Source organism: Canis lupus, chromosome 35 (genome assembly GCF_011100685.1).
Source record: "Canis lupus familiaris isolate Mischka breed German Shepherd chromosome 35, alternate assembly UU_Cfam_GSD_1.0, whole genome shotgun sequence".
Lineage (NCBI taxonomy): Eukaryota > Metazoa > Chordata > Mammalia > Carnivora > Canidae > Canis > Canis lupus.
This window is the reverse complement of record NC_049256.1, coordinates 4648263-4789735: the sequence shown is the minus strand read 5'-3', so window position 1 is coordinate 4789735 and position 141473 is coordinate 4648263. Positions and strand designations below refer to the sequence as shown.

At 46.6% G+C, this 141473-nt stretch overlaps 6 protein-coding genes and 1 pseudogene across 11 annotated transcripts; 5 read left to right on the top strand and 2 right to left on the bottom strand.

Moving 5' to 3' along the window:
- Positions 1–285: 285 nt before the first annotated feature.
- On the top strand, positions 286–3580 carry LOC478702 (tubulin beta-2B chain). The gene is made up of 4 exons (XM_038584041.1): positions 286–474; positions 1160–1268; positions 1554–1664; positions 2216–3580. The coding sequence occupies exons 1-4, from the start codon at positions 418–420 to the stop codon at positions 3274–3276; spliced, it is 1338 nt and encodes a 445-aa protein (XP_038439969.1). The 5' UTR covers positions 286–417; the 3' UTR covers positions 3277–3580.
- Positions 3581–15388: 11808 nt separating this feature from the next.
- LOC102152709 lies at positions 15389–16106 on the top strand (annotated as a pseudogene).
- A 20897-nt stretch (positions 16107–37003) lies between these two features.
- Positions 37004–39147, top strand: LOC119867636 (tubulin beta-4B chain-like). Its single transcript, XM_038584040.1, has 3 exons — positions 37004–37024; positions 38529–38637; positions 38984–39147. The coding sequence occupies exons 1-3, from the start codon at positions 37019–37021 to the stop codon at positions 39100–39102; spliced, it is 234 nt and encodes a 77-aa protein (XP_038439968.1). The 5' UTR covers positions 37004–37018; the 3' UTR covers positions 39103–39147.
- Positions 39148–50210: 11063 nt separating this feature from the next.
- TUBB2A (tubulin beta 2A class IIa) lies at positions 50211–54867 on the top strand. Its single transcript, XM_038584033.1, has 4 exons — positions 50211–50369; positions 52372–52480; positions 52828–52938; positions 53613–54867. The coding sequence occupies exons 1-4, from the start codon at positions 50313–50315 to the stop codon at positions 54671–54673; spliced, it is 1338 nt and encodes a 445-aa protein (XP_038439961.1). The 5' UTR covers positions 50211–50312; the 3' UTR covers positions 54674–54867.
- A 188-nt stretch (positions 54868–55055) lies between these two features.
- On the bottom strand, positions 55056–91830 carry BPHL (biphenyl hydrolase like). Of its 3 annotated transcripts, none has more exons than XM_038584035.1 (7): positions 91629–91830; positions 86476–86579; positions 83498–83664; positions 81076–81229; positions 69983–70114; positions 66753–66876; positions 55056–55325 (listed from the first exon to the last, which is right to left on the bottom strand). In XM_038584035.1, the coding sequence occupies exons 1-7, from the start codon at positions 91751–91753 to the stop codon at positions 55238–55240; spliced, it is 894 nt and encodes a 297-aa protein (XP_038439963.1). In that variant the 5' UTR covers positions 91754–91830; the 3' UTR covers positions 55056–55237. The 3 variants fall into 3 exon arrangements, with proteins under 3 accessions (XP_038439963.1, XP_038439964.1, XP_038439962.1); XM_038584036.1 differs by lacking the exon at positions 91629–91830 and adding an exon at positions 89991–91482; XM_038584034.1 differs by lacking the exon at positions 91629–91830 and adding an exon at positions 87002–87036.
- Positions 91831–91987: 157 nt separating this feature from the next.
- Positions 91988–98813, top strand: LOC100687285 (60S ribosomal protein L39). 3 transcript variants are annotated; one of them, XM_038584038.1, is made up of 3 exons: positions 92373–92514; positions 96564–96660; positions 98349–98813. In XM_038584038.1, exon 3 carries the CDS (start codon positions 98448–98450, stop codon positions 98601–98603), a length of 156 nt encoding a protein of 51 aa, XP_038439966.1. In that variant the 5' UTR covers positions 92373–92514; positions 96564–96660; positions 98349–98447; the 3' UTR covers positions 98604–98813. The 3 variants fall into 3 exon arrangements, with proteins under 3 accessions (XP_038439965.1, XP_038439966.1, XP_038439967.1); XM_038584039.1 differs by lacking the exon at positions 92373–92514 and adding an exon at positions 92828–92846; XM_038584037.1 differs by lacking the exon at positions 96564–96660 and having other exon boundaries at positions 91988–92514.
- Positions 95672–121173, bottom strand: RIPK1 (receptor interacting serine/threonine kinase 1). Of its 2 annotated transcripts, XM_038584031.1 has the most exons (9): positions 121053–121173; positions 119972–120083; positions 119308–119536; positions 117099–117248; positions 106648–106724; positions 103153–103249; positions 101711–102277; positions 100350–100493; positions 95672–97758 (listed from the first exon to the last, which is right to left on the bottom strand). In XM_038584031.1, the coding sequence occupies exons 3-9, from the start codon at positions 119417–119419 to the stop codon at positions 97472–97474; spliced, it is 1434 nt and encodes a 477-aa protein (XP_038439959.1). In that variant the 5' UTR covers positions 119420–119536; positions 119972–120083; positions 121053–121173; the 3' UTR covers positions 95672–97471. The 2 variants fall into 2 exon arrangements, with proteins under 2 accessions (XP_038439959.1, XP_038439960.1); XM_038584032.1 differs by lacking the exons at positions 119308–119536; positions 119972–120083 and having other exon boundaries at positions 121053–121169.
- Between the last annotated feature and the right edge of the window lie 20300 nt (positions 121174–141473).

The following is a 141473-nucleotide window of genomic DNA, read 5'->3' as shown; positions in this document are numbered from 1 at the left end:
TCGCTCACCGACCAATTCTCAGCACCCGGCTCTCCCGCCTCCCCCCGCCCCAAGTCCTAGACAATGCCCACGCCCCCCCCTGCTACCCCAAGCCCCCGCTCCTCGCCAGGTCTGCAGGCCGGTGCTGATTGGCTGCGGGCCCAGGGTCCGGCCCCCAGGACGGTCCTCGGGCGCCGAGCATTACGTCAGCGAGGCCTGGAGAGCTCCAGCGCGCAGGGGACTGGGGGGGCTCGGGCTGGGGGCGCGGCCTGCGCGGGGCGCCCCGCCCTCTCTGCATAAAAGGCCGAGTCCGCGGGGCCGGCGCTCTCAGCCAGGCGGTCCCCGAGCCCGTTCCCGGTGGCCCCGCAGTGGGTGTTTAAGGGAGGACGGACAGACTGACCAGACGCCGACCAGGGCCAGAAGCAGCTCGCCAGCACCATGCGTGAGATCGTGCACATCCAGGCCGGCCAGTGCGGCAACCAGATCGGCGCCAAGGTGGGCGCGCCCCGGGGTGGGGGGGGCGGGGGTGCCGGGCCCGAAGCCCTCGGCGCCCTGGGGCGCGAGCCTCGACCCGAGCGTGCCCCGGGGTCCCGGCCCCCGACCCTGCGGGCAGCTCCGTGCGGCGGTGTGGGGCGTGGGCTCGGAGGCGGGGGTGGGGGTGGGGGGGCTCGCTTTCCTTTCTGCTGTAACCCAGCGGGAATCCCGGCCCCGCTGCGCGCCCGCGGCCTCTGCGCTCCTCGCTGGGCCGGGCGGGGCTAGGGGCCAGGGGCGCAGTGGGGCCAGGGGCGCAGTGGGGCCGTGGGGGAGGGGAGGACAGCGAGTGTCTGGAGGCCCCTGGACGTGCTCCGCATGCAAACCGCTCCCCTTCGTTCCCTCCGGGCCCCGCTTCCCAGCCCACCCCCTGCGCGCCGCCTGCAGTCCCCGCCCCCTGCCCCGGCCCCCCCCCCCCGCCCCACCTCCTGCAGCCGGCAGCTGTTCGCCGGGGAAACGCCCAATTTCAACTTTCTGACCCTGAAAAATACAAGCCTTTTGCGGCCAAGCCCCCGGGTCGCGCAGCCTGAGGGTTAGGGTTTTTGGAACTGAGTCTAGGGCTTTCCATTGTGAGACCCGGTCTCTCTCTCTCTCTCTCTCTCTGCGAGGGGATGGGCACCGCTAAATGCAAACCTGTTCTGTGTCTTAGTTTTGGGAGGTCATCAGTGACGAGCACGGGATCGACCCCACCGGCAGTTACCATGGAGACAGCGACTTGCAGCTGGAGAGAATCAATGTGTACTACAATGAAGCTACTGGTAATTACCCTGCCGCCCCGCCCCCCCCACCACCATTTTTTTACTGTCCCCTCCCCAGGACTAACTCCAGGAGTGCAGCCCCAGGGGAGAGGAGGCTAGCGGATTTAGGATTCCCACTGTTTCACTGCAGGATTTCAGTGGGCGGTTCACAACCAAAGCCTTGAGAATCTGGTGGTTGTGCATCCTTCTTTGTTTGGGGAGACAGCTGTGCCTGCAAAAGGGAGGCAAGCCTTTCTCCTTAGAGCTCTCTGCCTGCACATCTAAGTCCAGCTGTGTTCCCCGCAGGTAACAAATATGTGCCTCGGGCCATCCTGGTGGATCTGGAGCCAGGCACCATGGACTCGGTCAGGTCTGGGCCATTTGGCCAGATCTTCAGGCCCGACAACTTCGTGTTTGGTGAGTGACCCGCACGGCTGATGGCAGGGGAGGCTCATTTGACACTGTACAGCTCCGGGTGGAGGGCAGGACTGCCGGTGGGAACGCCCTGCATGAGGAACACCCTATTGTGTGCCCATGCAGTCTTCAGATAAGCTAAAGCAAATTTGCCTTTCAAGGGATGCCTGGGTGGCTCAGCGGCTGAGCATCTGCCTTCTGCCCAGGGCGGGATCCTGGGCCGGGGATCCAACATCCAGGTCCCTGCGGGGAGCCTGCTTCTCTCTCTGCCTGTGTCTCCGCCTCTTTCTCTGTGTCTCTCATGATTAAATACATACATAAATCTTTAAAATAACCAAACAAACATGCCTTTCAACCTTTAATAGCCAGGTATTCCTAGTCTTCCTCATTTGTAATTATATCCATAACCGAGTATTTTAGCGTCTGGCCATTTGGGTGGTCATCTGGAACGATCTTATCTGAATACTGACTCACTGATCTATATTAAAGGGCTTAAGGGAAGAAAGAATGTAATCCAGTCATCAGTGATTTTATGACATCTCTCCCCCCGGCAGGCCAGAGCGGTGCCGGGAACAACTGGGCCAAGGGCCACTACACGGAGGGCGCCGAGCTGGTAGACTCGGTGCTGGACGTGGTGAGGAAGGAGTCGGAGAGCTGCGACTGCCTGCAGGGCTTCCAGCTGACGCACTCGCTGGGCGGCGGCACGGGCTCGGGCATGGGCACGCTGCTCATCAGCAAGATCCGCGAGGAGTACCCCGACCGCATCATGAACACCTTCAGCGTCATGCCCTCGCCCAAGGTGTCGGACACGGTGGTGGAGCCCTACAACGCCACCCTGTCGGTGCACCAGCTGGTGGAGAACACCGATGAGACCTACTGCATCGACAACGAGGCCCTGTACGACATCTGCTTCCGCACCCTGAAGCTGACCACCCCCACCTACGGCGACCTCAACCACCTGGTGTCGGCCACCATGAGCGGCGTCACCACCTGCCTGCGCTTCCCGGGCCAGCTCAACGCCGACCTGCGCAAGCTGGCCGTGAACATGGTGCCCTTCCCGCGCCTGCACTTCTTCATGCCCGGCTTCGCCCCGCTCACCAGCCGCGGCAGCCAGCAGTACCGCGCGCTCACGGTGCCCGAGCTCACCCAGCAGATGTTCGACTCCAAGAACATGATGGCCGCGTGCGACCCGCGCCACGGCCGCTACCTGACGGTGGCCGCTATCTTCCGCGGCCGCATGTCCATGAAGGAGGTGGACGAGCAGATGCTCAACGTGCAGAACAAGAACAGCAGCTACTTCGTCGAGTGGATCCCCAACAACGTCAAGACGGCCGTGTGCGACATCCCGCCGCGCGGCCTGAAGATGTCGGCCACCTTCATCGGCAACAGCACGGCCATCCAGGAGCTGTTCAAGCGCATCTCGGAGCAGTTCACGGCCATGTTCCGGCGCAAGGCCTTCCTGCACTGGTACACGGGCGAGGGCATGGACGAGATGGAGTTCACCGAGGCCGAGAGCAACATGAACGACCTGGTGTCCGAGTACCAGCAGTACCAGGACGCCACGGCCGACGAACAGGGGGAGTTCGAGGAGGAGGAGGGCGAGGACGAGGCCTAGGGAGGCCTGAGGTCCCCGGGTGGCCCAGGGTGCCCCAGGGCGCCCCAGGGCGCGGGCCTGCAGGAGGCAAGCGCGGGGGAGGGGGGCTTAGTGCGGAGAATCTCTGGGCAGTGGAAGGCAAGAAGCATGGTCTTCTCTAGGTGTGTGCGCTGGTTCTCTGGTGCTCTTCACTGTTGCCTGTCATTTTGGTTTGTTTCTGTTTTTTTCTTTTTGTAATATTGACCACATCAATGTAACATTTGAGATATTTCTGAACTACTGTTGTAATGGCTAAAATCACATAAACGTTTGTGTCCTAACGGTGTCCTCTCTTCTGTCTCCTTCTCTTTATTGACTTCTTTCTTTTTTTTTTTTTTTTTTTTGGTTTGGGTTTTTCTTTTCTTTTTTTTTTAGGATTTTATTTATTTATTAGAGAGCACAAGCAGAGGGAGAAGCAGATTCCACCCCCATGCCCACCCCCAACCCACTCCCCAGAGCAGGGAGGCCTATGCAGGGCTGGAATCCTAAGGACCCTGAGATCGTGACCCGAGCCAAATCCACGGACTCACCCAGACATCCCTCTGTATTGTCCATCAACTTTCAGAACAAATATTAAATTTATATTAAATTCTCCCCCTAGAAAACAGAAGGGATAGGTAAAAGTTCAAATGAATTTACTCTGTCGGTGTGGTAAAACTCAACCAACCACAATCATACCCAATTTGAGATGTGACATCAAACAAATTTGCAAATGCCCTTAAACAGTTTATCAACTGGAAGGATGCCTACTTGGAAGCAGACTAAGTGAATTTTCATGAGGAAATCCCATTATGACTTTTCTTCCTTAAAAAAAAAATTTTTTTTTCTTTAAATAGTTACTACTTGCATAGAGCACACAATTCTAAAGGATAAGAGAGTGGGAAATCCGGCTCGTCCTCCCGTGTCCCTTGCTATGGTTTTCTTCCCTGGAAACATTCTTATCACTGATCTCTCTGCAGCATCCTTGCAGAAATATTCCACATATCTTCAAATGTGTGAGACGATTCCCTTTTTTTCTTTCTTCACACATTTTATGATAGTAACACTGCTGTGCCTCTTTTCTTCACTGAACTGTGTGTTTAAAATGCAGACCTTCCCTCCTCGAGATGGATACAGTATCCGTTATGTAACTGTGCCATGCTTCATTTAATCCCTCCCTACCAATGGCCCTGTAGGTTGTTTATGCTTCTTTCTCATAGTGCCCCAAAGAATAAATTTGTGCATATATCATTGTATATGAGGAAGACTATCCTGCAAATTTCTCTGGAGATTTTTGCCAAATGGTGCCGTGTTTTGCCTTATATTGGGCCAGCTTCCCATTTGGGGAACAGAAGTAGAGGGTTAAGTTACAAACAAGTGCACAAAACCTATTTACATACCCCTATAGAAAGAAGGAATAAATAAGACCGTAGCCTTATGATTTTTCTGATTTGTAGACAAATGCAAAACTAGGAAAAAAATGTTACTTTGAATCTGACCCTGAATTTATTTCATTCTACTTGGATCTACTCCTACATAAATATTTTTTCTAAAAGAAGGAGGAGGAGAAAAGGTGAGGGGTGCATCGGGAATTTCCACATTAAAGAGGCCAAAGTATATATAAGAACGGTTCCAAGGAAAAGTGTGAACAGGGTCTAAGTAGTGAGAAAATGGACAAGAACAGCAGCTTACAAGTATTACATATTATAAAAACTAGACCTAGTGATGAGTAGGGTCAAACGGGTCGGTGTTCAGTGACTTCCCCGATTCTCTAGAACAGTGAACTGGCTGGTGCCAGTCCTGCTAAGCTGGTGTAAAGCTTCCAGGAACTTAATTGAAGGGTAACATTGGTTTTAAATGCCCTGGACACTTGGGTCAGCTGCGCAGACCCCCTGGATCCTTGGCCCGCATTCCCCACCACCTGTCAGCCACATGAATCAGTGGCTTTGGAGAAGACAGGGATTGCTGCCAGGTGCTCCTTGGAGTGCTCTAAGTATCCCGCTTCCCTTTCTCACCTGGTGAGAAGGGGACAGGCAGGCGCCCAGCAGGCCAGCCTGCCAGCCGCCAGCATGTGCACGTCCGCGCGCTGCTAGAGCTTACTTCAGCGTGATTGGAACCATGGGTGCCAGACTGGCCAGTCAAGCGGATGCTCTGGGGCAAAGCTTTCAAAGCACAGTTGTACCAGATGACTTGAAATCCATACTTAGGAAAACACTTCAAAAGCAAGAAGATGCACACTAACCCCTAAAAGATGCTTTTTGAAACTCTGAGTTTCCTTTGTTACATGACCATTGTGTGTGATGGGATTTGTAGTCGAGGTGACGGTCGTGGCAGCGGTGACGGTAGGGATGGTGGTGGTGGTGGTGGTGGTGTGTGTGTGTGTGTTCAACTCTGTACAAAGGAAATGTGCTATTACTCCCCGATGTGCCACCAAGAGGATACTCACTTCTAGGCAGACACAGTATCCAAATTATAACACCTACTGGGATGTGATGCATGTTGCAAAGGTTGGGGTGAGGATGGAGGAGCTGGAGTTACCCTGAGGTCCTCCCAGGAGTCTTAGAAGGAATAGGAACCTTACCATGTTCCAAATTTGCCTGCACCTCTACATCAGCCCCAGAGGTGATCTTCGACTATGTTAGATTTCCCATTTCATTACAAGTATGCTAGATTAATAGAAATTTGACCCAAAAGCAACCTTAAGAGATCCTCTAGTCTGACCTCCTCACTTTGTAAGGCAAGAGACTGAGGCTCAGAGACCTAACATCTCTGAACTTCGTCTGTGCAAATCAGATCTTGGACTCAGTGTTCTTCTCTTTACAGCTCCATCTCTCAGGCCCTGTTATGTATAAGGCCACATGAAGGAGGGAGAGAGAAATTTCCTGGCTTCCAGAAAAAAACCCAAAGCTGTCCCTTGGTCTGTAGCTCAACCTCCTTGGATGGGCTTGGCACAGATGAAGCGCTGCAGGGCTTTGGTCTCCCGTGGGGTCACTGGTGGATGAAGCTGAAATTCCTGGTTCTAAAACACCACATACACGATGTCCTAATGTAATCATGGTTGCAAGAATATTCTATCGGGGCACAGTTATTGTGAAAATGAGTGGGAAGTTAATGAGTAGAAAGTGGCACTTTACACGCCCCCATTTTAGTTAAGAAGTGGCATATACTGGACAAAGCTATTTGACGACTATTATAATGTTGATTTATTCCCATTGTTTAAGAGCTAGCCTACTGCGTGGTCAGGCTTTTTTTTTTTTTTTTTTTTTTTGGTCAGGCTTTTCTATGCGTATGTCTGAGTTGGTTATTTACTTGAAAAACTGACTCACTCATACCTTTGCTTCTCAGAGGCTTTCCCCTGTCTACCCTAGTCATCATGTGGTTTTGTTTTGTTTGAGAGAGAGAGAGAGAGAGAGCTCAGACATGTGCATGCTGGGGTGAGGGGAGGAAGAAGAAGAGAGAGAAGATCCTAAACAGACTCTCTGCTGAGTGCGCAAAACCCAATACTGGGCTCCCCTCTCAAGACCCTAAGATCACAACCTGGGCCGAAATCAAGTGTCAGACGCGTTAACTGCCGGACCCACCCAGGCGCCCCTTTTCTCACGTTCTTCTGAAAGCACAATGGCCAACCCATACCCAGAGAAGTTGGTTTGGGCGCAGTCTACTTCACTCAAAATGTTTCATAGCCCTATTTTTCTTTTAACCGAGATAGAACTTACATGCCATACGATTCACCACGCAAAAGAGTACAAGTGAACGAGCGTAGGTGTATTCACGGGGTCGTGCCACTATTACCAGCATGTAACAGCAGAGCATTCTCATCACCCAAAAAACCAAACCCCATGGCCATTGGCAGTTCCTCTCCATCCCCTCTCCCTCCAAGCCCTGGCAACCACCCATCTTCCTGTCATTATGGATTTACCTTTTCTGGACATTTCATAAAAATGGAATCATATAGTACATGTGGGGATTTTTTGTGTCCAGGTTTTTGGTTTTGGTTTTGGTTTTTACTTAGCACAATGTTTCCAAGGGTCATCCGTGTTGTCGAATGTCTCAGGACCTCATTCCCGTTTATGGATGAATACTATTCCATTGTATGGATATGCCATATTTTGTTTATCCATTCATCAACTGGTGGACACTTAGGTTGTTTCCACTTTCTAGCTATTAAGAATAATGCTGCTATGAACATTCATTTACTAGCTTGCACGTGTGTGTCTGTTTTCATTTCTCCTGGATATGTGTCCAGGAGCAGAATTGTTGGGTCACATGGTGGTAACTCTATGTTCATGATTTTTTTGACTTCCACTCAGGATATAAATGCTTTCAAATTTGCCCAGAAGGCCAAGATAGAATAGAGACCTGGCATGCCCTGGCTTTTGTACTTGTGCACCTCTGTAGAGTCTTAAAATTGTAGTTACAGAAATGGAGGGTCCTATAGGGATCTCATGTGATTCCATCATTTTGCAAACAAGGAAATGAAGCCTCATTGCTTAATTAGCATTGTCCCAGGTCATTGTATCAGTTAGGGCTGATATTTGGCTTCTAGCAACAATGACTTTGAATTATTTTTTTTCCTCTCACTTTAAGAGTCTAGAGACACACAGACTAGGGCATGTGGCTACACAATATCCTCTTTCTGCTCTGATCATTGTCACTGGCTTTCAACTTCGTGTTCTCCTATTGCAGCTCTGGCCATGATACCTGGATTCTAAGCAAGAAAGAGAAGGAAGCAGAAGGATAAAACGGTACTTTCCAGCTGAGTAAGCAACTTTAAAGGTCAGGTCAGGAGTCCCCCGAATGACTTCTACTTACATTTCCTTTTCTGCAAGGAAGGTTGCACAAAGTAGGCATTTAGATGGGCACATTATCCCCCCTCCCTAACAATTGGAAGGAAGGAAGGAAGGAAGGAAGGAAGGAAGGAAGGAAGGAAGGAAGGAAGGAAGGAAAGAAGGAAGGAAGGAAGGGTTGAATGGACACTGTATGGGAAACTGATAGTTTCTTCCATAATTAAAGAGTGGCTAAGAAATGACACTGACCCAGATCTCTCTGCTCCTCTTCCAGTGCTCTCCATAGACATAAGTTTGCAAAGTGCTCCATGCTAAGAATCCCCATTTTCTGAAACAGAGAGCCGAAGACTGAATGAAAGATGATTTCTTGATTCAAATTTCTGAATCAAAATGTCCACTTACTTTTCAGCACTTCTAACTCGTAGTCAACTGATGACGGCACACGTCCAAGATTCTGGAGAAATTCCTTCCAACAACCTATAGTGAAATGTTCAGGGGATCCCTGGGTAGCGCAGCGGTTTGGCGCCTGCCTTTGGCCCAGGGAGCGATCCTGGAGACCCGGGATCGAATCCCACGTCGGGCTCCCGGTGCATGGAGCCTGCTTCTCCCTCTGCCTGTGTCTCTGCCTCTCTCTCTCTCTGTGTGTGTGACTATCATAAATAAATAAAAATTAAAAAAAAAAGAAATGTTCATATTAGGTTGTGCTGATCATGAACATTTATCGGCCAAAGCCGTGGGATCTGTGTGTGTGTGTGAATATATTTCACTGTGATTCACAAACCTGATCACTGAGGAGAAAGAACCAAGACTGCTTCCCTGAAATGGGTGGGAGGAGAGGGCACCAGGGAGCACACCGGGGATGAGCAGCTGTAGGACCACGTGGGTCACGTGGAGGAAATTATGGGACACACTTGCTCGGGAGGATGTTGGTAGGCATCAGTGACGCATGCAGTCAAAGCACCAGAGGCCCAGCCCATGCCAGGGACTCTATGGAATGCCCACATCCAGAGGTAGCTGGGAATCTGGGAGGTCAGCTGAGGGGGATGAGCTTCCAGAGGTTAAGACAGAAGGAGTCAAGCGTTAAGTAGGTAAGATCAGTCAGAGTTAATGTGAACTATACCTAAGCAAGCCAGATCCAGAAAAGCAACTTTCCAGGTTCTGCTTTCCTTTAGATCTCTGAGCGGATAGGCATGATTTTAGGATCTCATATGCAGGAAAGAGGAAGAGTATCAACATCTCCCTGCCATGTGCCAGGAATGTCACTGCAGACACTGTTGTGTAGAATGGAGAGAGAGCTCAATTAGGTCATTTGTTAACTTTGAGACCTTGACAGGTTAACTGCCCTCTCTAAATCCTCCTATGAAAAAAATAATAATAATAAATAAATAAATAAATAAATAAATAAATAAATCCTCCTATGAAATCAAGTTCTTACTATCTACGTGTTCAGAGTTTTACATGTCATTAAGGATAATAATAAGAAAATGATAATGGCCAGAATTAATCAAATGTGTGCTGTTTGTTACACGTTTATCTCATTTCATCCTACAGAAATCCTGTATAGGTTAAGTGCTTTTAGAATTTTTTCTTTTTTTAAAGACTTGTTTATTTGAGAAAGAGAGAGAGAGCAAGAAAGGGTGCAGGGAAGGGCAAAGGGAGAGAGAAAGAATCCTAAGCAGACTCCCCGCCAAGCTCAGGGCCTCAGGCGGGGCAGGGTCACCACCCCGAGATCATGACCTGAGCCAAAATCGAGAGTTGGATACTTGACCAACTGAGCCACCCAGGCAACCCTAGTTTAGGTGCTTTCGACGATGTCCAAAATCATTTAAAAATTTGCTTATAAAAGAGTAAGTTTGGGAAATTGTTGACTCACATAATCAAAAATTGCAGGGGCAGATCTTTCAAGTCCAACCGCGACCACATCTGCAGCCTCTAAATATGTTACCAGAACTTTATCCTTTATCACTCTCTGAGCTCTGCATTCATCTGTTTTGGCTTCATTCTTTGGCAGGCTCTCCCCACATTGTGGCCACTTGAAGCTCATACCCTATTGCTAGAGGCCCAGAGAAAAGAACCCAGACCAGGGGATCCCTGGGTGGTGCAGCGGTTTAGCGCCTGCCTTTGGCCCAGGGCGCGGTCCTGGAGACCCAGGATCGAATCCCACGTCGGGCTCCCAGTGCGTGGAGCCTGTTTCTCCCTCTGCCTGTGTCTCTGCCTCTCTCTCTCTCTCTGTGTGTGACTATCATAAATAAATAAAAATTAAAAAAAGAAAAGAACCCAGACTGGGCAGACCCGTGTCCTGTGCCCATCCCCGAATCAGTAATGCGGGCGGGGGGAAGGAGACACTGATCCACTGCCACATAGCAGGCGTGCGGTGGACAGGGAAGGGCCATGTGACTGGCAGTCTCATCTTTTAGGGAACTGACAGTTTTGAAAACAGTTCCGATTAAATAATTTGCCCCCAAATCAGTCAGCCCTAAGTGGAGGACCTGGATTTAACCCCGGGGATTTCTGGCCCCAGAGTGCATGCTATTTGCGATACAACACCAAAAAACTGGATTGCAGCCCGTCTAACTGGGGTGTCCAGGGTGGCAGCCAGGGATGGGTGCCCGATTCAGAGATGCTCCGTCTCACCAACTGGCCCAAGTCTGCATTCAAAGCACTGGACCGTCTGGCAAAGCTCTGTACCTCCCGTCACTTTTCCATAATCTCTGCTACTCTCCCACGAACGCTTTCCCGGCTGAACTTATCCAACTAAAACTGTCGTACTTCCTCTTCTCGTACCTTCATCATTGCACCTACCATTCTCCCTCCCAAGAGTAGCTCACTTTACTTCTCTTCCCCAAATGCTTTCAGCTCTTAGAGTTTTGCTAAGGTTCCATTTTTTTCTCAGAAACCTATTACACCGAAGCCTCACGTGGCACAGCCTTTGCATGTTTGAAATACGAAGAGCACAGCTGTGGGGGCCAGGCAATCTCAGGTTGGTCCTGACACTTTCAATTTCAATTTTGGTTATTGTTCGTTGGTTCTCTATTATGAGCGGAGCTTTTTTTTTTTTAAGATTTTATTTATTTATTCATGAGACACACAGAGAGAGAGGCAGAGACCCAGGCAGAGGGAGAAGCAGGCTCCATGCAGGGAGCCCGATGTGGGACTCGATCCCAGGACCCCGGGATCACGCACTGGGCCGAAGGCGGCGCCAAACCAGTGAGCCACCCGGGCTGCCCGAGTGGGGCTTTTTTTATCCCATTTTCATCTCCACTATTGGTTTAGTTGTGTGTGTGTGTTTAGTGGTTACTCCAGGGACTCTAAACAGGAATCTTCAACTTACCATCATCTACCCTCAAATAATTCTGCCTCACTTCATGAACAGGGTGCGATTCCTACAGGCAGCATGCTCCCACTTGCCCTCCTGTCTTCTGTAGTCATATCTTATTCTCACATAGTTGAAAACCCCACCATACACCATCATTTCTTTTGCTTCAAACAGTTTTCATTAGAAGACATTAAAAACGAAGGGGAAAAAAAACCCAAGGAGAACATATTTATCCACATATTTACAATTCAGGTCTCTTCACCTGTTTGGGCAGGTCACATTTCCTTCCACCTGAAAAACTTCCGTCAATATGATTTTGTAGTGCACATCTGCTGACGACGAATCTCTCGGCTTTTGTTTGGCTGAAAAAGTCTTTATTCTGCTTCATATTGAACAGATATTTTTGCTGGTTATAGAATTTTACGTAGACACCTTGTTTCCCGCCAGCACTTGTGAGGATGCCATTCTATTGTCTCCAGACTTGTGCTGTATGAGCAGTCACTAGTCATTTCCAACTTTGTTTCCCCAGATGTAATGTTCCATTCTCATGTCTAGCTGCTTTTATTAAGATGATCTCTTTAAAAAAAATTTTTTTTTAAATTTAAGAATAGTTGGCAGACGGTGTTATATTAGTTTCAGGTGCACAGCATAGAGATTCAACACTTCTATATATTATGCAATTCTCACATTACCATTTATCATATTTCAACATCTTTTTTTTTTATGATAGTCACAGAAAGAGAGAGAGAGGCAGAGACATAGGCAGAGGGAGAAGCAGGCTCCATGCACTGGGAGCCCGACGTGGGATTCGATCCCGGGTCTCCAGGATCGCTCCCTGGGCCAAAGGCAGGCGCTAAACCGCTGTGCCACCCAGGGTTCCCTGGTCTTTTACTTATTTACAAATATTTCTTTTCTCCAAGAATCTCATTTCAGAGAGATTCTCATTTTTTTCTTATTTGTTATCCTTTGCTTAAACAACTTCTTCTTCTTCTTCTTCTTCTTCTTCTTCTTCTTCTTTTTCTTTCTTTCTTTCTTTCTTTCTTTCTTTCTTTCTTTCTTTCTTTCTTTCTTTCTTTCTTTCTTTCTTTCTTTCTTTCTTTCTTTTTATATTTTAGCTAATTTGAAATTTTAGGTTACAGTTGTCACCAGTTTGTATCTGTTGTCTTTCTAGCATACTGTCATCATCTGCAGAGACATTATTCTGCTCCTAAGTCTTCTTGATTTTATTAATAATTTTGTAATCCATTTGATCATGATCCTTTTCTGTTGCCCATGTTTAAGTGAAATGGGTCTTATTGTAGTTTTAGGAATAAGAGAAAGGCCAGGATAGCTTTAGGAGCTGTGTGGCTCTATAGCTCCCCCTTCTGTTGTTTTCAGAAACCACAGCTACTTTAGAGATCTTTAATGCTCCCTCCTTTTTTTTACTGGGATTCTTCTTTTTCCTTCCTTGCTATTAATCCTATCCTCCATATTATGGAGTCTGCTGCCAGCCGTTTTCACTCTCTGTACAGCTTATTCTGAAAGGGAGCTTTGATTTTTTTAGTTTGAGAGTTCATTTAGTATAGCCCCTTCGTCTGTTTTTTGATGGGGGCTGGGAGAGGCAGATGGTCAAGGGAGATTGAAACCTATGGCCCACCTCCACCACCTTCCACATCTCCCAGAACCCAGTCATTTCTAAAGCCTTGAAGTTCTGACTTTCGCGTCTCTATCTCATTACCCATTTACTTCAACAAATATGTATTGGGCACCCACTATGTGCGACACTGTGCGAAAATTACAAATATGAATGAATATACTCCAGCCTTAGTTTCCAAGTTAGTCAGGAAGGCAAATACAAGCACAATTAAGTACAACCAGGCTACGGTGACTGCTGTGAAGATGCTATGGAATAGCCTCAAGGCCCACAGTAGCCAAACTATGGTCAGAGCCCAGACATCCATGGACAGATGAATACATAAAGAAGATGGGGCATGTGTATGCAATGGAATATCACTCGGCCATCAAAAAGAATGACATCTTGCCATTTGCAATGACGTGGTTGGAACTAGGGGTATTATGCTAAGAAAAAAATAAGCCAATTAGAGAAAGACAAATACCATATGATTTTACTCATGTGGGATTTAAGAAACAAAACAAGATAAACATAGAAGGGAAGGAAAACATAAGATGAGGGGGGCAAACCATAAGAGACTCTTAATTCTAGGAAACAAACTGAGAGTTGCTGGAGGAGAGGTGGGTGGGGGGTGGGGTACCTGGGTGGTGGGCTTGAAGGAGGGCACTCGTGATGAGCACTGGGTGTTGTACGCAACTGATGAATCACTCACTTCTACCTCTGAAACAAAAACAAAAATATGGAAACCTCGAGATGACATCAACTAGTACTTACTGGTCTGAGACTAGGGCGATTTTCAGAAAGAAGCCACACTTACAATCCCCAAACTAGAAAGTCTGATGTGATCCACATAATCATAGGAACCGGGGTTCTGGTAGGAGGGTGGACTCATTTAAACAGCAGCTTTTGAAACAGCCACGCTGTGTTATTAGAGAACACGCGGAGAGGTAATTAGCGCTGTCTCCTCTGCAGAGCTGCGTGCTTCTCAACACCGTCATCCCGGCCTCCTCTTCTTTTATCTGTTTTTCCTCTTCCCCTGGCAATGTTGACAGGTCTCTGGGAGGAAGACAGGATGGCTGCTGCTTGCTGTAGATTCTATCTGTTTCTCTTCGTGGGAGACCCAGCAGATTATAGCTCTTCTGCTGGAAGAGGAGTCCTGTAGTGAGCATTCCTGCACCCCCGACCTGTGATGTTCACCCCCAACCCTGCATCACCTGGGTGGACTTGGGCTGTGAAGGAGCCAGGCTGGCATGTCACAGAATCAAGCTCCTTTGTTTGGATATGCTCATAAAGCCAATGGGTTGATGTGTGTGCTGGCACAGACAGACGGCAGGCTGCCATCTACCCGGCTCTTACCCAGAGCAGTCTTGTGGGCGGACCTTCGTTATGCAGTTCCAATGTGTGTGTCTCACTTCTATTCATAAGAATGGTTTGGTTTGGTTTTTTTAAGTGTTGAGTCCTGTATTCAATTATGCAAGGTTTCAACTGGAATTTTTTTAAAAAACATAAAAGATGTAGTTATTTTTTGCAGCTTTTTCTTGGTCTGTGATGCTGTTGCTTCCTACAGAACCAGAAGCTCGGAAGTAACCGCAAAGCCAGGCAGGAGGTGGGTGAAAGGAGGATGTGGACTAAAGAAGGCCTTCCCTTTGTGAGCCCCAAGAATGACCTTCCAGAAAGGGGAACCTGCTGAGAGTAAATGCAGCCTGAAGCTCTTGACCAAAGAAGGAGGAAGAGGAAGAGAATTCAAAGTCCAGGAGGACTAGCAGCCTTTCCAGCTGCCTCTCACCCTGGCCTTTCTGGGGATCCTGCTGACCCTGTGCCAGCTCCCATGCCCAGGCCTTAAGGCAGGCCACTGCAGGTCACCTCTGCTCCTGCAATCCACGAGTCCACTGACACCCCTCCATTCCTCACCAGGTGGGGAGCCCTTTCGCAAGATAGTTCCATAAGACGAGCTTAGAAACTTCACGGAAGAAATTAGAAACTCTAAAGCTTGGGAGCAAAGGACTTCCAAGTTACAGGATTCTTTTCTTGTCAGATTCCCTCTATGTCCTGGTCTTAACTCGTTTTAAACTGTTCACCAAGTCCCTAGCTCCTGCTGAGGAGTTTCTCTAGCTTTTAGCTCTTATGGCCAGCAATAAGTGAAGATCTTTCACTAAAGGTTCTGTCCACTAGGGCATCAAGCAGCTCGCCCCAGGGGCCCAAGTGATAATCAGGCATCATTCTGATTACCAGCTGTGTGACTTGGGCAGGGTAGTTCACGTCTCTGGGTTTTAGTTTCTGCGTCAGTGAAATAGGAACAGTCCTTAAGCCGGCTCCATAAGGTTAAATACACACAAAGCACCTAGAACAGCACTTGGTACATGGCAGTGCTTGGTATCATTCCTGACTGTGGTCACAACTATGGACAGCATTAAAGATGGTACAGGAGAGCCGTCATCTCTTAAACGGAATGCCGTTCCAGGCAAGCCTCCCGCCTGTCTCTCCTCTGGAGGCATGGCTGGCACTCAGGTCAGGGAGCAGGAGGGTGCACGTACACACACACACACACACACACACGGTAGCTGAGCGAAGAGAAGTCAGGGACACACGAGACTCATTCTGGGTGCTCCCAAAGTGTGAGGTGAGCTCCTTTGCTCAGGCCTGTGGTGCTGGCAGGACAGACAAGGGTTGCAGGCTTCATATACCAGGAAGCTCTGTAGCCACCGTCTGGATCAGAAGCGGCGTCATGAGCAGTACAAGAGAGCCCATGTGGGCACAGACCTGAAGGCCAACTCTTTTGGAGGCGCTTCCCATGCAAAGGGAATTGTGCTGGAAAAAGGGGGGATTGAAGCCAAACAGCCAAATTCTGCACGTTAGGGTCCAGCTGATCAAGAATGGCCAAAAAAAAAAAAAAAAAAAGAAAGAAAGAAAGAAAGAAAGAAAAGAAATGAAATCGTATCAAAGCCTTCGTACCCAATGATGGTTGTTCGAATTTTATTGAGGAAAATGATCAAGTTCTGGTTGCTGGATTTGGTTGGAAAGGTCATGCTGTCACTTACATCCCTGGGGACATTAAGGATGTCAAAGTAGTCAATGTCTTACTTTTGGAAAAGGCGAGAAGGAAAGCCCAAGATCATAGGTTTCATGGTGCATGCATGACAGGAATAAATTTTCATATACTAAAAACAAAAACAAAAAAAGCAAATATGAGGTTGAACTGGGTGGAATTGCTAGGGTTTGAGGAGCAAACCATAGATTCCTGTTTGGTTCCACTTTTAGCCTCAGAACTAAGGAAATGGGAGCTTCTAGCTCTTCCCAGCGCTCCCCGGTTCTCCCGAGGGCTCCCCACGCAGGGTAGAGCTTCTGCCCCCAGACTGGCACCTCCAACTGGAAGCTGTCTACTCCTGGCCCGGGAACCCATTAGAATGCAGATTCTGACTCAGTCGGCTGGGGGGGCGCTGGGATCCTGCGCCTGACAGGCACCCAGCGCAGCGGCAGGGGTTGCTCCCGCCAGTCCTCCCTGGGAGTGCAGAGCTCTAGAAGCCGCAGGCAGAGTGTAAAGCGCTCTCGCTCTGAGGATGGCAAGGTGACTCTTTCCCAAGCAACATTAGCAGAGTGAAAACAAAATAAAACAAAGCTGCAGCCGGTTGTGCCTGTCACATCTGTGTCGCATTCCCCCACCCACAAACCACCTGTCTGCAATTTCATGATCTTTTTTTCCTGCAAACCCATGAAGCCTATTAGAAAGGAATTTATTCTTTCCTTTCTTCACTGATCTTTCATTCGACAGGTATTTACTGAGCACCTACCATGTGAGAGGCCCTGTGCAATGAAGAAAAATCTCAACCCATAGTTCATCCTGTGGCAGGAAAGATTATTGGAAATGAAATCCGACCCTGTTATTTCTCTTTTTACAATTCTGTTTCTGGGCAGCCTGGGTGGGTCAGCGGTTTAGCGCCGCCTTCAGCCCAGGGCCTGATCCTGGAGACCCAGGATCGAGTCCCATGTCGGGCTCCCTGCATGGAGCCTGCTTCTCCCTCTGCCTGTGTCTCCGCCTCTCGGTCTGTGTCTCTCATGAATAAATAAAAAAACAAAATCTAAAAAAAAACCAACAACCCTACAATTCTGTTTCTGCAAACATAAAGGGCAAGTGCCCTAACCTGGCCCTTCTGATACCTTCTGGAAGCAGACTTCTCCTCTCAAGGACAGCTCGGTTACCTCATGCCCTGCCCAGTGCCAGAAACCTGTCCCCCGAGTCTCCTGCTCGGAGGCTCTGAGCTTTGGCACCTCGTCCCTCCAGCTTGCTATAGACATTCATTGCTCACCTCCACATGTGGCTCCCTGCCACTCCTTTCAGGAATTCTTTTCCGAACACCCAGGTGGATTCCCTGCACCCCCTAGTTCTGACAATTTTACATTGAGATTCTGGTTCTCTCTCTGCTAAACTTTAAGTCTCTAAAGCGTAGACAAATGTCCAACCATTTCCCCATCAGCCACTTTTTGCTGAACTGCATTCTGGTACAAGTACCGCGGCTCCTGGTAAGAACTCCTGCCTGCAGAGCTTCCCATCTGAGATGCCCATGGACTTCGACCCGCTTCCAAGTCATTAGTTTTGGCCTCACAGCAGCTGATGAATAGCTGGCCTCAGACCGCTGAGGAATGAGAAATGTTCAGGGTGAACGTGCGTCATCCGTGCTATGTGACATTTTACAGCCCAGCTGTCAAGACAGAATCAATAAAACGCTTGTCAGCACAGGGTAAGGAGAAGACAAAGTAGGCAAGCGAAGGACCGGAGGGCATGACGCTGATGTCTACTGCCAAGCACTGAGAGACAGAGCGGGTCACGCATCTTAGCTCTGCTCCTACCCTGGAAATTTCTCAACTTTGGATATAATGTGATGAAAGAAAAATCCAAACACTTTGTACCTTCTAAAACTAGTTCTATCTTGCTTCACCTAGTGTTTGGCATGGCTACTCTGCCCTAATTTGACAAGTTTTGTGACCATTTCACTTTGCGTCATTGGATTGCTAAAAGCCCATTCTTCCTTTTTATGGAGAAAGGGTTTTGGAAAATAATTTTCTTGCTCCTGTCTTGAAATCACAACCCCCATTCAAAAATCATACAGACACATACCCCAACAATAACACAAAATAAAGACTTCTTTTTCCTTTATTAGACATGTTTCACCTGTTTTTATTGTAGAAATACATACATGTATAAGTGAGAAGATCATTTCACTTGGTCCCACCATTTGTAGGGTAACCAGTTCACACCTACTGCATATCTTTCCAGATTTACTTCTGTGCACATACAAATAAATATTTTTATGAAAATATGATCATATTATGACTCCCATTTATAATGGCACCTCGGTGTCAATATAGATCCATCTCTTATTCGGTGTCCATACAGGTCTCTAAAGACTGCATAGCCTTGCAATGCATGGATATGCCAAAAGTTATTTAATTCCCTGTCACTGGAAATTTTTGTTTCACTAATACTTAGGCAATGCCTAAGACAACATTTTTGAACTTGGTTCTCTGGCATAATTATTCCTTAGGATAAAGTCCAAGACATGGAATTGCAAAGTTTAGGAGATTAGCAGCATGTTAATCTTTTTAACTTTTTAACTTTAGGCTTTTCGATGATGTCTTTGAGATGTACCTGCCACATCTTGCTTCGTACAAGTTCCTCCGTGTAGCCAGTGCCCAGACTCAGCTCTGAGTACCGCGGAGGCCAGCAGGTCTGCTTGGAGCAGCTGAGCAGATGGGCACGGCCTGGAATTCAAACTCTCTTGGCACTCCAGGCGCAATCTGGAATATCCTTTTCTTGAGGGATATTTTCATCAGGAATCCTGATGAGGACAATCCCTCTGCCAATCTCTGAGAATTTGTCCTGATTGAAAAGCTATTTTAGGTTTAAACGTCTCCATGTTATCTTCCCTGGATTCATCTTTCGCTATGGAATCCAATTCCCTTCCAGGCACTTCTCCCACGCTTCCCCTAATCTCTGCGACATCACCTTTTTCTACAATTTAGGTGTAATCCCACCTTCGTGTACAAGCCTGCTTGCGTCCCCGTCTCCAGTCTGGAGTTGGATGGTACCCACTGCGGGAATGTGCCTTGTGACATTTGGAGCAGGTGTGAGGGCCCAGGTAGCCGCGGCCCCAGAGAGGAGCACCGGGAGCGCTCCAGGGAGGCACAAGGCTATTCCCGCCTGTGCGGGAGGAGTCTCAGGAGGTGGCTCAGGTGAGCAAAATTTGTTGCTGGGTAGCTGATTCCTAAAACCTCACAGGCGGCTCAGCCCCGTAGGTCTGGGTAGCAGAAGAGGCCTCGGTGCAAGGCATCGCGGGGGGCGGGGGGCGGGGGCGGGTCGGGCAGGGACTCCTGTGCTCGCAGCCTAGAGTGATGAAGCAGCGGCACCCAGCGCACAGGCCGCGGTGCCCCCCAGCCTCGTCTCCACCCCCAGCCCCGCCCCACCCTGGGGCCCCGCCCCTCTCCCTGGGGCCCCACCCTCCAGCCACGCCCCCACGACCCTCCGGCCACGCCCTCACGCCCCTACGGCCACGCCCCACCCCTCGGGCCCCGCCCCTTTCCTATGGCCCGCCCCCTACGGCCCCGCCCCCTCGGGCCCCGCCCCTCTCCCTACGGCCCCGCCCCTGGCCCCACCCCTTTCCTATGGCCCGCCCCAACCCCTACGGCCCCGCCCCCACGCACTTACAGCCCCGCCCCTCTCCCTACGGCCCCGCCCCCCTCTGGCCCCGCCCCTCGGCCCCGCCCCTCTCCCTACGGCCCCGCCCCTCGGGCCTTCCCCTCTTCCTACGGCCCCGCCCCCCTCGGGCCTTCCCCTCTCCCTACGGCCCCGCCCCTCTCCCTACGGCCCCGCCCCTCGGGCCCCGCCCCTCTCCCCTAGGGCCCCGCCCCACCCCACAGCCCCGCCCAGTCCACTTCAGGAAGACCTGCTCCCAACCGGCTGCCAGGCCAGCACCCCGTCTGCAAGCCCAGCTTCACCGACCGCTTAGATCCTCCAATATATTCGGAACAGCTGTTTTTAAATCCTTGTCTTATACTGACATTTAAAAAATCTGTCCTTTCTGGCTCCCTTTCTGTTGCTTGGATTCTCCCCCTGGTTATGGGTTACATTTTCCTACCTCTTTTCCTGTCTAGCGTCTTCTAATTGAATTGAGGACACTGCAAATGTCTTATTTTTAAGCATTTGGATTGTGCTGCGTTCTTTTAAAGAGTGTTGGGCTTTGTGCTTGCCCTAGGTAACTTGTACATCAGCATGGTCCTTCCCCGGCTTGTTTCCAGGCTCTGTTGGGTGGCTCTGGAGTAGCCTGTCCTTCAGTGCTACTTACCTTCTGTTCCTAAGGTGGGACCCATCTGGGAATCCTACTGGAAATCCTCTGGGTTTTTTGAAATATCTCCATGCGGCTGGTCAGAACTCACCTGTCTCCAGCCCCCTGCAAGCTATAATTACCAAACATTTGCCCTTCTCCCTGGTGGTTGTGCTTTGCTTGGCCTTGTGGAATCTCACCTGTACATCACAAAGCCGGCCCTCTGCCTGAACCTTCAAAGGTGCCATGCAGATTTATGGGGCTATTTCCTTGCGTGGCTTTGCAACTTTGACCTCCCGCAGCATTCCAAACATCCATCTCTGTCTTCCCAGCTCAGCAAGGCTCCTGCGTTCCGCCTGGATTCCTTCTCTCTGTACTATGGTTTAGAAGGTTCTTTAGGCAGAAAGCACAAGGAAATGATTGTTGGGTTCACCTCATTTGTTCCTCTTTTTTCAGAAGCTACAGTCCCCATGGGTCTGTTTTCCAAGGAGTGAAAATGGCTGTTTCACAGATTTTGGTGCTGTTGTTGTTTATGGCACAAGGGTTGGTCTGGAATCAATGTACTTTCCATATACTCCTTTTAATGAGGCTTTTTTTTGGGGGGGGGGATTAATATGTGGTTTAAAAAAAAAAGAATACTCTGGTTCTGAGGGAGGTTTTCCTTGCTCTTAAAAAATAGTTGGGCAAAAATAAGTCGTGCCTTTTCTGCCTCTCAAAACATGTGATGCCACAAAGGGTTGCCATAGCACCCGTGAGGGAAGCCAATCTAAGGGGAAGGCCAACAATGTGTTGAGAATAACAGTCTAGAAAAAACCTGGGTCTGTGGGAACGTCAGTGAGATGATGGAGTAACCAACCCTGGACCTGCCCTAGCCCTAACCTAGCTGTTCTCAAACATGTCTGCCTCAGGGCCCCTTCACACTCCTAATAATCACCGAAGATCCCAACAAGCTTTTGTGTGTGGGGGTGATAGTCATCAAAGTTTACCATATTATTAACTGAAATTGAAGACATTTTAAAATGAGTAATTATTAACTTAAATAATCTATTACAGAATTGAAAACCCATTACATATTACCATAACTAACATTTTTGTGAAAAATAATATTTTATACAACAAAAAATAGCTTCAAGATATGAGTGGCATTGTTTTACATTTTTGCAAATCCCTTTAATGTCTGGCTTCATACGGGACGACTGGGTTTTCATAACTGCTTATGCATTCAGTCTGTTAGTATCTGTTGTGTTGGTTGAAAAACAAACAAAAGTGGCCTCACACAGATCTGCAGTGGAGAAAGGGAGGAGTATTTTTATGCATGTTCAGATAATTGTGGGTATTCTTTGGTAGACACCAAAAACTTAACAAGTTCTAATTCCTTAAGGGTTATTTATAATGTGAACTGTGAAATGATCTCCAAAAATACTTATACTTTATTACAGGGCTCAGTAAATTTTTTCTCTAAAGAGCCAGAGAGTAATGTCTCCCACTCTGCAGGACTTGAAGTTTCCATTATAACTGCGAAGTCAGCCCGTGTAGCTCAACAGCACCCACAGTGATACAGAAGCACAGGAGTGTGGTTGTATTTCAATAAAACCCATACCTTTTTTTGAAATAAACCTTTTGTAAATAGCTGCTAACTTCTGCTTTATTACAATTAAAATCTGTTGGTCTGTCCTGCGCTTGGAATGGTGTTGACCATACAGAGGCCCTGAAAGGGCCTTCAGGGACCTCCAGGGGTCACTAGACCACACTCTGAGCTACTGCTGTAATATTTTTGTCACGTGGGATATTGCATTCCTTAACTGTTAAAGGCATTTTCGGTTGGATCTTCTGTTCCTCGCAGCCAAAAGCCTCCTCGCTGATCAAGTCCTAGGTAGTTTCTCAAGCCAGAAATCTGCATACCAGTTTCTATTTTGGATATTTGGATTATATTTTGGTTTGGAACCGAACCGCGTTCCCTCCCAGCTCTTGATGTGCCAGCAGTAGAGTAGACATCACAGGTTGCATGTCCGGGCCAAGAGGTCCTGAAGCAGCCCCCCAGGAGCCCTGCGGGACCCCAGAACATTGCAAAAGAGCTACGGAAAGTTTTGTGTTTTCATGGGAAGAACGGAGGTAGCCAAAGAGTCATTTTCCGGACAGGGGGTATGTTCATCACAGGTCTCCAGAGAAACAGAATCAATAGGGTATATACATACAAAGACATTTATTATAAAAAAAATTAGCTCACACGATTACGGAGACTGAGAAGTCCTGTGGTCTGGCATCCGCAAACTGGAGATTCAGGAGAGCGAATGGAGCAGTTCCAGTGTGAGTCCAAAGGCCTGAGAATCCCGGGAGCCAACGGGCGAGTCCATGTCTGAGAGCAGGAGGTAGACATCCCGCCCCGACGGTCTGGTAGGAAGCAAATGCTCCCGTCCTAGGCGCCATCCTCTTGGGGCCTCCAGTGCATTGGCTAATGCCTGCCCACGCTGGCGAGAGCTATCTGCTCTCCCAGTTAGTGTTTCAAATGCTAACCTCATCCGGAACCACCCTTCAGAAATCATGTTTAGCCATATATCTGGGCACCCCGTGGTCCAGACCAGATGACACATAAAATCAACCATCACAAGGGGACAAGGCCGGAGAGGTCAGTGTGGACTTTATAACGTGAGCCTACAGGGGCGGGGGTCTGAAATGTGTGACCCTGGAGGGCGGACACCCTGGCCCGCACCAAACGCCCTCCGCCCGCGCGGACCAGGGGGGACCTGAGACCCGAGGGTCTCCTGACCCGACCCACGCCAACCCACCCTGACTACGTTGAAGCTGTTGTTTCTGCCAAACGCAAGAGCGGCTCTGGAGATGGAAATGAAGACCAATTTCAGGAAGACTGAACATTTGTTATATGCCCATGTTGGTGCCCTACACATTCATATTTTCCAACAATAGACATAATCGGATTCAAAAACGGAGCCACCCTGATGAAAAGCACCTCACTCTCATTTTGTTCCTATTTGGTTCTTGGTTCTTGGTGAGGATGAGCCCCGTCCGAGGCTGCTGGGGCGTTATTTTGAAGCCCCCCACGTGCGGTCCACGCGGTCAACACGTTCACAGCTTCAGGTCTGCAGATGAACCTGTCGCGCAGAACGAGGGGTCACCACTTTCACCTTTGCAGTGAAGAGACCTAGAGTTTGTCAAGCCTTAACCAGGCCACTTACGAGACGTCCTCCTCCTCCTGAGGCTCACCCCCTGCGGTTCCGCAGGCTGCGGCTGTTTGTCGCCGAAGTCACACTTCGTTTTCATGTGTGCACTGCGCTGCCCGGGCCGTCCAATCCATGCCGCCCACCGGCTCGTGGAAACAAGGCCAGGGCCCTAGGTTCTGGGTGATTCAGGATTTTGTTACTTCCCCAGGCTCTCTTCTCCTTCCCCATATCCTAATAAAACAAACATGTACTTGGAATCTACGTTTCTCGTGACAGAGGCAAATGATTTTCCACGTTGTGCAGTTTTCTTATATATTAAGCAGCCTGCGTTCGCTTGCCTGCACGGGCCATGCCCCTTTATAAATTACTCTGATTAAAAACCAAATGGTCCGCACACTAAGGAAGGCTACCTGAAATCCCACTGCTCCAACACAGCAGTTAGTCTCGTTTTTTTTTTTACGTTAGCTTGAATCATTGTTTAACTACACAGTTATTTTACTTGCGTATCATGCTGTGTCATTAACTAAGCATTTCTCCTGTGGGCATTGCACATCGGTCTGTTATATTTATTCTACAGACGTGATAAAACATAAAAAACAATTGTATTGTGGATTTGCACAATCCTTGGCTGTTGTGAAATTCAAATATCGTCACATCTCTTTATTCTAGATTTTTCATTTATTGATTGACCCATTTAATCAACAAATATTTATGGAGCTAGGCAATGGGAAAACAAATATAAACAGGAGAGACACTGCTCCTGCCCGTAAGGATATTAGTCTAGGAGGGGAGATAGACATGATCATGTGATTTTCATGCATTTACCCATCTGAGCCATGTATTCATGTTCTATTTGCACGAGCATCTAAATAGCAATGCCCTCCCCTTTTTAATAATCTTGCTAATTATGTACAAGTGGCCCCAAGTGTGGCAGCTCCGTGTGTTTTGGTTGATCGAGTTATTCCTCAGGGCTACAAAAGCAGAACCATGACCGGGATCTAGAAGACTTGCCGTCCACTTTTGTGGTTTAATCTCCAGACAGCACTCCCTTCTACTTCCTGCCACAGGATGGGTAGTCAGATAAAACGTTCTTTTGAATGAGAAAAACAATTAAGCACTGAAAATGCGGGAACAAGAAAACACAAGATAAAAATAGAACTCACCAGCCTGCTTTATGGAACACATTTTTATCTGGTGGAGTGGAAGGTAGCATTTTTACCTTATTCTGTCCTTTCTGGACTCCACCACGTTTATAAAGAGGAAGTCGGCAAAACATTAACCAGCTGTACCACTTAGGATAAAAATAAATCTGTTTCATGTGCGTCTGCCTTCAGCTCAGGTCATGATCTCAGGGTCCTGGGATCAAGCCCCAAGTCAGACTCCCTCCTTAGTGGGGAGCCTGCTCCTCCCCCCGTTTGTGCTCTTTCTGTATCAAATACATAAATAAGATCTTTAAAAACAAAACAAAAAACAGGGGATCCCTGGGTGGCTCAGCAGTTTAGCGCCTGCCTTCAGCCTGGGGTGTGATCCTGGAGTCCTGGGATCCAGTCACACATCGGGCTCCCTGCAGGGAGCCTGCTTCTCCTTCTGCCTGTGTCTCTGCCTCTCTCTGTGTCTCTCATGAATAAATAAAAAATTTTTTTTTAAAAAGCAACAAACGTATTTAAACAATAACACTTAAAACCTACAAGATGAAAGGATAACTCTGTCAATTCTTGACTACTTTTTCTAATTTCAAGTTATTCATGTTTTGCCCATTGTGCAATAGATTATTTAAATTAATAATAATTACACATTTTAATGCTTGTGTGTGTGTGTGTGTGTGTGTATATATGCGCCAACCACCTTCATCTGTCTATATAATATATATAGGTATATTTTTTGCAGAATCATCTGAAAGTAGATTATAGGCTTGATAACAATTGACCCCTAAAAGTTTCAGTGTACACCTCCTAAGGACAAAGACATTCTCTTTGTGATGCCCACAATGCCATCACCACTCCCAGGAAACTTCCCATTAATTCAAGAGGGTCACCTAACATCAGGCTGCCAGCTGCAGTGTCCTGGGGTCGTGAGCTGGCTCAGCCCATCTTCCTGCTCGAATCACCGCCAGCCCTGACACGGAGCCGTGGCCACTGCCTGTCCAAAACTAAAAGTCTGACCTGGGGCACTGCACCGCCCAGAGACGGTGCCAACCGCCCTCATCCCCAGCTCGGGCCCCTGGCTGCTGCTGTCCTCCCACACCGAAAATTGAGCCCAGCATTGCCCTCCCCTGTGGGCTAGCCCTGCAGCGAGGCTGCCGCCCCTGGCCGTGGCCTGTGGACGGGCCGGCGTCCCTCGGCACTTCCGGTGCAGGTGCTGAGCCTTGACCGGCCTGGCCTGGCCATAGACCTTTCCGATTGTTCCCGGAGCGCAGCGCTACCGAAGCGAAATGGCTTTTAGCAGCATCACCCAGGAGCGCCAGGGTCCCTGATATTTATGTCAGGAGAGAGCTGCTCGCGAGCCAAGCGCATTTCAGCTTCTCAGTAAAGGGGCGACTGTCCTCCCCCCGCTTGGTTCCTCCCTCCTCCCTCAGCCCAAGCCTGTCTCTGGGGGGGCCTGGGGGGTGGGGGGGCCTGAGTGAGCAGCACGGCCAGAGCCTGGCGCCAGGCCGGGCGGGCGGGTGGCACAGGCACTGGCCGCCGCAGGCCTCTGCCGGGGGAGGCTCTGGAGGGCACAGGCACTCAGGACTCGGGCCCTCCCCTCCAGAAGGGAGAAGGAGCCGGCTGCAGGCACAAAACGCCCAGGAGAGGCGGAAAGGGCAGGGGAGTGAGTGAGGGCAGAAAGCTTCTGGACGCTTCAAACCCGCACTGCGAACAGAATCCCGCGGGGAGCCTTGGGCCTTGCTGCCTCACACCCTGGGCACCCCGCCCTTGGTCGGTGAGGGCTAGCGGGGGTCCCCCCTTCCTCCCCTGCCTGCAGCCGGTCCTGGAGGCTGGGTGCTGGTTACCTAGGAAACCGGAATGGCAAACTCCAGCAACCGCGCTGTCAGCCGGCTCCGGATGCAACTGCGGAGTTGTTCGCTGGCATCGCACGCTGCCCGGCCCTTTCCTTACGGCCTCTGAACCGGTGTCTTCACCTCCACGAGCTCATCTCCGCCTCCTGTGTGTGTGCATGCAGGTGTGCGCGTGCATGCGTGTGTGTGTGCGGGTGTGCATGTGTGCAGATGTGCATGTGTGCGGGTGTGCAGGCATGTGTGCGGGTGTGCATGTGTGCGTGCATGTGTGTGGGTGTGCAGGTGTGCATGCGTGCGTGCATGTGTGCGGGTGAGTGCCTTGATTGATGGTACTATCCGACCGGCGTGGCTCTCCCTCGTGCCTACTCACCTGGCAGACACTTCACCGCACAGCTGCCTCCGAGGAGGAGCTGGGCTAGAAGCTGCTCTGGTAATGAATGAGACGTTAATTCAATTTCTGTGACTGCCGTGGTATTTAACAGCTAATCAGAAAGTGTGGTATGTGGCCCTGGAGGATAAATCTCTTGTGAATTGAAAAATCATTTAAAATGCAAATACTTCTAGTTTGGGCACCTCTGTAAATCCGAGATGTTTTAAACACAATGTCTTTGATGCAATGTCAACCGGGCAGCTGCCTGGCAGGGGTGCGAAGGGCCGGTCACCAGCACCCCCTTTCCCTTGGTTGGAATTCAGACCGAGTGAGGGATGGGTGTGGGCTGGACACGGCCACAGCAAAACGGCAGCATTATTACAGATAAAACCATATTATTGACCGGGTGGCAACAATGGGCCCTTTGCTGCTGCGCCTCAGAACTGGAAAGCCTCCACGCGCCCCCAGGCTGGGCCTCCTCCCGAGCCTGGGCCTCCCCTGAGCCTGGGCCTCCCCTGGGCCTAGGCCTCCCCTCCACCCCCTCCAGCCTGCTCCCCCTCAGCCTGGGCCTGGCACCGCAGGCCACACCGCCCACCCCCCCACTCCACCCCACCCCACCCCCGCAGGGTGCTGCCTCGGGGCTGGACAGCGTGGTGGGGGCTGGGATCACGTGTTGCATTCAGGACTCCAGAGGATTCAAAACTAGAAGTTTCCAATTGAATTAAGGAAGTGAACTCCCCCCTCAGGACCCTGAGGCTCCCTGTGGTTGGGCTCCGGAGGGTGAGATGCCCTCAGCCACAGGCCTCATCCTTCCTGGGGAACCTGTTGCAGGCGAGGGGGTGGAGCAGAGCTTCAGCACCCTTGCCTCAATTTCGGATGTCCCTGGAGGGTCATCAGCGCCCCCGGGCATCCTGGGGGAGGGGCACAGTCCCTCAGTCCGGCTCCTGGGTTCTCCAGTGTGCTTCCGGTGCAAATCTCTCCGAATTTGTTTCCTGAGAGACCAACGGGAGACCAGGAATTCTCAAGTAGATCATGCCTTCAGATGGTAAGGAGGTGATAGACTCCACCGTACAGAACTAGAGCTGGACTCACAGTCTTCTGTCATTTTCTTCATATATTTATATGATCATATTTCTCCCCAGTTGTTTTTTTTTCTACGCCCACTACTCTGTGGAGCTCTTATTCATCTGCTGTTGGCCCTCTGGCTAGCCCTCTAGTTTTTTAATCAAGTTCTCTCCTGTTTTCCATCCCCCACCCTTCTTTCCTATAATTTTTAGATTTGCTTGACTTTATCTTCCAACGTCTCAACTGAGTCTTTAATTATGCTCTTATATTTTTTTAATTTCTAAGAATCTTTCTCAATTCCTTAATTTCACTTAATTTAATTTTAAATATTTTATGTATTTATTCATGAGAGACAGAGAGAGAGAGGCAGAGACAGAGGGAGAAGCAGGCTCCACGCAGAGAGTCCGACGTAGGACTCGATCCCGGGACTCCAGGATCACACCCTGGGTCGAAGGCAAACGCTCAACCACTGAGCCACCCAGGCGTCCCTAATTTTATTTTTAACGTGCTCTGTTCTTATTTCACAGATACACTCTCATCTCTTCTCTGAGGAAGTCCATGAGATTTTTGAAGGATGTTTTCTTTTCCCTTCATAATCTTCTTCATGCTTCTTTCATTCTTCTTAATCTTTGTTTGCTTGTTTGAGCCTCTGTCTTCCAGGTATCTAGTCATCTTCAGTTGTGTGTTCACTTTTTTTTTTTTTTAAGATTTTATTTATTTATTTGAGAGAGAGAGAGAGAGAGCATGGGGACCAGTGCAGAGGGAGAGGGAGAAGCAGACTCCTCAATGAGCAGCGAGCCCAACGTGAGGCCTGATCCCAGGACCCCAAGATCATGACCTGAGCTGAAGGCAGATGCTTAACCGACTGAGCCACCCAGGGGACCCTGTGCTCTTTTTTTAAGGAAGAGACACTAAGAAACTATTTGGGATCTGTGGGTTCATGCACAGAGCTTTTTGAGCATGGGATTCATTGGGTGAATTATGGGCAATCTGTCTGGTTATTTGCTTAGGGAACCATCAGTGACAGTGAATATTTGCTCTGTGATGGTGAAATCTTGTGTGTCAACTCGGTTAAGCTATGGAATCCAGCTCTTCAGTCAAAGACTAGTCTAGATGTTGCAGAACAGGTATTTCATATACACGATTCACATGTGCAATCAGTTTACTTACATTTTATTAACAGACTACCTTTCGTAATAGGGATGAGCCTCGTCCAAATGGTTGAAGGCCTTGAGAGCAAAAACTGGGGTTTCCCAGAGATGAATCTCTTCAAGACTCTGACATGGTAACCCTGCTTGAGTTTCTAGCATGTGGGCCTGCCCTACAGATTTCAGGCTTTACTGGTTCTGTTTCTAGAGAAACTGACTGATACGTACTCTTTTATAGTGTGATTTTGCCACTCTATCAATCAGGAGGTGGAGTCTATTTCTCCACCTCTTGACTCTGGGTTTGGCTCCCTGGTTTGCTTTTGCCAATGGAACATTAGCAAGTATGGTACAAGGAAGCGTAGGAAAAGCACTTATGGATTATGGCTTGCCCTTTTCTGCCACTGGGGACCCTTTTGCCACCATATAAACAAGCAGGATTAATCTGATGGATGATGAAAGATACATGGCTTTTCCAGCTGACATCAAGCCAACTGCCAGACATGACAGTGAGCTCCTCACTAGACCAACAAGCCTGCCAACCAACTGACATGTGAGTGAAGCTACCCTAGAACATCAAACCCCAAATGAACTGGCCCGTAACAAAACCACTCAGCCAACCCTCAAACCTATAATTAATAATACAAATTTTGTCCTAATCCACAGAATATGGGGGTGGATTTTTATGCAGCAAAAGATAGTGTATATAATCATTATTATGACATCTTCTTGAAATGATCTTATAGCCCAGATTATCCCACCAATATTTGCTTCTTCTGCTGCCTGGCTGCCAGCATTCTAATTGCTGAGTAGAAGGCTGGAGTTTTCAGCATTCATAATGTAAATATTCACTTAATCTGCTGAATAAAGTATGGCCAACTAGAGGACACAGTATGCCTTAAAGGACACAAAGTGTCCACACAGAAGACTGCCCTCACTTCTGACAACAGGTGCAAATTCAAGGGGCCCCCCAAAACCACCCTCACTTTTAATATTGCCAGAAGGATTCATAGAACTCACTGACAGCTCTTATGCCCGTGGTTATGGTTTATTATGGGGAAAGTATATAGATTAAAATCAGCCAAGAGAGGAGACACTTGAGAAAGAGTCCCAGAAGGTCTGCATGCAGAGATTCCAGTTGTCCCATCCCCATGGAGTCAAGGACAATGTTAATTCCCAGCATCTCTGTATGACAACGTCCGTAGAGGATTGCCAACCGAAGGAAGTTCACCTGAACCGGTGGTGTCCAGAATTTTTATTGAGGCTTTTATCTCCAGCCACCAGGGACACATACTCCCTACATGACCAACCTTTAGTTTCCAGTCCTTCCTGGAGGTTATCTGATAACCTCAGTTTCTAGTTGCCGGGAAATCAAAACTAGTACGAAGCCTCTATCATGAAGCACATTGACATTGTGGCCAAAGCCCTCAGGCAAATAAAGATGCTCCTATTAGACATTCCAGGGGCCTAGAAATCACCTCCCGGAAGCAAAGAGCAGAGGCCAGACCTCTCTTTGGATACGTGGCACCTCTTGGCTTCTGGGCAAGACTCTGTTAACAGCAAAATAATCACCTTTGTCTGGGGATCCGTAATTAATATAGTATTTACTAGACAAAGCAATAGTAACCAACTAATCAATTCACCCTAGAAAGCCATGACATAGATATTCACATTTTTGTACTAGGTTGATTACTCTTTTCCCGTCTTTTTATGTTGTTATTTGTATCTTACCATACACTTATGTAGAACTATTTAGCACAAAAATTAGCTGATGGTTAGTTAAATCCAGTTGTTCCCCCCAAGCAAGTCATTTTATTAATCCTGATAAGGCTTTAACTCAATTTCTCAATATATTCAGTTACGAATATCAGTATTACCGGAAGACCTGTTTACGTTAGATGGTTGAATGTCATCAACAAGGCCAGTGCTACCGCGTATCACAGCATGGCAACCTGAAGAGGAAGAGTCAAAGGATGTGCCACGTGACCAGAGCCCTACTGAATCCTTAATAATTAGTCCAGCCCATCACCATATCTTACGGCTTCTCCCTCCGTCGTGCCGCTCAATCTGTAGGCTTTCGTTCGACCTTCTCAAGGTTCCAAAGGCAAGAGTAGCCCACCAACGTGGACGCCACCTTTTAAGGCATCTGGTATAATTGAGCTAAGAGACAATACCATTCCTTGCTCTGAGTCTCTCAAGTCACCAATTTAATAGTGCATTTCCTTCACTGCATAAACCATTTATTCATTCCTTTATCCTCATCTACCATTCCTCCCTCTCCACATTTACCATTCTAATTTGACCATTTCCACCTGTTTTGGGGAAAGGATGTCAGGTTTGGCTACTGTGCTGGTCTCCATTGCCATTAGCAATACTAGTCTAGCAAGTACCTCCTGCTCAATCAACTCTCATTTCTATATAGGTATAGAAATGGGCTGTAGGTACAGAAATAGTGTACTTTCTGGACCTCAAGGCCATGTAGCTGCATTCACTGTTAACCTCAGTTTTCTAAAAGGAGATAAAGGCACCACCCACTCCATCAGGCCCTTAGTAATTCTGACAGATTTAAGGGTATAGTGATAGTTTCTTGCTTAGAGATCATCCCTGCTACCGGCATCTGTGGTTGTTGCTCTGATCCCCGGACCACTGCATCAGGTAGGAAAAAAGAAAGCAGATGTTACATGGGGAAGAATTGTAGAGTAATCGCATCCTCTCCCAGACCACTCCCCAGATCCCTTAGGAAAATGGAGAGATCCATCTAATGTGGACACTTCATTGGTGCCCTTCATGTTGCGTGTGAGCCCAAACTCATGAAGGCCTGTATACCAGCCCTTCATGCCTTAATCATTGCCTGTTCTAGTCATCTTCAAACTCTCAGGATGAAAATCTGTTCCTTAAGCTGAAGAAATATGACTTGATGGTCCAAATTTGTACAATGGCTTCCAGTCCAGTCCCTTTATGGTTTGGAGCATTCACCTCCACCACCAGGTATGCACAATCCAATCCAGAGCAAGTGTCTATTAGAGCAGGAATGCAGTTGTAGTGTCTAGGGGCTACCCCACATGAGCCGGATTTGACAGCTGTGTGTATGGCTTCCCCCTGGAGGCTGCCCCAGAACCACCTGAAGCCTCTATCTTTCTTGTGGGCAGACTATACAGTTGGTATTTTGTGCCTTGGGAGGGATATGTTTAAACATAGCCCATCTCTACATTGCTATAGGACCTACCCATCCACTTATCCCATAGACTCAGGAGACCACTTCAATGATTCCCACTTGCCAATTCCAAACACTTCTGATCAACCAGGAGGAGGTTCTTCTCATGGGCACTGACATGTCCCATTTTAATGTACCCCTCAAATTCCCATCGTGATTTTCCTAGGGCTGTGTCCCATATGGGTATCCCTTAATAGGCCAGCTTTCCACAGTCTATTTGCCTGACCCCACAGCGCAGCCGTTGGTCACCGCCAGGAGTCAAAACCCAAACACAGAGGCAAATAGCATGCATTCCAGCCCACTGAACTGAATCGTTTCTACCTTCCTCAATAAGAGTGGCAGCTTTCCAAACAGGATGCTTGGAAATGTTCATTTGGGAATTGCTATCCATAAACCCAAGCAGCTCTTTGTTGGTCAATGGAGAATTGTTTATATGGCAACATCCAAGTGGCCATAGGGTCCAGCAGTGGGTCAGATGTTTCCAAAGTCAATCCTAGAGGAGAAGGAGCTCCCGGCTCATGAGTACTTCTCCTTGGATTCCCTTGGTACCATTCCCTAATAAATGCTTTCTTTTATATTATAGAACACTTCTCAGCACTCCCTTCCCCATTACAGTACTTTTTTTTATATTACCCAAGACATTATGGGTATTTCAAGATTATTTTATGTCTTTCAGTCATAGGAAAAATTTCAATTAATGTCAAATAGCGAGCTAGTAGTTGTCATTCAAGTGGGAACGTTCTGGAATTTTCAAATGGAAATCCCAATGGTAACTGCTGGTTGGCACTCACAGGCTTTTGTCAGGAGCCCCGGTCTGCACCCCACACCCCACACAGTGTTATTGTACAGACAATATGTCTGTATCGTCACCCCATTCAAATGAACAACAGCCCACATCGTGTGAGCTCAGGCAATGTTATTGACTTCCGTTGGTTGTCTACTTAATAATGGCTGAAGGGTGGCTTGACATGACTTCCATTGCATAATACTAGGGTAGGGGAAGCGTTCCCCAATTAGACAAATATTCACCCCCTAATATATTCAGGTAAAGGAGATACAACTCCACACAGTCTCTTCAAACATTTCAGTCTTCATCCAAACTTTCACCTGAGTCCCACCGACAGTGTCATTCCATGTCCCCCCAATCTAACTGCAACCCCTGTTAGGACTTCACCAGCTGTGGCATCATGGGGCACGAGGCTCTCATGTCAGGGAGTCCCAGAAATATCATTCTTAGACTCCCTGACCATTTTACTCACTCATGTGTACATGCCCTTGGGTCCCTAGTTGCGGATTGGGACTTCTGTCAATCTTTAACATGATTAGATTGTGGGACCATCACCTCAGGCAACTCTAGAGTGGCTTTCCCATGTTCATCTTTGCCATAAAGCAGATTTGCTTAAAGCTTTTTGATGTGGGGCAGGGGGTGGGGCAGGCAGCAGACAGGTTCTCATCAGTCTGTCCAACTTCTGAGAGTGCTTCAATGAGACCTTTATTCTGATCCCATCAGTGTCTGCTGTGCTTATCCAATAACTGTTTAAAGGTTTCCATCCTGGGATGAGTCTCTTGACTCTCTTCTTCACCTCCCGCTGCCACTATCTTGCAAATCTTGGCCATCTGTGATTTCAGCTTCACTATCTCCTTTGGTGGCAGCTCTGAGATAACTCAGAACAGCCTGATTCCAAGCTTGGCTCAGCCTCCAGATCCACCCAACACTTTACCTTTCATTTCAGTTATTACAGATAACAACAACCAAGAGATTGATATTTGCTCATTTCTTGTTACTTTGCTTTTCCTTATGTATCCATACTCCTTAGGAGTTGGAGCCAACATTTCTCTTGGTGACTTTTAAAATATATATATTGAATTAATTAATTTATTTGAGAAAAAGAGAGCAAGGGGTGGGGAACAGAGGGAAAGGAACAAGTAGACTCCACACTGCATGTGGAGCCTGGCATGGGACTCAGTCCCATGACTCTGAGATCACGATCTGAGCTGAATTCAAGCGTTGGATGCTTAACCAATTGATCCACTCAGATGCCCCTCTTTTGGCAACTTTTATCTCCAACGACTAATGGCAGCATAGATCCCCTCCTGTATCCAAGGGTCACTTCAGAAGCAAAGGTTCACCATCCCCCACTCACTCATCCTCCTCTTCTTGAGCCATATGTTTCAGTGAGTCAGAGTCAGGCTAGTGAATCCCACTTCTGACACAAACTGGGAAGCATTTGGGCCAACTGTGAAGTCGGAGGGAATAGTCTTTAAAAGCATCTCTACTTTGTTGTGCCCAAGATTGCGAATCCGAGAAACCACCAAGGAGCCGACACCGATGCAAGTGCACGAGGGTTTATTAGCAAGCTCCAGCTTGGGTCCAAGTATACCCGACACAGCGGAGCAGGGACTTGGACCCCGAGGTGGGTTACAGCTGGGTTTTTTATAGGCTGGTCTAGGGGATTTTCAGAAGGGATGGAGGAATTTCTCAAGTTCTGTTTACATTCTGATATGGGGCTTAAGGGCATTGAGCTCTGTTCTCATTCTAATATGGGACTTTCTACTACGGGCGTGGGCTCAGTTGTCTTTCTGATATGGGATTCCCTGCCAAGGACATTCTGCAGTTTTTCCTATAAAGTTCAGCTCTTATTCAGGGGCCGAAGATGGCTGTACTTGTGCTAATGCTAAACTTTAGGTGGGATGGCCTTGATTTTTCTCAGCCTCCACAAATTCTTCTTTTTTTAAAGATTTTATTTATTTGAGAGAGAGAGAGAGAACCAGTGGTGGGGAGGGGCAGAGGGAGAGGGAGAAGCAGATTCCCCACTAACCAGGGAGCCTGATGCAGGGCTTCATCCCAGGACCCTGAGATTATGACCTGAGCACAAAGCAGACACTTAACCAACTGAGCTACCCAGGCCCCCCAAGAACATTCCTGCTTCTGACCTCAGCTGCAAGGTCAAGGGTCTCCAGGGCAGCCTGGGCGGTTCAGTGGTTTAGCGCTGCCTTCAGCCCAGGGTGTGGTCCTAGAGACCCCGGGATCGAGTCCCAGGTTGGGGTTCCCAGCATGGAGCCTCCTTCTCCCTCTGCCTGTGTCTCTGCCTCTCTCTCTCTCTCTCTCTCTCTCTCATGTCTCTCATGAATAAATAAATAAAATTAAAAAAAAAAAAAGGTCAAGGGTCTCCAAAATTACCCTTAGATTTGATAATTCACTGGGGGGACTCACAGAACTTGCTGAAAGCTCTTATATTCACAGTTACAGATTTGTTTTTATAGGTAACATTTATAAAAGATATAAATTAAATTGGTCAAGGAAGAGTACCCGGGGCCGAGTCGGGAGGGCTATGTAGACAGTTCCTGTTGTCCTCCCGTGGAGTCAAGACCTGTTACTTTCACTGCATTGATGTGTGAAATGTGCAGGGAGCGTCACCGACCAGGGAAGCTCCTCTGAGCTTCAGTGTTCTGTTTTTATTGTGCCTCATGTGCATGTTTGTGGGTGTCCCAGACCACACATCCCAACTCTATCCCCCCATCTTCACATGCATTTTCCACGTGGTTCTAGAGGCACATACTGCAGGCATGGCCTGCCCTCCAGGACACTCAGGGAGAAAGACTTATACACACACTAGACATGAGCTAGAGCAGTTTGGGCAGGAAATTCAGACATCCTAGATTTGGGACGTGTTCTAAAAGAGGGGTGCAAGCTTTGGGTGGGTCTACATTGTCTACCAGAGAGAGCAGTATGGAAAAAAAAAAAGTCTATAGTTGGGATAGATCAAATTATTGAGCTAATCTTTTTTTAAATTTTTATTTATTTATTTTTTATTGAGCTAATCTTATTAGCCCATAGCAAATCTTTAGCCAGACTGCCTGCTTTTATCACCATAGCTATATTCTCCTCTCTGATTTCATTTTTTCCAGCGCCTTTTTGATCCAAAAAGGTTTTCAAAAGCATGTTACACCTATAAGCCTGGATGTGGAACCCCAGCCCCTGACAGGCTTTCCTTTCCTTCTTTGCCAGGTTATCAAGAGGCCCTAGAACAAGGGGCTCGGAGTTTGGAGGACTCTCAGAAGGCTTGATTGCTACAGCAGATTGCACGTGGACAATCTCCGCACCTGGAGCTGCAGCTATGTGGGCCCCTCGGCAAGTGTGCCAGAACTCCTACATTTTCTATGTTCTGCTTCTGGAAAAGAGCGTAACTATAGACACTGTTACCAAAGACACCAACACCACAGAACTATAGGAAAGTCCAGTGAATAGACCTCAACAGTTGTCTGGCATTGGACATGATTCTGGCTTCCCGAAGGGGCACCTGGGCAGGGTTCAGAAGTAACCACTGTGCCTGAGCTCCCATAAATGTCTCTGCCCGCCCCCCCAGAAATATCCAGTGCAAACCAGGAAATCCATCAGGTTGCCACTGTCATCTCCATTCTGCCACGAAGGATGCTTCAAGCCCAACATCTCAGAGGCGGCTCAACTACTCCCCTCAAGCTTCAAATTCTGGTTTTACTGCCTCATTTAACCCTTGATGGTTATTCTTTTTAGTATATTCCTAAGTATGCCTCTTATGACACCCCTGATTTTGAAGACCCTCCAACACCTGTCGGTCTGAGGCCCGCCCAGCCGATGGTAACAGTGGGTCCTTCAGAGCCAGTGAGAACATGGAAGGCAGCCCACCCCTGCGGCCCAACCAACACCAACCTCAGGATGACTGTTACTCCGACCCCACAGCGTTCACACACTGTACCTAAGAAACCATGGAGGTGACGACCAGGCGATCACAGATGCCCACTCCCCCCTCTCCTTTGCTTCACCCAACTGTAGGCAGGTTTTCCTCGGCCCACAGCCCATATTTTGGCTTGCACCGAGCTTAAACAAGCGCCTAGGGGAGCACTGCCCCCCTCACCAGTCCAGTCTGAGAACCTGCTGACCTGCTGACCAGGAGGCAACGCTGCGGCTGGGCCACCTGATTCTGCACCTGCTCCCACCAGCTCCGTCCCTGCCCAGTCCCTGCTGGTCCGCCAGCCTCGGCCTGTAAAAGAAGAGCCTGTTCTGACGGGTGACTGACACCTGCCACTTCTCAGACCGGAACCCCACGGCTTTGCCCTACCAGGACGCCGCAGAGCCCAGCCCCGCTGTGGCTGGCGCTGCCTGTGGCGGGGGGGTGGGGGGGGAAGGGGGGGGCGCGAGGCCGCGGCTCTCCCAGGCCCTGGCGCCCCCCTGCCCCTGCCTCCCCCGCACCCTGCACGTTCACAAGCCGCTGGGCCACCGGCCCCCCGGTGCTGCCTCTCCTCCCGCCCCCCTCCTGCCCCCTTCCCTCTCCCCTTTCGCCCTTCCCCCCCACCCTGTAGGGCTGCCGCTCCTCCCGCCCCTCCCTCCTCACCCCTGCCCCCTCCCTTTACCTTCTCCCCTGATACTAGCCCCCCCGCCAAAGGCTGCCGCTACCACCTCCTTCCCCCTCCCCCCTCCTCCACCACCCTGTAGGGCTGCCGTTCATCCCGCCCCTCCCTCCTCACCCCTACCCCCTCCCCTCTCCCACAACAGGGCCCCCTCGGGGCTGCCGCTCCCCCCCCCCGCCCCCTCTCCCCACCCCCCTCCCCTGCTCTCTCCCCCCCACCCCCTTCCTCTGACACGGTCCCGCAGGGCTGCCGCTCCCCCTCTCCTCTCCCCCCTCCACCTCCCTTCTTCCCCCCTTCCCTTCTCCCCCCCAGCGGAGCTGCCACTCCTCCCGCCCCCTGCCCTCTACCCCCTCCCTCCTCACCCCGGCCCCCTCCCCTGTCCCCTCTCCCCCTCCCCCCCCCCCCCCCCCCCCCCGCGGGGACAGGGCGACCCGCCCGCTGCTGTCCGAGGTCGGGCTGCTGCCTGCAGGGCTGGGTGGGGTTTGCACCCCGAGCAGGAGCACGCATCCCCGAGGCAGTGGCGGGGCGGGGTCTCCGCAGGCCTCCCTGCTCATCAGGGGCGGCTGTGACCTTCAGCCCTGCCGGGGGCGCCCGCCTCCCCAGCATCAGGGGCTCTCCCTGCCGGGGCCTCCGCCGCGCCCCCCCTCCCGGGGCAGTGCCCCTGGCAGCCTGGGGGAGGGGCCGCCGCCCTGCGCCCCGACGAGCCCCCCTGCGGCAGCCCCCGCAGCACACGGGTGCAGCTCTAGGCCCCCCCCCCCCCGCCCCCACGGGGCCCCTGCTCCAAGGACAGGGAGGGGACCCAGGGGCCACCCTCCTCACTGGCATCCAGGGTGCCAGCCCCCTCCCTGACCTGTGTGTCCTTCCCCAGTTTTGGGAGGTCATCAGTGACGAGCACGGGATCGACCCCACTGGCAGTTACCATGGAGACAGCGACTTGCAGCTGGAGAGAATCAACGTGTACTACAATGAAGCTGCAGGTGATGAGCCATGCTTTCTGCCCAGTCCCCCTGCTTTGCACGCTGGGGCAGATGCAGTGTCCTAGGGACAGCCGGTGGCCCCGGCACAGAGAGGCTGCTTGCATGCATTTAAAGTGTCGGCTGCTAAAAATGACTGGCGAAGCCCCCCTGACTCCTGCATGTTGGCCATGACTAAGCAGCGCCGCTGGCTCCTCTTCTAAGGCAGAGAGACAGCTCTGTTCGCTGCCTTTTGTCTCTGGTGCTAGAATTTTCTCTAATGATGCTGCTGTGAGAGGCGCATGGAGCACAGCCCGGGCTGTGATCCCTGTGTCCCCCGCCCGTCTAAGTCCGGCTCTGTTCCCCGCAGGTAACAAATACGTGCCTCGGGCCATCCTGGTGGATCTGGAGCCGGGCACCATGGACTCGGTCCGGTCCGGGCCCTTTGGCCAGATCTTCAGGCCCGACAACTTCGTGTTCGGTACGTAGTCACGGTCAGGGCAACGGGCTCCAGGAGTCTCCTTCCTCAATGCCGGGCAAGTCCCGATTCTTAGCGTCACCTGCCAGGTGGAGACTGGGGGTCCACAGAGGCCTGGGTCCCGGCCTGAGCCCCCGGCCCCTCTCCGGGTGGCTCCGGGGACAGTGTGGGCCCAAGGCGGCCTCTAGAGCCCTCCCAGCGCGCAGCGGCCTGGGACGGGTCAAGAACACAGAGCGGGACCAGCGTCCCCACAGGAGTCAGTGGGCTTCTGGTAGCATCGCAGCCCAGGGCCAGCGGGCAGCCACTTCAGGAAGCCAAAGGCCAGGGGCACAGGTTATGCCCAGAAGTGGAGGCAGCTGCTTAGGGCCCGTCTCCTCGGATCATACTGTGCCCTTGCTCCTGCCTGTTTATTGCATCTGCTGTAAATATGTCAAATACTGAAATCGTGACCTGCACCAACGGTCAGAAACGTGGTGCCTTTCCTGGCCCTTCAGGGTGCCCAGGCTCACCCAGAGGTGCAGTGTCCTTCCCTGCAATCCCGATACTAACAGTAGAGGAACAGGAAGGGTGACACAGTTCTCAGCAGCCCCACAGACAACCAGGCGGCCTCGGGTGAGTCACCGGTACGACGAGGCCGCCCAGAAGCCACGCGGTCAGGGCTGCAGTCTCAGCTCACCATCAAGACAGTCGAACTAGTCCTTAACTCCAAATCCTGTCCCATGGGCCTGGCGGGAGGGAGCCCAGGAAGGGACGGAACCAGCACTTCAGGAGGATGGAAACTAGGGGCATCTGAAAAGTATGGAGAGGACAGACACCGTTAGCTAAGGAGCCGAGCCCGGACGGGTGGCCAAATGACGCGGGTCAGTGGCTATGAAGGAGCTTTCTAAGGAATGTCTTGGTTGAAGGTGCTATTGGCGCCTGCCCACATTCCTGTGACACTGGCTCTTCCCAGACTCCCTACCGCATGTTCTGCCCCTGACACCTTTTGGAAGGAGGACTGCAGAGAAGGACAGGCTGAATAGGTCAGCCCCCTGGCTCTCGGGGGGACCTCTCGGGTGATGGTCCACCTCGCCCCTTACAGGTCCCCCAGCCTGGAGCCCTGTGGCCGCCCCGGTGCGGCCTGGGGGCTTCCGTTTCCTGGCTCAGGCCCCTACTGCCCTCCTGCTGCTTCCTGGGGTTAATGTCACCCAAAGCCTTGTCTCAGGTTAGCTTCTGGCGGTCTGACCTATGACACTCCCCAAAGAAGAGAAGCCATAGTTTTTTATTGCTAGGTCACAAGTTACCACAAACTCCGTGGCTTCAAGCATCACAATTGTCTTACAGGTTCTGGGGTCGAGAGTCGTGGGTCTTCCACCCACGTGCTGAACTGACCATCCTGAGCTTCTCCATCTGGAGCCCAGGGCCCTCTTCCGTGGCCCAAGGGTGGTCGGTGGAATCCGGTTCCTCATGCTCATGGGTCTGAGGTTCCTGTTTGCTTGCGGGCTGTTGACCAGAGGCCTTTCTTCGCTCCCCGGGGCTGCCGGCCTTTCCCTGCCACAGGGCCCTCCACAGCATGGTGGCAGGCTCCTCCAAGGCCAGCGGGAGAGGGTCTCTACTCCTTTGAAATTCTTTTTTTTTTTTTTAAGAGTATATTAATTTATCATGAGAGAGAGAGAGAGAGAGAGGCAGAGATAAGCAGAGAGAGAAGCGGGATCCTCCCAGGGAGCCCATTGCGGGACTCGATCATGGGACCCCTGAGCTAAAGGCAGAAGCTCAACCACTGAACCACCCAGGTGCCCCTGCTTTGAAATTCTGATATCCTTTTCTGCCCTCAGCCAGAACAAATTCTCTGCTTTAAATGGGCTCATGTGATTAGGGGCGGCCCACCCACACAATTTCCCTATTTGAAAGTCGACTTGGAATCTTACTTACATCTGCAAAATCCCTTAGGTTAGTGTTTGAACAGTGGGAAAAAGGTATGTACACACCAGGGCCAGGTGGCTCTGGGGGCTGTGTCAGAATTCTGCTTCCCCCAGTGGACGGTTTGGGGGAATGGGAATGGGCTTTGAAACTGGTTCCAACCTCTGAACCTATGGTCACAGAATAAGCGGTGTTTCTACTTACTAGCTGTATGGCCTTGGGCAAGCATTCAATCTCTCTGAGCCTTAGCTCCTTTTTCCAGAAAATGATTATAATGGCACCTACCTCAGAGGGTTATTGTCGGGATTAAACGTCATAACATACGGAAAGTACTTGTCACACAACAGCGCAACAGTTGGTGCTGCTGTGAGCATCCCATTAAGGGAGGTGTTCGAGGATAGGCTATGTGACTTCCTGTTGGGAATTCTGCAAGAGGCGACCAAGACAGATGAATTTTGGAGTATCTTTTAATTTTAGAAAATACGATTTTGAGGTCCCTTTTGACCACTGAAGTCGAAGAATCTATGTGAATATTCTTGGAGCAGTTAATATACTCGTCAATATAGGACCTTAACTGATTGGTATTAAGCTGTATCCTTGGTACAGAGTTTCATAAGGGGATGGAGCCCATGTGCTCAAATTTGGGAAGGAGTAGCAAGAGGTGGGAAAAAGAGTCAAAAGAGAAACTCAACCGCTCTTAACAGTTCTACTTAGAACTAGTTCCGGGATCCCTGGGTGGCGCAGTGGTTTGGCGCCTGCCTTTGGCCCAGGGCGCGATCCTGGAGACCTGGGATCGAATCCCACATCGGGCTCCCAGTGCATGGAGCCTGCTCCTCCCTCTGCCTGTGTCTCTGCCTCCCTCTCTCTCTCTCTCTCTGTGTGACTATCATAAATTAAAAAAAAAAAAAAAAAGAACTAGTTCCAACTCAGTAAGTTAAATTTGCAACTGCAGGTGGCTACAGTGGAAACGTCTATCTTGGGCTGGGCTCAGAGTAGCAGCATACGGTGTTTTGAGACAGCTGCGCAGGGTCAACGGCCCATTCTAACTTTCCTCTCACATGTACTTCCTTCTTTCCTTGTCTTGCTTCTCCCTCACTTCCTTTCAATTGGGCAGCAGGTTCTGGTCCCGGCATCAATATCTAGTGAGACTTGACCATTCATTGGTTGACTCAGCTCCTGGTTTGCTTGGCCTCTTCCTCAGCCTGTAGTGGGCTCTCCTCACTGTGGAGACTCTCAATCTGTGCCCTATTTTCAGCCTCATTTCTCCTCTATCAGTATCGGCATCTCAATGGGACCCAGATGCCTCACTAATTGCACCCTTAAAAGTCACCTGTGAATCAGCACAGTATTCCCTGAGTTAACAAAAATTTGACTTTGAAACGCCCAGTACCTAGAAATTTCTGGTTATACATTGCTTCTCTATCCTCCAGTTCTCCCAACGGCTTTAGCCTCCCTTCTTCCCCCAACATACCACACCCACCAAGCTGTCCTTGGCCAGTGTGTCCCCTGTCGGCCACTGAGAGGAAATTCCTGGTCCACGACCACACCTCCTCTTCATTTTCACCAAGATCCTTTCGCCCACAATATGCCCCTCCCTTTCCTCTCTCAACATTCACAGCTCTGATGAATCTCTTTCAGAGAATGCCTTTCCCAACATATCTGTCTCCATCTTCTTTAATCTCCTTTTTTTATGAAAAAACATCTAATTATTTCTTTGTATCCAGAAAATAACCTGTTTTGTAAAATGTTTACACTACTTGTAATTTATGTTATGATATAAAAGTTAAGTTGCATTTGACTAATTGACATGTTTGGTGGACATGTAATTAAACATTTATTAGTTTTATTATTGCAGTTTTCTTGTTTTCATAATCATATTTTCAAGTTTTATCCCCTCTCCCCCACCACCACTGATCTGAAATAATTTCTTAGGTCTTGAAAACTAGTCAGTGCTATGCTCATAGTGGTAAAATAGTAAAATGGGTAAAATTGGCCTTGCTGGTAAGATTAAAAGAGTGGAAGTAGCAAATATTCCTTGTAATCATGAAAAACAAAAGAATATTGCTAGCACGTTACACAGGCATCACACTCTGAGTGTTCAACAAAATTTGGTACAGTGAAATTTAACAGACTTAATCTACCACATATTTGAAATGCTGCCTATTACTATTTTTGTACTACATGACAACTAGGCATAAGGAATAACTGATTACAAGAACATACTAGGGAGGGGCACCTGGGTGGCTCAGTGGTTGAGCGCCTCCCTTCGGCTCAGGTCATGACCCCAGGTCCTGGGATCGAGTCCCACATCGGGCTCTCCACAGGGAGCCTGCTTCTCCCTCTGCCTGTGTCTCTGCCTCTCTCTCTGTGTCTCTCATGAATAAACAAGTAAAATCTTAAAAAAAAGATACAGTGGAAAAAAGACAGTCTCTTCAATACATGGTGCTTGGAAAACTGTAAAAGAATAGACCTGACCACTGCCTATTAGCATACACAAAAATAAACTCAAAATAGATCAAAGACCTAAATGTTAGACCTGAAACTATAAAGAGGGCACACGCAGTAACTTCTCTGACACTGGCCATAGAAAAATTTTCTAGAAATGTCTCCTAAGGCAAGGGAAACAAAGCAAAAATAAACTATTGGGAGTACATCAAATTGGGATTCCTGGGTGGCGCAGCGGTTTGGCGCCTGCCTTTGGCCCAGGGCGCGATCCTGGAGACCCGGGATCGAATCCCACGTCAGGCTCCCGGTGCATGGAGCCTACTTCTCCCTCTGCCTGTGTCTCTGCCTCTCTCTCTCTCTCTCTCTCTCTCTCTCTCTGTGACTCATAAATAAATAAAAAAATTTAAAAAAAAATAAAAAAAAATAAAAAGGTTCTGCACAGTGAAGGAAATAACAAAAGACAAACTACTGAAAGGGAGAAGATATTTGCAAATGACATATCTGATAAGGGGTTAATATCCACAGCATATAAAGAACTTATACAACTCACTGCCAAAAACTAAACAATCCAATTAAAATACGGACAGAGGACTAGATTAGACATTTCTCCAAAGAAGACATCCAGATGGCCATCAGACACGTGAAAAGATGCTCAACCTCACGCATCATCAAAGAAACGCCAATCAAAACCACAGTGAGAGATCACCTCACACCTGTCAGAATGGCACGAATCAGAAAGGCCAGAAATTACAAACGTTGGCAAAGATGTGGAGAAAAAGGAACCTCTGTGCATTGTTGGTGGGAATGTAAATTGGAGCAGCCACTGCGGGAAACAGTGCAAAGGATCTTCAAAACAATTAAAAATAGAATTACCATATGATCCAATAACTCCACCACTTAGGTATTTACCCAGAGAAAGTGAAAGCACCAATCTTTCCTGTTTCTTGCAGCATTATTTATAATAGGCAAGACATGGAAACAATCTAAGTGTCCATCGATAGATGGATGGATAAGGAAGGTGTGGTACACACACACACACACCATGGAATGTTACTCAGCCATAAAGAGGGCGAGTTCATGTCGTTTGTGACAACATGGATGGACACTGATGGTATTATGCTAAATGAAATAAAGAAGACAAACACCACATGACTTCACTCATATGTGGAATCTAAAAATAAAAAATAAAAAAAAATAAACAAAGCAAAAGCTGAATCAAACCTATTAACACAGAACAAACTGATCTTTGCCAGATGGGAGAATAGAGAGTGAGATAGATTATAGGACACACGGGCTTCCCGTAAAAATAAAATAAAATGAAAATGATTACAAATAAATAGTATTCCTACACAGTAGTCAAGGCAAGCATTTCTGGAATTTAGTTGGGAAAAAAGGAGGGCACCACGAATGAGAAACAGTTTCGAGGCTTCTCTGAAGACGCCTGGCTGCACAATGAGGGAGACCTCGGCAGACTGTAATTTAAATGCACTATAGGTCCAATAAACACTTTTAAAAATGTGCCTCAGGATCATTTTATAGCTAAAAAAAAAAGGCACTTCATATTTTGAGTGCACTTTCCCCGGGGTATCTAATGAGGGGTGGGGGCCGGTTGATGCTCCCCCTGCAAAGACCATCGTGGGGAAAGCTGTGCGGCCTGTGTCGGGGGGCAGGGGGGCTCCTGCGTGATGGGCTAAAACCCTGGCAGTCTAGGTGAGGGCAGCAAGAAGGCAGGGCAGGGAACCAGGGGAGCCCCCCGCCTGCCCCCCCGCCGCCCCGGGCTGCTGGCAGCCTCCCAGCACACCTGCAACACGAGGCAGAGCCATCAGGCTCCGCAGGACCGCGGCCTGCACAGCCCGGGAGGAACCTGCTGACGGCAGCCTTCCCCCACCCGGCTGCCTGGCGGTGAGACGGGGCACCGCTGAGCCCTGGGGCTCCCAGGAAAATGCCCTGCACCCTGGGTGCACCCAGGGCTTGGCCACGTGGGAGTCGGCATGGTTGGCCTCACCCAGACACTTGGCAACTCACACTGTGGCGTGCAAAGGGCTCACATTTGGCAAACAGGCGGCCAGGGGGCCAGGGGGTCGCAAAGTGACAGCAATAGGCCCCCCGTGTTGCACGCCCTCCAGGGCCCTCCCGGGCCTGTGCAGCGCGGGCTCAGAAGCCCCCCCAACACCCACTGGCCTGCGGAGCCCTGGGCTCTGGGAGGGGGCTGCAGCCTGCACAGGGGCCTCAGCTCATTCTTCCGTGACTTTATTTCTCCTGGTGCCTTCCTTGCTGCAAGCCCAGGAACTAAGGGTTGGGGCTGTGATAGGAAGATGTGGACACCATATTATGAGGCACAAAGGAGGGCAAGTGACCTCATGGGGAAAGCGTCACTGGAGTTGATTTAGGGAGAGGAGCCCCTGGAAGGAAGGAAGGAAGGAAGGAAGGAAGGAAGGAAGGAAGGAAGGAAGGAAGGAAGGAAGGAAGGAAGGAAGGAAATAGGAATACTAATTCCAACGGCTGAGGTTGCTGTAACACAGCAGGTGGATTCTAGGTGCTTTCACATATCCCGTCATTCAGTCTTCGAAGCGACCCGAGGAGGTAGGTACTGCCATTTATTCCCATCTTCCAGATGAAGCAAGTGAGGCACAGAGAGTTTAAGTGAGTTCCTCTCAGTCACACAGCTAATAAGTGTCAGAGTTGGGATTTGCACCCACCCCACCCACGGCCTGTGTTCTTCACTCCATCCGGGGAATGTGGGGCTGCGCCAAACGGGGCGACATTCATTCCGGCCTTGGGAACAGCCTTGGCTGCGTGAGGCAGGGCTTGCTCGGAGAACCTGGTATGTTCCAGATGCTCTAGCTTATGGGCAAAATGGTAGCAGTTGGGAGAAGGTTATATATGTTTGAGAATCTGTGAGATTGTGATGTAAGCCATGGTGAAAGAAAACACAGCGTTTCTTCATTTTTTAATGTCCGAGGCAAATGTAACTGAAATGACGTTAAAAAGGAACGCACAAAAACACCCAAATGACCAGGAAAGAAAGAAGAAAAGAAGGTAGTACATCAAACACAGTGAAAAAAAAGTATACACAGAGAAGAGCAGAAAGACACACTTCCATTCTTTTGTATTTTCTAAAGCTTCTAATTTCATAGTCAGAAAATATGTATATAAAAATAAGTTTCTTACCATGATAAAATATATACGTATATGTAATGTATGTGTTTATTACACACACACACACATTTGTTGTTTTCAACTTCGAAAGGCCCAGAGCGACAATTGTAGTAAAAATAACACATCCCGGGACATGAAACATTGCAGAAAGGGGCTGAAAAACATTACCGTGCATTTACTCCAAATTATTATTATCTGGTGCAAAAATTTATAAACTGTAACTTGTTGGCATTGATGTTTCCAAAGCAAGTTAAACTGGGGTCCAGGCTATTTATAGTTTAGGAAGTCAGGTTTTTGGTTTTTTTTTTTTAAGATTTTATTTATTCAAGAGAGAGAGGCAGAGACACAGGCCGAGGGGGAAGCAGGCTCCATGCAGGGAGCCCGATGTGGGACTCGATCCCCGGATCCCGGGATCACACCCTGGGCCCAAGGCAGGTGCCAAACTACTGAGCCACCCAGGTGCCCCTGAGGAAGTCTTTTTAAAAAGGAAGCACTTCCAAAGCTTTAAGTAAAATTCCTCCATCTTCATATGGAGATGCTTTTATTAAAAGCTTGCAAACGTGTGCTCACAGCTGCAGGAGCGTTTCACAGGAAAGAGACTTTGAGGCGCCTTGTCCCCTGGACCCTCTCCGAGGGCACAAACAGGCTGTGAGGCTGCTCCCGAATAATTCATGCCACCTGGTTGCCGGAATGGTTCTTGGCTCTTCATTATCCTATTGACGTTTTCGAAATTTCAGGATCCCAATTTAGATCTATTTCAACCAGATCACAGGTGTCCCGGCAGAGACGGCCTCGGCTCACAGCAGTGGCCCGCAGGACAGCCCAGGCGTGCAGAGGCCACCCCGGCCAGAGCAGAGGGAGGGCAGGAGGCGACGGCCCCGAGAGCCAGGGGCAGGATTCTGAGCCCGTTTGTACCACGCAGGCAAGGCCCAGCCTTCTACCGGGAATTCACTCCTTTCCTTTCCAGTTTGAATTTTGTCATCATCACCCCAAAGTGCCTTCAGGCAGGGCCCGGCTCACACTCCTGATGTCAGTGACATCAAGTCCAAAGCAGGAAATGACACATGGCGGGACGACGTTGGCTCTCCTCCCCCACCACCCTGCCCAAGGGCCCAAAGAGCTGCTCCTTTCTGGACGGGAGGGTCCGGAGAACACCCCCGACCCCAAAGCTTGCCCAAGGCCTGCTCCAGGGGAGGGCATCTCCCCCGTCCACAGCTGCGCTGCTGTGACAGCTGCTGGCGCGGCGCTGGCCCCGAGGAGGACGACGGTAGGAGCTGGCAGCCCTCGATGAGTCACCTTAGGCCGGGCAGGCATCATTGAATAAACTGCCTGTGTGCCTCTGAGGATGTGCCGACCGAGGACAGAGGACAGGCGGGCCTGGGGGAGGGGCGGGCGGCCCGGGGAGGAGGCCGGTCCAGACCGCCAAGGCGGCGTCCTCCGGCTGCCAGAATCCAAGGGCCAGCCCTCCGGTGCCTGGGCCCGGGGAACCCATGCTGTCATTTATTTATCAACCGCATGCTCACGAAACGACCGACCGGGTCACAGGCAGTGACTCTTGCCTCCCAGCATAAGGAAAACAGATTTCCCTGTTTCAGATGTGGGAACAGAGGCTCAGAGAGGGTAGGTGACTTGCTTAGCGACCGGAGCAGGACGAAGTGGAGCGGGCACCCCCCACGAGGGTGATCTTTCCCTGCCACAGGTGGGGAAATGTCCACCCACTGGGGTCCCACGTCCCCAAGATGGTCCCTTCCAGGTCACATATTCTTCTCCTATTTGGCCCCAAATCCTCATCTTGTAGGAAACCACAAAGACCAAGAGGCAATTGCCTCCAGAAAAATCTCTGTAGCTCTGTGTTGTTAGTGAAGCTACAGGGAGCAGGGCCATTCTCTGCAGAGGAACTGGAAGGCTCTAGAAGCTCGGGAGGAAATGGGAGCTGGAGATAGAGATGGAGAGATGGTGGAGGCCAAGCCGAAGAACCTGGCAATGATGTCAGTGGGATGGACTGGGGGCGGGGGCGGGGACTCTGTGCTGGGAGAGGAGAGGGGGAGGGGGAGGGAGCCGGGAGCCGGGAACCCCCTCCCTCCCTGAGACAGCACCTGGGTGCCCCGGGTGCCCCTAAGACACTGTGATGCAGCCGCAGGCCACAGGTGGACGCGGGCCACCGCCGCTGGATGCCACTACCAACCCGGCAAGCAGGCTTCGGGCCTACAGCAGCAGCATCACCTCGGCTTTTATAGGGTATTCTTGATCCATAAATTTGACCTGCTTTCATCCAGAGCTTCTCATTTCCTACTCACAAAGCTGGCGGCAGGGCACCTATAATTATCATCATTTTATGGTTGGAGAAACTGGCCCCAGAGAGGAAAAGGAGTATGTGCAGGGAAACAGAAACCGTCCCCAGGTCCCCGCTCACCTGGCCCAACGCTCAGGATCATCGTTGAGAACAATCAAGACTGGATGTTACCTCACCCTGACCAAGCCTTTAAAACTCACCTGGGCTTTGTCTTTGTGGAAGGACTCGAGGTGCCTTCACTTACTGGCTTTGTAGCTACTCAGCTCTTTGAGGCTCCTTCGCCGAAATTGGGACAGTAATTACGTCTACTCTAGAGCAGGGCTGTTCACTGGAAATACAATGTGAGTCACTCAGGTAACAAAATTTTCCAGTAGTCGCTACTAGTGTAGTAGTCATTAAAAAAAATATTCTATTTATTTATTCATGAGAGACACAGAGAGAGAGAGAGGCAGAGACCCAGGCAGAGGGAGAAGCAGGCTCCATGCAGGGAGCCCGACCGGGGTCTCCATCCAGGGTCTCCAGGATCACGCCCTGGGTGGAAGGTGGCACTAAACTGCTGAGCCACCCGGGCTGCCCTTGTAGTAGTCATTTAAGAAGGTAAAAGAAAAAAAAATGAATTAAAACCTATATCCAAAATAGTATTTTGATGTGTTATCAATATGCAAAATTAGTAAGTCGCTTAACTTACTGAGTCCATGAAATGCAGTGACTGACTTACACGCACAGCGCCTAGGGCACATCTCAAGCGTTCAGGAGTCGCGCGTGGTGGCCTTTGAACGGGGCTGCGCGGCCCTGGAAGGAGGCCGCGGGGATTAGGTGACACAGCGCGTGGAGGGCTCGGGATCCGGGGCTGAGGCCCCTGGCATCCTCCGTGGCACGCAGGCCCCGCGCAGAACTCGCCGCAGCTGCACGGCCCTTACCAGGGCCCAAGAGCCCAGGGGATGCGCGGGGCCAGCGCAGCCCCTCGCACACCCACCGTCTTCCCGACGCGGTGGCACCTGCGGTCCCCGGAGCCCCTCCCCCTAGTCCGTCCCGCACCCTGGCTGCGGATCCGCACCTGCTCCAGGCCCCGCGCAGGCAGGAGCCCCGCACCCCGCCGAGGCCCCTCCCCCGTCTGGGACCCGCGCCCCCAGCCCGCCTCGGGCGCCCGGAGCCACGGGAGGGGGCGCCGGCAGCCGAGCCCCGCGCCCGGCCAGCCCCGCGCCGCGCACCTCGCACCGCGCCCCGGCTCCCCCTCGCGGTGCCGCAGTCCCCGCCGCCCCGCCCCCCGCCCCGCCCCATTACGTCACCGCGGGCCCGGCGGGGGCGCCTCCCGCGCTATAAAGGGCGGGGCGGGGGGCGGCGACTGCTCTCTGCTGCGGACTCCGCCGGCTGCGCCGCGCTCTGCTCCCCGGGCCGCGCCTCCGCCCGCCTGCAGCCCGCACCATGCGTGAGATCGTGCACATCCAGGCCGGCCAGTGCGGCAACCAGATCGGCGCCAAGGTGGGCGCGCCCGGGGCCCAGGGTGCGGACCCGGCGGGGGCGGGGAGCGGGCGGCGGGCTCCGAGGGATGCGGACCCCGGCGGGGGCGGGGGAGAGGGTGGCGGGACCTCAGGGTGCGGACCCGGGCGGGGACGGGGAGGGGGCGGCGGGACCTCAGGGTGCGGATCCGAGTGGAGGAGGGGGAGGGGCCGGCAGGACCTCAGGGTGCGGACCCGGCAGGGGAGGGGGAGGAGCGGCGGGACCTCAGGGTGCGGACCCGGCGGGGGCGGGGAGGGGGCGGCGGGCTCCGAGGGATGCGGACCCGGCAGAGGAGGGGGAGAGGGTGGCGGGACCTCAGGGTGCGAACCCCGGCAGGGGAGGGGGAGGGGCGGCGGGACCTCAGGGTGCGGACCCCGCAGAGGAAGGGGAGGGGGCGGCGGGACCTCAGGGTGCAGACCCGGGCGGGGACGGGGAGGGGGCGGCGGGACCTCAGGGTGCGGACCCCTGCAGCGGAGGGGGAGGGGCGCCGGGACCTCAGGGTGCGGACCCGGCAGGGGAGGGGGAGGAGCGGCGGGACCTCAGGGTGCGGATCTCTGCAGGGGAGGGGGAGGGGCGCCAGGACCTCAGGGTGCGGACCCGGCAGGGGAGGGGGAGGGGCGCCAGGACCTCAGGGTGCGGACCCGGCAGGGGAGGGGGAGGAGCGGCGGGACCTCAGGGTGCGGATCCCTGCAGGGGAGGGGGAGGGGCGCCAGGACCTCAGGGTGCGGATCCCGGCAGGGGAGGGGGAGGGGCGGCGGGCCCCAGGGTGCGGGCGGGGGCGGGGGCGGGCCGGGGCCAGGTGTGGGCGGCCGTGGGCCCCGGTGGCGCCTGTGAGCGCGGCGGGGAGCGCCCCGACCTGCCCGGGCCCGCGGAGCCGCAGTGGGGCTCACGCTCACGGGCCCTTAGGACTCCCGGCCGCTGCCCAGGCGCTGGGGTGGGCGAGCCGCCGCGCTGCCAGTGGCCTGGAGCGCAGCTTAATTCGATTGTGTATGTCCCTCTATAGTTTGAATGAAAAAATGCAGTGTCATTGGGGTGGCGAGCTAGAGGGACTTCTTTTTAGGTTACAAAGACCAGGATGCTCGGTGCCTACAGGGGCGCCATGGACGCCGAGCCCCACTGTCGCGGGCCGCTGCCTGTGGGCTGGTGGCAGGTGCGGGGCCCTGGCTCGGACCGCGGCGGGGGGGGCGGGGCGGGGGGGTGAGGCCGCGGCTCTCCTAGGGCCCGGCGCTCCCCTCCGCACCCCCCGCCTCTTCCCCCGCCTCCCCCCGCCTCTCCTTCATCCCCCCCCCCCCCCGCCGCTGCACATTCACACGGAGCTGCGCCCTCCCAGCGCCCGGCTCCAGCCACCGACCCCCGCAGGGCTGCCGCTCCCACTCTCCTCTCCCCATCCTCCTCCCTTCTTCCCTCCCTCTTCTCCCCCCTCCCCCCCTACTCTGTAGGGCTGCCGCTCTTCCGGCCCCTGCCCTTTCCCCCCCTCCGTCCTCACCGCTACCCTTCTCCTCTCCCCCACCCCTCCCCACCGGCCCCCGCGGGGACAGGGCGACCCGCCCGCTGCTGTCCGAGGTCCCGGCTGCTGCCTGCAGGGCTGGGTGGGGTTTGCACCCCGAGCAGGAGCACGCATCCCCGAGGCAGTGGCGGGGCGGGGTCTCCGCAGGCCTCCCTGCCCATCAGGGGCGGCTGTGACCTTCAGCCCTGCCGGGGGCGCCCGCCTCCCCAGCATCCGGGGCTCTCCCTGCCGGGGCCTCCGCCGCGCCCCCCCTCCCGGGGCAGTGCCCCTGGCAGCCTGGGGGAGGGGCCGCCGCCCTGCGCCCCGACGAGCCCCCCTGCGGCAGCCCCCGCAGCACACGGGTGCAGCTCTAGGCCCCCCCCCCCCCCCGCCCCCACGGGGCCCCTGCTCCAAGGACAGGGAGGGGACCCAGGGGCCGCCCTCCTCACTGGCATCCAGGGTGCCAGCCCCCTCCCTGACCTGTGTGTCCTTCCCCAGTTTTGGGAGGTCATCAGTGACGAGCACGGGATCGACCCCACCGGCAGTTACCATGGAGACAGCGACTTGCAGCTGGAGAGAATCAACGTGTACTACAATGAAGCTGCAGGTGATGAGCCATGCTTTCTGCCCAGTCCCCCTGCTTTGCACGCTGGGGCAGACGCAGTGTCCTAGGGACAGCCGGTGGCCCCGGCACAGAGAGGCTGCTTGCATGCATTTAAAGTGTCAGCTGCTAAAAATGACTGGCGAAGCCCCCCTGACTCCTGCATGTTGGCCATGACTAAGCAGCCGCCGCTGGCTCCTCTTCTAAGGCAGAGAGACAGCTCTGTTCGCTGCCTTTTGTCTCTGGTGCTAGAATTTTCTCTAATGATGCTGCTGTGAGAGGCGCATGGAGCACAGCCCGGGCTGTGATCCCTGTGCCCCCCGCCCGTCTAAGTCCGGCTCTGTTCCCCGCAGGTAACAAATACGTGCCTCGGGCCATCCTGGTGGATCTGGAGCCGGGCACCATGGACTCGGTCCGGTCCGGGCCCTTTGGCCAGATCTTCAGGCCCGACAACTTCGTGTTCGGTACGTAGTCACGGTCAGGGCAACGGGCTCCAGGAGTCTCCTTCCTCAATGCCGGGCAAGTCCCGATTCTTAGCGTCGCCTGCCAGGTGAAGACTGGGGGTCCACAGAGGCCTGGGTCCCGGCCTGAGCCCCCGGCCCCTCTCCGGGCAGCTCTGGGGACAGTGTGGGCCCAAGGCGGCCTCTAGAGCCCTCCCAGCGCGCAGCGGCCTAGGACGGGTCAAGAACACAGAGCGGGACCAGCGTCCCCACAGGAGTCAGTGGGCTTCTGGTAGCATCGCAGCCCAGGGCCAGCGGGCAGCCACTTCAGGAAGCCAAAGGCCAGGGGCACAGGTTATGCCCAGAAGTGGAGGCAGCTGCTTAGGGCCCATCTTCTCTTCGGATCATACTGTGCCCTTGCTCCTGCCTGTTTATTTCATCTGCTGTGAACACTTGTACAGAGCTCCTATTAAACCACCTTCCTGATAAGTTAATAATTCCATATAAACTAAACTTGCTTTTATCTCATTATGATCTCCAGTGGTTTTGAGGATCATTGATATGTAGAAAATTTTCCATGGGTAAAAAAGGGTATATATAAGAGCAGAACCGGCAAGTCTGCAGATTAGTCTGCAGTCCAATGACAATTCAGAATTCCTAATGTTTTAGTGTCTAATATTCTCCTTTCCCCCTGGCAGGCCAGAGCGGTGCCGGGAACAACTGGGCCAAGGGCCACTACACCGAGGGCGCCGAGCTGGTAGACTCGGTGCTGGACGTGGTGAGGAAGGAGTCGGAGAGCTGCGACTGCCTGCAGGGCTTCCAGCTGACGCACTCGCTGGGCGGCGGCACGGGCTCGGGCATGGGCACGCTGCTCATCAGCAAGATCCGCGAGGAGTACCCCGACCGCATCATGAACACCTTCAGCGTCATGCCCTCGCCCAAGGTGTCGGACACGGTGGTGGAGCCCTACAACGCCACCCTGTCGGTGCACCAGCTGGTGGAGAACACCGATGAGACCTATTCCATCGACAACGAGGCCCTGTACGACATCTGCTTCCGCACCCTGAAGCTGACCACCCCCACCTACGGCGACCTCAACCACCTGGTGTCGGCCACCATGAGCGGCGTCACCACCTGCCTGCGCTTCCCGGGCCAGCTCAACGCCGACCTGCGCAAGCTGGCCGTGAACATGGTGCCCTTCCCGCGCCTGCACTTCTTCATGCCCGGCTTCGCCCCGCTCACCAGCCGCGGCAGCCAGCAGTACCGCGCGCTCACGGTGCCCGAGCTCACCCAGCAGATGTTCGACTCCAAGAACATGATGGCCGCGTGCGACCCGCGCCACGGCCGCTACCTGACGGTGGCCGCTATCTTCCGCGGCCGCATGTCCATGAAGGAGGTGGACGAGCAGATGCTCAACGTGCAGAACAAGAACAGCAGCTACTTCGTCGAGTGGATCCCCAACAACGTCAAGACGGCCGTGTGCGACATCCCGCCGCGCGGCCTGAAGATGTCGGCCACCTTCATCGGCAACAGCACGGCCATCCAGGAGCTGTTCAAGCGCATCTCGGAGCAGTTCACGGCCATGTTCCGGCGCAAGGCCTTCCTGCACTGGTACACGGGCGAGGGCATGGACGAGATGGAGTTCACCGAGGCCGAGAGCAACATGAACGACCTGGTGTCCGAGTACCAGCAGTACCAGGACGCCACGGCCGACGAACAGGGGGAGTTCGAGGAGGAGGAGGGCGAGGACGAGGCCTAAGAACTTCTCAAATAAATTGTGCATCTTTAGTGACCTTCTGTTGTCCTCAATCAAGCATGGTCTTTCTATTTGTATACTATGGTGCTCCGTTTTGCCTCTGTCAGAAATTCACTGTTGGTGTAATAATGTGGAACTCCTAAAAACTACAGTATTGTCTAAGATATCTATACTAATAAAAAAGCATGTGTCCAAAACGTTGTGGTCTCTTCAGTTTCATTTCAGGCAATTTTTATTCTTTTATTTATTTTTTAACATTATATTTATTTATTCATGAGAGGCACAGAGAGGCAGAGGAAGAAGCAGGCTCCCTGTGGGAAGCCCGATGCGGGACTCGATTCCCCAGACTGCGGGATCAGGACCTGAGCCAAAGGCAGATGCTCAATCACTGAGCCACCAGGTACCCCTAGAGGATGTTTTAATGTCATTATTTCTATTTGGGAGCAGTTTGCAGGGAGGAGTAGAAAGTATGGGAAAGCAGGTGAGCTGAGGAATGACAGCAAGAGGCTCACCAACAGGTGATTCCACAGTAAGGCATCATCAGGTTCCTGCGGTTCTCGGGCATTTTTACTGTAGGAAGTCTTCTACTAACTTATTGAATTCATCTGCAAAGCGCAGATGGAGGTTGTGCTTGCCTTCTGGCATCAGATGCAACCTGAAAAGAAAAAAAGCTTATGATTAATGGCATACCATTTAAAACACTTACCCTTTCTAGCATTTCATGAAAATCTGAAGTGAAAAACTGCCCCCGTCCGTTTTTTCATGATGCCTATTGGGGAGGAAATGTAATATAAACTTTTCCCGAATATAGACATAAGGGTGAAAGCTGCGTGGGGAGTTTACAACCAACCTGGGGGTTGACTTAACAGAGCACACACAATGTATTTGGAATTTGGAACTGTATCATGTAACAAATGGTTTAACTTTATTTTTTTTATTTTAAGATTTTATTTATTCACGAGAGAGAGAGAGAGAGAGGCAGAGGGAGAAGCAGGCTCCACACAAGGAGCTCCAATGTGGGACTCGATCCCAGATCCGGGGATCAGGACCTGAGCCGTTAATCATAAACTTTTTTCATTACCTAAAGGGGGGAAAAACTCTTTAATAAGGTTGATTTTTTAAGAGAGAAGGTTTGAAAGGCAAGAAAAATATGAGATGTCCAGACTCCACTGGATTGGAATAGGGGAGCTTCCTGGGATATCCTAGAGTAAAAGCCCAAATCAGAAAACACAGGCCCTAGCGGCTTGTCATTTAAGGTTCAAAATCACCCTGTCATTTTTGGAGGACTGAGTAAGTCTGAATACATGCCATCAGACAAAAGGCAAGTAAGTGTTCCCTGGGATGGTGAGGGCAGCTGGAGCCAGCCTCAACAACCCTTTGTTCTGCAGCTGTCACAACATGTCTTGTGGCAAACCTCACTGTGCTCCTCATAAGACTTCTTCCATAAGCTTTTGGTCAAGTGTGGCTGGTTTGCAATTTCTTTAATACAGGCAATTTTCCCTGAGTTCTATTTATTGGCTTTTTTTTTTTGGCTGTGAAAGTACAGAAATAATAAGTTTTAAAGCTAGGATATAAGCACAAGTTCAGGCTGTTGTGTCTATAATAACAATTGGACATTAAAAGGATCCTATTGGGGCAAAATGCCAGTTATTACACTAATTCTCTGACCTTTCAACAACTGGGGGTTGAGAGCTCTATGAACTTCAGCGAGCACTAGGGAGGATTTGTGGGGAGCAGGAACTGGGGAATAGCTGTCCTTGGACAATGTCAGTGCCCCTGCAGCTCAACCACGTGGGGTGTGGGCTAGAAGTACCTAGATACACATCTTAATCCACTTGAAAGAAGGATATATTGTTGCCATCTTTCTGAGGCCCTTGGGAAAGCTTGTAATGCCATTAATAATAGCCAGAACCCTCCAAATTCAATTCTAATGCTGTTCAGAGAAAAAAGGATCAGCAGCACCAGCCCCAAAGACAGGATCCCAGTTGCCCTACGCAAGGAGCAGGGTCTGCAGGGATGCTCAGGGCCTCCAGTTGTAGAAGGCAGAAAATAACCAACTGCCAAGGATATCGAAAAGTCATAGAAGGACATGTCTACGCTAAGCTGCATCTCCTCATGTGTGCTAGGTTGAACTCTGAAGCAGAGGGACCCTGACCTACCCAAGCTGGAAGTCCACTTTTTGGGTAACCAAGCTGGCTATCACATGCCCTACCCTGTTTCTACAATTTGCTCGGATTCCCAACAATGAAGGAGAGATACCAGCTGTGCCTCATTTCTTTTTAGCCTCAGTGTACCTGCACTATTCCTACGGGAATCTCTGAGTCTTAGGGAAATAAAAACTAGGTCCTCTTCGTTAACAATATGCGAGGCCTGTTTTCAGGCATTTAACCTTAGAACTGCCTGGAATGGAGATGGATGGATGGATGGGGCTAAAAATAAAATTGCTCTTCTCCTTGATACGGTTTAGGGGTCATTATAAGGTCCTTACTATATCCTCATCCTTTAGGTCTGACACAGCATTCACTACACTTAAAACCTATCATGTGTTCCTCTTTGGAAAGAATCCCCCAGACAAGCATAACTATATAGCTCTCAGGGCAATGCGGCAGTGTACTGCTGATGTAGATTCTCGCCCAAGTAACAAAAGGAACTAATCACATGCTTCATGGAGGGTGGTTTTCAAACAATCACATTTTCCAGGAAAATGAGTAGCAAGTCCCCCACCATCAGACTCATGGTACAACTGGAAATGGAGGGGCCTCCGAGGGAATAAATGCAAACTGCTCTTTCCCAGGAGAGGTTCCTGCCTGCATTTGGCACCTTCAAAAAAAAAGAGCTTTGACTCTAGATCTTCTGAAAAGCTAGAATGTGTCTGGTCCCACTGTGTACATTCAGCGGTCACTTTACTTCTGCTTGGGAACAATCCTTCTAGGATGCTCCTTACAGATGAGGCGGCCAAGGACAAACATGCTGGCCCCATCATACTACCTCTCCCTCCTTGCCTCAGTCTAACCTTCAACGGCTTGCAGATCAAGCCGTGAGAGCTACAGACTGGAGCAGGTCACGAGCAATGTGCTGTAGCTTTGGATATGACAAAACTCTAACTGTATATAAGGTTGCTAGTTATGTCTGTTTTGTTTTTTAATTTTTAATATTTTATGTATTTGAGAGAGGGAGAGGGAGCACGAGCAGGGGAGGGGCAGAGGTAGAAACAGATGTCCCCTGAGCAGGGAGCCTGATGTGGGCTAGATCCCAGGACCCTGAGATCATGACCCAAACCAAAGGCAGATGCTTAACCAAATGAGCCACCCAGGTGCACCTGTTTTTTTTTTTTTTTTTTTTTTTTTTTTTAAACCAAAAAAGGCTGCTGGTTCTTTGTGCCTGGATCTCCTCCACTATTAAACTGGACAGCCATGTGGCTACCAGGGAGGACTTGCCACTCTCAGGCATTCCCTCCAAGGCCACCCAGGCCGGGTTGCCAACAACATCCCCTTTGGGTTATTTATTCTCGGGGCACCTGGGTGGCTCGGTCAGTCAAGCATCCAAATCTTGATTTTGGCTCAGGTTGTGATCTCAGGGTTGAGACTGAGGTGCCTGCTGGGCTTCACCCTGGGCATGAAACCTGCTTCGGATTCTCTCTCTCCATCTCCCTCTGCCCCACCTGCCCCCCAACTTGCACTCCCTCTCAAAAAAAGAGTAATTTTTTATTCTCTGCCTCTTTCAGAAAGCCCATCTAAGAAAAGGGTAATAATGGGTAGGCCACAATCCCCTTTAAGCTGGTGAAATGGGGTGGGAGATGGCCTCCAAGCCTGCATCCTCTCCAGCAGGCTCTTTCCTGGATGATGTTTGGGAAAGGGAAGAAGATTTCTGAGAAGTTCCTTCTCTCAAATGCAACCATGACTCAAGCCTTAGAAAGAAATCAAATGGCGCCTGGGTGGCTCAATTGGTTAAGCGACTGCCTTTGGCTCAGGTCATGATCCTGGGATCCGGGGGTCTTGGGATCGAGTCCTGCACCGGGCTCCCTGCTTCTCCCTCTCCCTCTGCCACTTCCCCTATTCATGCTCTTTCTCTCCCTGTCAAATAAATAAATACAATCTTTAAAAAAAGAAAGAAATCAAACTGCCTCAGAGGGTGCTCTTCTGGTAATGCCACAGCCAGGAGCAGACCCCATCTGGGCTGCCAGGGTCTATCAGACTGTGGAGAAGCCAGCCTTGGAGCCCTCTGACCGGACTGAGAGCTTTGAGTCACAGCTGAATGTAACTGGAGGTGATACCACAGGGTTCAAGGCATGGCCTCTACGGGGGCAGGACGCGTCCAGTCTAATCAACATGGCATCAATGCTGGCAAGTTACTTCGTCTCCCTAAGCCACACTTTTCCAGGGGGACAAGTAACAGCGTCTACCCGACAGGATTATTCCAAAGACAAAATGAGATGATGCATATAAGGTGCGTCGTACGGGAACTTTGGGAACGCAGTGAGCAATAGATGTTTCCTGTTCTTTCCTTACTCTGGGTTGCACTGTACAATATGCAAAAGTCCTCGCTATGGTTCTGTGTACAGCTTCGATGATCAATGCTCTGACTTGGGAGCATGACGCATTTACATTTGGCTAACACAATCCGTTCCAAGTGAAGATCCTTGAGAGAGAGTTTACAAAATGTCATAGGTAAAGTTTCTCTAGAAAGGATGAGACCTCACTCCCTCTGAAATAGAAAGGACTCAGCTCTGTAAGGACGAGGCCAATCCTGTCTGGTGTTCACTGGTACCTGGACTGTAAGCGGGGTCTTGAGCTGACTTGCTTTCCCTTCAAGCACAGCAGCAAGCAGCTAGAGATGAGGAACTAGAAGTTCTGGGATGTGGAGAGGCAGACAAAACGTCGTCCGGGGTAGTCAGGATGGGGGGGGGGGCGCGCAGATTTCCCCCCGCTGTCCCCAGGCTGGAGTGGCCTGGAAGTGGGAGCCACGGTGGCTACCCCTCCTGCAGGGTCCACCTGCCCCCAGTAACCTGCCTCACTCTACCACTAAACTGAAGACAATCCTGTCGTCAGCAGGAGCCTCTGTCACCAGGGTCGACTCATTTCAGCTCCTCCTGGGCTGCACTGGAGGCCTGAGGCCATCTAACCTCTGGTGACCCGACTTGAAGAGCCCAGAAGTTGCAGAGGGAAGTCCTTCTTCCCTCCCATGAGTCAGAGAACCTGTGGCACGTGGCCCACTGCCTAGACAGCCTCATCGCGTGTCCCCTCACTGCCAGCCTGCCGGCACACCCTCCCATAACCTACCACAGGCCAGGACCTCCGTGCAGAGTAGCTGGTACCTGTGCCCTCCCTGTTGTGTGGTTGGTTTTGTGTGTATACGGGACTGAGCCATGGATGCCCAGATATTTGGCCAAACATTGTTCTGGGCCTTTCTGTGAGGGTGTTTTCTGGATGAGAGTAACATTTAAATCATTACAATTCAGTGAAGCAGATTGTCCTCCCCGATATAGGTGGGCCACATCCAATCAGGTGAAGGCCCAACCCTTCCCCAGGTAAGAAGGCATTCCTCCTGCCTGACGGCCTTCAAACTGGGACATGAGCTTTTTCTTACCTTTGGGCTCAAACGGAAACACTGGCTATTCTGGGCTCTCAGGCCTACCATCAGCTGTCTTGGGTCTCTAGCTTGTCCACTGAAGGTCTTAGGCTTCTCAGCCTTCATAGTTGCGTGAGCCAATTCCTTATTCCATAAAGTCAACCAGCCTCCATGTGTGCGTGTCTGTTGAGTGTAACCTACTGGTTCTATGTCTCTGGAGAATCCTGAGACGCCCATAAGCCTACACTGACAATGGTCTGAAAGTCAGGTCAGAGGGCAGCTTGCCCCTGACCTGCTGTCAAGCTACACCCCAGCTGTCTCCTGGGACCCTGGTCACCTGCGTCTACACCACCATTCCAGCCACAGAAGTGGCAGCTACTGTGTACTGAGCTCTTACTAGATCTTAAATGTACAAATACTTCCTAATTCCTCAAAAAATATTTTGAAATGATGGGTATCATCCCCATCTTACCTACAAAGAAAGAGAGGTACAGAAATATATGCGCACTGCTTACGGGCACACAGTGCCAGAGCCAGCACTCAAAGGCGGGTTTAATGGGGTCCCTGCCAGTGCTCTTACCCACTGCGGAGCGCTGCTCAGGATCCCAGCATACCAATTCTGCTCTCTCGGCAAGATTCCACCTCCCACCTCTCCCCTCCAGTTCACATTGGACCCTTGGTGCCAACTCTTTGCACACATGGACTTTGCCCCTCATTCTTTCCCACCTGATCTGGCTCTCTGGCCTCGGCCCCGGAACATGCAGTTGGACTCTGCACCACACTTTTTGGGACTGAGTCACCAGTCAATGGCCCCTGTGTGCCTCTCATGTTCTCTTTCTTTCAAAGCGTACTAAGCACTTTAAAATGTACCAGACCACATCCTGGAACCGGTGCTGAGATGCTCAACAGGAGGAAAATTAAATTCATATGCTCACAGCTATTCAAAAGGACCATGTGGTCTCAAAAAGATGAGTAACTGGAAGAGGAGGCTACATCTGAGTTGCTACCTGAGAGATGAGTACACGTGGCCAGGCAATGGGAGAGGGTGGAGAGGAGGGCTGTGGAGAGGGATTCCAGGCAAGGTGCTGGTCATCTGCAGCCGGGTCTGAAACCTGGATCCTGGTCTCTGCTGGTCCTCTCATTCCTGAGATCTGAGCACCTCCATAGAAACATATGCTTGTGCACTGAATTCATGTCCCAGGAATCTGTATGTTGAAGTCCTAACGCCTAGCAATTCAGAGTGAGACCGTATTTGGATAGAAGATCTTTAAGGAGGCGATTATCTTTAAGATAGATTATCTTTAAGGAGATCATATGGGTGGGACCTAATCCCATGTGACTGGCGTCCTTATAAGAGGAGATTAGGGCACAGAGAGGAGAGACCATGCGAGGACACAGAGAGAAAAGCCATCTATAAGTCAAGGAAAGGAGCCTCAGAAGAAATAACCCAGCGATACCTTGATCTCAGATTCCGAGCCTCCAGGACCATGAGGGGATGCATTTCTACTGTTTAAGCCACCCAGCATGTGGTACGTGTTACAGTGGTGCTAGCTGACCAGTACTCACAGAGGGAGAACACAGGTGGCTTCACCAGCTGTGAAGTCACATCCTCTTCTGAGCTGGCTCAGCCCCACTGCCTCCTGAGGCTGGTCTACCGCAACCCCAAAGGCTGCCAACCTCTCCTCGGTGCAAACCCTCTGAAAGCGTGTGGGGCTGGCCTTGAAGAGTGATGCCCAAGAAGCAGCCGGCTACCCAAGGAGGCCGTGAGCAGCGTCAGGGCTTTGCAGTCTAGAGGGGAGGGCTGGATGAGCAGGGGACGCATAGGGGTTGGGGCAGGACAAGGTGCACTCCCCATCACTGCTAGAATCAGAGTAGCTTTTATGTTATGTATTATGTCTTGGACTTCTGCATTAGAGTCTGTTAGGAGGAAGGGTTCAGCTACCTAAAAACAAAGTCTTTAAAAACGCTGAACTGGAATGATATTTAAGGCCTCTTCACTACCATTGTTCCTCACAAAGAGAAAAAGAGAGACAAATTAACACACACAGCAAACAGGCCTGCTAAACCACCTGAGTCTTCATTTGGCCTCCTTCTGAGGACAAAAAGGCATTAGTTTCATACGTGGTATCTATTTGTTGGTATAATCTTTGAAGGGATAAACTGTATCCTTACAGTTAATTATACACGTACCTGGCAAGGTAATGAAATACCGAGTTCACTGCAAACTTGCCACTCAACCTTGCTTTCCTGTTGCCACATGGCCTGCAGTGCCAAATCTCAGGACTTTGGTGCTCAATGAATCCACCTTCCTTTTCTGGGGTCCGAAATAAACCACCTGTGCTCTAGGTGGGTTCAGGCCCCACAAAAAGAACTCTTTTAGCAGAGGAAGGCAGCAGGTGTAAAACGCAAGCCAGTTTAAGATCATCACTGCCAATAACACTTCACCTTCCACTCATTCATTCCAAGGAATATCTGCTCTAAGAGAATTATCTTCTGGGGCACCTGGGTGGTTCAGCTGGTTAAGCATCAGCCTTTGTCTCAGGTCATGATCCTGGGATCCTGGGATCCAGCCCCCCCTCGGACTCCCCGCTCAGGAGGGGAGTTTGCTTCTCCCTCTCCCTCCGTCTCTCTCCCCTGCTCGTGTGCTCACTTGCTCTCTCTCTCTCTCTCTCTCTCTCTCTCTCGCAAATAAATAAATAAATAAATAAATAAATAAATAAAAATAAAAAAAGAAAATGATCTTCCATAAAATAGTCTACTGAAATAATTAACATCTGAATGGGAAGGGAATATTTTTTTCCCATATTGATGTATTCTGTTGCTAGGAGATGGGTTTGGAACAGAATTCCTAAATTAAACTTCCTTGCAGACTGACTTTTATTGAACCTGGCTCTCTAAGAGAATACACTGCATTTATCATGGGCATTAGCGTGCAAAAACCTGTCATTTCTGAAGCCAGAGGACAATTAACCAGGTCGGCAAGTATATAATCCAGGCATCTTACCATCATATTAAAGTAAGAGTATGTTTATGAGAGGCAGATGTACTGTGGGGGGAAAAGTGCTATATTAGGAGGGAAAAAAAAATCTAGGATTTGTCATTTGCTATCTATGCAACCTTGGGAGATTACTTAAGATCTTTCAATCTTCACTTTCTCATCTAAATGGGGACAACATTTTTTTTCACAAGTTTGTTGTGAAGCATAATTACGTATTGTATGTAAAATGCCTTTTAAAATATAAAATACTATATAGATCTAAAAATCATACAGGCTTATAATAATCATATTTTATTGTAGAATAAAAAGCATGTCCTTCACATTTAAAAGTTCTCCAAGAAATGTGTTGAAATTTATCATGGAATAGTATGATTAAGAAGCAATGGATGGCTGGAGCCCCTCGGTGGCTCAGTCGGTTAAGTGTCTGCCTTCAGCTTAGGTCATGATCACAGGGTCCTGGGATCGAGCCCCGCATCGGGCTCCCTGCTCAGCTGAGAGTTTGCTTCTCCCTCTCTCTCTGCCCCTCCCTCTACTCATGCTCTCTATCTCAAATAAATAAACAAATAAAATCTTAAAAAAAAAAAAAGTAGTAGTGGATGGCTTACACCATACACAAAGATAAACTCAATATGGATTAAGGACCTACATGTGAGACCTGAAACCATAAAACTCCTAGAAGAAAGCACAGGCAGTAACTTCTCTGACATTGGACATGTCTCCTGAGGCAAGAGAAACAAAAGCAAGAATAAACTATTGGGACTTCATCAAAATAAGAAGCTTCTTGAATGAGAGAAGATATTTGCAAATGATGTATCTGATAAAGGGCTAGTATCCAAACTACGTAAAGAATTTATAAACTCAGCATCCAAGAAGCAAATAAACCAATTAAAAAATAGGCAGAAGACATGAGTAGACATTTTTCCACAGAAGACATCCAGATGGCCAACAGACACATGAAAAGATGTTCAACATCACTCATCCTCAGGGAAATACAAGTCGGAACTACAAGGAGGTATCAGCTCACACCTGTCAGAAAGGCTAAAACTGACAACACAGGCAACAAAAGGCATTGATGAGGATGCAGAGAAAGAGAAACCCTCTTACCCTGCTGGTGGGAATGCAAACTGGTGCAGGCACTCTAGGAAACAGCATGGAGCTTGCTCAAAAAAAGTTAAAAATGGAGCTACCCTACAATCCAGTAATCACACTACTGGGTATTTACCCCAAAGAATATAAAAACACTAATTCAAAGGGATACATGCACCCCTATGTTTATAGCAGCACTATTTATAATAGTCCCATTACGGTAATAGCCCAAGTGTCCCTTGATAGATGAATAGATAGAGACGAGGTCGTATATATACACAATGGAATATCAGCCATAAAAAGGATGGAATCTTGCCATTTTAACGACATGGATGGAGCCGGAGAGTATAATGGTCAGTGAAAGAAGTCAGTCAGAGAAAGATAAATACGATATGATTTCACTCATATGTGGAATTTAGGAAACATATAATCAAAAGAAAAAAAAGAGAGACAAACCAAGAAACAGACTCTTAACTACAGGGAACAAACTGAGGGGAGGTGGGTGGAGGGATGGGTGAAATAGGTGATGGGGATTAAGAGGACACTTATCAGGATGAGCCCCAAGTTAACATACAGAATTGTTGAGTCACTATACTGTGCACCTGAAACTAATATAACGCTGTATGTTAACTATACTGGAATTAAAATAAATTAATAATAATTTAAAAAGTAGTGGAACTGTTTTTTTTTTAAGGATTTTATTTATTTGAGAGACACACAGAGAGAGAGAGAGAGAGCAGGAGCAGGAGGGAGAGGCAGAGGGAGAAGCAGACTCCCCGCTAAGTGGGAAGCCCAACACGGGGCTCGATCCCAGGACCCCAGGATCATGACCTGAGCCGAAGGCAGGTGCTTCACTGACTGAGCCACCCGGGAGCCCCCGTGGAACCGTTTCTGAGTCTGTTCTCCTTGCTGGATTGTGTGAGTGCTCAGGACAGGGACCAGCACTAACCATGCCAGGCAGTGCCGGCTCAAGGTGGGCATCAGAAATCAGCTCATGGGGGGAAAGGAGCAAAGGAGGGAGGCAGAGAGGAAGGGAAAGGGGGAAGAAGGGAGAGAGGGAAGGAGGGAGGATTTTCTGAAGTCATTAATAAAGCCAATTTCAAAAGAATTCCATAGAATCCCAAAGATGTCCAGAATAATGACAGCATCTCTGGGATTAATACATAGTCTCTGAAGGGGTCGAGACTGACTTAAATGCTTATTTCCCAGTATGTTTGTTAAAAAAAAAAAAAGTAAATAAAATCAGGTCACTATCCCCCCTGTCACAGCTCACTTTCTCCTCCATGGTATGCACCCATGGCATGGAAAGGAAACACTAAATTTATTCAACTTCAAATTTTCATCTTGATAGAGAAGTACCAGCAAAACCTGGCTTCTGCGTCAGCCGAAGTATTTAAAAATTAAGTTTCTGTTCCATACAAAAATGTACGGAATTGAAGAAGAGAATTTCTGCTGACATGTATAATAAGCTGCTTCGATGCCCAAGGCTGCTTGGCAGAAACAAGAATGCGAAGAACAAGTAACATGTAACTCCTGTTTCATCGACCGAGCCACCAACACGGCTTGGTATACGTTGGTATTTTGTGATTCTGAATAACAGGCTTCCCATCTGATGTGTACATATTTAAGGCTGAAATAACATGAGAAGTTTACAGCAGAATTCAAAGTGGGGAAAAAAGCAGGATTCAGAGTTGAATACAGAATATAATTATATCTATGTTTTTAAAATACTAGAAAGGAGGAACACACATTAATAATGCTAACAGCAGAGATATTTAAATGAGTGACAAGCAGCGGGCAATTCGTTTTCTTGTTCTGATTTCACAAATTTTCTTTCCTGGGTAGATGGTACTTTTATAACAATAAACTCATCTGAAAATCCCCAAATTATATAAAACCGTTTTAGTTAACACTGCTTGCTGTAAATCTAAGCTGTGTGCAGTGGTACAGAACTCAGCACCTATTAACACATTTGCTCTCGCGGCAACGGCAGCCGTAAGAGGTCTGTCTAAGAATTCCTTTCCTTCTGGTTCCCGTTTACCCATAAGTCAGGGCTCCCCGTGCTCTGGGTTTCCCTGGGAATCCTAAACATGTCAGTACTGTTTACTGGGAGGGTGTGGGGGGTGGGAGGGCTAAGGCTTTAAAAACCCCCAACCCCGGAGCGCCTGGGCGGATCAGTGGCTTCAGCATCTGCCTCCGGCTCAGGTCATGATCTCAGGGTCCGGGGACTGAGCCCTTATGGGGTTCCCTCCCTCTCCCTTTGATGGGCCTGCTCCTTGCTCGTGCTCTCTTACTCTCTCTCAAATACATAAATAAAATCTTAAAGAAAAAACCCCTCCACCCCCAACATTTCCTTTCAATAGCTCCTTCAGGGACATCCTCAGCTCTGGGGGGTGCGCCGGAGCAGAGACTGGCAGGGACTGCACTTACCGCGACCCTTTCACGTGTTTGTGTATGAAGTCGACGTGGGGACGGGGGACCAGAGGATCCTTCTCCCCGTGCACGATTAAGGTGGGGCACTGAACCAGGGGCAGCAGGTGCCTGCAGATATTCCCTGCAAGACAAACAGCACGGAGAAACTGTTTCAGGGTGGCCATGGCGCCAGGTGAGTCAGAGGCGTGGTGTCCTGCCTCCCCCTGGACCTCCGTGCCCCTGTCCCTAAAGAGGCGGTTTGCGCTGGATGGGCCTTGAGGGGTCTTCTAGCTCTCCCAATCAGTGGGCCTCCTTTTCTGTTTCTCAGGTTTTTTTTTTTCTTCTTGGAAAGCTCTCCTGGTAAACAAGCAGCTTTGCCTGACTATATGTGGAATTCATGCAAAAAAGGAAAATAAACAACAACAAAAAAACCCACAACTCTGTATACCATGAATAGCAGTCCCCATTTTGCAACTTGATGGTAGATGCTTGGCACCTCAAAAGCATTTCCCTTGAAATAAGGTCTTTAGTGTTCCCTGGGGTCCCAGCTAGCCCTTAGGGCTTCTACACCTCACTGCGAAGTTTTAAGTTACACGTGCCAAGTAGGCCGCCCTTCATCCCTCCTGCCTCCGCGACATTCCTGACATACTCTGGAGATGGTGAGGCCCTCATCTCCTCCTGTCACAGCGCTTCTAAGTCCGAGGTGGGACAACCTGGCTCCGGTCCTGTCCTGCTCTTTCCTGCCTGGGGAATCTTGGTGGCTCTTCGGTGATGAGTTTCAGCCTCCTCTCTGGTCAAACAGGGGACAGTTACAGTTCTCTGGGGTGGCCGTGAGGCCAAAAGGAAGTGTCACAGCTACAGTTCTGGGCAGTGGGCAGGTACTCCGTAAAGCAAGCTCCTTCCTCCCCCGCCTCTGCTGGGGTCGCTGGGAACCTGAGAAAGCTGGGGTGCTGCCCAGACCGGCCTGCTGCGGTGCTGCCTGGGCACCCGGCTGGTCTCCTCAGTATGGGGGTCACGGCCTGCTCAATGAGAAGGGGACAGGTTGGCTAGGGAAGTACTTCTCTAGGTCTCAGAAGCTGTCCTCTCTGGTCTCTGGGGTGACACACACCTGCTAACGCAGATCAGAACCCTCTTAGTCCTCACAGCACTTGCAGGGTGGTGATTCGCCTCTTGGGTTCACAGGGAGGGAGCGGCAGCTTAGAGAGGTTGTGAAGTCTGCCCGTCGTTCTGAGAGCGACCAAGTAGCAAAGTAGCAAGGCCACACTTCACACTCGGGCCTGTCTGGCTCCAAATCCATGCAGTTAGCCCCGAGGTGAAACTGAGCACCCACAAACTTGAGTGCACAATTATGGGAAAAAAAGGGGGCTCCTGTCAGATTATGAGTGTTGAGGGGAGATAAGCAGTTTATTAACAGGGACCCCTGGGTGGCTCAGAGGTTAAGCGTCTGCCTCCAGCCCAGGGCGTGATCCTGGGGTCCTGGAATCGAGTCCTGCATCGGGCTCCTACATGGAGCCTGCTTCTCCCTCTGCCTGTGTCTCTGCCTCGCTCTGTGTCCCTCATTAATAAATAAATAAATTCTTTAAGAAAATTAGTTTGTTAACAGTCTTGCTGTAAGATTATTTATGCACTGCTAGTTCTTCTATATTTTGACATTTTTTCCTTTTTTTTTTTTAACTATATTTGTTTTTTAAAAAATTTAGGTTTTTCAAAAGTGGAGGGTTCAGGGATTTCCTCTGTGCACGTGCACTGCCTCCCCCGCTATCAATATTCCCCACCAGAGTGGGATGTTTTTATAACTGATAAACCTGCACTGACACGTCATCGTCACCCGGAGTCCGGAGTTTACATTGGGCTTCACTCTTGGTGTTGCACGTTCTGTGGGTTTGGGCAAGTGTATAATGACATGGAACCTTAATTATGGGATCACAGAGTATTTTCACGGCCCTCAAAATCCTGCTTTGGCCATTCTAACAGGTGAGTACTGGGATCTTGTTATTTGGCTCATCTTTTAATCAGGTTGTTTGTTTTACTAACAAGAGATGTGAAGAGTCTTGTACATCTGGATCACCTGCTTTAGCAAGTATTTCCTTTGCAAATATTTCCTTCCTCCCAGTCTGTGGCTTGTCTTTTCATGCTCTCGACAGTGTCTTTCCTTAGGATGGAAGGTTTAAATTTTGACAAACACAGGGCATATTTTTGAGCCTGCTAATTCAATTCTGTTTCTACCTTTGGGTCTTCCTACCCCTTCAGTCAGGAAAGCATTAAAAGTCCACATTTCAAAAATCTGTCTTCTTTAAAGGAGAACCGTCTTAGACATTTTTTTATGGCATTTTTGTTTTAAGAGCTGAGGGAGACACATTTGCCACGGCCTATTTCTGTGGCTGGGTACAGCATCTGAACAGGATATATTTGCTGTTTTGAACCTGAACCAAAAAAGTAACATTTCCAAATGTCCTTTTCATTGTGAAAGTTTTGATAGGTGTGACTCACTCTGGAAATGATTACCTAATGGATCAAACTGGTCCTGCAGCTGCAGCCATGTTGTCATCAACATGCTCCCAGATTAGATCTTAGCTACTCTATTCTTTTAGCAATTAAAATAGGAGAATGATTATAAATGTAAATAGCTATTTAAAAACAACTTTAATTCAAAATTTCTCTTTAGGATGTCAGTTCTTCCTGTTACTGGAAATCATGTTAATTTTTCAGATAAAGACGGGGAGCTACAGTCACATAACTAAATTCTGAAGGTGGGGAAATACACTGAACAGTTCTCCTCAGGCTAATTCTGGTGGAGCTGAAGGTCAGGACGGACAGGCCTGCTTTTTTTTTGGCCCAGTGACAGAGGATGTAATGCGTCTATATGTGAAAAAGAAAAAAAAATATGGTATACGTGGCAGCTTGTTTGTTTTCTGATTATCCAACTCCAGAATTAGAAAAAGACAAACACTATTTGAGGCTTCTGGAGAATTACTTGTCATCATACGCACAAAGGATTAGAAGGAAAGAAAGAACAGTTTGCTATTAAAGACTTAATGTGAACCCTGATACACATCATCTAGTTTAAGGTGGATTTATTCTACAAGAGCATGTATGGTATACAATCACTAGCATCCTCTGTCCGCACATCAGTGTAAAAGGACAATGGGTGAATGCATTCATCACCAGGAATTCTGGAACACCAAGGGAGGAATGCAAGCAGCGTCTCTAATCAGCAAAGGAAGAGCTAAACAGTTCATATAACCTACCATCTGGAAGATGTTTAAATTGTTGCATGCCATCCACCCACTTCTCACAGGTCTTGGCAAAGTAGTCATAGCCATATAAGGTTTCGAGAGGTTTTCTTGTTTTCTCACTCCATTTAGAAACATCTCGGATACCTGAAAAATAGACGAATTGACAAGAACAGGTTTAGTCTAGGGGCACTTGGGTGGCTCAGGTCATGATCCTGGAGTCCTGTGTTGGGCTTCGTGCTCAGCAGGGAGCCTACCCCTCCCTCCCCCTCTGCTCCTCCCCCAGCTCCTTCTCTCACTTGCTCACACTCTCTCAAATATATAAACTCTAAAAAAAAAAAAAAAAAAAAAAAAAAAAAAAAGAACAGGTTTAGTCTAATGATAAGTAAGGTTTATCTTTTTTTTTTTTTTTTTTTTTTTTTTTTTTAAGGTTTATCTTTAGGTATTGCAAACATACTCTACTCTGGAGCCACGGTGTTTGCTGCTGTCTGCCTGGAAGCCCCCCAAACCCACCCCACCCCAGCCCACCCCACCTCCTGCCCCTGGTTTCACGTGGCTTACTCCTCACTTTATCCAGGTCACTGAGGCCGCACCCCTCCGAGAGTACTCTCCCTTCATCTACTCTGCTTAACATCTATCAGCATTTTCTGTGCCCCTGGCAGATGGTCTCCCCACTAAGATGAAAGGAACTTGGCTTTGTTTGATTGCCCATTTATCCCCAGAACCCAAACCAGTGCCTGGCACAAAATAAACTTTTACTAACTGAATGAAATTAGATCTGCATTCAATGCTTTCCGTTAAAGTCGTAAGATATAAGATGATATTTCTGCAATTAGAGTTACCTGAGTAGTAAGACTGACATGATTTATAAAAGAGAAGGTTTTTTCTGAATTATATTCATGTCCATTGAAAAAGAGAGAAATTATTCATTCTGGTTTCTGCTACTGAAGAAATATGGGTGTAAAAGGCTAACTACGAATTCAAAACCTTATTACAGATGATTCATTCTTTAGGAAAAGAAATAGTAGCTAAAAATTCCTTTTAAAATGCATGAACAAATTTAATTACTCATTCTTTTCTGTATTTCTTTATGTTTTAATTTTTTTAAAGATTTTATTCATTTATTCATGAGAGAGAGAGAGAGAGAGAGAGAGAGGCAGAGACACAGGCAGACAGAGAAGCAGGCTCCACACAAGGAGCCCAATGCAGGACTCGATCCCGGGACCCCAGGATCACGCCCTGGGCCAAAGGCAGGCGCCAAACTGCTGAGCCACCCAGGGATCCCCTCTTTTCTGTATTTATTTAAACACACTGATAACTCTAAGGCTTCTGAGCATATTACATATTGCTTACAGACAGCTTTTAACGCAGTGCTTCCCTACACAGTACACCACAAAGACAACACATTACTAATGATGTGAACTACTGAACAATAACCCCACCACAGCACTCTCGGTGGTGCCAGGCCCTTTGGCAGGCACCTTGTATGTACTCAGTGAGTACAGATAACAGAGTGGAAGGAAAATTGTCATGTACAACTGCAACTGCCTTCTAAGGAAGGTAGATGCTGTTACAGATGACCCCAGATCAGTTCATATCTGCAGAGGTAAGCCCAGAGAGCTGACCTGCTCTGCACAGGAACAAAAGGACCTCACAGAGGGGACAGAGAACTCTGGAAATTAGGAGGGTGGGGACGAGATCTGGGAAGAAGAAACAGGAGAGTTGGAAGAGGGGAAAGGAGAGAGGAGCAAGATGTCATAAAGATGGCCAGTAAAGAAATCTCCCATAGATAGTTCTTTTCTTTTTTTTTTTTAAGATTTTATTTATTTATTCATGAGAGATGCAGAGGGAGAGGCAGAGGGAGAAGCAGGCAGAGGGAGAAGCAGGCTCCCTGCGGGGAGCCCAATGTGGGACTCGATCCCAGATCTCCAGGATCATGACCTGAGCTGAAAGCAGATGCTCAATGGCTGATCCACCCAGGCGTCCCTCCCATAGATATTTCTACTTGGGCTCTACTGCAGACCACATCCTGCAGACCACATCCTCTGCAAGGTGTCCTTGCAGTGAAATGACTAGATTTTATTTTATTTTATTTTATTTTATTTATTTTATTTTAATTAATTAATTAATTTATTTATTTATTTATTTATTTATTTATTTATTTTTTGAGTAGGCTCCATGCCCAGTGTGGAGCTCAATGCAGGGCTTGAACTCACGACCTGAGACCTACGCCTAAGCTGAGATCAAGAGTCAGGCACTTAACCGACTGAACCACCCAGGTGTCCCTACAACTAGATCTTTCATAAAAAACTTTTTTTTTGTTGCATTGTTGGAGTTGCAGCAATTAACGGAAACTGCCACTGCCATTAATGAAAAACAGACCATTGATAAAAGAGAAGGGAATAAAATACATTTGCCCTACGGAATGTGATACAGCAAGGATATGCATGTGTGTGTGTGAGAATGAAGAGAACCTAAAAACAGAAAAAAGAGTGGTAAGACTACTCAAAAGGCAGGGTTGCTTTTGGGAGAAACGCGACTACTAGCTGGGGTTGGGTGGGTAGGGCTGAATCTGGGATTCCTAGACTGACTGGAGATTAAGATGGCCCCAATTTGGTATTAATTCCGTGGTTCCCTACAGTAGCATAAGTAATGTAAATCCCATCTGAAGGAAAGCATCATCAATTTGTCTACATGGTCCTTTTTGCTTACGTGTTTTCAGGTTAAGAGTACTAATGACAGGTCAGAAAACAATCCGAATCTTTATACAGCTAATGAAAAAGCTAGAACATTGGAAGAGAAAGCTTAAGAAATGATGCAGACCAGGGCACAGAGAGACAGGAAGATGGGCAAGACACAGGGAAGATGGTAAGACCAGGCCCACAAAGTCCAATCAGTCCCGGAAGGAGGAGAGGACGGGGGAGAGCAGAGGAGAAGCCATTCGGGAAGGACACGGGCAAGGATGGTTTGCAGACCTGATCAAAGATAAGAGTCCGAAAAAAAAATAAATAAAAGGTAAGAGTCCACAGACAAAAATCGAATGTAACTCGAACTGGATTAACTAAAAAGGAATTTGCATCTAAACACACAACAGGGGATCCCCGGGTGGCGCAGCGGTTTAGCGCCTGCCTTTGGCCCAGGGCGCGATCCTGGAGACCCAGGATTGAATCCCACGTCGGGCTCCGGGTGCATGGAGCCTGCTTCTCCCTCTGCCTGGGTCTCTGCCTCTCTCTCTCTCTCTCTCTGTGTGACTATCATAAATAAATAAAAATTAAAAAAAAAATGGCAGAGAAAATAATTTGCCATTTACGTGTCTGTACTTAGCCAAATGATCTTTCAAGGAGTGTGGGATAAAGACATTTTGAGGTAAAAACTGAGCTCACTACTCACAGAGCTGCCCTTAAGGAACTTCTAAAAAACAACTTGAGAAGGAGAAGTGAGCTCAGGAGTATCTGAGATGAAAGAAGGAAAGGCGAGAGTACAGAAAGTGACAAATGGGTCCGTAAATGTAGAAACGCACAAAACTCGCCAAGCTCGCAAGAAAGCAAAACACTGTAACTTTTTTTTTTTTTTTACACTTACGTTAGTTCTGTCTGTAAAGGAAGCAAAAGGACAAGCCATATGCTGTGCAGCACAACTACTAACACGATTCCTAACCAGCAAGGGGAAAATAATCAGATTATCAATAAAACCCTGCCAATCAGTAGCACTGTAATAATAATGGGAGGTGTTCTAGTCTCCTGGGTGTCACCAGGTAGGCCTGTTAAATGTATCATTTTGTACGTATCAAATATTACATAAAAGTTTTAAATCTACAAAAAGATATATAAGGACATGAATAGGTACAATACAGAGGAAACCCCAGTGGTGCATAAATTCGCAAAAAAGATTCTCAATCTTATCAGTAGGAGGAAAATGCAATTAAGTCTCCCAGTAAGATACCATTTCACATCCATTTGACTGGCTAGGATTAAGAAGTCTGGTGATTGCAAGTTTCTGTTGAGAATATAAATTGAGGAATCTAATACGCTGGAGGTGGAAATGCAAATTTATTTAGTTGGAAAACAATGGGTCACTTGTAACGTGGTGTATTTGCATAACACAGTATTCAGCAAATTTCACGTCTGGGCCTACACTCCAGACCAACACTGTTACTCATAGGCCCTGAAGACATCTAGGTACATCAATGTTCATGGCAAGAGTGAAATAGACCATCGATAAAAGAGAAGGACATAAAATACATTTGTCCTATGGAATATGATACAGCAAGAGCATGAACGAATCTTAGAAATTCAATGTTCACTAAAAAAAGTGACTCAGAGAAGATCTATAGTATGAAGTCACTTTGCATAGCTCAAAGAAAATAATGAAACTAAATTACATATTGTTTAGGAATAGAAACATATGTGACAGAAGTGTTTTCAAAAAGTCACAGGGATGATGGTAGGACTCAGCCCAGAGGTAGGGGTACACTGGGGAGGAAGCACGCGGATACAGCAAAGGTATAAGCAGTGATCAATCTTAGGTTCCATGGTAGGCTCATGGGTGCCCGTAATTCAGTGTCACATGTGTTACATTATATGTATCAAGTATTATACAATTAAATAAAATTCAATTACAAAATAATATTATATAACAAATTGCAAAATAAACTTTAAATATATACCTTATATAATATATAGCATATACATTATTCATAATTAACTTATATATTTGTAAGATACACAATTTGTAAGATACACTAGATATAATACAAATGTTTAGTTTATATATGCATTATATATTTTATTATATTATTAATGTAATTAATATGTAATATAAATATAACATTTTGAATTTATATATATTTATTATTATTTTTAAAAGACTTTATTTATTTACCAATAAGACACACAGAAAGAGGCAGAGACAGGAAGAGGGAGAAGAAGATTCCCTGAGGGGAGCCCGATTCAGGACTCGATCCCAGGGCCTCAGGATCACGCCCTGAGCTGAAGGCAGACACTCCACCATTGAGCCACCCAGGTGCCCCTTAAACTTATATATTTTATAAAATCATATGTATTTTTATTTAAAAAAATTCCCTGTGACAGGAAAGCCAAGACTTTTTAAGATCCAAGTTGGCTACTGTTCAATATGAAGACATTTTTCTGCCTAAAATGTAAATTCCTCTTCTTGGGATAGTGGAAGATTTTTTTTTTTTTTAAAGACTTTATTTATCTATTTGAGAGAGAGCAGAGAGCACAAGTGGGGAGGAGTGGGAAAAGAGGGGGAGGGAGAAGCAGGCTCCCCACTGAGCACCGAGCCTACCTCGGGGCTCCATCCCAGGACCTGAGATCATGACCTGAGCTGAAGGCAGACACTTAACAGATTAAGCGACCCAGGCACCGAGCGAGAGATTTCTGAAAGTGAATTAACTCAGTAAAAGCAGGCATTTGGAATGAGAGGTATCTATTAGTATGTGAAATTTGGAGCAAAGCTTTTGACTCTCACAGGAAATATTATCTAAATCTCGAGGGGCAGAAAAATCCAGCTGTAGCTGGAGCAAGCCGGATGTTCACAGCAGGCACTGTGGGTAAGGCCCACAGGCTCAGAGGTCATAATGGCTAGGTCTGAATGCCAGCACCTGCACCTGCTAGCTCAGCGACCCTGAGCAAGTTCCTTAATCTCTCTGCTAGTTTCTTCATCTGAAATATGAGAATTATAATAACACTGAGATAAACAGTAAATAAGTTAGATATGAAATGTGCTAACCACGGCACACGGCATATTATAAGCACTCAAAAATATTCTACGTATCTATATACTTACTTGTGTTAACTTTTTTTCAAGAGGAAGTCAGCTTTACCCCAAAGCATGACTTCCACCAAAAAATAAGTAGCAATTATGTTTCACAGTTAAGTTCCTAAAATAACTATTTGAATCAAACTATTTGCTGATTCGAAAGGGATATAATTTATATTCCCCCCTCCAGACTGATACATTTCTTTTTCTGAGCATATAATTTGTGCTAAGCACCAGAAAACTCATTCACTCTCCATTAATTAGTGAATTAATCCAGTAAGCATTATTTGAAGCTTGTTGAGTATTAGTCACAGCAGGTACAAACTTGAATAAGATACAGTCTCTGCTCCCACGGGCTTACCATCTAGCCCAGTTGTAAGATACCTCTTAGAAGAATGGGGTAAATGTTGTAGGAGAGGCCGGGGGAGGACAGAGGAGGGTCAGTAAGCTCAGAGGGGCAAAGGGAGGGAGTGGTAGTGGTGGGGGGCTTCCTGGAGGAGGCACTGCTAGATTTAAGTGTGCGAGAACAGAAGCCGGCAAGCAAATACGGGAGCCGTGCCACCTATTACTAGAACTTTCAGGTGGCGAAAGAAAAAGATGGGCGTGCGGGGGTAGAGGAGACCAAGCGGCAGCAGAGGGACACAGGAAAGAAGCAGGGTGTTGAGGGGGTAGGGGAGGTGGTCCTGGCTCGCTCAAACTTTGGAAGCAAAGCAGAGGAGTCTGAATTCTGTTTATCTGGAAAGCCATGCGAGACCTTGGAGGGTTTTCAAGTAAGACGTATCTTAGCAAATGACTATCCAAGCAGTTTGGAAAGGAGACTGAAAGGAGGTAAAGGCGGGACGGGGTGGAAAGTGCCGGTCCATCTAAGTGGAGACAGATGGGGCGGCCTGGACCCGGGGCCTGGCGGGAGGAACGGAAACGGTGAGATGGATCCCAGACAGCGCAGCAGACGGCGGGGAGAACGGGGAGGGCTGGATCGCTGCACCGCAGAGGCTAAGCTGCAGAGGCCTTACTGGCCCACCTCCCGGCTGCGCCGTCACCCCAGGTTTCTTTGCCTCCTCAGCCCCGAGCTGAGTAATAAATAGCTACGTTAACGGTGTTACCTCATAGGAGGCACTCAATAAATCATGCAATATGCTTTTCTGGAAGAAAGTATATTCCACTGAGCGTCACTTATCAAGGTTGAGAAACGTAGCAGGAAGAACAGGTGCAGAGGAAAGATTATGAGTTCGACTCTAGACACACTGAATGTAGGGAGCCCGTGGGGCAACTAGGTGAGAAAACGGACCTCGAAGTGTAATATCTGGAATTTGGGAGTCTGACGACGCCAAGCGATGAGGGAAGCTCCTTGGGTGTAAGAACAAGAAGGAGTGAGAGCTAAGGATGGCGGCTGGGGGAGCCCGGTGTCGCAGGGCCAGCAGCACAGAGTGGGGCGGTGTCAGGGAGAGTAAGCAGAGAGAAGGGGAAGCCGTGGACGCAGTGGCAGGAACTTCAAGGTAGGGACAGCTTCACAAAGGGGGATGCGGTCAGTATCATATCATGTGAGTGTTTTCTTTTTAAACATTTGATTTATTCATTTCAGAGAGAGAGCACGGGTAGTGGGGAGGGGCAGAGGGAGAGGGAGAAGCAGACTCCCCGCTGAGGAGGGAGCCGAAGCAGGGCTCCATCCCAGGACCCCGGGATCACGACCTGAGCCCAGGGCAGACCTTACTCAACGGAGCCACCCAGGCGCCCCACCTCGTGTGTATTTTCAAATGCTGCAGGATGGCCAAGGAGCCAAAGGGCAGTAAAGCCTCCGGGGGGCTTGGGAGCACCGAGGCGCTGCTTTCACAGGCCTGGAGGGTCCGAAGCCACCTTGACACAAGCTACGGGAGGGGGCACGAGGCAGTAGGAACGGTGCCTGGGAAAGAGAGGGGGAGCCCACACACAGCACACAGTAACCCCAGGGTGTGAGGTTAAGAGAGAGATCCTTGGGGTTTGTCTGCGTAAAGAAGGGAAGCCAGCGTCACTGGACATGGCAAGCGCACCCAGCAGGGGCTGCGGGGAATGCGTGACAGGGCGGCACTGCCCAGGACAAGCGGCCGCCGTGAAGTGCTGTGTAAAGTGTCCTGGCGCCAAACAGGCACAAGCATCCCCCAGGTCCCAGGGCTTAGGGCCCCCTCCCCTTCCTGGAATGGGGGCTGAAGCCGTGCTCGGTGAGGAGTGGCTGAGGGGAGCCGCTCGGGCGAGCAGAGGCAGGGCAGAGGGGCGCCAAGGAAGCACCTGTCCGGGAGTGGCAGCTGTTCAGCGTGGGAGCCGTACAGGAAGGCGGGGGCCAGGGCAGCAGCTGGCTCAACGGCCTCCCGGCCCAGGTGCCCCGAGGTCCTGACCCGAGGGCTTGACGGAGCAGAATCAAAGGACCAGGTTTTGGCCTCAGCAAGAGGACGAGGTGCCCTCGGGACCCAGGGCGCGGGCAGGAAGAGGGGGGTCACCTTCAGAGGCTGAATGAGAGGAGGTGGGCCCCCCCCCCACCCCCGGCAGGACCAGGTAGCCGGTGCTCCCACGCAGGCTGGGGTGGGGAAGAGTCGTCAGGTAAGGAGTCCAGCGCAGACGCGCCCGTTTTGACTCACAGGCTACCTGGACGCAGGTGCCCGCCCGGCGGGAAGAGAGAAAGCCAGCTCCGGGACTCAGGAGGGGTTCCGCTGGACAGCTGCTGAGCTAACTAGGGGTGCTAGCATCGCCCCCCGTCAGAGCAGAAGCCGCGGGACCTCTGCTCAAGTGAGCACCCACTGGCCCTCGGGCCTGGTGCGGGCGAAGCTGGCGCGAGCCCCTCTCCCTGGTGGAAGCTAAACTCCAGACAGAACAAGGACCACCTACCTGCCACGGCCAGAGCGGCAGGCTCAGCAGACTCAAACCTTGAACAGTGGCCCGGAAAGGGGGTGAGCTTCTGACATCCCCTTTCTTCCTCGGAGTCCCAACTCTGAAGCATGCGGTGGGGGTGGCGTGAGTCGCACGCGTGCATGGGGGGGGGGGGGGCGCTGAAGGCAGAAACTTCAGGAGAAGACCCCCAGGGTTGGCCGGAGGACCAGGACATGCTCCCCCACATGACGGAGACTGTCTCTCTCTCTCTCTCTCTTCTTACCCTAGTCCATGTTGGGAAGGGGCATGGCAGGCAGGCACCTACAACCCCAAGAGCAGGCTAGCTCTCTGACCAAAGGTACCAGAGATGACTGGTACCTAAAGATGACTCCGGTTGCACAGAACTGTGCAACAGGGGAGGAAAGCATGGAAACCTGCCTTTCTTGTCACAGGAGCTTTGAAGGGGGTCCCTAATTCTGCGTACGGACTGATGAGACAATTCAAGTCCTGGGATCACCCCAGAGCTCTCCATATATGAGGAAGATGCAAAAAAAAAAAAAAAAAAAAAAAAAAAAAAAAAAGCAAAAGCACTGGGCATAAGCTTCAAGAACCGGAATACCATAGAATCCACCACCTACGTCCCAGCATAGCCCAAGCAGGGTTTGTGCGGGGCAGATACAAAGAAGCGTAGCACAGGCTTTTGAGAACTGCCCTATGATGGAACTACAACCCACAGAAGTCTAAGTAGAATTCACAATGAACCTAACCAGGGTGGCTGCATGCCAAGAAAAGAAAAAAAAAAAAATCACCATTCCTCAGAGTTTTAACAAGAGATGGCGTCTCACAACATAGTACAATGAAAACAGTCCCAAATTAACCAACACACAAAACAAACAAATAAATGAAAAAGCTCCACAACCTCCAGACAGGCAAATCTGACCCATTCCCAAGGGAAAAAGACAGCCAGCAAATGCTGAACCACCCCCCGCCCCCATGACCGAGACACTGGAAATATCAGACAGAGAAGGCAGGCCCTGTCATATGCATTTTCATTCAGTTCAGTGTTTTCTTTCCTCTGAACCCTGGAGGGATACAAGGACAGGCAGGAGTACCGATCAGGATGGGTGACTGCATCAGACTCATCATTTAAGAGGCTCATAGTCCTTTTCCAAACAGTGTAAAGAACGAAGATTCTACAACAGAACACAGCCATTTAGGGGCTTACTGAAACCAGTGGATTTGCAGAACAGCTGAATAAAACTAGACTTGTCAGGATGCCCGGGTGGTTTGGCGGTTGAGCGACCGCCTTCGGTCCAGGGAGTGATCCCGGGGTCCTGGGATCGACTCCTGCATCGGGCTCCCTGCTGGGAGCCTGCTTCTCTCTCTGCCTGCGTCTCTGCCTCTCTCTCTCTCTCTCTCTGTGTGTGTCTCTTATGAATAAATAAATCAAATCTAAAAAAAAAGCCACCAGACTGACTCTTCAGTCCTGGTGGGCCTGGCCAGCCGATGGTGGTGGCGGGCAGCTGAGGACAGCGTTGGTTTCTGTCCCCGACACTCCTAGATCCCGATGCGTCCTTCTTTCCTCCCGAAAGCCAAGTTGTTTCAGGTTGGCCAGCATGCTGGAGGCTAAGCGAGTCCCAAGCGGCTGAATGCAATTGCACAGCTGGGTGCCTGGGAGCTGCCAGCAGTCACCACCATGTAGGCAGCCACTGTGGGCGCAGGGGAGGAAATGGGGATGGAGGGGACGCCCCCGCTTCAGCTCTAGGCTCTAATGATGCTACCCTTCTCCATCAGTGTCTGGACTTACAAAAACAGACACGCTGGATCTGGTGCACAGGCTGCAGTTTGCAGGTGCCTGATCCGCCTCTAAGAATGTCAAAGATAAGCTTGAAGGATAACCTCATGAAAATTGAACAAAATTTCTTTATCAAAATATAAGGTTCCATGTTTGAATACAATGTTCCTTTTTACACTCCCATAGTTTTAAATGAGGTTATGAATAACACTTTCGGCCAAGCCCTCCCTCCCCGAGGTTCACTATCAGTAGTAGGAAATGGGAACACGGATTTTCTAGGACTATTTCCTGAGTCATGAAGGTGTTGCTTCTGCAAATAGAAAGCGTTGGGACACAAACTGCTTACACGGTACGACTTTTCTGAGAACTCATGACCTCAGGGCTGAGACCTGAGGAAGCATATGCGCCAAGACTTGTCAATACCTACCTAAGTGAGACCTGAGAAGGGAGGGCAAAGGTGCCACTTGTCCTGATCTCTCTGATTCATGAAACCTACCTTGAGGGAACCCTGGGTGGCGCAGCGGTTTAGCGCCTGCCTTTGGCCCAGGGTGCGATCCTGGAGACCCGGGATCAAATCCCACGTCGGGCTCCCAGTGCATGGAGCCTGCTTCTCCCTCTGCCTATGTCTCTGCCTCTCTCTCTCTCTCTGTGACTATCATAAATAAATTAAAAAATAAAAAAAAAAGAAACCTACCTTGATAAATCTTCTCATCTTCATCAGTCACGTAGGCATTAGCTCCCCAGATCACCATCTTGTTGATGTACAATGGGTATTTTGCAGCTGCAATGAGTGCTGTAATTCCACCATCACTCCACCCCAGCAGAGACACTTTCTTAAAGTTCAGCGTCTGCGAGAGAAATAGAGTGAAATGCTTATTAGCACAGCTGGTCCTCTCTGCTAGAAGAATCCGATAATGGACAACTGTCACAATCAATACACCTGTGGGGCTTGGGGCAGCAGTTGGTAATTAAAGAAAAATCTAGAGTCCACCATTTGATGACGTAAATGGTTTTTCTTCATTAGTTTTGGTGTGAATATAAGTATCGTAAGGTCCTAAGTACCTCTGAAACTAATAATACAGTATATGTTTATACTATTGAATTTTTTTTAAAAAAAACTTAATGTACATGGTGTTATTTTGAATCAATGAGGGAACTACATCTTCTGGTTGGACAGAATTTCTGGAAACACTGGAGATCAGCTGTCCTTGGAAATGACAAGTAACATGTGCATGCACGCCCACGCCTGAGCAAAGGCTTTGAGAATAGTAATGTAGATTAGAGAGGGAAACTTGATATTTACTGGGTGAAATGAAGTCACTGCATCTGATAAAACCACTGACTGCAACTGTGGGAAGAACAGGCTGAAGGAGGCTGGAGAACGAGGGAGTCACAGGGAGGTTATATTAGTCCTTAAATCAACCAGGCTCTGAAAATGTGTTTGACAGGGAAACTGAACAAAGATTTCATTGGAGAGATGCTGCCTAGAAGTAAAAATAGGATGACTTGGAAAATAAAGTTTAAACAATTATCAGTCCAAGATACTGATGTGACTATATATTCCTAAAAGTAGATGGGTAATAACTGGCACTATCTTGTAAAAGGAACATTTGCATCTTCTGTGACCCAGCATCATCCCCTAAATATGTATGGAACACCTGCACATGTGCACCGGGAGACAGGTCCAGGGGTGTCCACACCAACATTGTTTATAAAATGTCCATGGACACAACAACATTCGCTGCACTGCTGTTTATAATAACAAGAAAAGCAACTTACAATTTTTGATTATTTGTCCACCATTGGAGAGAGGTGAAATAAGACAGTGCATCCCTACAGTGGAATATTATGTGACTATTATAAGACTTACATAGACTTATTATTTATTAACATGGAAGGATCTCCTTGACAAGTTGTTCAAAGAACAGTAAGTTGGAAAAAACATTACGTATAAGTATGATGCCATCAGTACAAAACTGTGTATTTATATATGTAATAAGATTGGCCAGAAGGGAACCCTCTTACGCTGTTGGTTGGGAATGCAAGCTGGTGCGGCCCTTCTGGAACACAGTGTGGAGGTTCCTCAAAAAGTTAAAAATAGAGCTACCCTATGACCCAGCAATTGCACTAGTGAGTGTTTATCCAAAAGATACAAACATAGTGATTCGAAGGGGCACCTGCACCCCAATGTCTACAGCAGCAATGTCCACAATAGCCAAACTATGGAAGGAGCCCAGATGTCTGTTAACAGATGAATGGGTAAAGAGGATGTGATATATACATACAACAGAATATCTATCTAAAAGAATGAAATCTTGCCATTTATAATGAGGGATGAAACTAGAGAGTATTATGCTAAATAAATCAGTCAGAGAAAGACAAATATCATATGATATGACTCGTGGAATTTAAGAAACAAAACATGAATATAGGGGAAGGGAAGGAAAAATAAAATAAGGTGAAAGCATGGAGGCAAACCATAAGAGATGCTTAACTCTAGGAAACAAACTGAGGGTCATTGGAGGAGAGGAGGGTGGGGGACAGGGTGACTGGGCATTAAGGAGGGCACTTGAAGCAGTTTGGCGCCTGCCTTTGGCCCAGGGCGCGATCCTGGAGACCCGGGATCGAATCCCACATCGGGCTCCAGGTGCATGGAGCCTGCTTCTCCCTCTGCCTATGTCTCTGCCTCTCTCTCTCTCTCTCTCTCTGTGACTATCATAAATAAATAAAAATTAAAAAAAAAAAAAAAAGGAGGGCACTTGATGTAATGAGCACTGGGTGTTGTATGCAACGGGTAAATCACTAAATTCTACCCCTGAAACTAAGAATACACTATATGTTAACTAAATTGGAAAAAAAAAAAAAAAAAAAAAAAAAAAAGAAAAGGTTGGCTGGAAAGCCAGATTCTCAAAGTCATAACAGCAGTATCTCTAAGTAGTTGGATTATGGAATATTTCTACTTCCTAATTCATAGCTATTTGAACTTCCTGAATTTTCTGTAGGAATCACATGGTATTACCCTTATAGAAATAAATAAAAAAAAAAACCCAAAACAAAATAGATGAAGACAGGCTCAGCCATCCTCCCTCCTCTGGGCTCCTCCCTAAGAGACCCACCTTCATCAAATCAACAGCATCTTTTGCATCCCTTTCCAAAAAATCCATTGGGAAATCTCGATCTGGGGGTCTGGAATGTCCATATCCTCGAGGATCCCAGGCAACCACCGTGAAGAGCTTCTTATTCAGGTTCTTAATCTGGGGTCCAAAATCAGTCTTTCCACTTCCTAAAAACAGCCACTTGGTTACCCTCAGGTGAATGATTTCATTATTTCAAGCACATTACAGTAAAATCAGAAACAACTACAATCTTAAAACAAAGTAACTAGTTTCTACTCAAAGTTAGGCAGCAGAATGCATTCAGCAAAGTAGCCTCGTGATGGTAAAATTCATTTACTGGGAGGCTGACTTCCTTTCCTGGTGGAGTTCAGACCTGCCTTTTGTCTCCTCCTAGTGGCTACTTTGAGGACAGAGGCCCTGATTCATTAGGTCCTGTAATATTTCAGCACTTTTGATACTTTTCCAGTCAATCTTCCTTGAAAAAAAAAAAAAAAAAAAAGGAATTTATGCAACTGCATACAAACTGACTTCTGATATGATAGGTTTCTGGGTTATTTTTCTTTCTTTTTAAAAAAACGACTGTTGCAAGTGAGAGTGATCTCGATATTGTATCGGTCAACAAATTTATGAAATTTGGCCCAAGTTATTCAAAGTAGAATTCTAAATTCCCAGGTGTTTTTTTTACTAAGCTAACATGAAGAGCCCTGAAGATTTAATTTTCTGGTGGTAAGTAAACACCAGGAAACTAAAACACTTAAATGACGGGGAGGGGAGTATGTGGAGAGAAGTCAAATTCGCTTGTTTCATTCACAAAAAAAAAAAGAAAAAAGCAGCATAGGTAAAGGAGTAGAAGCCTGTCAGCAGTTCCCAGCCTGCCCATGAGGTCAGGGACACTGCGTGTACACACCCACTGTGTGTGGCGTGGAAGGCCAGACTCTCAAGGAGCCCAGTCCAGGGGCAAGTCAGCATTTAATTTTTATTTTATTTATTTTTATTTTTTATTATTATTATTATTTTTAGCATTTCATTTTTAAAGTCGGCTTAGCTTCTACAGGCTTGTAGCTCAGGCCACACTCGGATGCTAAACATCCTGCTTGATAGGCTAGCTCTTAATTAGAAAATGTCTTTTAAGAGGGCACAGGATCATTTAACATCATCAAGGACCACCATTCTTCCTGGGAACATCTACCTTTCTCAACGTTTGGAAAACCAAAGGCAAAAATATAAATGGATTTCAAGCTGGTGTCTACTGCTCTGACACACGAAGATTCTCTGATGATCCCTGGAGAAAGTTCCACATGGGAACCACTTTGAAAGAGGGGCAGGAGGTGAGAAGACGCGAAAAGAGAACAGTCTAAGTCAAGATCAATTTCAGAAATGATGAGACACTAGCTTTCTGGCACACAAGTATACATTTGAATACCAGTGCCAAGAAAATGAAATCCTTTAAAAAAATTATTTTAAAGAATAGTTACCAGTACATGATACCTGAGAAGGAGACACATCAACACTGGTTGCCTACGGGAACGGGTACTGGGTGCTAGGAACAGGGGATTAGGAGAATCTCACTGTGGTTTTGAGTTTTTAATAAAAAATGGGTTAATGTTTTACATAAACAAAAATTAAATTGCCAAAAGTGTTTTATACCTGGATAACAATCACAATACTGGAAAAATGGAAATCTAAGCCAGTAACTTGTTCATTGCTTTTACAGATACCTTTAGATCTACACCAGTCCCTAGAGTAAATGTCCTCCTTCATTACAATAGTTTAAGAGGAAGAAAAAGATACTAAATACTATTTAGGGACACCTGGGTGGCTCAGCGGTCGAGTGTCTGCCTTCAGCTCAGGGTGTGATGCCAGGGTCGGGGATCGAGTCCCAAGTTCCGCATGGAGCTCCCTCAGGGAGCCTGCTTCTCCTTCTGCCTACGTCTCTGCCTCTCTCTCTTTCTCTCTCATGAGTAAATAATAAATCTTTAAAAAAAAATAAAAAATAAATACTATCTAGACAAAGATGCTTCCATACCTACAATGGAACCACAATTAGCTGTGGCTGTCAAGTGGGACCACCAAGTAATTGAAGATTTTAGCATTTTACTTTTATTTTTATTTTTTTAAGATTTTATTTATTTATTCATGAGAGAGAGAGAGAGAGGCAGAGACACAGGCAGAGGGAGAAGCAGGCTCCATGCAGGGAGCCCGACGCGGGACTCGATCTCAGGACTCCAGGATCAGGCCCTGGGCTGAAGGTAGCGCTAAACCGCTGAGCCACCCGGGCTGCCCAGCATTTTACTTTTAGAAGAAAAGAAATCATAAGGTATTGGGATTATTAAAAAGTATAAATTAAAATATACTAAATTATACTAAAGTACAAATTAAAACAATACTAAAACCCTTAAAACCAAACTCAAGTGTCCTGGGATCACTGGATCCCCCTGCACTGTCTACATGTAAATTACTTATGTGCAAGATGAGATTGGGATCCAGTTGGCTTTACTATGCTCCATTCATGCCAATCTAATTTTGACTTCCAAAAGGGCTTTAAACTAAGTCTTGTTCTTAGCTCTTATTTTAACTGAACATATAATCCATCATGACAGGGTAATCAATCCATTTTTTAGCACTGGAAGTCTTGCATCCTGGAACCCCTCAATTCCAGGAACACTGGGATGGTCACTAGCTCATCTCCTTCATCTATCCCTTCTTCCCACACCCCTTTCCTTGATCCCTGTCATCATCCCAAATTGTAGGCAACTCCACAGCATAACTGCATAAGAAAAAAAAAAACAACTGGGAACTTAAAGGAATAAAGAATACAGCTAGTAGACAGTAATCTTTCTTTTCTGAATCACTTAAATTTGTAGCAAATATTAAAGCATTCAGCGAAGCACTAAAACTAATAATCAATACTTGGCATCTAATAACGTGAATGTATCACAGACTACACAGCATGCAAATTGTGTCAAAAACTTCCAGACCCAACATTCCAGGAAGCAGCAGGACTGCATGCTCTCCCTCTCCAGTCTGCTGATAATGCAAATGGACACCATTCACAGCCACTTTGGTAGAGGTTACCGAGGAGCTGAAAGAGAAAAATCCCATCCCCAAAGAAAAATTACTGAGCCGTACGTACAAACACAGTATGACCAAACTGCTCTTTATATACCTGGGTCAGCTCCAATAACCTCCTCAGGCTTCTTGGATTACCTTGACTTGCGCTTGTTTTCTAAACCTAAAAGGGGACCTGACTAGATTGTATATCTGAAGTGTGTCTTCATGTGTCAGTATCCTAGAGCGCCAGCCCAGGGCTTACCCTACTAAAGTACTGAGAGTTGCTAAAATCAATGACCAAACAGTCCCAAGGGCATATGCCCGGTGAGATGAAAGCTAGTGGTACCAAGGTACAGGGTGCAAGAACTTCATACAAGTACACGTAAGGGTGAGCAACCATGGCACAGACCCTGGAGTCATTTGTCAGGCCCATAGCACATGTAGGGGGGCTACCTGGGGACCTTCAGCTGCATCGGCAGTGTTCGTAAGGGTGAGGCTGGTCTCAGAAGTCTGCAGAGAAGGCCTTGGTCCCTAGGTAGTCCTTCAGGCATATGGCTTCTCATGTTCTCTGGCCAGCCACAGAAGGGCTCACGGCAGGAATGCTGGTCTGTACTCATAGGGCCAGCCCATTTCTTAACATGTGGAGATATTGGTGTTGATTGTTAAACAGGCAGGTCCATAAGCTTCCACCTGGTGAGCCCACCCTGTGCCGCTGACCCTCCTTGGCCCAACACCTCCCATGACAGTATCTAACTGGAGATGTTGGCACAGGAGACAGCCTTCAGCCGGGGCCTGTTCTGACTGATGCATGTACCATTAGCAAGGGTACTGCTGATGAACCTCTCTGCTGCTCTTCCAGAAGCTCCAGGAGGACTCTGCAGGGCTTTATAGCTGTAGAGCGTACACAAGGCTCCTGCATCAGGCTCTAACAGCCTCCCTGCCAATTTCCTAGGTGGCTTGGTGACACACGGAAGGGACATTTTGATATGCCAGGACAGGTACTGACTGGAAGGAGGCGCTCCTCTTCTCCCAGTAGAGTGTTAAGGAATTTAAATGAACTGCTGCCTCTTTCTCTTTACATACCATCAATCCCATCAATCTCTCTGAAATTACTTAAAATGGTTATTGAAATGAAGCATTTTTTTAAAAAAATGAGGTCCTCTTTCCTCTTTTGGTTTCTTCCCATCACCATTTTCAAATGAGAACGAATGCTGAAGGCAGGGGCATCAAGTCTTAATACAATTTTTGCAAAAATGACAACTGGGTGGTAACAAAGCCTGACATAACCATAAGCTCATTATCTAGAGAAATCATGAGGGGCAATAATAAAGCCCCTGAGCAAGGGTGGTGTCATACTGACACTACCAAGTTACTTATCTACGTCCTATTCTTCAGTCATTCATACTGGTAAGGGGACTCTGGGATCCAGATAAAAGCAAATAATACTCTAGTAATAAAGATTCTTTTCTGCAAACATTTATTGATGCATTTAATTTTGCCCACAACCTGGTAGGAGAAAAGACAAAGAGACAAGAGATTCGCTCTGCAAACCGGGCGGGGGGGCAGGTTATGGCTGAGGCCAGGAGCACAAGGGGGCATGGCTAGAAGTGGTTACTAGCAGTTCTCATGTTCACCATGCAGGAATGAGGCCACGCCATAACTAGAGATGACCAGCATTTACTCGGCTCATGCTAGTAATAATGTACCTTTATTACCTCGTGCCCTGAAGATTTCTGAGGGGCTCCCTTTCTTGCAGCATTCAAGGGACACGCCTGCAAGAATCATCTTGTGCAGCAAGGAGATTATGTACAAGAGGAACTCCACTCCCACAGCATCTTTCTCAATGTCTAACACTGGGTTTTTGTGGTTGGGTGTTGCTGACTCTGTCTGCCACCCTTCAGGGAGCAAAGGCATGGCCTTACATGGAGATGAATGAAAAAGTAGCATTTGGACTGAACTTCCAAAGAGGAATAAAATTTTGAAGAAAAATAATGTGGTGGGGAGGGTGTTTCTAGAAGGAAAAATAGCATGCATGATCAAAGGCCAGGGAGCAAGGGACATATGTGGGGACAAGCCAGTGTTTGTCCTGGCAGGAGTATGGGGCAGAGGGTGGCAAAGGTTGCCAGACAAATGCCAGGAAGGGAGGAGGGGTTTGCAGCTAGGCTAAGGGGAAAGAAAATGTCCCTGGTGCCTTGTCATCAACATCCTCTGTGTCACCACACCAGAGGTACCTGCTGCTGTCACATCGGCCTCCCACCTGGGGTAAATGGAGGTGGGAGACCGAAAATCTTTTACCAATCTCCAGGTTGGGGAAAAAGGACAGACAAGTACTTATGAACAAAAGTAAATCAAAACAAATCAAACACATGAAAAAATTTTTATTAAGAAAAAGTCATTGAATGATTTATTTTCACATTAGCAGAAGATCACAAAAATGAGTAATTTTTTCTCCAGCTTAGCAAGCGGCTCTTAGACACTAGTTCAGGCCTCATTTTGTTTGTCTGTTGAAAAGAAAATCAGGCTGCAGAGAGACCAGGATTTCAGTAGCCCTGAAACATGCATATTACTTGAACCCCAATCAAGATGCCAGATTTCCCAACCTCTCACACAGGAAAAGAGAGAAATCTTCAGGTAATTTAAAGACCAAAAATGACTCTTTCCTTTGGGATGTCAATCTGTCTTTACTGCCACTTTCTCCCTGCTTATAATCACTTTACTTCTCTAACTCACATGTTCTTAAAGCAGGTGTGCTCGTCAGAATCACCTGTGGAGAGTTAAACCTACATCTGCCTAGGACAATCCTCGGAGACTCAACGACTGGGGCAGTCGTTTTAAATAAATCTTAAAAAAAAAAAAAAAAATTCCAGATGCCTAGGCTGCAAAATCTCTGGAGTGGGACACAGACATCTGTATTTTTCCTGAGTTAATTTCTTTAGAAGGGGTAAAAAAAAAAAGTCCTTCCTCTCTATTAAGAAGGCATGCTCACCCAGAAGGCCTGTGCCTTACTTCCAGTCCCTCTTTTGCTGGGAAGCCGGATAGGGAAGTTAGTGAAAGGAAAGGATGTCATAAGCAATACAAGGACAATAACGTCCTGATTGAACTGTTTGTTCCCTTCAAGGAAGGGAAGTTTCCCTCCCCTGTGGCAGAAGGCAAGAATCTAACAGCTTGGGAAAATAAACTATCGTTTAGTTTTATTATAAGCTAAATAATGAATAATATATTCTTTAATTTTTTATTTATTTATGATAGTCACAGAGAGAGAGAGAGAGAGAGAGAGAGAGGCAGAGACATAGGCAGAGGGAGAAGCAGGCTCCATGCACCGGGAGTCCGACGTGGGATTTGATCCCGAGTCTCCAGGATCGTGCCCTGGGCCAAAGGCAGGCGCTAAACCGCTGCACCACCCAGAGATCCCAATAATGAATAACATTAAGAGCTTACTTACCTCATTTGTTTTGCTACTTATGGTCTCAAATCTGCAGAACAATTCTACAAGGCTCTAGATTCAAAGAGGTTCAATAACCTGGTTCCCCTTTGTACAGCTTCCTGGAAGCCACGCTGTTATCGAGGCTGAACAAAGTCTCTCCAATGGGGCTCTGGCCCTGGGGCCCTCCCTCACCCTGACGGCCAGACAGGAAGAAGGTGGAAGCAGGTGCCAGGGCAAGAAGGAAGGGTCTCTCTGATTCTCAAGCACAGCACCCCGAGGTTGAACTCAGAAAACGTTTTTCTTCTGGGAGGTTGTTAGGTTCTATAAATTATTAATACTGTAACTGTACTCAACATACAACTGCAGGCAGAAAAGGCTTTTAATTATTATTTATTTATTTTTACCTGGTCCTGGAACAAACCAGTTTACAGATTACGAAATAAGAGTCAAGAGTTCCAAACCGCAGACTTAACCAAAGCTTATGGAACACAACTCATAAAGTGTGGTTTGGGTCCTGAGGCTCCGAAACAAACGTTTTTAGGGAGTGCTTTTTCCTACTTACGCTGGGCTGCAGCCTCATTTCAGGATCAACCAGCAGCACCGCTGGTTTTCTCTGATATTACATATAATATCAACTTGCAACTGCATTTATAAGACGGCAGTTTCAAAATCCAGGGGAACCGGTTTTTCAGAGATATTTCAGGAAGAATGATTTACACTAAATGGACAGAGCCTTCCTGCAACCATTAAATAACTTATCTTAGACTTGCGTACTGGTACATAGTAACCTTATTTCAATCTCTTTCTGCAAACAGGAAACTGGAAAAACTGTCATTTTTCAATGTTGCTTTACACAGCCGTGAACAATGATGCATTTTTTCCCCCACCATCTGCCTTAAACGATCCCTGAAAACTTAGAAGCTCTAAAATAATAAAGAACTTCGACATGAAAACTCAAGACCTGATCAGTCACAACATAAAGCTGAGTAGATTTCCCCTCCTCTTTCGCAATTACATTTTCAAACGAGAAATTTCAAACGAGATGTCTCAAATGAGAACTTCAGGTTCTCCCCAGGTAGCACTGGACTTTTGCTGGTGATAAATGCAACCGATCCGTCAACGGGCTAGCTGCATTCGCCGCCCAGGTAGGTCCGCGTGGCCCGGCACAGGTGTGCGCGGATGCGCAGGCTTCGCGCCGCCCGCACCGCGTTTTCCGCTGGATTTCTCTCTCTCCAGACCCAGGGGCGCCCGCATTTCGGGCAGCGGGTCCCAGGCTACTCTAGTCGTCTTATCTCAAAGTGGACGTGGCGGTGGGGGATGGGGGGCCTGAAAAGGCAGACTCTTGTCTCCTCCAGCTGCAGCGAACCGGAGTCAGGCCAAGGGCCTGGAGGTTCCCCGGCTTCTGCAGGGGGCTCTTTGGAGCATCAAAGTCCAAAACCAGCAGGAAAGGAGAGGGCGGTGCACGTCCGCGAGCCTGGCGCCCCGCAGGTGCGGAGGGTCCCCCCCCCCAGCCCCCGGGGGTCGAGTCAGACCCGGAGCCGGCTCCTGCGCCCAGGTCACGGCCCCCGGGCCACGCCCCCCCCCCCCCCCGGCCCCCGCGCCCCTCTCGACGCGCACCTGGCCGCGCGGGCTCCCGGGGGCGGGGCGCACCATTACCCGAATGCGGCCGCCGGCCCGGCACGCGGCACCCGGCTCCCGGCCTTCAGCGCCGACAGGATCATCCGCAGCTGCCGCGACGCCCGGCGGTCCAGCACCGCAGCCATCGGCCTCGGCGTGTGCATGCGCCGCGCTCCAAGGAGCGCCCCGGGAGAACACACCTGCGCCCCGCCCCACACCGCGCTCCGGGCCCGCTAGGAGGAGGCGCTAGCAACACGCAGGCGCGGAGAACCCGCTCCGCCGGGCGGCGGGGAACACGCATGCGCCGAGGGCCCGCTCCGGGGGCGTCTGGGGAACGCGCATGCGCCGCGGACCCGCTTCGCCGGACAGCCGAAGAACACGCATGCGCCGCGGACCCGCTCCGCCGGACGGCCGGAGAACCTGCATGCGCTGAGGACGAGCTCCGCCGGGCGGCCGGGAATACGCAGGCGCGAAGAACCCGCTCCGCCGGGCGTCTGGGGAACACGCATGCGCCACGACTCCCTCCGCCGGACGTCCGGAGAACCTGCATGTGCTGAGGACCCGCTCCGCCGGGCGGCCGGGAATACGCAGGCGCGAAGAACCCGCTCCGCCGGGCGTCTGGGGAACACGCATGCGCCACGACTCCCTCCGCCGGGCGTCTGGGGAACACGCATGCGCCACGACTCCCGCTGCCGGACGGCCGGGGAACACGCATGCGCCTTGACTCTCTCCGCCGGGCGGCCGGGGAACACGCATGCGCCACGACTCGCTCCGCCAGGCGGCCGGGGAACACGCACGCGCCAGGACCCGCTCCGCCGCCGGCCGGAGTAACGTGTCCCGTCGGGCCTGGTCGGCGGGGCCGGTCGGCCGCACTGCCCGCCGCGCTGTCTCTGACCCTCGGCGGGAGCGGAGCTCGGGTCCCACGGTACTGCCCGCACGTCGTCGTCCCGCGGGGCGGCCCTGGCGCTCGAGGAGCACGTCAGTGTGCGGGCCCGCCCTTCGCCGCGCCACCCGCGCTTCGCGGCCTCCCGGGGGCGTCGGCGGCGGGGCGGGGCGGGGCCGCGGGGGGTAGAGGCCTCGGGCCGGACGCCCGTGGTGGGGGGAGGCTTCTGCGCAGGGTGCACGGCGCGTCCCGTAGCCAGGTTGGGGCTGCGACGCGCAGGACGGAGGCTGAGGCCAAGTGAGCACGAGCCGTGCGGGGCAGGTGCCGCGTCCGGTGCGAGGCGCCCGGGAAGGCACGTGGAACGGGTGGAACAGGTGCACCGGGGGCCGCGAGGGCGGGGCGGGGCGGGCGGCGCCCGGTGGGCCCGAGCTTCCGAGCTTCCGTTACGGAGGCGGACGCGGTGCGCGATGCGGGGCCGCTGGATGCCAGCGAACTAAGCCTTGTTTGTGTTGTATCAGAAGACGGGTTTTGAAGGTTTTATGTATTCGCTCATCAGAGGCGCAGGCAGAGGGACCAGCAGCTCCCCGCGGGGGCCTGACGCGGGACTCGATTCCAGGACCCCCGGGTCACGCCCCGGGCCAAGGCAGATGCTCCACCGCTGAGCCCCACCCCCCACCCCCGCCCCGGCCCTCGGGCGTCTCCGAATCTCAGCTTATTTAGATCATAGAATTCAAGCTTTTTAAAGGTTATAAGCGTTACCTGCACTGGACACTTCAGTGGAGGAAAAAACAAAAAACACTCCTGTAATTCTGGCCACCACTCTGCCTTGACTGCAAAGAACTGGCAGGTCCATGGCCACCGTTTAGCCCCGGCTAGAATTATTCAGGATGGCAACAGCTTCCTTGCATATTGCATTGTTTCTCCTCCTTGAATCCCCCCCCCCTTTTTTAAAGATTTTATTTATTTATTCACGAGACACACAGAGCGGCAGAGAAGCAGGCTCCATGCACGGAGCCCGACGCGGGACTCGATCCCAGATCTCCAGGATCAGGCCCTGGGCTGAAGGCAGCGCTAACCGCTGAGCCACCCGGCTGCCCGAATCCCTCCTGTTGTAATGGTCTTATATACATAATACTTTTCAGTGTTAACAGCCATGGAAAGTTCTGATACCTGTAGTGTTCTCACTGGCCATTTGAGTTTTTTTTTTTTTAACTAAGACTGGCCTAAAAATGGATTATGCAAAAATATTCCTTCAACATGAATGTGTCACATCAATTTTCCCCGCATAGAAGGAAAGAGAAATACATTTCAGCTGACTACTGTCATCTGACTTTCAGAAACCTTTGGTAGATCAACATTTCCTTTTTTTTTTTTTTTCCCTGAGCCGCTGTTTTGGGATTTCTTGTCGGAGATCACGAAAGTAAAAATAATTGTACAATTTTAACATGTTAAACCGTAGCACTTGTGGGGCTCTAGGTGATTGGTGTCACAATGTATTAAATGCACACTTGAGAACTAGTCCTTACTGTGTAACACTGTTGCACAGCTTTAAAAATAACTTTGTGCCAGGCACCTTATGGTGCATTATTTTGATCCTCGGGTCAGCCTTACTGCCTATTTATAGAAGAGAGAATGGAGGCTAAGAGAGGTTAGGAAGCAGGCTCTTGGTACACAGCAAAAGAGGAGCCGAGGGGAAGTTAAGCCTACTTGATTTCGCAACCTGTACTTGGGTTGTTACGGAATTCACTGGAATAGCGTTAGGCCTTCAAGAATTTCTTTGTAATCAGATCCTTCTAAAATCTTGGCCACATAGACACCTAGTGTCCTGCTTTGTAAATTTTATTTATTCATAGACACACAGAGAGGCAGGGACACAGGCAGAGGGAGAAGCAGGCTCCATGCAGGGAGCCCGACGTGGGAATGGATCCCAGGACCCCAGGATCAGGCACTGAACTGAATGAACGCACCGCTAAACTGCTGAGCCATCCAGGCTACCCTCTGCTTTGTTTTTTTGGTTTGGTTTGGTTTTCTTGACCTCAGTCCTTTGCAGTGAAATTGCACAGTAACCCTGCTGATTGCAATGAGTAAAAATCATCAGTCTTTCACTTCTTAGTTCTATAACAGTAACACCTGATGAGTTAAATTTAAAATTTAAACCACGATGTTGTATTACATTGTTTTGGCAGTTAGAAATTTTTATCCTACAACAGATGTGACTAAAAGAATTGATCTTGTTGACATGGTTACCCTCTTATAGAAAGAAATCAAAAGTATCATCTATCAGTGTACGTTCTGGCAAGGGAGCTTTCACCATAAAATCAGGTTGAGCTTTTTTCCATTGTTAGGTCACAGCCTGTTTCTGATGCAAAACGTTTTTATCTGCAATTGTTAAGTCGTCTGTCTTAGGAAACACCAAGTTTTATTATAAAAAGAAAGCCTTTATAAAAAACATACCTTAAAATGTACATCAAAATACTACTTAACATTTTCAGGGCAGCGCGGGTGGCTCAGCGGTTTAGCCCCCTCCTTCAGCCTAGGGCATGATCCTGGAGACCCGGGATCGAGTCCCACGTCCGCCTCCCTGCATGGAGCCTGCTTCTCCCTCTGCCTGTGTCTCTGCCTCTCTGTGTCTCTCATAAATAAAATCTTAAAAAAAATTTTTTTCGGAGAAAGAACAAACTATTTTTGAAGATCTAACTTCATACGATGGACCCCAAACAAATATTGTAACCACAGCAACAAGTGGAAAATGCTGATTTCACAAGGCTGTGAGGGTTGGAAGTGGGTGTTCTTTACCAGAAGAAACCTTACGGTCTGAGTATCTTTTTTGGAACCAAATATGGATAATCATCTTTCTCATTATAGTCTGTGTCCTCTCACTTAATTTTCTGCCCAATTGATTCTCTTGTATTGAAACTCTTCAGATACAAATTTGACTCTTTTCAGCCCAGTTTTTAGAGAATAGGGGCTGAAGGAAAGACTTTGGAACCATGTCTAAGGACAGATGGGCTGCAGGCTCTCAAGCAGCGTGTTTTCATCCTGAGAGCCAGAAAGCTGTCCAGAAACTTCTCTTTTTACCATCAGCTTCCTCTTGCCTGCTAAAGGCAGGAGGGTGAAAAGGGCAGTACATATAGGAAATGCCAACCTCAGTGAAGAAGCCCAAACGGTCTCATTTATATAAACACATCATTTCAATTGCTTATATTTGAGGTACAAAGTTTTATTTTGAAAAGTCCATTAAAAATACCTTTCATTTTTGGCTTTAACATTGATCAATTTCTTTGGAATTAGAAAATTTAAACACTGTTAGGAAAGAGGTACAAGGGGTACGTTTAGAAAAGCAATCATCCATCCATTCCTCTCTAGCAAAGCCTGGGACTCTTTCCCCATCCAACTTTTCTTCTGGTCTGTGTAGTCTAATGCTATGTTATATGGAAACTAAGTGGACCTGGATATGTGTGTGGATAAGAGACTGGGGTTCATTCCTTCGTAGCAGTGCTCTTCTCGACTGGGGCAGCTCTGTCCTTCCAGGGAACATCTGGCAATGTCTCCAAACATTTCGGCTTGTCACAGCTGGGGAGCAGGAAGAGGGAAGAAGGGGATGCCACCATTGGCATCTAGTAGTTAGAGGATGCTTTCACATGGCCAGATCTTACCCTGCACGGGACAGCCCCCACAATAAAGAATAACCTGGCCCAAGATGCCAGTAGGTACAGAAGTTGAGAAATTGTTTTCCAGTCCCAACACTTCAGGTGTGTGTGTATATCAGCTGTGGCTAGGGGATTTTAGAATCGGAACCGCAATATTGTTCTCAGCCCACCAGACCCTAGAATCTGTTCTGATATCCAGAGTCACCAGACTGCATCCTGCACTCCCTCCCTCCTGGACAGGCTGAGCACAATGACACGCTCTCGGGTTAGCCGAGCGCAGGCAGTGATAACTGGATGGCCTGCCCGCCTCAGTCTTCTAGTCTTCAGGTTCCTTTCACACATTCAAGTTTCAGGTGGGCTTTGAGAGGTCGAGTGTTAGAAGCACAATTATCAACCTTTGAAGCGTTCTTTTTTTTTTTTTTTTTTTTTTTTACGTTATAGCTCACAGAAAAAAAACGAAAATACTTCTACAGTATCCTGGGGTAACCTGAGGAAGCTGCTCAGTAGTGACCAGTCCTGAGGCTCCAGTCACAGCCAGGTGTGAAGAGATCAAAATTCCCTGCATCCATGCTCCCTCTGCAGGGCACAGAGGTTGGGAAAGTACATAAAGTATCAGAATGCTAGGAAAAAACTTAAAAACTTCATCAAGAATTTCTGTCATCACCACAGTTAGTAACAATTCCTTGTAACAACCGCCTGGAAAATTCTAGTATTTTTGTTCTCTATTTTTTTTTTCCATCTTAGTATTCCTTAAAATTCCTCCAGTTAGTTAATTTTTTTGGAGTGGAGACTGCATGTAATTTTTGAAGCCTGTAGTGACTGACACAACATTTGATACTGAAGTTAACAGACATTATAGTTTCAGAGCAAACCATGGTTAGAATACAAAACAAAAAACAAAAAAAAAAAACCCTATTTGAAGAGAACTTAAAATTTCACTGTACTCGTGAAGAGAGCGTAAAATAAGAAAGTTGACTTAGTTTATGTCCTCTGAATTTTTTTCTTACTCTAGCAAAACTCCAGTAAGTTAAATGAATGGCATCAGTGAACGCTGAGGAACGAACTGAAAGAAAATGATCTTCCTCAAATATCTCTCTCCCCTTCAAAACCCAGTTAGGCTTCTTTTTGGACTTGGCCTCAGACATTAATAGGTCTTCCTGGTTAGTAGGCGGTTTGCTGTAGGCTTCTTTCCCATTCTCCACCTACGGAATGCAGGAGATTTTTATGCAGACCCAGAACCTGTATTAGTGAGGGAAGAATTCTGAAGGATCAGAGGCAGCGCGCTTTCAGTGGGTGACTTACTCACTACGCGAGGAGAATACCCCATGCTGCCCAAGCCCCTTCTCGAGTTAGTTCTGGCTGATGTGTATCAAATAGTTCAAAAGGTCTATTCTTGAGCACTGGTAGAGCGCATAGGCCAGCTTTCCAACCGTGGCCCCTTTATTGCCTTCCCTCATCAGCCACTTTTGGAGCATCTGGTAAACCTTTTCTTTGAGTCCATCTCGCTCATAGTCGTGGTCAATTTCATCAATCTGAGGTTCAGTGAAGCCCAGTTTGCGGGCACAGTTTTTCCATTGCTTTCCCAGATTTTCCCTGACTGGGTCCAGATGTTTATCAGTCAGACTAGTGACATTATCTGCCAAACAGAAAAGATAAGAAGGCATCAAACTATAACTCATTTGAACATTCTAGTTTTAAAAACCTGTAGAGACAGTATCAGGAGACGGTAAAACAACAACAACAACAAAAAAAACTTCATTACATAGTTGTGGACTCATTCCTTAGGGGATCCTTTACATGTCTGGAAGCCCATGTGCAGTGTGTATATGAATACAGCAGAGAACCTCTACCTCCTAGCAGATGCATCTCTGAGCCACAGCTGGTGGCTTTGGGAATACAAGCTCTGCTTGGCTTCTAGGCTGTCCTCTATGACCTTAGCCAATGGCCCTGGTTAATTTCAGACCTTCCTGATACAAAGAGGGAAAATACTATTTTTGTTCCTTTTGGCATCATCTACATACCTGGCCAGAATCAGGGTCATTCAACTCCTCATCCCCTGCACCCAATGGTCTACTTTCCTCTTACTTAGGGAAACTGAGGCCATCAAGTGTGAACTCCTGCAATTATAATGCCTTCCCTTGTCTTTTAAAGAATGAGGTATCTACTTTTCCAGGTCTATTTTGGGACTCAACTCTCCTCTAAGTGCCGTCTTCTCTTCTCTTACAGCCACAGCCTCCCTTTCTAACTGGTTCCTTCCTCTCTGGCCTTCATAAAAATAACAAAAGGAGCCGCTATCCTGGTTGCGTGTGGTTGACTGTTACCGCCATGTCTTCTCACAAGACTTTCAGAATCAAGCGATTCCTGGCCAAGAAACAAAAGCAGAATCGTCCCATTCCCCAGTGGATTCGGATGAAAACTGGTAATAAAATCAGGTACAACTCCAAGAGGAGGCACTGGAGAAGAACCAAGCTGGGTCTATGAGGAAGCATCCATCGCACATCATGAAATAGCAAATATAATTGGCACACATATTTAAGCTGCATGGAGATCACATGTTCCTATCCTGTCAATATGGAAACACCCTTCCTACCTGGCCAATAGACATGTCTTATTAAGGAAACGTTCTTGTCTGTTCCTATGCCTCTATACCAGTAGGCTGGTTCAGTAATAAATGCGACACCTTTCAGCTGAGCTGCTGTTGTGTTCTGATTTGTGAAGTACTGAAATCCCCCTCCTGTCAGATCTCACATAGCACTGTCTGATAGAACTTTCTGCAGTGATAGAAATGGCCCTTGACATCCAAGTATTTAAAGTACGGCTAGGGGACGCCTGTGTGGCTCTGCTAAGCATCTGCCTTTGGCTCTGGTCTTGACGGGGAGACTGCATGTCTGCCCCTCCCCCTGCTCAGGTGCTCTCTCTCAAATAAAATCTTTTTTTTTTTTCCTAAAGATTTTATTTATTCATGAGAGAGACAGAAAGAGAGGCAGAGACACAGGCAGAGGGAGAAGCAGGCCCCATGCAGGGAGTCCGACGTGAGACTCGATCCCGATACTCCAGGATCACACCCTGGGCTGAAGGCAGGCGCTAAACCGCTGAGCCACCCAGGGATTCCCAAATAAAATCTTTTTTAAAAAAAATAACAAAAGTAAACTAAAGTATAAAACTACCATCACCACCACACACATTTTCCTTGATCTTCAACCTACCTCAATAAGCTGAATATAAGGAAAAAGACATCTCATTTCTGCCCCCCCCCTCAACTCCCATCCTCTCCTTAGCTCCCCACAATGCAGCTTCTGTTATCACCAAAGGACATCAGCAGTCCAAAAACCTTCCAAGATATTAGCCTAGTTTTGTGAGTTCCTCTGGGAGAGGGACCCTGGGTTTCATCAGATCCTCCAAGGTACTTTTGTCACCCCAAAAGTTAGGAACCTCCTCTCTAAGAATGTTAAAGACTATTTTTCAAATGGATTAGGCCAGGGATTGGCAAACTATGGCCTGTGGGTCAAATCTGGCCTGCTGCCTCGTTTTGTTAAGTGAAGTTTTATTGGAACACAGCCATGTCCATTCATGTACATCTTGTCTGTGGCTGCTATTGCACTACAATGTCAGGTAGTTGCAACAGAGATCTCAGGGCCAGTGAAGCCTAAAATAATTTCTATCTGGCCCTTGATAGAAACATTTTGCCAATCCTAGAGTTAAACATAAAGCTGGGCTCTTAAATCCCATTGATTTGGCCTCATGACTATGATTCCCAGGTTGTGTTTTGGGATTAATGTTTTGAGCCTGCACAGTTAAAAGCCCATAAGAGAAAGCTCTCTTGTTTTTATTACAGGGGTGCTGTTGAGGGCATAGTCTTCTATTTTTTCAGAATCACTTTTGATGAAGACCTGAGGGAGATACCTCTCCTAGGTCTGAATAGTGATATTGATGATATGTTCAGTACTTTCACAGATCTTAACTACATGCCAGGCAGTGTTCTACACTCTTTATACATATTGATGATAATTTTCACAACAAATCCATGAGTTAGATATTGTAATTATCCCCATATTAAGCATTAATAAATCACAACGGATTATATCGAAGTTACAGAGATATTTTACAGAGAAAACATGGGTCAACTGTCAGGGAGAATAAATCAGAGAAATTTCAGGATTCCACTATATCCCTCTAAGCAATAAAGTTCAAGGTTGCTAGAAAATGTGTCCTTAAAGGGCATCTTACCAAAGATATCTTGGTACTTATAAGCTGGCTCTTCTTTCACGTTCATGTCGAGCAGGGCTGAACTCATTCCACCAACCTCCATATAATTATGCTCTCCAACCTGAATGCCAGAACTGTTGTATATGGTACATTTTACAGACTCATCTGAATAGAGTGAAACACACAGGTAAGTAAATCTAGGTTGAAAGCAAGAGAAATAAATACAACATGGTAAAAGGACAGGGCTTTATTCTAGATATAGAAGTTAAATTATTTATCCTATGACAGTCTTTGAAATTTTCCTCTTCAAAATGTAGCTGAACTAACCTTACATCCACCAAAATGGCTACTATAAAAAAAAAAAAAAAAAAAGTAACAGTGTTGGCAAGGATGTGGATGAACTGAAACCAAGGTGTGCTGCTGGCGGTAATACAAAATGGTGTGATAAATGATATGGAGATCCCTCAAAAATTAAAAATAGACTTCCCTCAAAAATTAAAAATAGACTTACTCTAAGATGTAGCAATTCCATTTATGGGTATTTACTCAAAGGAACTGAAAGCAAGGCCCCAAACAGATATTTATATAGCCATGTTTACAGCAGCATTATCCACAACATCCAAAAGGTGGAAGTCACTCAGGGTCCACCAACAGATGAACAGATACACAAAATGTGTTATGTACGGACAATGGAATATTATTCAGCCTTAAAAAAAAGGAAGGAAATCCTGACACATGCTACAATATTGGCAAACCTTGAGGACATTGTGTTCAGTGAAATAAGCCAGTCACAAAAGGACAAAGACTGTATGATTCCACATATATCAAGTACCCTATAGCAGTCAAATTCATAGAGACAGAAAGAATGGTGGTTGCCAGGGGCTGGGGGTAGGGGAATGGGGAGTTAGTGTCTGATGAGTACAGAGTGTCAGTTTGGGAAGATGAAAAGAGTTCCAGAGATAAATGGTGGTGATGGTAGCCCAACACTATGGTTTCCTCACCAATGCAGTCTTTGGCCGATATAAGATAAGAATTAAAATATCCAAGACTTCTTTCTTACCTTCAGAAAACAGCAAGCAAGTAAAAGAACACAAACCCATCAGCGATTGGGTATAATGGGACCACTGTGATGCAGATTAAAGCAGAAGATACCCACTGGTTACAAGGACCTGTAACCCAACACCTGTGGGTAGCTGCAATGAATCCTACTCAAACCAAAGCCAAGTGCTCTGATGGAGACTAGTCCATGGCTGCAAACGGCATGTGGCAGCTGAAGACTATAAACAACTCACCCTTGTAACCTTAGAGTCTACATCAGAGCTAATAGCTGCTTTATTTTCAGAAACATTTAAAAAAGATTATAGCTAAAAAGAACTGTTTACCTCTTGATGGGAAGGAGCTGAATGGAATGGTGGGCGTGTTCCCCAGTAGGTTGGTCTCCGGCACTGGAGTTTTATTCACGCTTGGGATATGGCTTGGATTTGGCTGATACCAGACTCTTGAACCTGTTGTTCCCAGAGCCAGTGGTCTTGTTCTAAAATTGAATGGACTGTACAATTCATTGTTCCAGTACCTTACTGGGGGTTGGCTGGTTAGCCCCTTTGGCTGGTGTACTGCATTACCAGGACTGGTTGCAATAGAATAAGGAAGGCCTTTTACTCCTGGGTTCTGAATGTTTTCATAAGGTCTCTGCTGTGCAAAAGGGTCATGGGAGACCCTTCGTCTCCTTTCCTCCTCTCTATTATAAGCCACACTCTGTCTGAGTGGTTTCGTCTGCCTGTCCATGCGGCTGCCATAAAGATGGTAGTTGGCTTCCTCCTGGAGTTTACTCTGCAAGCTGAGCTGGTTCTCATCCTGCTGGTTCTCCAGGGAGGGAGCAAACCAGGACTCTTCCACGGGACCTATCCCCAGTCCCTGGGAACTGTGCAGCGAACTGGGCTGTTCTGGGGCTGAGGAGAAATGATCAACATTGGAAAGAGTTTCAGACAGCAACAAGAAATAAAATAAAACCTGGGCACTGCCACACATCTGTGTCTCAGAATAACATACTGCAACCTTTGCAAGCAAATAAAAAAAGCATTGACTTGATGGTCCTCTTCCTACAAATATGTAAGTAATTTGTGGAAGCCCCTGCAGGGTGGTGAGAGAGCACTAGAGAAATGTTAACAGGCAATGGCAACATGAGTGTCACAGGAATGACCAAGGGAGAAAGGGACTGGTCTTTAGTAGAGAAGGTGGCTGTGTCCTTGGTGTGGTGCAGGGCTGGAAAATAAGACCCGGAGCAGCTTGGTGCTAAGCACTCTCCATGGATTCTTTTATTCTCTAAAAGCCCTGTAAGAATAGGAGCAATTATATTATGATTTGAGGGATGAGGTTTACAAGAGGTTAATTTGCCCTAGAACAGATAGCTAGTAAGTGGCTTCAATATCCTATACTCTGTTTTTCCTTTTGTGAAAATGAAAAAAGTATCCCTCCTTGAATCCAAGACCAACCTCTCTGCTAATTCTCTGGATATCATCCCTGACCTCAAGGACCTTGCTTCCACATATGTCCCCTCTTTATCCTGAGCCCTTACACTCTCCCTATCAGATATATGTTAGGCCTCTTATGTTCAGGATGTTTTATGATTTTAGTGAACACCCTGTTACTTACTATTTCAAATATATGTTATCTTCATTCTAAATATATTATAGATTCCTTTAAGGCAAGAGTTAAATTTTATAGCTTCTTCTGTTTCTTATATGTTCATGAAGAGTATTTTTGAGAACAGAGTGCATGCACGAACAAACAAGTGAATACGTTATTTTCAATCATAGTATGTTACCTGAATTTGACCTGCTTGGAGGTGTTGCTACACAGTCAATCTGGAGAGACTGCATTCTCTTCACAACTGAATTTTGGGCTGGGTCTGGATACTCTTTCTATAATTGACAGCATAAATGTACACTTTAGTAAACAGTAGAAAATAGTTCCAAAAAATTATTATAGAAAAATGAAATCTTTTCAAAAGGTAGAGATTTCATATAGCTCTTACAAGGAATAAATCTTTTTTCCCCAAATAGCCAAAACAATCCTGAAAAAGAAGAATAAATTTGGAGGGTTCACACTTCTTGATTTCAAAACTCACTACAAGATTACAGTAATCAAAACAGTGTGGTATTGCTCTAAGGACAGGCATAGACCAATGAAAGGTAGAGAATCCAGAAATAAACCCTTATATGGTGAACTGATTTTCAACAAGGGTGCCAAACCATGCAATGGGGGAACACTGGATACAAACCTAAAAGAATGAAGTTGGACCCTTACTTTTATTATATACAAAAATTAACTCACATGGACCCAAACACTGAAGCTGAAGTGCTCAAACCATATAAACATCAGAAGAAAACATAGGGGGAAAGATTCACGACATTCAATTTGATAGTAATTTCTTAGACATGACACCAATAACACAGGTAACAAAATAAAAATAAATAAATTGGAGTACATCTAAATTAAAGCCTCTGTGCATCAAAGGACGCTATTAAGAGAGTGAAAAGATAACCCAGAGAATAGGAAAAAAATACTGGCAAATCATATCTCTGATAAGAGATGACTATCCAGATTATATAAAGAATTTGCATAATTCAACGATAAGGCACAAACAACTCAATTCAAAAATGGCCAAAGGGCCATTTCTCTAAAGAAAATATACAAATGGTACATGAAAAAGTGCTCAACATCATTGGGAAAATATCCTTCAAAACCACCATGAGTTATACATTACTTCACACGACTTCACACTCTAGATGGCTATCATTTAAAAAACAAAACAAACAAAACCCTGAGAATGAAAAATGCTGGTGAGAATGTAGAGAAATTGGAACCCAGAAATGTAAAATGGTAGGACCCTTATGGAAAACAATTTGATGGTTCCTCAAAATTTAACATAGTATCATCATACAATGTAGCAATTACACTCGTGTATATACCCAAAAGAATTGAAAGGAGGAGCTCAAAAAAAATTGTACATCAATGTTCACAGATAAAAGGTGGAAACAACTCAGTATCCATCACAGTTGAATTAATAATCAAACTGTGATATACACAGAAAATGGAGAATTACTCAGCCTTAAAAAGGAACGAAGCTCTTAAAACATGTTAACATGGATGAACCTATAAAACATTATGCTGAGTGAAATATGGCAGACACAAAAAAATGAATATTGTTTGATCCCCACGTCTGCAAGGTACCTAAAGAGGCAAATTCATAGAAAGTGGAATTACACGTTACCAGGAACTGGGAAGAGGAATGGGGAACAGTTGTTTAATGGGCACAGAGTTTCTGTTTGGAATATTTAAAAATGGAAATGGACACTAAGTGATGTTTGTACAGCACTGTGAGTGTACTTAATGCTACTGAATTCTACACTGAAAGATGGGTAAGATGGTGGGGCAGCTGAGGGGTGCAGTTGCTTAAGCATAAGACTCCTGGTATTGGCTCAGGTCGTGATCTCTGGGTCATGAGATGGAGCCCAGTGTCAGGCTCTGCAGTCAGCCTGGAGTCGGCTTAAGACTCTCTCTCTCTCTCCCCCTTTCCCCCCTTCCCCCATGCACATATGCATGTACGCTCTCTCTCTAAAATAAATAAATCTTTTAAAAAAAAGAAAAGGTAAGATGGTAAATTTTATGTTATGTGTATTTTACCAAAATAAAAAAAAAGGAAAAAGAAACTCTTTTTTGCTATAAAAGTGATACCACTCATTATTGAAAATATAGAAAATGTACAGAATTATATTTAAAACCTACACATTCTGCCTTCACTCCAAGGACAAAATTAACATTTTGGTATTTCCTTTAAGTTTTTTTCTTAGTCACATTTGCATTTTGTTTTAATATGTAGTGCTTTTGTTAGTCTTCAGTTCAAAATTTTTCTAAATTCCATTGTGATTCCTTTTTAATCCACAGGCTATTTAAAAATATATTTCTTTACTAACCACATGAGAGTTTTAAATTTTAAGATTAATTTCTAGCATAACTGAAATGTAATCAGAGAAAATTCTTAATATGATTATAATCCTTTTAAAATTGGTTGAGAACTGTTTTATTTCCCAGGACACAGTCAATTTTAAAGTATGTCTGTATGTGCTTGAAAAGCCTATTGTAGTTATTAAATGCAGTGTTTTCTATATTTCCATTCAGTCAAATGTTAATCATGTTCTTCAAATTTCCTATATCCTTACTGATTTTTTTTGTCTATTTGTTCTGTCAGTTAAAGAGAAATTTGTATATTAAAATCTCCAACTATGATTCTGAATTTGTCTTTTGCTCCTTTGAGTTTTATCAAGTTTGGTTTTGATATTGAGACCATGTTATTAAGGGCATGCACATATTTAAAGCTGTTATTATCTTCCTGGTGAGTTGAACTTTTTATAGTTATGATATATTTCTGATTATTGTGACTTATCCCTAGTGACTCTCTTTCCTGACGTTCTTTTGATGCCCAAGCATGGTTTCCATTGGATACCTTTCCTTTTATAGTATAGGTATCCCTCAGAAGTCTGGTAATTCTCGCCTCTCCGGTTTTTATCTTCATTTTGAAATCTCCATATGCCTGCCTGTTTTATTGACTGTAGTTCTTCCCCTCATGAATCTAGCAGCATGTTGCTGTACTTGTGCCAGCAGCTTGTTTCCTAAGTGTGTGTGTAGGGAAGGTCTTTGTTTGTCTTGGCTACTTGGCTGGTAATAACCTTTGATATACTTCTAGTCCCCAGACCAAATTCACTGTTTCAGGTTGAGGAAGATGCTGCTCCCATGTGTTGCACAGCACAAGGGACTCAGAGGGAGGAGCCAACTTTTGTAACTGGCACAAGCATGGTTCCCAAGTGACAGTCTTACACCAATGCCCCAGCTGACTATGCTGTTTCTTCTACAAATGGACATAGACTTGTTCCTCCAGTACTCCTTCAGCATTATGTTTTGGGTTAGCATTTTCTTTTTCTGTTATAGGTCTTAGGAAATAAAATTCTGTTGGCTTCCAAGAATTCCTCAAAATGACTGATCCTCCTATGGTACTTTCCGTTCTACTCCAGTGAGGTTGTGCTTTTGTTTCCACATTGCTATATATATAATTTCTCTCATTTCATTAGTTTTGATGGAGGAATGGGTCCAGTGTGCCAACTTGATGGTTATCTGTATAGAATTGCTAATTTTGTTTCATGTGGTTACCAAGCTAGCTTACCTCAAATCTTAGTAACAAATTATATTGCTTTGGTTTTCAAAACTGGTAATACATATGCTTTGATATGTTAATGTTTTGAGTACCTGCTATGTTACCTACTTTTAAACTTGTCACATCTTCTTCTACATTTTCTTCTAATTGATCTTCATAAAAAGGCCTAAATTTTTCTTCAATGCCTATGTAAAAAAAAATAGTACTTTAAATTTCTTAGGTATTTTCTAAACTAAAATTTAAATAACCAGTAATCTATTATTTTTTAATTACTTACCTTAATCTGTGGACAAAGCAGTAAAATAAAAATTTTAATGCCAAATCACTGACTTATATGAAGAGACTAATAAGACTAATAACTAAGTAGACAGACGAAGGGACAAGGCAACACTGGAAACCAAGAAATATTGCCTAATAGCATGTTTCTCCAACTGCAGCACAAAGCCCAATTTATTATGAATTAATCTCCAACTGAATAGGGATGGACAACTCCTTGTTTTGGTCTCTCTGGTATCAAAATGATTATAGGCTAGAACACTCAGAATAGGGATTTGATATAAAGAGTTCAAAGCTGCTAGCCTTAAAAGAAAAAGGCAACTTCCACTTTCAAGAAGATGGAGTAGACATACCTTTCCTTATTTCTCCCTCTAAGCACAAGAACCCCTATAAAATCACACATAAAACAAACATAAAAAGAGCATGAAAGGAGGAAAGACAAAGGCAGACAAACTAGGGACTCTGGGATCTGAGGAGACATGGCGATGAGTTCACTAGTATTTCTTTTTGCCTCTTAGATCCCAGACTTGCACTTAAGGAAGCTGGCAACCGAACAACAACAACAAAATCCTAACAAAAGCCTGCTTTTTCTAGCCAAAGGACTAAGCAAAGGGTAGCCTAGCAAGACAAAAGACTTTTAGTCAATAACCACTCTCCAGCCAAACATCACAGAAAACACTGTGGCTCCACCCCCAACCTTACCAGCAAAGGCCAAGTAGGGAGCTAAGATTTCCAACCTCATGAGACAGGAACAGGGTACTTCAACACCCCCAGCACGGTGATGTCAGAGAGGGCCAATAGGAAGTCCTTTCCTCCTCCTGGTCCATTCCTAAACATGTGGCCTCCATGTGGGTGCTAGGGGCATGGGAAGAACCACTGCTGTGCCTTCCTTCCTGCCAGATGGTAATGAGCCTCTCTACTCTGTGGTTTCAATGGACTATGAAGGTAGACTAGACTTGCACTCTTACTTTGCAATAATAAGGTGCTCCTACCCATTCCAACGGAGAAGTGTCAGAAGCCTAGTGGGAGTCAGAACTTTCGCCTCCATTGCAGTGTCCATGGACTTCACTGGAACTTCCACCCTGACCAGGACAAACAAGGAACGCCCCCCCCTTCTCAGGTGTCCTAGACTCCCCTCTACCTGTCATGAACAAGGTGGCAGCTACTCTTCCACTGCCAAATCCATGTCAAAAAAAGGCCAGCTAATGTAGAAGGATTGAAGAATACCCCAAAACTCCTAGCATTGTAAAAAAATGTGCAAGTTTCAAGAGAAAAATCACTCACCAGACTAAGAACTGGAAGATTTAAAACTGAAAGAAAAAAGATAATTGATACCAGAGATATTAGAACTAGCTGTTTAAAGATTTTTAAACAGCCATGATACAAATGCTTCAATAAGCAATTACAAACAAGCTTAGAACAAATGAGAAAACAGAAAGCCTCAACAAAGAAACATAAGATAAAAAAGAAAGTTCAATAAAATTTTTGAACTGAAAAATATAATAAACCAAAGTAGATGAGTTCAACAGCAGAATAAAGGAGACATAGGAAAGTCAGTAGACTTAAAGATAGAATGATAGAAATAACCCAATCTGATCAAGAGAGAGAAAATAAACAAAAAAAATGTGTAGAGGGCAGCCCAGGTGGCTCAGAGGTTTAGCGCCGCCTACAGCCCGGGGCATGATCCTGGAGACCCGGGATGGAGTCCCACATCGGGCTCCCTGCATGGAGCCTGCTTCTCCCTCTGCCTGTGTCTCTGCCCCTCCCCCCTCTCGATTAAATAAATAAAACCTTTAAAAAAAAAAAAAGAGTAGAGACTCAGGGACAAGTGAAACTATAACAAAAGATCTACTATTTCTGTTATCTCAGTCTCAGAGAGGAAAAAGAGAGCATGGATGAAAAAAGTACTCAAAGAGATAATGGCTGAAAGCTTCTCAAATGTGGCAAGGGACATACACCTACAGATTCAAAAATCAAAACAAAACTCAAATAGAATAAACCCAAATTCATACCAAGACAAATAATAAACCTCTGAAAGATAAAAAGTGAAAACAGCCAGAGAAAATGCCTTACCTATATGTTAAAAAAAAAAAAAAAGAATTTCTTAACTGAAACCATGGAGGCCAGAGTAAGTGGTACAGTATTTATTAAGTCTTGAAAGAAAAGAATTGTCAACCCAGAATCCTACACCCAGCAAAAAATATCTTTTACAAATGAAGGTATGACCAAGACATTCTCAAATGAAGAAAATTATGATAATCTGTTCCTAGCAGAGGCACCCTAAGAGAATGGCTAAAGGAAGTTCCTTAACAAGCAAGAATTGATAAAAGAAGATACCTTGGAACATCAGGAAGGAAGAAAGAATCCATGTGCTATAATTGAAAAATAAATATTTGTTCTCTTCCCCAGCTTCACTTAGTTCAAGACAGGGAGCTCCCCAGATCCCTGGGATCTCTCCTAAGCAATAAAAATATCTTTTGTAATGTTAATGAAATAGCTCCAGGCTAGAGGGATGAGGAGGAGAAGATAAATAGCTTCAGGATGAGGGATGGTCACCAGAAAGACCTAGCTATGATTACAGGGTTGGAGATTTCAGTACCACTCCCTGACCTCCAGAGAGAGGAGGGAGACTAGAGATTGAGTTCAATCCCCAGATTACCTAATGAAGCTTCCACGAAAACCTCTAAACAATGGGGTTTGGGGAGCTTCCAGGTTAGTGAATACATTAAATGAGTAAATTGTTGGAAAAGTAGCATGTCCAGAGAGGGTATGAGAGCTCTGTGGCACATCGCTCCCACCAATAACTTACTTAATGAATCTCTTCCTTTGGCTCCTCCAGAGTTGTCCTTTATAATAAACCAGTAAACATAAATAAAATAGTTTCCTGAGTTCTATGAGTTGTTCCACTGTATTACTGAACCTTAACAGCGTATTATGAGATCCTTCAAATTTGTATTTGGTGGGCCAGAAGTGTAAGCAGCCTGGGCACCCTATCTCCATCTCCATCTTTAAATTTCACAATTTAAAAACTCCCAAAACTCCATCTGGTGTCTAAAGTGGGAACAATTTTACAGCAGAGCTAAGCCCTTAAACCTGTGGAGTCTGACAATAACTCCAGGTAGTGTCAGAATTTAATTGAATTCTAGGACATCTAGTTGTGACACATTTGGTATCAGAAGTAGTTTCACAAAAAACACCCCACAACACAGTAATCAAAAATAAAGCTAAAGGGGTGCGGGTGGCTCAGCGGTTTAGCGCCACCTTTGGCCCAGATTGTGATCCTGGAGGCCCCGAATCTAGTCCCACATGGGGCTCCCTGCAGGGAGCCTGCTTCTCCCTCTGCCTGTGTCTCTGCCTCTCTCTCTCTCTCTCTCTCTCTCTCTGTGTGTCTCATGAATAAATAAATAAAATCTTAAATATATATATGTATATATATATAAAAATAAATAGGCTTTCTTTCTCCTTTTGAAAAGTTTTCTAAACTATGACAGGTGAAGCAAAACTGTAACAATGTCAATGTATTCTAAATACATGTAGAGGAAATATTTAAGGCAATTATACACAAAAGAAAGTAAAGGGAAGTAAACAAAGTAAAGTTTTTCTACTTCACTCAAACTGATACAATAACATCAGTATGCTGTGATAAATTGTGTACAAATAAAATAAAACCTAGAGCATCCACTGGACAAACTATCCTCAAAGATACTATCAATTAATTCAGGGGCCTGGGTAACTCAGTTGGTTAAGTATCCAATTCTTCATTTCAGCTCAGATCATGATCTCAGAGTTATAAGATCAAGCCCTATATTGAGCTCTGCACTGGGACATGAAGCCTGCCTCTCTTGCTGTGCTCCTCCTCTGCTCTTGCATGTGTGTACTCTCTATTAAAAAAAAGAAAGAGAAAGAAGAAAGAAAGAAAGAAAGAAAGAAAAGAAAGAAAGAAAAGAAAGAAAGAAAGAAAGAAAGAAAGAAAGAAAGAAAGAAAGAAAGAAAAGAAAAGAGAAAGAAGAAAGAAAGAAAGAAAGAAAGAAAGAAAGAAAGAAAGAAAGAAAGAAAGAAAGACTATCAATAAATTTAAATGGGATTCTAAAAATGTTCAAAAAAGAACAGGAAGGAAGCAAAAAGAAAATGGAGAAATAAAAAAAGGAAAGAGTAAACAAAAAAACAAAATAAAATGGCAAACGTGAGCTCCACCACATATCAAAAATTACACTAAATTAATATGGTCTAAACACAAATCAAAAGACGCATATTGGCAAAACAGATTAAGGAAACATGACCCAAGTATATACCGCCACAAGAAACTCACTTCACACATAATGATTTTAGGCATTTTAAAGTAAAAAGATGGGGAAAGATAAATCATATAAACATTGATAAAAAGAAAGAAGGTGCCTATCTTAATATTCAATAAAATAAACTTCAGAGCAGATTACTGGAGACAAAAAGGGATATTTACCTAATGATAAAAGGATCAATCCATCAAGACAGCAATCCTAAATATATACGCACCAAACAAGAGATGTAAAATCTATAAAGCAAAAGATAAAACTAAAAGCAGAAATAGACAAATCCACAATCACAGTGGGAGACTTGAACATCTCTTTCTCAACAACTGAAAGAACTAGACAGAAAATCAGCCAAGACATAAAAGAATTCAACATTATCTACAGATCTAATTGAGATTTACGCAACACTCTACCCAACAAGAGCAGAATAATCCATTCCTAAGTGTCCACAGAACATATCCCAAAATACACCATATCCTGAGCCATAAAACCAACCTCAATAAATTTGACAGAAGTTAAACATACAGAATGTGTTCTCTTACTACAATGAAACCAAGCCAGAAACCAATAACAGAAAGAAAGCAGGAAAACTCCAAACTCCTGGAAACTAAACAACATGCTTCTAAATAATGCATAGATCAAAGAGAAAATCTCAAAGAAAACTTAAAAATGCAATTAAGTAAATGAGAATAAAAAACAATCTATCAAAATCTGTGGGACATAACTAAAGCAGTGCTGAGAAGGAAATTTATGGCATTACATACACATTAGAAAACAGATAAGGTCTCAAATCCAAATCAATAATCTAAATTCCCACCTCAAGAACTTAAAAAAAGAAGAACAAAGAAAACAAAAAGTAGAAGAAAGGAAATGAACAGGAATCTATGAAATGAAAAACATAAAAAAAAAATAGAGAACATCAATGAAACAAAAAGCTGGTTATTTGAAAAACATCAATAAATTGATAAACCTCTAGGAAGACTACTAACAAAGGAAAACAGAAGACATAAATAACCAGTATCAGGAATGAAACAAAGGACATTAATACAAACACTGCAGATAGCTAAACAATAATAAGAGATACTACAAACAACTTTACACATATAAATGTGACAACTTAAATGAAATACATCATTTCCTCAAAAAATACAAACTACCACAACCAGAACTAATAAACGATTTCATATATTACTCTGATATAAAACAGACTACTCTGATATACAGATTATCTTGATAGCTCCTATAATATTAAAGAAATCAATTTCACAATTTAAAAACTCCCAAAAAAGAAATTTCCAGGCCAAGATGGTTTCTTGAGAAAATTCTAAAAACCTTTTAAATAATTAACATCAATTACATGCATTCTCCTCCAAAAAATAGGAGGGAAAACTCCTCTATTTTATGAAGCCAATATTGATCCTGATATCAAAACCAGACACAGATAATACAAAAGCAAAAAGCCATAGACCAATATCCTAGTGAATATACTTGCAAAAGTCTTAACAAAATATTAGCAAATGGAATTTAACAACATATAAAAAGAATTATACACCATTACCAAATAGGTTTTATTATTATTTTATTCCTGGGATGCAAGGCTAGTTTGGTATTCAAAAATTAATCAATGCAATTCACCATATTAACAGTGAAAAGAAGGGAAATCACATGATCATATCAATCACTGCAGAAAAAACATTTGACAAAATTCAAAGCCCATTCAAGAGAAATTCTCAGAAAAATAAGGATAAGTATGGTGAACTTCATTCAGTGATAAAGAGTATCTACAAAATACCTACAGCTAACATACTTCATAGTGAAAGTCTGAATGCTTTCCCCTAATATTGAGAAAAGGTGAGGGTGTCTGTTCTCACTGTTCTTATTTAAGATAATGCTAGAAATTCTAGCCAATGTGATAAAGTAAAAAAAGGAAATAAATGTCATACAGATCAGAAAGGAAGAAATAAAACTGTCCCTATTTGGAGATGACATGAAAATCTAAAAAAAGATCTCCTAAAATACTTCTAGAACTAATAAGTGAGTTCAATAAGGTAATAAGATACAAGATTAACATACAAAAAAATCAACTGTATTTCATATTCTAGCAATAAACAAATGGACACCAAATTTAAAATACAAACTATTTACAGTTGCTCAAAAAGAAATATATAGGACTTGTATGCTGAAAACTATACAACACTGATAAAGCAAAGATACAAACAAATGAAGAGACACATTGTGTTCATGGATTAGAATACTCAGTATTGTAAAGATATCAATTCTCCCCAAATAGATATACCGATTTACACAATTTCTATCAAAATCCAGGTAAGATTTTTTATTTGGTAGATATAGACAAGATTTTTCTAAATTTTATATGGAAAGACAAAGGAACGAGACTAGCTAAAATAATTTTTTAAATAAAGGAAAAAATGGAAGGAATCAGCCTACTCAGTAAGACATATCACTGTAGGTATTGGCAGAGGGCTAGATGCACAGCTCAATGGACCAGAATAGAGAACCCAGAAATAAACCCATACAAATATCCCCAACTGATTTCTGCCAAAGAAGAAAAAGCTATTCAATGGAGGAAAGACAGACTTTCAACAAATGGTACTGGAACAAGTGGATATGCATAGGCAAAATATGAACTTCAATCTAAACCACATACCTTATACAAAAATTTACTCAAAATAGATTGTGGTACTTTTCCAACAAAATATAAATTGAATGACTTGCAAGAAAGAATCAAATATTTAGTTTTGTGCTATTGTTCTTTGGTTAGCAATCAAAAATTTTCCTTGACAGTTATAGAAAAAAAAAATACTTAAAATAGACTTAAATGTAAAATTGTAAGAATTTTAGAACAGAACATATAGAAAATCTTTGAAATCCAACCCTGGCAGTGTTCTTAGGCTTGACAACAAAAGTACAATCCATAAAAGGAAAAATTCATAATCTAGAATTCATCAAAAACTTTTACTCTGTGAAAGATGCTGCTTAAGAGGATTAAAAAAAACCCACTATGTTTTGGAGAAAATATTTGCAAACTACAAATCCAATGAAGGAATACTACATAGACGATATAAAGAACATTCAAAATTCAACAGCAAAAAAAACAAGCAATCTAATTAGAAAACAGGCAAAAGACCTAAAGCAACATTTCACCAAAATCGACAGATAGCAAATAAGCATAAAAAAGGATATATTCAATATCATTAGTCATTAGAGAAATACAAATTAAAACCACAGTGAGGTATCACTACCTACCTATCAGAATGGCTAAAATGACATGGTGACAACACTACAAATGCTAACAAAGATGCAGAGAAACTGGATCACTGGTGGTTCACATTGCTAGCGAGAACATAAAATGGTACAACCACTCTGGAAAACAGTGGCAAAAAAATCCACAAAAAAACAACCATGAAACTACTGTATAACCTAGCTATCTCACTCCTGGTTATTTATTCTAGAGAAATAAAGACGTATTCACACAAAAACCTGTCACATGAATACTTACAGTAGTGTTAGTTATAATAGCCAAAAATGGAGAACGAACCATATTTCTTTTGAGGAAAGAATAAACAAACTGTGGTACATCCACACCATGGAATACTACTCAGCAATAAAAAGAACAAATCGTTGGTATACACAATAGCCTGGATGAATCATGCTGAATGGCAAAAAGCCAAACCCAAAGCATTCCCAAAAAGTATTTTATGATTCTATTTTTTTTTAAGATTTTATTTATTTATTCATGAGAGACACAGAGAGAGAGAGGCAGAGACACAGGCAGAGGGAGAAGCAGGCTCCATGTGGGGAGCCTGATGTGGGACTCGTTCCCAGGACTCCGGGATCATGCCCTGAGCCAAAGGCAGATGTTCAACTGCTGAGCCACCCAGGGGTCCCTATGATTCTACTTATGTAGTATTTGTGAAGTGACAAAAAATGACAGAAACGGAGAACAGATTAGAGATCAACAGAGGTGAAGGAGGAGGGTGGCGTTGGGGAGGAAAGTGGGTGTGGGTACAAGAAGGCAACATAAGGCACCCTTCTGGTGATGGAGATGACCTGCATCTGACTGTATCAAGGTCAACATCCTAGTTGTAAAACCATACTGTAGTTTGGCCAGATGCTATCACTGGGGTAAACTAGGTAAAAGGTATATGGGATATTTCTGTGTTATTTCTTTTCTTTTCCCTATTTTTTTTAGAAAGATTTTTTAGTAACCTGTACATCCAGCCTGGGGCTCGAACTTACAACCCCCGAGATCAAGAGTTGCATACTCTATTGACTGAGCCAGCCAGGTGCCCCTGTTTTTCTTACAACCACAGGTACATCTACAATTATCTCAAAATAGGAACTTTAATTTTAAAAAAGTGAAAAAGGCATAAAAGAAAAGAAGAGACCAGGTCAGGAGAGGATTCAGGCTGACTAGGAAAATAGGAAAACAAGCAAGTAAATCAAAGTACCCTTCTAATCCTTGGTTCTAGTGGTGGGTGGGGCTTTATTCTGTTTTCTCATGGCAGAAATAGGCTCCTAAGTGACTTCCTACTATTTATTTCTTGCTTACCTGATTTTCTTTCCTCTGCCTCTAGAATCTTAGCAAGGTCCTAGGTAACCTAGTGGAATGGGAAGACATGCAAGGATGTGACAAACATTCATGTCCCCTTTCCTCGCCCTCTATTAAAGGCCTAATTTTTTTAAAGATTTTATTTATTTATTCATGAGAGACAGAGAGAGAGAGAGAGAGAGAGAGGCACAGACACAAGCAGAGGGAGAAGCAGGCTCCATGCAGGGAGCCCGACGTGGGACTTGATCCCGGGTCTCCAGGATCACACCCTGGGCCGAAGGCTGCGCTAAACGGCTGAGCCACCCGGGCTGCCCTACAGGCCTAATCTAAATGACAATATACATTTCCAAAGAAGTCTGCATCCCAAGGGGAAGGAGAAGAAATAAAAGATGCTAATAAAAAAGGACCAGTGGAAGCTACCAAAGTATCCATCAACAGATGAATGAATAAAGAAAATGCGGCGTGTGTGTATACATACACACACACACACACACACACACACCCCTTCTCTCTCCCTCTGCCTGTGTTTCTGCCTCTCTCTCTGTCATGAATAAATGAATAAAATCTTACAAAAAAAAAAAAAAAAGGAAGGAACTTCTGACACACACCACAGCACAGAGCAACCCTAGACATTATCCTGAGTGAAACAAGCCAGGCACGAAAAGACAAAAACTGTATGACTCCACGAGGTGCCTAGAATCGTGCCTATTGATGTAATGATAGAAATAATAGAATAAATTCATAGGGATGAAAAGTCAGAAGGGTGGCTGCCAGGGCTGGGGGAAGGGGGATGGGGAGTTGGTGCGTTTTAATGGATACGAAGTTTCAGTTTGGGAAGATGAAGAGGTTTTAGAGATGGCTGGTGGTGCTGGATGCACAACACTGTGAACGTACTCAACGCCGCTGAACTGTACACTTAAATAAGGTTAAAATGGTAACTGATGCATTATGCATATTTTAACACAATTTTTATTTATTTATTTTTAAAGATTTTTTTTATTTATTCATGAGACACACACAAAGAGAGAAAGAGAGGCAGAGATACAGGCAGAGAAGCAGGCTCTATGCAGGGAGCCAGACGTGGGACTTGATCCTGGGTCTCCAGGATCATGCCTTGGACTGAAGGTAGCGCTAAACCGCTGAGCCACCAGGGCTGCCCTTAACACAATTTTTAAAAAGTTAATTATGCAGAAAAAAAAAAAAAAAAAGAAAGAAAGAAAAAAGAAAGAAGAGGGCCTCATATAACTTCACATTTTTAAGAGGGATGGTATCTTTTCATCGAACAAAATGTGTGAAATCTAGAAAGTCTATTTGAAATCACAAGTAGAACTCAGGTTTCTGAACACTTCAACTTCCTGACAACATCTTACCAGGAAAGTCACCTCACTGGCAATGTACACAGTCACAGAAGATGCTCTTACCAGCAAATGTTGGCCGAATTTCGGGTTTTGCCTCCCAGCATTGCTTCATGATGCTGATAATCTCCTCTGGGCAGTACTCAATGATGTCCTCCACATCTGGCCTGTTCCCAGATTTAATGCACAGTATCAGCTGCTGTTCACAGATAGCATCTATAAGGCAAAGAATTTACGTTGATTTTTTCCTCAGGTCCTGCGTGTCTTAGGCAGGAAGGCAGCAGAACTTGGACAATCCTGCTGATCTCCTCTACCTAGGGTATGCTTTTAGGACGGGCGCCTCATCTGTTAGGGGCAGAAGGACCCTCTGACAAGGCACTGACATATTCTACTGCCCAGATGATCAAACGACATTTTAACCTCTGCAGAAGAAAGAAAGAATTCACAACAAAGTGGCCTCCTGGTAGAATAGAATATACAAATAAAAACAATGGCAGACTCCAGACTTTAATACAAAGGCGAACATGGAACAGCTTTTACCCGTAAAGAACTAAGTTTATTGAGAGGGACTTAAAATACAGATTGGTAATGGTTATTCAAAAATTAAGTACAAAGGTTTCTGCTAACACAACCATGATGAGAAGGTCAGAGAAGGCTTTGCTGCATCAAAAAAAAAAACTAGAAGGATTTATCGATAAATCAGGAAGGAGGACTCAGAGAACAGGATTCCAGGATAGGGGGGCAGGATATGAATAGCTTGGAAGTCTCCAAAATCGTGATGTATCCTAGAAATTATGCGTAGTTCTCAATAACTGGGCATATTGACTAAAGAAAGAGAGGTAAGGAATAAGGCTAGAGAAAGATGGAAAAGCCAGAGAGGGCCTTGTATTCCATGCTGAAGAATTTGAACTCTATACTGGAGGCCCAGGGAGCCTTGGAAAGATTATAAATAGATGAATCAGATGGTCATACTTGTCTATTAGGATGACCAGCCTGGCTGCAGGGTGAATGGGGAAATGAGCAGCCCTCAGTAGAAATACGGATGGTCTGAACTAGAGAGTCTGGTGGGGACAGAAGTGGGGGGATTCAAGATGGATCTTGAATCATATATATACCTTGAATTCATAGGTTTTGAATGGACAAAGCTGAGACCGGAATGCCTACAGTTTCTGGTTGGGCAACTGGTAAGTGGATGCTGATGCCATTTTCTGAACATGAGCAAAGCTGAGTGGACTACAAGGAGCACATGTAGAAGATGAATTTATTTGGGGGGATGTTGCTTTGGGGATCCTCTGGCATGTGTAATGGATCTAACAGATAAATGGATATCCAGGCCAGGGATAGAGATAAGAGATTTGAGAGGCCCTGGCAATGGGTGATCGATCATTAAACTGGGGGAGCTGATAATCACCCAAGAAAATAGAAATGGAAAATGTCCATTAATTTAGACATTTAACAAACTGAAGATGTGTGTATATATATATATGTATATATATACTTTTGTATCCATTCTCCTCCATGAACATGTATCTGTTCTCATCTTTTTTTTAAAAAAAAAAAATATTTTATTTATTTATTCATTCATTCGAGACACACAGAGAGAGAGAAAGAGAGAGAGAGAGACACAGGCAGAGGGAGAAGCAGGCTCCACGCAAGGAGCCCCATGTGGGACTCGATCCCAGGTCTCCAGGATCAGGCCCTGGGCCAAAGGTGGTGCTAAACCGCTGAGCCACCCGGGCTGCCCTGTTCTCATCTTTTTATTCTTGTATCTTGTATCTCCATGTATCTGTTCTCATCTTTTTATTCTTAATTCTGATTAAAGTACCCCTAGTAAGTACTAAAAAGAAAATTCTCAAGTGAAAGAGCAAGTGAATAATGAATCAAAGTATGAAGTATATGCCTCATAAGCAGAAGGAAGTAAGTTTTCCTGTCCAGGAAGAATCCTGGAATTTTACAGCACCTCCCAAATACAGACACATCATCATGGCTCCTATGTGTCCTGTGATCCCTGATTCCTAAACCGAGATTACTCATGCATTCAACATAATGGTACTGCACACCTACTGTGTTCCAGGCACTGTGAGATGAATACTGGGGAAATAGTGCTGAATAAATCAGATATGGTCCTAGCCCTCGTGTAGCTTGTGGTCTCGTGGGTAAGAAAGACCTTAAAACAACAAACAGTTGGAAATCCTAACTGCCTTCATTGAAGGCCAATATTTCACTCAGCAGTTTTGATTAATAGCCAGATCCCACTCCTCTATAAATGTCTTACTTTCATATGGCTCCTTATTAGCAAATATCGCCCAAAGTACTATGCCAAAGCTGTACACATCTGACTTCTCCGAGGGCTTGGCGTTGATGTCATTCAGATGCTCTGGGGCCATATAGCAGAGGGTTCCACCATTTTTCTTAGAGACACTATTCAATTTCCTCTGCTCATTAATTTCCTCTTTAGTCAGTTTACTCCACGTCTTAAAGGAAGCAACGCCAAGATCAGCTATCTGCAAGAGATCAAATCAACGTGATTGTTCTATGAGAGCCAGAGGCAAATTAGACTTGTCTTTAAATGTTGGGCTTAACTAATAGATGCAAGGTATAGTGAATTTCCAGAAATTTCCACTAGATAGATTTAAAACAGCTACTTCTGAACAAGTTCATAGAAACTTTGTTTCCTCAGCTATCTGGAAAATGTCCCTAAGATGTGTCCATGTGAAATTCTGGTATTTGAATTCTTATGCAATAAAACCATGTAATTTGCTAGGGGAAGGGGAGGGAAAAGAAAAGCAGAAGTCATTTCTGACATGAACTACAGCAGAACGTGTTTATTCTAATTCCTCATTTACTCTGCATACTTTTTTTTCAACTATTTCTGGGGCTAGGAAGAAAAGGGGTCTTCTCAGCAGATGTGTATAGCACATGGGGACTAGATACCGCACCTTCAATTTTCCCAAATGGTGTCCCGAAGCCCATGGATGCGAGATTCTAAGAACTCCAAAGTCCTGAGGATACAGACTGCTGTGCTACTTGTTTTGAGTTGGTAGCCTGAACCTGAGAGAAGATGGGATAGGAAGAAGGAGAAAAACCAACAAGGAAACCAAAAGAAAAATACAAAGGTCAGACACAGAACAAAGAGAGAGGTGGCAGGGCAATGATAGAACAGGGAAGGATAGAACAATACAGTTAAGAAGAAATCAGAGGGAACAGTTTCACTTTTGCCTCTAGGAATCCAAGCATTTGGGTAGATCATGTGGTGATCTAAAATCCCCCGATTTTAACCTAAGAGATACATAAGAAATAAGTGATTTAATGTTAAAGAGGGAAACTTCCTTTTAAAGTTATAGGAATAAGAATCTGTCCAAGACTAGAAGGAAGCATTAGAAGCAGAATCTCATAGTGGAGGGACTCTGAGTCAGCAGCTCCTGCGCTCCCCACCATTGCTGCTTCCCCTTTCAGATTCTCGTGCTTGGATTCCTGCTGCCAAAACCAATTAGATGTGATGTTCCACCTACTTAAATCTGCTCTTGGGTGAACAAAAGGAAAATCCCCTCCCCTTGTTCCCTTTACTACAATGGAATAAATTATAGTTAAAAAAAAAACTGATAAAAAACGTAGATAACATTAATAAAAAAATAAATAATATGAACTCCATCGAGTCCGTATCTTTCTTGTGAATCCTTGGCACCACCGTTCACCAGTTCTAAGCTGAGCGAGGTCTTCCTTTAGTGTTTATCACATACAAAAATGGGTTTATAGCAGAGAATTAAAACTAAAACCCCCCTGGGGCACCTGAGTAGCTTAGTCGGTTAAGCATCTGCCTTTTGGCTCAGGTTATGATCCCAGGACCATCTCAGGTTAAACCCTGCATCAGGCTCCCTGCTCAGGGCGGGAATCTGCTCTTTGCTGCTATCTCTGTTGCTATCTTTGTCTCTGTCTCTCTCTCTTTCACAAATAAACAAAATCTTTAAGAAAAAAACAAAACCACCCCAATCTTCTAGAAACTTTCAGATTCTGATTTACCTTAATGTGAAAGTCATCATCGACAAGGATGTTTTCAGGCTTTAGGTCCTTGTGTATTACGCCTTCTCCATGGAGGTAGCACATCCCTTCAATGGTCTCCATAATTATCCTTCCTTTTACAGAAAGGGGGATACTGACCTAAAACAAGGGACATTAAGTCTATGACATGGAAAGGTAAGTCAAACAGGCCAAAGCAACTGTTTTATTCAAGGTTGTGGGGTCTGAACCTGTGGATATCCAGATCCTCCTCGACATACAATGGAGTTGTGTTATGTCCTAATAAACACATCACAAGTTGACAGTATTATGAGTTGAAAATGTGTTTAATACACCTAACCTACCAAACGCCATAGCTTAGCCCAACCTACCTTTAATCTGCTTAGAGCGCTTACATTAGCCTTAGTTGGGCAAAATCATCTAACACAAAGCCTATTTTATAATAAAATGTTGAATATCTCAAGTAACTGACTGATAGTGAACAGCAAGTGAAAAACAGAATGGCTGTGTAACAGAATGGTCGCGAGCATGTTGGCTGTCTACCTTGTGATCACACAGCTGGCCGGGAGCTGTGGTTCCGCTCAGCGGCTGCTGCCCCAGTATCATGAGAGAGGACTATAATGCATATCATTAGCCCAGGAAGAGACCCAAATTCAAAATTCAAAGAATGGTTTCCACTGAATGCCCATGGCTTTTGACCATTGTAAAGTGAAAAAGTCGTAAGTCGAACCATAAGTTGGGGACCATCTGTAGTCACCAGGATTCCTTCTACTATGCTTTGCAGCACAGCTATCATTTTAAAAGAAGCCTCCTTTTAAAGAAAGATTTCATCCCATGTGCTAAGGGTATTACTATTGTGTTCTGTCCTGTAAAACTAAAACTTCCACGCTAATATGGAAATATGTTAAAATGCTATAAAGTTAAGCTCTTTGAGCGCAGAACACGATGATGATGGCGATGATTATAATATACATCCTTACTTACTACCTAGCATGGTGCCTAGAATTGTTGTTGAATGAAGGCATAAAGAAATAAACAAAAAACCAATTATTTTTTACAGTCCATTAGTATATGCTACTATATATTAAATAGACGAACAATGTCACAGAAACGTGTGTATGAAATCATACGAGAAAAGACAATATGAAAGAAATGTGCTGATTACACTGATTACAAACATTTAAGATGAACCTATGAGGTAACATGATGTTAAAACAAGGCTGAAGTGCAGTGGCACTGCTGGGGATTTACCCCAAAGATAGAGATGCAGTGAAATGTCAAGACACCTGCACCCCAATGTTTATAGCAGCAAAGTCCGCGATAGCCAAACTGTGGAAGGAGCCTCGGTGTTCATCGAAAGATGATGGATAGAGAAGCTGTGGTCTATGTACACAATGGAATATTTCTCAGCCATTAGAAACGACAAATACCCACCATTTCCTTCAACATGGATGGAACTGGAGGGGATTATGCTGAGTGATAAGTCAATTGGAGAAGGACAAACATTCTATGGTCTCATTCATTTGGGGAACAGAAAAAAATAGTGAAAGGGATTATAGGGGAAAGGAGGGGAACTGAGTGGGAAAAATTAAAAGAGGGAGACAGACCATGAGAGACTCCTAACTCTGGGAAACAAACAGGGGGTAGTGGAAGGGGAGGTGAGCAGGGGGTGGGGGTGAATGGGTGACGGGCACTGAGGGGGGCACTTGATGGGATAAGCACTGAGTGTTATATGTTGGGAAACTGAATTTAAATCTTAAAAAGAAAAAAAAAAAAAAACATAAACGAGACCTGATACCACGTTCACTAGGAAACAAAAAACAAAACAATGCTGAAGTGAATAGCTGCTTGATAATTTCATATCAGATACTTCAGCAAGTCTTTGTAAATTCAGAAGTCACTTACTTACAATTGTATTCTAGTTATATAAATATTAATGCTATTACAGAGAATTCCAAAACATTAATTTTACTTAACACCGAAAAACGTAAACTGTATGTGTGCGTGTGTGTGTGTGTGCATGCATGCATGCATACAGTCCCTACAAATGGGCTGTTCTCTAAAAATTTACTTATATGTTGGTTGTTGGTAAACTGGACAAAAATTTAAATGATGGAAGTTAGAGTCCAAGTCAACCCTCTAAACCATATTTAAAACCCATAATGTGGCTGATTTGGCAGCCTGATCGCCACCACCCAAAAAACAGCAGGAGATTTTCCCTCCTTCCTTGGTATACACCTTTGGACTTGGGAAAACATTCGGAGTAAGCAAAGAAAATCCCCTTCTCATTTTCCTTTCTGCTCTTTTCCCTGACATCCTCCTGGATTCTTCTGGAGCCCAAACTAGTCCACTTATCTCTGCGTCTGGCAGGATGCCTCAACGCCTACTACAAGCAGCAGCTGGTCTAACCTGGTTTTGGGGAGAAGAGCAATCACATCCAACCACAACACAACGTGCATAAGCCACACTCTTAGCCTTCCCACCGGTGCCTGTGAGAGCTGCCCAGGGCTTCGAGGAATCGAAGAAGGGACAGAACCTTGGGCAGTTGTAGGGCTGGGGAGAAGGTGGGGAAAGGGGGGTATCTGCCCTGCAGACAGCCAATCCCACCAGGCCCACACGCCCTCCATGCTCGGGCCAAGTCCAGTTCTTGACGGTGTTCCAAAATTGCTGTATTCTCTGTCCTTCGCCGTCCTCCCGCCAGGAACACGTGCTCCCTAACTGCGCCTGTCCTTCAGGCTTTGGCTCAGGAACCGTCCTTCTGGAATCCCTCCTTATCCACCCCACACTGAAGTGAGTACCTGTCCTCGGTGTCCCCACGGTTGGGGGATGTACCTGTCCTCGGTGTCCCCATGACTGGGGGGATGTACCTGTCCTCAGTGTCCCCACGGCTGGGGGGACGTACCTGTCCTCGGTGTCCCCAAGCTGGGGGGATGTACCTGTCCTCGGTGTCCCCACGGCTGGGGGGGATGTACCTGTCCTCGGTGTCCCCACGGCTGGGGGGGATGTACCTGTCCTCGGTGTCCCCATGGCTGGGGGGATATACCTGTCCTCGGTGTCCCCACGGCTGGGGGACGTACCTGTCCTCGGTGTCCCCATGGCTGGGGGGATATACCTGTCCTTGGTGTCCCCACGGCTGGGGGACGTACCTGTCCTCGGTATCCCCACGGCTGGGGGGATGTACCTGTCCTCCATGTCCCCACGGCTGGGGGGACGTACCTGTCCTCGGTGTCCCTACGGCTGGGGGGACGTACCTGTCCTCGGTGTCCCCATGGCTGGGGGGACGTACCTGTTCTCGGTGTCCCCACGGCTGGGAGGATGCCTGTGGAAACGCCACCAGGCCACATGGTTTTCCTCCTTATCTGTGCCGCGGGCGGGTCTGTGTCATACTTGCTGTGGGCTCCGGAGCAACCAGCACAAAGCCTCGCCCCTAATAGCTAGACAGACGCTAAAAGGTGCTTTACTAAGGGGAGGGGGTTTTCAGAATCGGTTTCTATGTCCTTATTTCAAGCCTTCCTTACCCAGCCTTCTGGCCGCTAATGCATTAACACTTAGGCTCCAGCGGCATCGGAGAGCAAGCATCACAGGAGCGCACGGCGACCTGCGGTGTGTCCTTCCACGACCCGGGGGCAGAGGCCTTCCAGCCAACGGGCCCGGGGAGATGGGCTGTCCCCGGCCCCGAGGATGCAGGGAGCTGACCAAAGGCAGCTGCGACCGGCCCATGGGGGGCACGGGGCGGTGGGGGGGAGGTGCGGCCAGGCCCGGGGGGGACAGCAGGCTGCGGAGTGCACTTACCTCCGCCTTGAGAACGTGCATCAGGTTGCCCTTCTCCATGTACTCCATCACCAGGGAGTAGTTCCCTTCCTCGAGAATGACACCCAGGAGCTTCACCACCCGCCTGTGCCGCAGCCTGTGCATCATCCTGCCCTCCTCCAGGAGGGACTCGTTGTACCTGCGGGACGGAAGGTGGCCCGTGTCCCTTGAGGCCCGAGGACGCGGGACACGCGGCCATCGCAGCCCACGCTGCTGTCCGGGCTCATGCGGGTCTCGACCCCTTCCGGGCCCGGTGCTGGCGTCGGCGGGCAGAGGGGTCCTCGGTCCTTCCCGGGGGTGTGCAGCGAGTGCTCAAGAGACCTCAGCAGGGGAGGAACGAGGAGCCCCCGGGGAAGCAGCCCCACAGACGCCACCCCACACCACGCGGCCTCTCTTGCTAGCGAGTCCACCGACTGCTTTCAACAGGGGGCTTCTGGAACCTCTAATTAATGGGCTACCTCTTTTTGCCCTCTATGTAAGGCCGGTCCCCAGCAGAGCTCTGCAGCAAGTACCCAAGTCTATCTCACGGACCCCTCCCACTTTCTTCTCACTGCCTCCCTCCTGCCCCTTCAGTTCCTTCCCTCTCTCTAATCCCCCCCATCCCTCCTCTTCCATTGTCAGCTGGCCCTGAGCTTCCTGCTAATCAGCCTCAGGAGCCGTTCAGGGCTAACGATGACCAGCTAGCGCGTTATCTGACACAGTCTGCACACTGTCACCCCGCCGTCTGTCTCCTTCTAACCTCCGGCCGTGCTTGCCCACACCTCCACAGTTCTTCCCATGGCCCAGCCCGAAACCTGCCCCAGCCCCCACTCACTCAGTGCGCTTGGGCCCTGTGTACACCTTTTTCAGGATTACGAGTCCATGGGATCTGTGTAAACACAAAGACACCTTCCCAAAGCCCCCGCTGTCCAGATGCTCCTTCTCCAAAAAGTCACTAGATTTCATCTTAATGTCATCCAAGGACATGGTTGGTTTCCTTGTGAATCCTAAGAATGTCCACAAATGCACCACCTTTTCCTCCTCAGAGCTGTGCCCTGTACAACAGAAACACAAACGCAAACAAGGAGACATCTCAGTGCAGAAAGTCACTACTCAAAAAACATGTAAAGTTCCACCATGTGCTTGGTGTGCCTTAATCTTTTTGAGGATGGATATAGCTTGTAAATGCACCATTTGTCATATTTTCGAGAATTACAGAAAACCACAAGTTTTATTCCTTTAAACTTCCATCTCTGGCAACACGGAGGACTACAAAAATTGTAAAACCCTCCTGCTCCAAAAGATCTCTGTGTATGGGATAACATACCACAAATGTCCATTCAAATGCATAGGTGGGCCCAATAGAAAGGAGAATAATTCCAGGGATTAAAAAACAAAGAGCAGGCATTGGCCCCACTGGTGGCTGCTATGGACTGAAAGTGTTCACCCCAAGCTTCATTGGTTAAAGCTGACCTCACGGTACAGTATTAGGAGGTACAGTCTTTGGGAGGTAGTTGGGTCATGAAAGTAGAAGCCTCATGAATGAGCTTAGGGTCCTTATAAAAGCTGTAAGAGCTCCCTTTCTCTCTCCCTCGCTCCACTATGTGAGGATACGAGAAGACGACAGCCATCTGCAAACCAGGAAGCCCGTCCTCACCAGGCACTGAATCTTTCGATACCTTCATATTGAACTTCCAGCCTCCATAACTGTGAGAAATTATGTCAACTGCTTAAGCCCTCAGTCCATATTTTGTTATAGCACCTGAACTAGGACAGTGCCTCTAATGTGCATGGCCAATCTTGACATCCAAATGTCAAGGTTTAAAATGCAGCCAGGGACTGGAGAGATCATGGCAAGGGAAGAAAAGAGGGGTGAAACAGACACTCCCCCCTTAAAATGGCACTTGTCAGTGAAGGGACAGACAGGGAAAAACAGTCTGCCAAGCAGAGGAAATCGCTTGTCTTGGATAGGACGTGGGGGATAAAAAGCACCTCCAAATGAATTCATAACCTGGGCCCATCTTCAAATAGATTTGGGCTTTGAATTTATACTTCTATGGCCAAAATGGCCCAAACTAAGAACTTTTTAAAAAGAAAGTGTCTAGGGATGCCTGGGAGGCTCAGTGGTTGGGCATCTGCCTTCGGCCCAGAGGGTGATCCTGGAGTCCCAGGATCGAGTCCTGCATCAGGATCCCTGCGTGGACCTGCTTCTCCCTCTGCCTGTGTCTCTGCCTCTCTCTGTGTGTCTCATGAATAAATAAATAAAATATTTAAAAATAAATAAAAAATAAATGAAAAGAAAGTGGCTACAGGCTGATGATATCCCTGAGTTAAGTTTAGGTTAAGCAAACAAACACCCTCAAGAAAGACCAGATATAATTCCCACAAGTAAAGTCTAACTTAACATTAGCTCCTAAAAAAAAAAAAAAAAAAAAAAAAAAAAAAAAAACATTAGCTCCTGTTCCAAAATTACAAAACACAAAGGAGAAAAGTTCAGCATGAGCCAGACCCAGCAGATACAATGGCAGTAGAAGGCACCAAGGAATTTTAGGTAATTAAACTATTGGATACTCTTCGAAAATAACAGGTTGTGAGTAACTATGAATAAAAGAACCAATTTGAAGAATATAAAAAGAACAATGCATTCTCTAGAAGGAATATAAAGGTGGAAAGAGGATGAGGATTTGGAGAATTTGTACATAAGTAACACAAGGTATACAGTGTATGTAATCTCAAAACAGAATGGTTTGCTTCTCCTTCTTCCATTCATTTTCCTCAAACTGAAGAATAAAAACTCATGGGGGACCATAATGAGATGCCATTACACACCTACCAAAATATCCAAAATTTAAAAGGCTGACTCTACCAAATATAATGGTAAAGATAAGAAACAACTGGAATTCTCATACATCGTGAATAGGAGCATAAAGTGATACAACCACTCTGATAAAAGGTGGAGGGGTTTCTTCTAAAAACGCAACATACACTTAAACCAGGGCCAAGCAATTCCAAGCCTAAAGGAAATGAAAACATATGTCCCCAAAGATTTGTATGAAGTTCAGAGCAGCTTTATTCATCACCCCAAACTTGAAAAAGTGATGATGCATCAAGACAACACTGGATGAAAAAAAAAAAAAAAAAGATTGTATATTCATACAATGGATTACAACTCAGAAATGAAAAGCAATGAACACAACAATGTGGATGAGTCACAAAACATACTAAATAGAAGAAGCCTCATACAAAAGAATACATACTGTATAACTCCATCTATATTAAGTTCTATTTGCTTTTTAAATATTTTATTTATTCATGAGAGACACACACAGAGAGGCAGAGACACAGGCAGAGGAAGAAGCAGGCTCCCTGTGGGGAGCCCGATGCAGAACTTGGTCCCGGGACCTGGGATCATGCCCTGAGCCAAAGGCAGACACTTAACCGCTGAGCCACCCAGTCCTCCCAATATATTAAGTTCTAGAACAAAGTAATCTATCTTGGAAAAGGAGTACTTTCTAGGGACAGGTTGCTCAGGGACAGGGTGAGGAATGAATAGTTTGGGGCATTAGGTAATGTTCTAGGGTGGTAGTAATGCTCTACCATCTCGGCAGGGGTTAGGGATACACAGGCATAAGCATTTGTCAATACTCAGCAAATGTAGGCAAATCCTGCATCAAAAGAAAACTCTGGGGGATCCCTGGGTGGCTCAGCGGTTTAGCGCCTGCCTTTGGCCCAGGGCGCAATCCTGGAGTCCCAGGATCAAGTCCCGCGTCGGGCTCCCAGCACGGAGCCTGCTTCTCCCTCTGCCTGTGTCTCTGCCTCTTTCTATGTCCATCATAAATAAATCTTAAAAAAAAAAAAGAAAACTGTAAACATATTGAACTCTCGTTAGTGGTGTACATGCTGAAAATATTTAGGAGGAAGGGTACTGACATCTGCAATTTACTTTGCAGATAGACTGGTGGAGAGAGACAGTGGTAGACAGATACTATGTGACAAAGCAGGTGGAATAAAATAATATTGACAGTAGACACATGAAAGATCACTCTAAGATTTTTAAAAATTTGTTTCTATGTTTCTATTTTTATTTTTTCCTGTATATTTCTCACCTACTTTCTAATAGTATGTATGTGGAAACTAAGAAACCAACCTTGTACATTACTAGTAATGAAACCCCACACTTGATTCTGATTTTACCCTTTTTTTTTTTTTTTTTTTTTTTTTTTTTTTTTTTTTTTTTAACACAAATGCCCCTTTTCTGGTCTAGGATCCAATCCAGGATACTACATTGCCTTTTGGAGCTTTTAGGTTTTTTTTTTTTTTTTTAATTTTTTTTAAAAAAACCTTTACCCTTTCTCCCAACCCCTGCTTCTGGCATCCCCCATTCTCTGGATCTATGAGCAAGCTTGTTTGCTTGCTTTCTCTTTTTTTTCCTTCCTTTCTTTCAAGATTCTACAAATAAATGAGATCATATGGCATTTGTCTGACATTTCACTTAGCACAATGCCGTCAAGGATCAATCACGTTGTCACAAATGGCAAGATTTCCTTATTTTTTATGGCTGAATATACATTGATATATTGAAGAATATCAATCAATATATATTGTTATATTATATATAGATGAAATTATATATTGATATATTATCAATATCGATACCATCAATATAATCAGCATTACATTTTGAGATACATAAATCACATCTTCTTTTTCCATTTATCTATTGATGGACTGTTAAGCTATTTCCATATCTTGGCTATTAATGCTGCTATGAACATGGGAGTGTACATGTCTTTTTGATTGTGCTTTTGTTTTCTTTGAGTAAATACCAGAATTTTTTGAGGAAGCTTCATACCGTTTTCCAATGGCTACAACAATTCACATTCTCATCAACAGGTACAAAGGTTCCCCTTTCTCCACATCCTTGCCAGCACTTGTTATCTTGTCTGTATGATAACAGCAGCTCTAATAGGTAGGAGATTATATCTCATTGTGGTTTTGATCTGCATTTCCCTGATGACGCTGAGCATCATTTTTATGGGTCTGTTGGTCATCATGTATCTTCTTTGGAAAAATGTCTATTTAGATCTTCTACTCACATTTTTTAGTTAAATCTTTTTTTTTTTTTTTTTTTTGCTATGAAGTTGTATGAGTTCTTTATATATTTTGGATATTAAGCTCCTAACAGATGTATGGTTTGCAAACATTTTCTCCCATTCAATAGGTTGCCTTTTCATTTTGTTGATGTTTTCCCTTGCTGTAAAGAAGCTTTTTAGTTTGATGTAGTGGTGTTGTGTAGTGGCCTACGACAGTCTGGCTCAGGTTACCATCTGCACCTTGTACAAAGGTTGTGGGCAGACGACATCACCCCAAAAATGTTCACACATCAGCACAGTAGACAACACTAAGGACCATCTTTTTTATAACTATGAGACATTGCCAAACAAGAGGAAGCACCCTCTGGGAAGAAGCACATCTATGTATGGGGTAGACAAGGGGTGGGGAAGGCTACACAAATAAAGGGCCAAAGACCAGGAGCAGAGGGTGGTGATGGTATTGAGGCAGGCATTGAAAGAGAGGTAGCAGAGCCATATTACTGTGGAAAAAGCACAGGCCTTTCTCTTGAGAGTATGGACACTAGCTCTACAATTTATTAGCCTCATGACTTGGGTAACTTACAAACCTCAATTTCCTCATTTCCCAAAGGAAACACATTTGTTGCCTGCTTTATGGTTCTGGCTATGGCAGGCCCAGCTGCCCACATTTATCCAAATTTATCCTGTTTCAGTGGCCTTTGAGAATGTCAGTCTCCAGCTGGGATCCTCTGCTCAGTAGCTCTCTACTGATCCATCCTTGTGAGAATAGTAAGACTGGGGAGATAGAGTAATTCGTTCCACTCTCCCCTATAACCCTCTGAGGGCATAATCTTCTCCTGGGTCATCCTGTTCATCCTTCAGTTCTCAATGAAATGTCATTTCCTCAAGGAAGCTATCCTAGGTCTTCCCATTAGACATTTTCATAGCACCCTTTACTTCTCCCTTGAAATAATTAAGATAGCTGTAATTTGAGAATTATTTCTAATTAATTACATAGGAGGCAAGAAACTATCTTGTGTGCTGCCTATAGTGCCTAGGGCAAAACCTGACATTTTTTGCCCTAGGCACTGATCAGTAACAGGACAAGTACACCCACTCTTGCCACCTGTATTCAACATAATGTGGGAAGTCCTAGCCATAGCAATTAGGCAAGAAAAAGAAAAGGTACCCAAATTGGAAAGAAAACAGCAAAGCTGTCACTATTTGCAGAAGACATGACATTATATATAAGAAACCACGAAGATTCCATATGTCCTAATTGATCATTAAATGGGTAATTATTTTTTAAAAGGACTATTTAATTGTCCAAAATGAAACGATACAGTTAAATGAATTACAGGACATTCATAAGATGGAAGCTTATATAGCCATTCAAAATAATAAGTAAAAATAAAAATATATTTACAGATAGATGGCTAAATATACATATAGATATATGTACAGAAAAAAAAGACCTAACAAAAGACACTAAAATGTTAGCAAAGATTATATTTGTATAGTAGGGTGATTTTTATTTTCTTCCATACACTTTCATTTTCCAAATTTCCTACAATAAGCATGAATTACATTTATAATAAAATGTATTTCTTAATGACAATAATTACTCCACTTAGTATTTCTTTAATCAAATCAGAGATGCTGAAAAGATTATTTACAAGGATGGTCCTGGCAACATCACATAGAATGACAAAAGCATATAAAACAATTTACATACACAGAAGAGAGAATAAGTTAGGGTGCATCCACATTCTGATATACAACTGGCAGTTTTCAAGACTACTGTTGTATACGACTTTAAAAAAGGCTCATAGAGTAAAGAAACAGGAAGGAGTTATTAACAGTGAAGTGTGCCATTTGAGTATAAGATTTCAACTTTTTTAAGGAGTTCTAGTTGCTCTCTTTCCTTCAGCCAAGATCTTGTCTCCTCAAATTTGCCAGGACCAACTAGGATTTGTAGCACCTCTTGCAAGATGAAGGACCTTGGAGAAAGGAGGCCTCCAGGTGATTCCAAGCACTTTGTGAGGTTGGTTCCTGACCCAAATCAGTTCTCCTTCCAGTCTTGCAATTTGCTGGTTTAGTCTGATCTTACTTAATCTTATACACCTCTTGCATGGTTTCCAGTGATTTCTTTTGTTTTTAACCACTTTCTCTTTTTTTCCCCCATGAACAATTCAACTTTATAAGCACTGAGCATCTTAGGAAGGTCTTGTGAATAGTTTAGTACCCAACAGTCACAAAAATACTGAATGTAGGCAGGTAGAAAACCGTATTATAAAGCCATTGCAGGGTAATTAATGAAAGCACACTGCCCTCTTATATCATCTTATGATAACTAATTTGAACTAATAATGTAATTGTGTCCATTTTAACAGGATTTCTTAGTTTTTTTCATAAATGGATACTAATTCAGGGACTCAGAAAAGCAAATTTTGTCCACTAAAATTAAGTAAAAATTTCAAGAAATTTCATAACTTTCTAAAAATTTTTTTTAAAGATTTTATTTATGTATATCAGAGAGAGAAAGAGAGGCAGAGACACAGGCAGAGGGAGAAGCAAGCTCCATGCTGGGAACCTGATGTGGGACTCGATTCCGGGACTCTAGGATCAGGCCCTGGGCCAAAGGCAGGTGCCAAACCGCTGAGCCGCCCAAGGATCCCCTCTAAAATTTTTTCTAAGGCAGGATGAGTCTATGTATCAAAACACTCACACTGATAGTCAATTTTGTTTGTCAATTATACCTCAGTAAAACTGGGAGAAATACAAAGAAATAGCAATAATAATACCACAAACAAAGGCAAAATTAATTTGTGATATTAACAGGCAAGACAGTAGTTACTACACGATAGGAGACAGGAGATAGTGAATAAGAAGAGAGAGGAACAAGAGGCTTCAGGAACAATGGATGGAAATGTTCTATTTCTTAACCTGGGTAATGTTCACTTTATGATACTTCATAAAGCTGTACAATTACAAAACATGCACTTCACATTATGTTACACTTCAATAAAAAAAGTTTTAAAAACACTTCTAAAATATTCATACTTACCTTTTGGTGGTAGAAAACTATTTTTGTCAATTTTTCAATGATGACCATACATAAGAGTTAGAAAACGTCAGTTGCCTACCTATCATGGCCCTCCTTTCCTCTGCTAATAGAAACTCTGATTTTACCCAAGTATCCAACATGGGCTTCTCTCAGGTTCTTTATTATATTAATGGTTTAATGTTGGCTGGATGTTATATTCTGAATTATATTCAACATTAAGCCAACATTAATGGCTTAATGTTGGCCCCAAATAAGAGCTCTAAGTAAGGAAGAACCAAATGAAGAGCAAAGGATAGACTGGAAGAGTTCAAACAGGTATTTTGATATACATTAGCACATTATGACCCCAGGCAGTAAGTTTTATTCTTATCATTTCAATTTAGAAATAATTAAAAAAAAAAAAAGAAATAAGGAAATTAAAATCTGGAATTAAATCATTCACCTAAAGTGGCAGATCCTGGCACTGAACCTTTGTTTTTTCATTCAAACTTCCTCGAGCAATTTGCTGATACATGCAACTTCTCTGGACAGCAAACTATAACCTTTGTTAAAAACTCATTCAGGAAAAAAAAAAAAACAAACTCATTCAGGGCAGCCCGGGTGGCTCAGCAGTTTGGTGCCGCCTTCAGCCCAGGGCGTGATCCTGGGCCCCGGGATCGAGTCCCACGTCGGGCTCCCTGCATGGGGCCTGCTTCTCCCTCTGCCTGTGTCCCTGACTCTCTCTGTGTGTCTCTCATGAATAAATAAATAAAATCTTAAAAAAAAAAATTTCAAAGACCTAATCTTATAGCCTTGTCACCTATATTAAATGAGTATGCTACAGTCAGAAACATGGGGAATGCACAGACTAAATTTTTAAAGCGTAACAAAATATGTGGTTCAAAAATCAGCATTTTACAGGTGAATGCAGTCAATCATTTTTGCCAGAATATAACATCCAGTCAAAGCATGGGAACCTATGTGTATATATTTCCAAATACCAGATCATATTGGTGGTATTAACACATTACAGATTAATAAGCTCCAAATAGGAGTTTGCCATTTTGGAAGTTGATATCTTAGGAATTTTTAATTGTCATTAATATTCACGTTCTTAAAAGTGCAACATATTGGTGTGCCTGGGTAGCTCAGTCGTGTGGGCACCTGACTCTCCAGGTCAGCTCAGGTCATCATCTCAGGGTTGTGAGATTGAGCCTGGCATCCTAGTGCCTCCACGTGGGTGTGTGGCGACTGCTTAAGATTCTTTCTCTTCTCTGCCCCTACATCCCACTAAAAAATTAAAAAAAAAAAAAAAAAAAAAGGCAACGTGTTTCTGCTGCTCCATATAGTTCAGAGGAAAATTAAAATTAAGTAATTAATTAATAATTAATCATTGGAAAAAATTAATCATTGGGCAGCCCGGGTGGCTAAGCGGTTTAGCACCTGCCTTCAGCCCAGAACCTGAACCTAGAGACCAGGGATTGAGTCCCATGTCGGGCTCCCTGCATGGAGCCTGCTTCTCCCTCTGCCTGTGTCTCTGCCTCTCTCTCTCTCTCTGTCTCTCATGAATAAATAAATAATATCTTAAAAAAATATATTTGAAAAAAATTATTTTTGTTTTATTACCAATAATTATAAAATTATTTCTAATACATAATTATCATAAAGTATCTGATCTTTTTATTAGCAATAATTATAAAATCATTGCTAATAAGTAATTATTAAATTAATAATTGATCATTATTTTGTTTTATTAGCAACAATTATAAAATCATTGCTAATAATTATTATAAAATTAATAATTGATCATTATTTTGTTTTATCAGCAATAATTATAAAATTATTGCTAATAAGTAATTATTATAAAAGAAATAATTATTATTTTGTTTTATTAGCAAGTTATAAAATTATTGCTAATTATATAAAATTAATAATTGGTCATTATTTTGCTTTATCAGCAATAATTATAAAATCATTGCTAATAAGTAATTATTATGAAATTAATAACTGATCATTATTTTCGTTTTGTTAGCAATGATTCCCTAATTATTGCTAATAAGTAATCATGAAATCAATTGATCATTATCTTATCAGCAATAATTATAAAGTTACTGCTAAGTAGTTATTATGAGACTAATAATCGATCATTATTCTCGTTGTATTAGCACGAGGTCCAATGACCCGCCCTGAATCTGCAACGTCGCCTCCAGCTTCCGTGTTCACGGGAGCCGCAGCGCCGCAGGTTCCCTCCGCGCCCTGGCACCTACCCGGCCTTCACAAACTGCAGGTCAGGTACGAGGCCCCCGTCGGTGCGGGGCTTCCCTGCGCCTCGATCCCCGGGCGTCAGCGAGGGAAGCGCCCACCCCGGCGACGAGGCCCGAGGGGCGGCGCCCCCGCAGCGCGCACCGGCAGCGCGCGGGGTCTCGGTCCGCCCGCCCCGCCCCGCCCCGCCGCCCCTCCGGGTGGCCCGCTCGCCTCCGCGGCCCTGGGGGGACGGCGAGGGGGAGCCGCCGGGAGTCCCGCCGCGCCCGCCTAGCCCGAGGGCGGGCCCGCGCCGAGCCCCCTCGCCGAGACCCCTGGCCGAGCCCCCGCGCCACCATCCCGGGCGGGCCCCGCCCCCGCCTCCTTCCGGGCCGCCCGCCGGAGCCCCGCCCACCGGGAGCCCCGTCACCGCCCGACTTCCGGCGCGCGCCGGCCCCGCCCCCGCCGGAGCCCCGCCCCCGCGGAAGGCCCCGCCCCCCCGGAAGTCGGTCGCCGGCGAACCTGGATGTGGCAACCGTGGCCTCGGCGCGTTTACTTTCGATTCTGCGGCCGAGTCCCCGAGGCCCGGTCAGGGCGGAGCGAGGCGGCGGCGGGAGCGTCGGGGGCGCCTCCGAGGCCGCCACGGCCTCTCCGGGCGTCCGTCCGAGCCTGGCGGCGGGGTCGCTCGGGGAGTCGGAGCCGCGCCCTCGTGCCCTCCGCGCCCCGCGCCCCGCGCCCGGCTCCGGGGCCCCCGTGGGCGGTGCACGCCCTGCGGCGCGGCCCGGGCTCCCTCCCTGCGGCGGGCGGCGGGCGGCGGGCGGCGGGCGCACCTGCACCTGCACCTGCGGATGGGGCCGCCGGCAGCGCGCTCCGGGAGGCCTGGTCCGGCGTCCGCGCCTCCGGCTGTGAGCGAGTGCGCGGGGCGCGGGGCCGGCGGGAGGGCGTGGACTGCTCGCCCCGCCTCCGCGGCCTCCGGAACCGGGAGGAGGGGAGCGCCCGCCGCGCCCCGCCGCGGCCCGGAGCTGGCCCCCGGGACGCCGAGGCTCGGCTGCGCCGCGGAGGGCACCGGTGACGGAGACCGCGACGCCCGGGGAGGCGGCCCGGCCGGGGTAAGCCCTGCGGAGGCCCCAGCCCGGCCGGCCCGGCGGCTGCCCCGAACCTGTGAAGCGGGGCCGAGGCGATCCGCCCCGCGGAGGGACAAGTGTGGTCTGTGCCCTGCAGCCCGTGAGCGCGGCGACCTGCGAGGCTCCAGCCCGGCGGGGGAACGCCGCCCTGTCCACCCGACAGCCAGCCACGCACAGCTTGGCCGCGGGCCTTGAGCGGCGCGGGGCCCCTGACACCTGGATTCTTTCCAACACCTACAGTAGACTCCTGTCCATGTACCTTCCGCATATTTTTGAACATTTACAGTTCCTCTAGTTTATTGTTAGAATGCACACGACATGTAGAATATGCCTTGAAGCGACTGTCAGTCAACAGCTGGCTATTGAGGTTTTGGGGGAGTCACAAGTTCTATGGGGATTTTCAACTGTGGGGGAGGGGTTAGTGCCCCTAACCCCTGTATTCAAGGGTCAAGCGTATGCCTCAAGAGAATAAGAAGCCACAAGCTGGAAGAAAGTATTTGCAAATGACATCTGATCAAGGACTGTGTTATCCCCAGTATACTGAAAATTCACCAATAAGGAAAGGAACAAATTACAAAATGGGCAAAAGATCTGAACAGGCACCTCACCATATAGATGGCAAATATGCGAGACTGTGCTCAGCATTATAGGTCATTAGGGCGTTGCAAGTTTGAAACAGCAATGAGATACCACTAAATACCTATTAGAATGGCTAAAATCTAAAACACCGATGATGAGTGTTGGTGAGGATGTGGAGGAACAGGAATTCTCATTCGTTGTTGTGAATGCAGATTAGATTGGTACATCCACTTTGGAAGAGAGTTGGGTTTCAGAAGCTGCAAATAATCGTACCATTATCGTATGGTCCAGAAACCACATTCCTGGTATTTGCTCAAGTAAGTTGAAAGCTTATATCTACACAAGAATTTGACTTATGAGTGTTTATAGCACATTTGTTCCTAATTGCCAAAACTTGGAGGCAACCAAGATGTTCTTCAGTAAGTGAATGTGCAAAAACACTGATCCATCCATACAATGGAATATTATTCAGCACTTTAAAAAAGAAAAAAAGCTATCAGCCCATGAAAAAGCATGGAGGAACCTTAAATGTCTAAGTGAAAGCTAAACTGAAAAAAAAGCTACATAATACATGATTCCAACTATATAACATTCTGGAGAAGGCAAAGATATGGAGGCAGAAAAAAAAATCGGGTCAGGTTTACAGGGAGGTGGAGCACAGGCTTTTAGGGCAACAAAACTATTCTGTATAGTGCTATGATGGTGAATACATCAAACATTGCCAAAACCACAAATGTACAACAAAGAAAGTGAAACCAGATGTGAACTATGGACTTTGCATGATAGTGTGTCATTTAGGTGACTGGTTATTAACAAATATTGCCTTGCTGGTACAGGACACTGATGGCAGGATAGGCTGCATGTTTGTGGGTACCGGGGGAGGTAAAATAGGAGCATTCTGCTCTTTCCACTCAGTTTTGGAAACTCTTCATTTGGAAACCTATTCACTCAAAAAACATTTCTGACTGATAAATGCTAAGCAGATACTAGATATAAGAATAATTGATGGTAGATACAAGTGCTACAAAAAGGCATTCATTCAGTGTTAAATTCATGTTAAATATTTGCAGAGTACCGTTTGCAAACACTAAAGGCTCAGTTGTGAATAAATCAAAAATACCCTTTTGGAGCTTTCATGCCAGTGGGGAAGATGAATGAATGAGGAAACTAGTATGTTAGTGGTAAGTGCAAAGAGAAAAAAGAGCACCAAAGTTGGATAGGAGATGTGCATGTATGAATAGGGAATGGGTCATGGTATTGAATGGCTAGGTGCAAAGGTAATATTTAAGTAAGGAAGGGAGGAAGCCATGAGGATATTTTGGGGAAAAAGCAAGGACAAAGTCTCGGAGATGCGAGCATGGCAAGGAGATGCCTGAGAAGGAACAAGATAAAAAGTAGTAATAGAGGATGAGTTCAGAGATGTTAGGGAGCAGGAGAGACTATATGAGGCTCTGTAGGTGATTTAAAGAAGTTTGCCTTTTACAGAGTCATTGAAGGGCTCTGTGCAGAAGAAAAGCATGCTCTAAATTATAATGGAATCATTTTGGATGCTGAGTTGAAAATCTACTAAAAGGAATAAGAACAGGGGAACCTGGATGGCTCAATTGGTTAAGCATCTGACTTTTTTTTTTTTTTTTAGATTTTAAAATCTGTTTTAAAGCAAGAGTGTGCAAGGGGAGAAGGATAAGGGGAGAGGGAGATAGAGAATCTCAAGCAGACTCCCCACTGAACCTGGCACCCAAGGTAGGGCTTGCTCTCACAACCCCAAGATCAGCACCTGGGCCGAAAATCAAGAGTCAGAGGCTTAACTGACTGAGCCACTCAGTCCGACTCTTCATTTCAGCTCAGGTCATGATCTCAGAGTTGTGAGATTAAGCCCAGGGGAAGGCTCCATGCTCAGCACACAGAGTCGGCTTGAGATTCTCTCCTCCCTCTATCCCATGCCCCTCCAACTTGCTCACTTGCTCCCTCTCAAATAAATACATAGAATCCTTAAAAAAATAAAAGGAATAAGAACAAAGCAGAAAGACAAGTTTGGAGGTTATTACAGTAATGTTGACAGGATAAGGATGGCTTGAATGAGAGTGATAGCAATGGAGATATTGAGGAGTTGTCAGATTCTAGACAAAATATGAAGGTGGAAGTGACCATTAGCTTGGAAGTCAGAAACAGCATGTGAGAAATGAAACCAGAAGTTTTCTGTCCTGAGTGTAATTGGAAGGACAGAGTTGCTGAGAAGAGAAAAACTAATGACAACAGCAGGTTGGTGGAAATATCAGGAGCTCTATTTGAGCATGTTAAGATTTGAGTCGTCTATTAAATGCCCAGGTGCAGATGTCAATTAGGCAGATGGATATATGAGTATGGAGCTCAGAGAAGAAGTCCAGGTAGGAAATAGAAATTAGAATGTTATCAACACATGGATGGTATCTAAAACTAAGAGGTGAGATCTTCATGGGAGGGAATGTTGATAGAAAAGAGGAGAGGTCTGAGGAATGAGCCATGAGGCTCCACAAGGTTTAGAGGTTGAGATGAAGTGGAGCCACTAGGAAAGTAGGAGAAAACCTAGCGGGGGGTCGGGAGGGGTGGGCAGGAGGGTGGCGTCCATAAGACAGTGATCAGGTGGGACAGTTGCTACAAATAAGTAAGATGTGGCCTGAGAATTCACCATTGGATTTGATAACATGGAAATTGTCAATGACCACAATAATGTAAATTTAGTGGTATGGTGGGAGCAAAAGCAAGTTTGGAGTCCATTCAAGGAAAACTTGGAGGAGATAGGGAGAAAACTGAGACACTGTGAATGTAGATAAGTCTTCAAAGGAATTTTTCAGAAAGCAATGAAATTAATAGGAAAGTCCCTTAGAGAGGCAATTGTTGCATAAAATGTTAATAGAAATGTTATCTAGTAAGAGCAATGATAGAGATATGTACCAGGTTCTATGGAAACCAGGAAAAGTTCCATGTGAGATGATATTTTCTAGAGCAAAAGAATCAGGAAAAACTCCACAAAGGAAGTTCCCTTTAGGTTGAATCTTAAAATATGAGTAAGAACTTCTTATTCTGGTCTCTATAGGACTCCATAGAATTCAGAATGAATCCTTCCATTGAAAACAATAATGAAAAATGGACAAAATATATAAAATGATTTAAGGCATTGGAGCTAGTTTCCTTGCTTTTTCTCTGGGGCTATATCTAATTCTGTGCAAAGGATAATAGAACCTAAGCAGAAAGTAGCAGTCTCACTGAGGGTGTCAGAGTTTGAAACTTGAAGAGCAAAATCTCAGGAGGGAACTATAAAGAAGTGACCCCCAAATTCTCCATTGATGTTACACTTCAGTGATTGGCTGATGACTAAACCATGCATATGTAGGGACAGACTCCAAGAAACCCAGCAAGCAAGAGCAGACCAGAGGCTAAAAGCTGAGCAGTATTTTCAGCAGCTTCATAGTGCTAGAGAGATAGAGGTTAGAGTTCAATCCTGCCAAGATGAATGGGTCTCAGAAAACACCCTAGGCTTTCCATTAATATCTCATAGAAGGGACAGGCCCTAGGAGTCAGGACCATGCTTGCCTTAGCCTGCTCAGAATGCTATACACTGAGTAGGTAAATACCATAGAGTTGGTAGCTAAAACAATGCATATTTATTTTCTCACTGTTCTGGAGACTGGAAGTCTGAGATCAGGATGGTCAGTTTCCAGTAAAGATCTCCCTTCCTGCCTTATTAGTGACCACCACCTTGCTGTGTGTCTGCATGACCTCTTCTTTGTGTACTTGAGAGAAAGCAAGCTCTATGCTGTCTCTTACAAAGACATACATCCCAACATCCATCATCATGACCTCATCTAAACCTAATTACCTCCCAAAGTCTCCATCTCTCAATATCATCAGATTGGGAGTTAAGCCTTCAATGTATGAATTTGGGGTGGGGAACATATAATTCAGTCTATAGCAATTCCCTTGAAGTAAGAACATGATTCAAGAATGAGGCCGAAACTGAAGTAACCCAGCTCTAATAAGCTCAGCTTCAGCCCACCTAAACAGGACCATGATAACTTGCTGGTGAACTATGTGCTTGCCAAAGGAAACAACACTTTTTGAAGGTAGACAACACTCTTCTGTACTTCTACACTTTTTCATAATATCTGGCATCCAATGAAAAGGTAGGAAACATGCTTAAAAATGATAGAAATTTCAAACAACATGAGGAAAACGAAATGGCATCACTGGTGGTTCAGATACTGAATAATGAGATGGGAACGTAAAATAATTATCACGAGGTGTCTGGGTAGCTCAAGCATCTGCCTTCAACTGGTCATGATCCCAGGATCCTGGGATCAAGTTCTGCATCAGGCTCCCTGCTTATCAGGAAGCCAGCTTCTCCTTCTCCCTTTGTCTGCCACTCCCCCTGCTTGTTCATTCTCTCTCTCTCTCTCTCTCTCTCTCAATATTTTTAAAAATAATTATGATGAAGATTTTAAACAACACTGTTGAAAAGATGAGTCTCACCAAAAATCTGAAAGCTGTTTAAAAGAAAGCCAAATGGAGATTATAGAACCTGAAAAATATTATA

What these genes read in the sequence shown, in the direction of transcription:
- LOC478702 (XM_038584041.1), top strand. Translation starts at nt 418, where the DNA reads ATGCGTGAGATCGTGCACATCCAGGCCGGCCAGTGCGGCAACCAGATC. An exon ending in GCAACCAGATCGGCGCCAAG is followed by an intron (nt 475 to 1,159) that starts GTGGGCGCGCCC and finishes TCTGTGTCTTAG; the next exon opens with TTTTGGGAGGTCATCAGTGA. An exon ending in GTACTACAATGAAGCTACTG is followed by an intron (nt 1,269 to 1,553) that starts GTAATTACCCTG and finishes TGTTCCCCGCAG; the next exon opens with GTAACAAATATGTGCCTCGG.
- LOC119867636 (XM_038584040.1), top strand. An exon ending in GTACTACAATGAAGCTGCAG is followed by an intron (nt 38,638 to 38,983) that starts GTGATGAGCCAT and finishes TGTTCCCCGCAG; the next exon opens with GTAACAAATACGTGCCTCGG.
- TUBB2A (XM_038584033.1), top strand. Translation starts at nt 50,313, where the DNA reads ATGCGTGAGATCGTGCACATCCAGGCCGGCCAGTGCGGCAACCAGATC. An exon ending in GTACTACAATGAAGCTGCAG is followed by an intron (nt 52,481 to 52,827) that starts GTGATGAGCCAT and finishes TGTTCCCCGCAG; the next exon opens with GTAACAAATACGTGCCTCGG. An exon ending in GCCCGACAACTTCGTGTTCG is followed by an intron (nt 52,939 to 53,612) that starts GTACGTAGTCAC and finishes TCCCCCTGGCAG; the next exon opens with GCCAGAGCGGTGCCGGGAAC.
- BPHL (XM_038584035.1), bottom strand. Translation starts at nt 91,753, where the DNA reads ATGCACACGCCGAGGCCGATGGCTGCGGTGCTGGACCGCCGGGCGTCG. An exon ending in AGATGAGAAGATTTATCAAG is followed by an intron (nt 70,115 to 81,075) that starts GTAGGTTTCTTT and finishes TCTATTTTTCAG; the next exon opens with GTATCCGAGATGTTTCTAAA. An exon ending in ATTTAAACATCTTCCAGATG is followed by an intron (nt 66,877 to 69,982) that starts GTAGGTTATATG and finishes TTTGTCTTGCAG; the next exon opens with GGAATATCTGCAGGCACCTG.
- LOC100687285 (XM_038584037.1), top strand. Translation starts at nt 92,344, where the DNA reads ATGCGCCACGACTCGCTCCGCCAGGCGGCCGGGGAACACGCACGCGCC. An exon ending in AGCGGAGCTCGGGTCCCACG is followed by an intron (nt 92,515 to 98,348) that starts GTACTGCCCGCA and finishes CTTCTCTTACAG; the next exon opens with CCACAGCCTCCCTTTCTAAC.
- RIPK1 (XM_038584031.1), bottom strand. Translation starts at nt 119,419, where the DNA reads ATGGCCCCAGAGCATCTGAATGACATCAACGCCAAGCCCTCGGAGAAG. An exon ending in AATTCGGCCAACATTTGCTG is followed by an intron (nt 106,725 to 117,098) that starts GTAAGAGCATCT and finishes TTTTTTACATAG; the next exon opens with GCATTGAAGAAAAATTTAGG. An exon ending in TCCAAGCAGGTCAAATTCAG is followed by an intron (nt 102,278 to 103,152) that starts GTAACATACTAT and finishes ATTTCTCCTCAG; the next exon opens with CCCCAGAACAGCCCAGTTCG.